The following is a 135,268-nucleotide window of genomic DNA, read 5'->3' as shown; positions in this document are numbered from 1 at the left end:
GATCAGGCGCACGGAGGGGGACTGGGAGCACAGGGGGATCACAGAGCGGCCAGGTGAGTGCTGTCCTAGGGCTTCAGCTGAGAGAGGGCAGATAAAGGCGCTGCTGCTTTACCTGGGACCTGCGGCAGCATGGAGTTTCCTACAAGTGTGGGCAGCTCGGTGCGTGCCGCAGCCCTGGGGACTTTGCTCCAGGGCTCCACGTGCTCTCCGATCTTCAGGGCGCGGGCTGGTGAGTGGGGACCCCCATTCCCACCCCTGGGAGCCACATGTCGGTGACCCCGAGTTTGGAAAGGGGGGTGGTGATCAGGACACCCATGCAGGGTGGCCTCCCAGCTGATACCGAAACGGGGGTCGCAGCACCCCACTGTCACCCCCATTGGGACGCAGTGACCCAGCGCTCACCCGTGCCATGCTCTCCCATCCAGTGCCTCCAGCAGCAGTTGCGCCCGCTCTGCAGATGGAGAAACTGAGGCAGAGCTGCGGCCGCGGGGCAGGTTTCCTTGTGGGCGCCCCTGCTGAGTCAGTAGGGCCGGGGTGGGGCCTGGCTCCCGCTGCGCCCGGCCGGGATAACGGGGAGGAAATCACTTTTGCATATTTGATTACAACGCACAGGTCACCAGCGGGGCCGCTGCTTGTGAAATGTGGCAATGCCACCGGGCGCCCCGGGGGGACGGGAGGAGGGGGAGCCCCAGCCGGGGGGCAGGTGAGGGGCAGGGGACTGGGGGGACGCACGGGGCTGTGGGGGGAACGTATGGGCTCACCGACGTCGGTTTGTCCCCACCAGGTGTCGTGCCCTTTGTGGCCCTGCTACTGCTGCAAAGGAGGCCGGTGGCCGGGCGGGCGCTGCTGGGGACGGGCTCTGCGTGTCCCACCAACGGGCTGTGCAGGGCCAACGTCCAGGAGCAGACCCGCAGGCAGGTTGCACTGCTCAACGCCACTGCGCAGGACCTCTTCAGCCTCTATGTGAGTGACACCGGGATGGTGGCAAGGGGTGGCCACAGTGGGGACACGGAGTGGCCGTGGTGGGGATGTGGGGCGGCGCGGTGGGGACGGGGATGGCCACAGTGGGGACAGAGGGACAGGGGGTGACACTTGCTGTCCCCGCAGCTGAAGTGCCAGGGAGAGCCGTTCAGCAGCGAGAGCGACCGCCTCTGCACCCCCAGCGGCATCTTCTTCCCCCCCTTCCACGTCAACCGGACCACCGAGAGGAAGGAAGTGATGGTGGCCATGTACAAGCTCTTCGCCTTCCTCAACGCCTCACTGGGGAACATCACCCGCGACCAGGAGGAGCTCAACCCCACAGCCAAGGAGCTCCTCGACCGCCTCCACAACACCACCAAGACCACTCGGGGCCTCATCTCCAACCTCACCTGCCTGCTCTGCAAGCACTACAACATCTTCCAGGTGGACGTGAGCTACGGGGAGAGCAGCAAGGGCAAGAGCGCCTTCAAGAAGAAGCAGCAGGGCTGCCAGGTGCTCAGGAAGTACGTGCAGGTCATTGCCCAGGCTGCTCGTGTCCTCCTACCTCACCTCAGCCCCGCATGAGCCCCGGCCCCTGCGCCACGCCGCGACCGGGACAGCGGACATCTCCTTGCACCCATCTCACAGATGGGCACGGCGAGGCCTCACCACCTCCTCACCTCTCGCCTTCCTATTTATTACCTCCTGCTGATGCTGCACCGGATCCGGGCCATCCCATGCTTTAATTTATTTCCCCGTTCAGGGGAGGACGCGGGCATGGGGCTCTGTCCCCCGCACCCTGGAGCCCCATGGGGATGCTCAGCCCCACAGCTCGGGGCTCATCACAGACGTAGTGAAAAATCAGGAGGAGGAGACCCGCTCCCAACGGATGCCCTCCAGCATCCGACGAAAGAGATTTTCCCCTCCTGGATGCGCTCATACCCACAGCAGCCAGCAGGGACGCTGGGGACGCGCTCCCACCATACGCTATGGGGCCAGCACCCCTGCAATGGGGCTGAACTGAGGGTGTGCGGTGGCCAGGGCTGGGTCCCGCCACCCAATGGGGACAGGGACGTGGTGCTGGGGAGCACCCGTGGATGTTGGCATGGCCCGCTGGCACAGACGGGGTCTCAGCCAGCATGGGGACTCAGGGGCCGAGCCTGGGGCGGTGGCAGGAGGCGCTGGCTCGTCCCTGGCGCCGGGGCGGGGGCCGGGGGTATTTATAGGCTCGGACCTGGTGTTTAATAATATTAATAATAATAATAATTAATAAGAATTTTGGTAATATATATATATATAGAATTCTATTTAAATATTTATTTTTTTATACTACTTTCCTCCAATTGTTGTTGTGTTTTGTTTTTTTTTTTAATAAACCAAGAGAAAGTGACCCTCTCTGTCTCCTCTTTGCTCCGATGCTCCCCCCAGACGCCCTCGGGGCCGCCCCAAAGAGCCCTCGAGCATCACCAAGGGTTGGGGTTCACCACTCCCTGCCCCTGCTCCCGTTTCCCTCCCCGCTTCCTATGAGATGGCTGCCGCTTGGCCATCCCACGGCAAAGGGATCGTCCCCAAGGGATGCTGAAATTGCCTCCCAGACTCTGGGCTGCCCTGGGAGAGGCTCTGAAAAGCTCCGGTCCAGCCAAGACCACCTAAGGATGCAGCCGCGCGCCGGCCCTCGGTGTCTCGCATGGGGCTGCACCGGTTAACAAGGGGCTGATTATACGGGAGACGTTGGAGCGGGATGATGAAATTTTCCTCCTCCTCCAGAGCCCTCGGGCCACCCGCCAAACCTCCCAGGCATGAGACAGGGAGCGGATGAGCTAAGATCCTGTGTGCTCATCTCGTGTCTCGGAGGAGCCCCGACAAAAAGTAATCAGCGAAACGGGAAAGATTCGCCCCCTATAAAAAAGGAGCCCTCTTTGCTTTGCCCCCCATGGGCAGTTCTGCCCTGGTGAAGGGTTGAGCCCCACAGCTGTGCCAACATCCCCGTGCGCAGCATTCGTCTCTTTGGGTACAGTGTGGTGATATCCATCACCCCATTCTGCCACTGGGGATGGAACCTGGGCACCCCGATGTCATCACCCAGAGACGATCACAGCTTTCCCGTGGGATGGCCCATCCTCAAACTGCTGCTGAACCCCAAAGATGAGAAAGGGACACAGGGGGAGAAGCTGAGGCTGGGGCTATCCCAGTGACAGTGGGTCAGCACATCCCCACGGCTGCTGCCCCCAGCTCAGGGCACGGCCACCCCATCCCCACAATGGGCATCTGTGCTGAGCGCTGTCACCTGGGCTGCCCCATGGCCACATTCACTGCTCACCCCATTGGGGACCAACAGGTGCCAGGGTGTCACCATGTCCCAGCCTGTCCCCGTGTGCCCCATGCTTGGGGCTAGGGACTGGGATGCTGAGTGGGGAGCGGTGCACATCTGGATTTCTCACGCTTGCGTTCGACGTCCCTCCTCAACCAGATGGCAAAAATAAATAAATAGAATAAATCAGAGCCTCCTGACACAAATTGGGAACTCACGCCCGGGCTCTGTGTTTCATGAGTCTCCCTGGAAGGCAGTCAAACACAGGGAGGACAATGGGTTCACTTCTCCCTGGTGTCGGGTCATTCCCAGTTAAGGCTCATTAGCGGCAGGCGGGGATTAACTCTTCCTTCCCTGGAAAAGTGGATACCTCTGCAGTGCAGGGCAGACCCAGAACTGCCAAAACCCAGATCCCTCCCTTCCCTATGGGGCTGTGAGGCCCCCAGCCAGTGCCATCTCCCCACCGACCTGTGCTGCTGCCCCACAGCCATCCCCAGCCACAGGCAGTGGGATGGGGCTGACTTCAGCCTTCACTGATGCCACCTCTCAGCCAGACCCGCACGCGCTGGGGCAAACAGTCACAGAGAGCCCCTATTAGCAGTTCCCCTTTGGACACGGGAGCAGAAGAAATATGTTGGCTGTGGGGAACGCCAAGGGAAGGGGAGCTTTGGGAGCACGGTGCCTTTGCCCCTGTACCGGAGTGCTCTGACCGGCCGCGCTCCGTCCCCGAGCCGCTGCCTTGGGGAGTGCGGTACGTGAGGATCCGCTGCTGCCTGCGGTGAAGTCAGAGCCGCTGCCTGGGTGTGCCGGGCTGACCTCAGCCCTTGGCCCTGCAGCGCATCATGTGCTTGCTCACGCCCCGCGTAACCCGGCCGGACGGGTCCACACGCTGCCCTGGGGCCACCGGCCAGACCAGACCTGCAGGTGCAGCCCCGGGATCTGCGAGCGCCATAATGCCTGAGCTGCATCCATGTGCTGGGAGCATCCCAAGGTGTGCAAGCACGAGGCTGCACGTTGGGTACCACTCCTGCATCCCAACCGGGCACCGCCTGCGCATCCATCGCCCCGCTGCCTGCTGGAGCCCATTGACCTCCACGGCTGAGGTGCCCACAAGGGTCGGTCTTTGGGAGACGGGCTCTGTTTGGAGTCTCACATGGTCTGCAGCATGATCAGCCTCTATATGGGATGCCAGCCCGGTCCCCATGCAGGAGAACATTGTGTCCGTGGGGCCGGCCAGCGGCGTTTTCTCAGCATCCTCAGCTGGCCGCCGGCCCGAGCACAGCAAGCGGAGCTGAGCCCATCTGAAATGCATTCGTCCCCGGGCACTGTGTCTGGAAGAGCAGATGCTCCCGTGGGCCCCCGACCACATCAGAGCACAGCAGCGCGGGAACCGCACGCTTGCATGGGAAGAAATGGCCTCATGCCCCCAACGGCCCAACTCCTAATTGAAGACCAACCGTAACCAATCAACGAGACAATGGGCTGGAGGCGAGACGAGTGCCATGTCCTTCACAGGGATTGGCTCCTCCATGCCCTGCAGGGATTTGGCACACAGGGGAGGGTGGGGGCCGGATCCGGACCCCCCCGGATGACACAGTCGCATGGTTTCCCATTGGCAGCTTAGCTGGGGGAGCGCTCAGCAGTGTCATGCTGCAGGGGTGCTCGGTGCTCTTATCATCCCGACCCTTCTCCTTCCATCCTACTGACAGTGAACCCAATGTGCCGCTGCCTCCCCTTGCTGTGGGGCTGAAGCTCTTTGGGGTGCACCAGTTTTGGGTGGCCTCAACAAATATAATGCCAGCCTGGCTCTGTGGGGAGGCTCTATAGGAAGGACTCACCAAGAGAAGGGTTTGGTGTACAGGACACCTCTCTGAGACCAAATGGAGGGAACGTGACATGGATGTCATGGAAGGACCACAGGTGGGCACATGTGCCCACAGCCCCACGCCTGTCCCACCACAGGGTGCAATGCTGGGAGCCAGCAGTGGGAGCTGTGCTTTGGCACTGCTCAGTGGGATGATCCCGTGGCTGCTTTTTCCCACTGAGACAAAGAGAAGAAGTCAGAAAATTAGTGAAGGAGGCGGAGATGCCCGAAGACATAGAGATAATGGAAAGCAGAGATTGCTCTCCGCGTCCAAAGGGATGGCAGAACCGCTCTGATTAAGAGCAAATGCTGCAGCATTTCCACCTGCTGCCTGAGCAGTGGGGAGAGAGGATGTTCCAAGCCCAAATGAGGGGTGCTTTGTACTACAGCACCCATAGCAGCACTTACAGCACCTACAGCACTCATAGCAGCACCTGCAGCACCTATATAGTACCTATAGCAGCACCTACAGCACCACAGGCTCTGGCTGCCTCTGGGCCACTTTTCAGGGCTCAGCTAACATGTTGATTTATTGCAGTGAATCAAAAAACATGCCCAGTGCTCCCAGATGTGGTCATGCTCCCTTCTCCCCTGTGGCTGCTGCTTTCAGCCTCAATTACCAAGAAAACGAAGTGGGTGTGCAGTGGTGTGGCTGCCAGCTGACCCCAACTCCAGGGTTGTGCTTTCTCCTGGCCAGGTAATGCCAAGCCCTGGGCTCTGCTCCTTATGCCCGTGGGATTCTCCTGGTGCTCATCTTCCCCTGGGGTTCAATGTGGCCGGGGGGCTGGAGCAGGAGGGTGCCTTGAGAACTGGCCCTGGGGGCGGAGTGATGTTCTCCATCCTGGTCTAACTCTGACAGAGGGTTAAAACTTCCACACCTCAGGTAGAGGGAAACAGCCTGGATCCCGGTGCTGGTCGGTGGGGAGAGCAGTGTGGGCCCAAAAGTGATGAGGAGCTGTGACCCTGGGAGTCACATATCCTCAACCATATTCCCAATGACACGTGCAATCACTTCCCTGCTCCCATCCCTCCCATGCCCATTCCCATACCTGCTCCAATGTCCACTCCCATCTCGCTTCCCATACCAGTTTCTATTCCTGCTCTCATCCCAGTTCCCATAGCCTCTCCCATCCTAGTTCCCATCCCAGTTCCCATAGCCTCTCCCATTCCAGTTTCCATCCCCACTCCCATCCCAGTTCCCATCCCACTTCCCATAGCCTCTCCCATCCCAATTTCCATCCCAGTTCCCATTCCCACTCCCACCTCAGTTCCCATCCCAGCTCACATACTAGTCCCCATCTCAGCTCCCACCCCAGTCCCCATCCCAGCTGCCTTCCCTGCTCCCATCCCCATTCCCACCCCAGCTTCCATCCCAGTTCGCATCCCAGTTCCCACCCCCATTCCCATCCCAGTTCTCATCCCTGCTTCCATCCCCATTCCCAACACATTTCCCACCCCCATTCCCATCCCAATTCCCATCCCTGCTCCCATCCCCATTGCCAACGCATTTCCCACCCCCACTCCCATCCCTGCTCCCACCCCCTTTGCCTGTGCAGCTCTATGGGGCCAGGCCCACAGCCTGTTCTGTGCTTCTGTCTCCACGTGTGGATGGAGGTGTGTGTGTGCTGTGCATCCTGCCGGGCGTGCAGGGGTGTCTGCTCTTGGCAGAGGAGATCCAGGCCGGGAGCCCGGCAGCTGTTCCGAGCCCGGCTGCAGCCAGACAGCCACCGCAGCGCTGGTGACCGCATGCGCCCGCTCCCCTCCGGCCCTTCCGAATCGCTCCGTCACATGCACTGAAACAAAGGGAACGAAGGGCTGCACCGACAGCAACATCAACATGTCATAATAAATAAGTGGGCACCCCCCGGGTGCTGGGATCAGCCCTGCTGGAGATGGGGCTCGGTGCCGATCCGGGTGCGCTGCACCGGGGGGGTGTGGGTGGGTTCCAACGCGGGGATGGCCGTGCTGCATTTCTCATGGAAACTTGAGCGGGACCTTGCCAGCTCCCAGGATTTTTCCCTTGTCTTTGCCCAGATTGTCTCCAGCATCCCTGATTCTCTCCAGCTGCCGGCACGTGGGGAGCAGAGCTGCTGGCGCGTCACTGGGGAGCCGGTGCCAAAGCTGGGCTGGTGGCACTGGGAACAGTACGGTGCGTGGGGCTGAGCTGGGTGGGAGCAAGCAGGATGGTGCTGGGGGGCTTGGAGTACATGGGGCCATGTCACTGAAGCCCTGACCCAGACAGAGCGGCACAGTGCCTCGAGCAGACACAGAAGAGATGGATAAGGCTGCGGAGTGTCAGACAGCAGAGTGGCTTCATGGGACTGAATCCCTTCCGGAGACAGATTTTTTTGGCTTACGTACAGCAGTGTCCGAGCTACTGTGGGAAAGCACTGAGCACCGCTCAGCGCTGCCTGTGCTGCGGAGTCACAGGGCTCGTGGAGAGCTGAAAAACATTGTTCCATCAGCACGGGGAGGAAGGAGCCAGCTGGGCAGCGTGCACAGGCAGGGCAGTTCCCTAGAAATACCAAAATTTCTCCAAAAAATAACCAGAGGTAGTAATGCTCCACGCCCTGCCCTCCCTGCAAACCCAGCAGGGCAGCTGCTTTCATCTGAACTGAAGCTCCAAAATCCCCTTGCTCTCCAAGTGCAACCTTTGAATTCACTCATTTGGGGATGATGGATGGGGTGCCCCGTAGCTCCCTATGGGGACCACCGGTGCGGGTGGCCCAAAGCACTCACTCGTTTTGGGGACCACTGATGGGATCTCCCCAGGGCACCACCACTGACAGGGGTGTCCCAAAGCACTCATTCGTTTGGGGGATGATTGCCATGGGACAAATGTGCTGCAGCTTCCCTTCCTGGGAGCTGGAGGGGAAGGATATATCACCATCTGCAGCTCAACACCACTTCTGCTGCTCTGAAGCCATCTCCAAAGCCTGGGGGCAGTGGGCAGGCAGTTGTGCCCTAGGAGCCAGTGTGCACAGTGGATGCAGCCCTGGTGACACATGGCTGCTGGGTGCCCCATCATGGGACATCCAGGGCCACACGGAACCCAACATTTGAGGCTAAGCACAAAGCTTGACCCCAAACCCTGTTTCCTTCTCCCCGCTGGGTGAGCCAGGCCAAAAAGCTGCTTGGTGCTGCCTAAACCAAGCGGATGGAAAGGGCAAAGCAGCTTCTTCCCTCCAACTGCGTATGGGAGAGCACTGGGAAACTGAGCTCCTTGGGCATGTGGCGAGGGGAAATCCTGCGTCCTCCTCCTCTGTGCCAAGCTCCGGGTGCGTCTGTGGGTAACTCGTCTGGTCGGAAAGCCTGAGGGCGCACGTCCTGGGGAAAGCACCGTCTGTGAGCGTGCCCCCACAGCCAACCATTGCCACATCCCGTTCCTCTTCCCCAGGTGAGTCCCAGAGCTCCCACCGGGCGCCCTCACTTTTCTCAGGAATTGCTCTTACTCAGAAGCACCCAGGCTCCTTCCAGCCCCATGCCAAGCAGAGGGGCAGCTGCTGAGTCTTGCTCTCTTCCTCCCAGCCCACGCGGATGGGATGGTGCCCAGTCACGCATTTTCATGTCAGAAAACAAGGCAATAAGCACCAAAAAGTCCTGCAGAGAGCCCGGATTGGGCTGGGTGGGACCCGCTAGGCTCTGAAGTCTCTCCAACCTGTGGGCTTCCTTATGACTCCATCCCAAGGATGAAGCCCATGCGCTCTCCCTGCTGTTCCCAGGTTGTGCCTATGGGGAACACCACAAGGTCAGCAGGAGTCAGCTCTCATCCCGCGATCGCCTGACACAAGGGAAGCGGCTCTGTTCCTCCTGAGGCTGCAGAAGCACTGAGGGCAGCACATTTCTCATCCTTGCTGCACCAGCACGCGGTGGCTGAATCTTTTTTTAAGATCAAAGGAGTGCAGGAAGTGCCAGATCAGACCTACAGCCCGCTGGGCACTAACCAGTACCAGATGCTCCAAAGGAGGTGCAAAGCCACCGTGCTGCACAGACAGAAAATGATCTGCCCGTGCAGAGCTCTCAGCATCCCACACAGGGCACAGCAGAGTCCCTGGGTTTCTGCTATGAATTGCCATGGCAAAGGGGCTGAGGTCTCTTCAGGGACCAAATGGGGAACTGAGGGGTGCTGCCCTTCAGCTGGAGCCCTCCAACATCTCAAACTGGGGCACAATTTCCATCAGGAGGAGTTCCAGCACTTGGGTGAAACATCCTCCTTCAGGGACACTGACAGCAATAAGACGAGGGAGAATGACAGAACCACGGAATCATCAAGGTTGGAAAAGACCTTTAAGATCAACAAGTCTAACTGCCAACCCATCCCCATGTGCAGGACATGGCCCTGGGTCTTGTTGGACTTCATCCCGTTGGCCTCAGCCCATCCATCAGCCTCTCCTCATCCCGCTGTCGGGCCTTCCTGCCCTCGGGCAGATCGGCACTTCCCCCAATTCGGTCTCATCTGTTGACCTGCTGAGGGTGCACTCAATTCCCTCAACCAGATCATCAATAAGGATATTAAGCAGGGCTGGCCCCAACAGCAAGCCATGTGGAATGGCTTTAAATGAATAAAGGAGATGTAGGTGAGACGTGGAGAGGAACGCTGCTTTGCCAGACTCCGGCAGGATCCTGGATTAAGAGAGGAAATTCCTCACAGAGCAAAGTGTGTGCAATAGTAGATACTCCAGATAAGCGCCTGATGACTGCACCTCGAGGGGCCACCTCACAGTGGTGTGACCTCAGGAGAGTCACTTCCAGCTGCGATTACGATTTCACCCTCCTGGCAATGGGAAATCGTGATGCTCAGCCTCCTTCGCAAAGGCCTTCAGATGATACATGTCCCGAGGGGTTAATGAAATTGAGGGCGGAAAGCGGGGGAAAGGCTGATCTGCAAGACAGCAAAAACCAAACAGCCGCCCACTGTCCTTGGGACGCGGGACCCCCAGCACCCCAAAAAAACGAGCGAGACCATGGGCACCCAAATGGCACCCAATGGGTATCCAAAGGGCACCCAATGGGTATCCAAAGGGCACCCAAAGGGCACCCTGTGGGCACGCTGGCACTGAGCCACGGGTTTCACCCCACAGCAGCGATCGCAGCCCTTGAGTCATGAGCGGTGCTGAGTGCTGCCTTTGTGCAGCATGGAAGGATGCCCGGGCTGAGCTATCTGAGCCGCTCATCGCGCTCTTTCTTCACACAGCTTCTTACACAGCACGCTCTGTTGCTGGGCTATAGGGAATTTTTGTGCCGGGCCCTTTTGACGTGAACCCTTTTAGAAAGAAAATCCTGACTCATGGAGCCGTGACGTTGAATATAGTGCTGTGTAAGGCCTGACACAACTGGATAATTGGCAGCGGGCCGCCCCAAGTCCAGCCAGAGGAATATAGGCATTTTGAGACCTGAATACATCTTCTTTTGTACCTTCAAGCAAAGGGAAGCCTTAGCAATGCCTTAGTAACGAGGGTCACCCAAGTACAGTGTCTCCCACTGGAGAGTTAAATAAGAGCAATGAAAAAATAATGGTTTTCCCTCTTCCTTTGCAGTGGCCAAATATGCTGATTCCCTTCTGGAATGAGCAGCTGCCAATTTCAGAGCAGAAAATCTCTTGTAGCCAAGTAACTCAGATCTTGCGCTCTGTAAAACAGCCTGGGAAAAGGAAAGCGGGCCAGCCAATCCACTGCAACCAGTAGGTAATGGTGCTCCCCAGCACGGCGACTTGCACGCAAGCTGGCATCTCTCTGAAAGCAGAAAATGGGCACATCTGTGTCAGACCCGTGCCTATGCCTGGCCCTGCTCTGCACAGAGCTCTGCAAACCCCACGGGCTGCCTGCGTGTCACCTTCAGCTCCCGAGCTTCTCCAGACTTCATGTGCCTTTGGGTGCTCCCATCTGGGCCTACCAATGGGTGCAGAGATGCTGAGTGTGTTGTCTCCTTTTTAGTTTGTTTGCTCCTTCTGCCTTTTTTTTTTTTTTTTTTTGGCTCTTTCTACCCCTCCAAAGCCCAGGCTGAGCTCTCTGTGCAATACATTGAAAATAAAATAAAAAGGAAATGTCATCAGGCAGCCGACCCAATTCTTTCCCTTTTTACCTCAGCATAATTCCACTGCATCGGCAGGGAAGCCAGGTAACAGCCAGATGACCACAAGCCAAAGGAAATGCTTGGCTGCTGGAGGCAGCAAGGCTTTGTCCAGCCGCCACGCTTACCCATACCTTCCTCATGTCTGGAGCCTGTGCTGATTCACCGCCATGGAAGGACCCCAAGGTAGTTTGGGGTTTCCCTTGTGTGGCCTCCTGCCCGCTGCAGGCTGCTCTGCAGGCAGTTCAGTGCCCAGATGATGTCCTTGTCAGAACCCAGACGAGGTCCACTCCCTGTCCCACGGCCTCGAGATGCTATTCATCATTCCCCTGGCTCCATTGGCTCATTGACTCCATAGGAAGCAGACGGAGTGGGCTGGAAGCAAACCCAGCCAGCCAGTGATAGACTGAAGTCATCTTGAGCCGCCTGTGCTGCTCCTGCCAGAGGGGACCACCAAAGCCCCTCTGATTCCTGGTTCTGTGGCCCCCAAAGCAATGGTGAGTGCCTCCACTGTGCGACATCCAGTCCGGTACGATGACCCAAGAGCTGTAGCAGACACCAGCTGGAGATACCAGGCTGGATATTAAAGAAGCATTTCTTCTCAGAAAGAACGGTTGGGCAGTGGCACAGCTGCTCAGGGAGTGGTGGGGTCACCATCCCTGGAGGTGTTCCACAGCTGTGGCACTGAGGGACATGGGCAGTGGGCATGGTGGGGGTGGGTTGATCGTGTGGCCGATCGATTCCGTGCTGGAACAGTAGGTCATTGATGTGCAGGGAAATGCCATAGGAGCACATCTGGCACACGGATACCCAGGGCGGTGTTTCCTATGGAAAACTCCTATGAGGCTTCCGAGCCTCAGTCTCTGTGTAAAGGAAGGATATTCGTGCCAGCCTGCCTGAAATTAGCCTTGGAAGCTGCCTACAGAAAGTGTGCCAGCTCAGATGCAAATCCCTCTTACTTACCTCGTGATGACAACAAAAGCCAGATGCAATTTTACTCATCCATTAACAAAAAAGACTTTGCCCAGCACCACACGTGGGTGGGATTCCATTGGGGTGACACGATGCTGCTGGCACAAAGATCTTGGCCCCTGAGAATGGCAGCTCTGTGGCATGACAAATGCAGGCACTCGGCTCCGGCAGCCACGACTACATACTTTACCTGCTGACTAAAGAGGAAAAATGCAGAAAGTCTGAAAATTAAAGTCTCAGCCAAGAGAGAATAACCTGAAGGAACAGTTCTTCAGATAAAGGTTCATTATTAGAACTGGACTCGTGAAAACTACCAGCTGGTTTCCAATCCCATTTATATCAGGGATAGTCAAGATAATTCAAGGGTATGGCTACAGAAATCCAGTGGGGAAAAAATGATAGCCCATCTCATTTGGGCAGTGCTGACAATATATGATTTCTGCTTTGTGGGTATCACTGCGGGCAGAGGCTCCCCCATGCTCCACTGAAATCAATGTCAAAGCTCCTAACTCTCACGCTTTTTAAAAGTGTGAAAGTGTCTTCGTTTCTCCTACTCATGTGTCATGTTTCATTTCTTCTTTCTGCGCTCCTTCCAAATCCGAAAGTCAGATGAGCTGATTTCCTAGATCTCATGCGGCACTGGAAATCCCAAAAGAATCCTCAGCTTTCACGTTAAACCAACCTGACACCTGTCCCCACCATCACTGCATGGCAGCAGAGCTCAGGGTTATTTTCTCGCTGCGGCCAATATATTTAAGGATGTGGTTGAGACAATGCTAAACGTTTTCCGTTTGACTTCAGTTTGACTTTCAATTTGAAACAGAGATACCACTCTTCTTGTTAAACGCTATCCCAGAAAGAGGGAACGATTTTTAGAAGCACCACCAACCTGTTGGTGGCTCGGCAGGTGCCAGGATACCCACAGCACGTCTGCCCAAAGGCCTGCGGTCACCACGGACAAGAAGGGCTCCCCTTCTTCACCAGTTGTCTGAAAACCCTACCCAACAATCGCTTTCCCCTCACGGAACCTTCCCAATATTCAGGGTTTTAAAACGGCTTGTCGTCTTAATTGCTGCTTGTATCTCTGGCAGATCAAAGGGAGGATGTCTGTGATTCTTTGTATTACTCATTGTTATATTAACACAAAGATCACATATTCATTTATTTTGCTTGAAGAGGTAACAGTCTCCTTTCACTGCACGCACATAATTACTGTAAGCATGCAGGGGACTTGCCAAATGATGCACTGGGGGGAGGAGGAGAATCTTTGAAGAAAATTGTTCAAACGTAATTTAGTTCACTAATTGGCAGGGGACCGTTACTAACGAATTGCTTCTGTTTTATGTCAGTAGTGAATCAGGTTGACGATGTGTAACATACATGAAGTCAGTTAATGAGTGTTAACTAGAAATGCGCCTGAAATACAAGAAAGAGGTGTTTTTTTTTTTACCTTTAGCTGGCCGAGCAGAATCACCAATAAATAAAAGGATACGTGTAAGTGGCTTAGATGATTCCAATCTGCAGTGGAAAGACTTTTCTTAGAATCTGGTGGTAACCACAAGCTTGTGGGAAAGAAAAATCAGACGCTTACTGTGGCAGTTCATCACAAGTCACTTTATTTCTAACCAAGCCTGAAATGAAAATGACTAGAAGTCGTTACCGTAAAATAGCTGATTACAAGGCAGTGCGCACTGAGCCAGCGAGCCTCTGGCCATGGCTACAAGCAGGGCAGCACTCTCAGCTGTGGATTCACTTGTGGTGTCTGTGTGCTCACTCTCACTGTGTGGTAACATGAGACAGCCTCCTTCACTTTCATTGCGGGACAGGACACTTTGCATTCTCCGGTGCGCACAAGGCAGACTGACAGGCTTCCCTCTAGTAGCCATAACCACAGGCTTGTTTGTCTTTCTCCTGTACGCACAATACAACAACATAACGAGGCTTTGGGGGCAGGCAGGAGCCAGCAGGCTGAAGAAACACAGAACCACAACCTCCAGGAGCACCAGGGCACAGCTTTCAGGTCAAGGCAGGTCCCGAGCCGTAGCTGAGCTCAAAGAACGCAGGCCTCCCATGGATGTGCAGGCATGAGAGTAAATACCATTACAAAATCTGGGCAGAAGGAAGCTTTCTGGTTTGCTCTGGCATGTGAACAAACTGGCTTATTAGGCCACAGGTGCAGATGTGAGGACTCGGGACTGAAAGTGAGGATAAAATGGAGAACTCTCATGTTCTACAAGTTTTGTGAAACAGGCATTAGGCCACGAAACCTGCCAGACACTGCTGTGGGCTGAGGGGCTGCCAGCAGTCTGTCTGCCCAAGGAAGGACAGGGGTGGCATTAGAATTAGGATTGCAGTGCCTTATTCAGCTACCTGGAGGAGGTCAGTTGAACATTGAGGGCTGTACACCCAGCCAGTCAGCCAGCTCCTTCGGGTGCCTGGCCCAAGAAGCCTGCATCTGGCTTCATGTACCTGCCAAGCAATCCTTTCTGTGGAGCTGACACAGGCCACAAAAGGAACACCTTGTACCCCAAACCACTACTGCCCTTCAAGCCCCATCCTGAAATGTCTCTGATGAGTATCAAAAATGCCAGGAATGCTGCTATATTACCAGGGACACTACGTTGCATTCTAGTGCTTTTTCATTTCCCCATCCCATCTCCATCGTGTAAGATCAACTTTGTGTTGGGAAGACGTTCTAAATCCCCTTCTTTGGCATTTCAAATTTCATTATCTCTTTTCTTATAAAGTATAAAGTAATGCAGAGTTTGTTCTCTGAAAATCATTTTTACAGTGTTTAAGACTAACTAAGATCATTTTGCTTCACTCCAATAATAACCATTAGGTTTTTACACCTCTCCAGTAATAACTTGGCAGAGTGTCAGCCAGGCAATCAACACGCCAGAAAACACAGCACCTTTGCTCCAAAGGACAAATTCTTTCTTTTACTGCTGCTGCTCTCTTCACCTATATTTGCCATCAAGAGGTACCTTTATAAAAGTTAGGTTTGAAACATGGTGTGTTTCAACACCAGCTGTATTGGGTAACTATGCCTCTTGGTACGAAGTGGATTGCTGCTTCAGAAGTAAGTTGATATTATAACCATAGCAACACTACTTGCAGAGTCAGAAAGAAAAAACAACATTCAGCAGCAACAGCAGAAAATGTGTATAGATTACTTTATCTCTGCATTCAATATAGATAAAAACCCTTCTCTGAAAAAAATAAAATAAAATCTATGCTCCGGAAAGAGTAGATAGAATGAAGCATAATCTAATGAATCATGAAACTTGTTTGCTGCCATCGATATCTCAGAGAGCTCATCCTGAAATAGTGCTGTTGATATTGATAACATATTGGCAAGGGACAGCCCAGCCAGAGAGAAACAAATTTAGCCAGTGGGATGTGTGTGGTGGGAGGGAGGGAGACAAAACAGAAAGAAGCACACAGATCCTGTCCACATGAAATCACCAATCCTCAACTTTAAAACATGAAACAAGTGCTGTTGGCCTGCAGTCATGACAGCTGTGGTGCCTGCTGCCTCCTTGCAATCCAAACTTTGTACAAGACAAAGTATGCAGAAATACGTGTGGCATGTGGAGAGTTAAACATGAGGAGAGAATTAAGGTCTTTACCAGTCAGATGGCAACACAAACTCACACCTTCTGAAATGCATTGTGTGGCAAAACAAACATCATTTCCTGCCTTCCAGAAGCAGCTTCTCTGGTTCACTGACCTTCCTTTTCTTCTTGGGTCCTATTACCTCTTCCTGGCTAAATGCAAGGTTCAGGCAGCTTATCTGTAAGAACCATCAGAAGCAGTGATCATTCTCACGGTACAGGCTCCTGTTAGACAAGTCAAGAAAGACAACTTCCAAATCTACAGTGTTATTTCCTGGATCCTCTTGGGTTTATTCAGTGTGATCTTGTCCTCCAGTAAAAGCCATTAGGCAAGGAACCAAAACTGGAACACTCACTGGAGCTGAGATGCTAAGGTTTGTGAAAGCAACAGGTTCAGTCCCACAGCCTAGAGACAATGAAAGGAGCAAGGAGGCCTTTGAGAAATACAGTCGCTCGTGGGGCAGAAGCCTTCTTCACCAACGTGGGATAGTAATAGACTCAGAGAATGATAGAATGGCTTGTGCTGGAAGGGACCCCAAGGATCACCGAGTTCCACCCCCCGTCACAGGCAGGGCCACCAACCTCCAGCTCTGGCACTAGACCAGGCTGCTCAGGGCAACATCCAACCTGATCTTGAACACCTCCAGGGATCCACAGCCTCCCTGGGCAGCCTGTGCCAGCACCTCACCACTCTACCTGTGAAGAACTTCCCCCTGACATCCAAACCTTCCTTCCAAACATCTACACCTTCCTTCCTTGAGCTTAAAACCTTTCCCTCTTGCTCTATCACTGTCTACCCTTGTAAAAAGTTGATTCACCTCCTGCTCATAATCCCACTGAAGAAAATTACATGGGTCACATTGGCAGTCACTGGAAACAGCCTTTCAGGATGAGACACCATGGAATGATGTACACCGTGGAATTTCAGCGTGAGCTGATGGGCCTCTGAGTCCAAAGACTATGTGTGAGTTTGTGAAAAACAACTAAGCAAAGCAAGCTCTGTTTCAGGGGGCATAACTTCCCCTAGGAAGACACAAGACCCCCTCAAAAATATCCAGAGGCCTAGAAAGCAAAAGGTTAAAGAGCACTAAAAAATATATGCTGGAATACAAGTGGGCAATTCAGACAGATCACAGACAGATGAACGTCCAGAACGACAGCTGAAGTGTTGGCTGTGTCATGTAAATCACAAACTCACTTATTCTTGTTATCACAAGACATATTTGCTTCTCTATAAGAACAATAACATGGAGCAGCAGAGAGCAGCGTGTGCTGCTGCCCACCCAGAAGGGACAAAGCACAGAGTCTGGCAGGGTGACCTATCTTGCTCCCGCTGGAATCAAACCGAAGGGACACACCACAGCACACTCTTCAGCTTTGCCTCCAAAAGAAAATTCGTTTGGATGAAAGTAAGGTGAATGAAGAGGGAAAATAGTGCTAAACAAGTTGCTAATTCAAAATAAGAGCAGCTTATTCTGGTTTCACTAAAAAATCAGGAGGAGCTCTATGAAGCAGGATAAGCACAAGGAGTTAATAAGAGAGCTATTCCAGAACACATCCTGGAGAGAAGCACAAGGTCTCCAGATTACAAAATGTGGTCATTACAGAATTCCCCACCCACGTCATCAAGGCTCTCTTTCTATCTGACCTTGGTATGAGGCTTTGGTAATCTCTACGTAGCAATGGTCTTCCTAATGTGTGAAATAACTGACTGCGGATTAGCAGCAAAACCACCTCAGTTTGCCTCTCTATCGTGTTTCAAATTGTTTTTCTTCCCCTCTTCCCTCCTCTTCGTTATGAGCAACACGATATTGGCTAATGCAGAAAGTACAACTTCCTTTCCATGCAAACAGAAAAAACAGAACCTGCCAAAGTGGGAGAGGCAGGTTTTCCTTCAGTCTGACAGAACTTCAGCACTGTCCACGGCGTATTTGCTTGAGGAAACTGAGATGAGTGGATCTCTATGTTACAGCTCCTGACCTGATATCCAGCTGCTCAAACTGGCATTTCAGGCAGTTATTTACTTTCCTTTCCCTGGCATCACTTTAACCTGTCTGCTTCGGTTTTTGAAGCGCAGGGCACTGGGGGTGGAAACACTGCATTTAGACACTCTGCCCTGCTAACACAGCTGCAAGACTTGTACCCTGTCCTGCTGGCTGCACAACAAAGTATAGCAATGATCCCCAGTCTCCAGGCCCCTGGTCACCTGAGGGATTCAGCTCTCTTTCTGTTTTAGCCCAAACCACACAGTGAGCACATCATCCACAGCCGGTGCTTTTATTCCCTCTATCGAGGAATGGACTCTGCAGCACAGGCAGCAACTTGGAGGTTTAGCCCTTTCTTAATTCTCTGCGTGGATGGGACGCTTTTGAGGCAGGAGAAGCAGCCACAAGGAGCAGCCACGACTCCCTCTGTGTGCATGCCCTACAGGAACCTGGAGATTAGGAGTAAAAACATCTATGCAAGTCGTCATGTTCTGCAGACACGCACTATTCATCTGCTGAATGAACAAGATGTCAAACGTGTGAGGTATTTCACCAAAGCCAACATGTCCTGTCCTGCTCCTGCCCTGCTACAAGTTCACATATGAGCTCAGAGGCAGGATCAGACCCCGAGCCCAACTTCCAGGTTCCTACCTTAACCAAACACTTGGGCTTCTTCCCCAGCAATGCGCTCTAAATGGGATTAAGTCAGATCCTACGTGTGTTTATTTGACTTTAACCAGAAAGTAAACCTCTTAAACGGCGCGGTAAAAAGCAGGAAATCCCTCCCATTGACTAAACATACAATCAAAGCCTCCAAAGGTTGATTAATTCTATTTTTTCCCATACTCTGGGACTTTGAACAACCCATAGGCGAGCTCAGGCCGTACCAACGTTGGCTTTTGTCTTACACAACCACTGCAGGGCCTCAGCTCCCCTCAGGTATGGAGCCAGGTGCCACAAGGCCCCCCAAGGGACAACGCTGATGGGGGAACAAGACAGGAACAGAGCCGTGAGCTCCTGGCTGTCAGTCCAGGCCATGGCTCTGTCAAGCTCATAGCACGACGACACAGTGATCGTGAACCTCCCGTGCTGTACAGTACTGCGCTATGTGTACAACGGTCGTATTTTGCCACAGATTTTTTCTGTGCAATTACAGCTAACTTGTGAATCATGCAAGTGTTACTAATTTCTGGCATAAAACTAACGGGACAGCTGCACATTGTCTGGAGAAGATATCAGGCTAAAAATAGATCAGACTTCAGATTAAAGCCTTCCCAAGGCAGACTGGTGGATGCAGCGCGGCAAGCAGACTATGGTTACGCTCCTATTCTTAGATAGACAAAATCAGTTTCGTGCTCTGCAATTTTCAATCCCCAGTGTCCCCACGTATCCTAGCCAAAAATTCCCAACATAAATTGATGCAAATTTACAGCACTTCTGGCACTTCTGCTTCCGAAGGCATCCTATGTAGAAAAGCTAGAATAGTGTAGGAGCATTCAGCTGTGCCCCTGCTTTGTGCCTGGCCTGCCCCATGCTGAGGTTTGGCACTCTGTAAATCTTATGTCCTCAGAAGAGTTCTCTTTGTCAGGACACGGAGTGTTTAATGTGGTACGTTGTAACCCAACAAATTCAGAAGTGCATGAATGTCAAAAGAAACCCAGTTCCATCAAGCAGGCCGGAAGAATAAGGACTGAGATACAAGATTTAGCTGGTGAAACAAGGCAAAACAATCCTCTGCTGCCAGGGCAGCAAGTACATCTAGCGGGGTACACAGATCATCATTAGGAAACTCTTATCAGAGCGGGCCAACGCCTGATGCATCTTGTGATTTTAGCTGCAGATAACTTGGTAGCACAGCAAACATTGCCACTTCCAAAAGCCAAGCCAGCAGCTCTTTAAATGCAGCCCCCAAAACAGGAGGCGTGCCAGGTGACAGACACCTCTCTCCGAGTGAAGGCAGCTCACTGACAGGTGGCTGCTCCAAGCACAGCAAAATCGAGGCTCACGAGGCACGTGGTGCTGTGCAGCAAAGAGATGGAAGGAAACAGACAGAAACCAAAATGCAGCAAATTCCATTTAAACAGAAGGAAGAGCTTTTCTTTGCTATGAGCCTGATCAAATACCGGTGCAGGCTGTCCAGAGGGCCGGTGGAGCCTCCATCCTTGGAGGTATTCAAAATGTGAGTTGCCAAGGTGCATACCCTGCCCAGGGCACGTAGGATGCTCTATGTGCCCTCCAGGTCTTCTGACCTCTGCCATTCTGCGAAGGCGGCACAAAGATTAAAGCTCAGCACAGGGCTCAGCGCTGACTGAGCTCCTATCAGTTTCCAGAAAAGCCAATGCACTGACATCAGTAGAACTAATCCTGATTTTCATCTGCACAAAGTGGAGGAGAATCACGCTGGTAAGCATGAAAGCCAAATTACGCAGGTGGAAGAATGAAAGACGCTCACTGTGATGCATCTATGGAAACTTGCCACATTTCTGTCCCCAGGAAACCATGCCAAGACATCACTGATTACCACTGGTCCTCTTCCTTTTCCATAGTTCACTGTTAAAATCTCTGCCATCCAACGCAATTTCCTTTTTGCAGACAAAGTCTCACAGGCCTACGCTGTGTCTCACGTATCTCGTTGCGTTTAAAGAACCACAAACAGATCTTTCCAGACTATGAAAACAAATTGTTCAAAACACCTGATTAAAAAGTCAAAAAAGTACCAGTGTCTGTCCCTGTAGCCTCCGCCAGGACCCTCAATTGGCCTGTAAGCTTCTGCACTGGGAGACTTTCCCTTGTGAGATTTACAGCGCTGTAAACCAGGAGGTGGAAAGCAAAGACACTCACTGTGCCTATGAGGCCATCAGCAGCTTAGCCCCTCGTGGGATGTCAGACCTGCCCAACTTTACTGTGTGCAGATTTCTCCAGCAGTCTGTCTGGTTGTTAGCATGTACATTATGAACACGTGTGAAGGCTCAGAGGCTCAGTGTCTTCCTCTGGATGTCCATGGCATAGCTGAAATCTGAGGGCACACAAGTTAAACCTTTCCCCACCTCCGGGGCAGTGAGCATCACCTCCAAATGAAGAGATCACTAAGAAGCTGTTTCATACACACTAGTCAGGAACAACTCATGCAAGGGATGAACAGCCTCAGATCCAGCTAAAGGTCGGATGTGAATGCAGAGAAGCCAGGAATTTCCTGACCTCCTTGTCTCACTCCTCCCAGAATGGCCTGAGCTAACAGGAAGGAGAGAGGCTAGCTCATCTCTGAATCTTCTCTTCATTGTTTGGGTCTGTGTAGCCTCAGCTGGTTTGGAGGAGAAAATGTTCTGGGAACTTCTCATCAGATACAGTTCGCTTGATAGACAGCTATAGATAAACCTTTCTTTTTTTTTCTTTGCTGCAAAAGTTCAAGATAATGACATTGCCACAGAAAAATGCTTTCCTATTGCTCGGCAAATGGCAGACTTCACCCTTAAACTGCTTTCTGTCATGGCAATTGTAAAAGTGGCTTGCCTGAGAAAAATCAGACAACAAAGGTCTTGATCTTCAAGTTGTTGTTCTGCAACTGGATCCCTTGTGCTGACCTTCACTTTCAGACAGAAGTCACATGCAACTCTGAAGCTCAGCAAAGGCACAGGGATCTCCAGCAGGATTACCACGGCTCTGGGCACCAAGAGGATGCTGACCACTGGCAAACAAAACACACTGCTCGTAGGGTGTCAGGCATGAAAGACTGCTCATGCTGGCTTCCATTGCTGCCACAGCCTCTCTCACAGAGAAAAAGGACGTCACCAGGTACCCAAGACTTCAGCATGGGGAGTAGCAGCTGGCCAGACAAACCACCACCTGCAGTCTAAAATGGCACTCTTTCATTTAGGCAAGTGAATCTCTGTGACTTTCAGACAGCTCCGGGTAAGAGAGCTGTGCCACACAGCCAGGCACTGACAGGCAGTGTGGAACCCCCGGGCTACCAGTGATCCAAACCACTGTGCCTACACAAGGCCAATCCTCAGCACACTTACTGGTGCCCCACAGCAGCCTGGTAGCACAAACGCAGCCAGCCCAGCAGCATAAGCACCGTCTGGCACTGACTAGAGAAGCCAAAAAACCAGGAGGTAGAACTGTTCTGTGCTGATGCAGCCACACCACTTCCAGCTCTGGCACAGGCTCCGTCTGGGACGACTCAGGGCTCTGCACAACTGCTGCACTGTGCAATGAGACTGTGCTTTAAGGACCACCCCAGAACTTCAGCCCACAGCTTGCTGATGGGAGATAACGCCTGCAGAAGCATCCACATGGTCAGCTTTTATTCATCTTCTAGAACTATTTCGTTCCAAACTCATTCCACTGAAACATGTTTGCTTACATGAAGACAAAGAGGACAAAAATCAACTTGTGGGACAAAACCATTAAAGAACCCACAAGAGGGTAAAGGACTACGCTGAAGTCTTCAAGAAGTTATCTCACATTCAGTGCAGGACCCCATTTCCATCAGCAGATTTCTGCAGAACAAATCAGTGGGCAGCAATTCCCTATTTTACTCAGCTCTTCAGATCACAACTGTAGAATGCCAGTGGAAACTAGGAAGACACATAAAGATAGTACACTGGGACAAATCCGCAGCTGATGCAATCAGAAACTCTCCTCAAGTCAGCAGAGGTAGGGTAATTTACATGCTGGTGTCTAACTCTGGATGATTAAGTACAGAGATGCTTTGCTGGGAAAGGGCAATCTCTCATTTGATCCTAAGTATCATCAATCATTAGATTGCAGATAACAAGCAACTTGAGTACATGTAAATTTTTCTCCAATCTGAAAAGCCCTCTGTCAGAGACTCTTCGTGGCCATTATTAAACAGCAGTTATAGTTCTAACAGGACAGAAATAGTTCTTTCTCTTTTGGCAGATCTGCAGCCTTTGCTTCTCCCATGTCATACAGATAAAAATAAGCCTCTAATGCTCCCATTCCTGGTTTTCCTGAAGAGCTGTAGGTCAGGAAAATAACGAACAATCAACTCGGTTCCAACAGCATAGTTCTGGCTTTTTTATAATTGGGAAACAGAAGGAATAAAGCAGTCCGCTCAGAGAAAGAGCAGCAACGCGGCCGTCCAAATTCCCCACAGCACCTTGTGACTGTATGGGATTTTTTAACACATCGCTTTCTGAACATCGAATCCTTGCTGACACCACGATCTGCAATAGGCGGGACTGCTTCCATCGGTTTCGATCAGCTCAGCTCAGCACGTAACGGTGCAGGTGAGCACTGAGCGCCCAGCCCTGGGCCCAGCCACGCACAGCAGGGTGAGGTGTCCCCCCCCCAGCCCGCCTCGCCCTCACCACCCTGCCATGCCCACTCCCCCATGGTAGCGCTGGTATGTGAGCAATTTTTATGAGAGCTAGTTCAAGGCGCTCTTTGGGTGGAAACCTAACACTTGTCGTGCACTAGCAGCCTGAGCCTGGTGGCTTATGTCTGCCAAAAATAAAGGGAGAGCTGCACAGGTGGTTCCCGAGCGCTGCACAGCCCAAGCTGAGCGACCCCTCAAAGCCGGGGGAAGGCAGCTCTCTTGGGAGACCACACGGCTCCTCAAATCACAGAGCTCCTCCCAGCACACCTGAAAAACGCTGCTCGTTTCACCGTCCTGCAGCCTGGATAGCAACAAGATGTTTACATTCACACCCCAAAAGGACTCCTTCTGCCATCTTACCTGCGTTTGACCTCGTTAGATAATACCTAACTCTGATTTCCCTAGCTTGCCCTCATTTTTTAAGACAAACTTCACTCGACAGTTTGGCTTCCTGATATAAGTGGAATACACAATGCACATTTGTTTCACCCACTTCCCTCAGAAAAGAAGGGAAAGTCCCCCTCGCATGGAAAATAGCATCAAGTTTTTATTAGTGCTGGCTTTACTGTGATGATCTGAACTTTCTAAAGAGTGACTTGGTTTTATTTCTTCCTGAAGTGACTGAAATGTTAGCCATATTCTAAGCAAGTATGTCTAAAAATAATAATATCAAAGAATAACTCAAAAACTGTCTGCCCAGCAGAATTTAACAGGAAGAGGGATTGCAATTCTTTTTTTGAGTCTTTGGAAGCATAAAGTGGATAAAATGACTCTTCCACTTTTCAGTAACCAGTACTGTTTCCACCACCTTCAGAAACTCTCACTATTGCTACTGCATTCTAAGGGAATTCACATGCTGCAGGAGAGAGGTGCCTGGTGCTCTGACTCTCATCATGACAGACCCGAAAGAATGCAAGAGCATGAATCAGGGGGAGAACCATGAGTTACAAACAAAAAAGGCTCCTGTTTTCTCAGAGACGACAGAATAAACAATGATCAGAAGGAAACTGGAGGATGTGACAAAAAAAAAATGTGGTTAAAGTTTGAAAAATACCAGCCTAGGCACAGAAGTTCATTTCTAAGATCCAGAGTCAATGCAAATACTTCAGAGATGCCTTTTGAATGACACGTTAAGTAGTCGTCTCCAGTTGCTGTCTGGGTTAGACTTTTCAACAGAAGCAGGGAAAATTTTACTAGCAATTTCCTACTCTCGTTAACTTATCCTGTGAAGATTCAGTTTCTGAATATTCAAGCTCACAGCATCTTCAACTAATTTGAATAGGAGGAGGATCAACTGGCAGGTCTGGTGGTGTTCAGAGACCTGCCTGTCACTGAAAAGAGCTCTGCACAAGGGCATGAATCCCAGCACTGATTTTGGTTCAGGGATTGACCTGAACAGTCTCAGGATGGAATTAACTTCACCTTACTTTATGTATCACGTCTGGTCCATCCTACTTCTTAGCTCTGCCTCTGTAACCCCTGAAAAAAGAGATCAGCACTTCCAGGAGCTAAGTCTTCCTATCACAGAGAGGTAGGCAAAAAGGGATAGGATCCAGAAGTACTGTGAGTCACACGTGAAGATAAGACTGGCAGCAGGAAAGGAGAGGTAAAGATTAGCTTGGGCAGCAGACAAACACAGCCTTCAAATCTAACCCAGGGTGGTGATTTCAGAACCCTAATCCAAAAACACACGCAGGTAAAGAAACCTGGCTGTGTCATTTAGGCTGCATGTGTAATGCATGAGTGTCAACTCCTGGAACAGAACAAAAACTCTCGCAGTGGATGTGTGAAATGAGCTGACCACGGAAAGCTTGTTCATAAATGCTTCCAGTTCATGCTTATACCCCTATGCTGTAACACTTTGTAGCCATTGCATACCATACAACAAATGCACACGTTATTAGAAAGCTGTGCCATCCTAGGTGACATCACATTCCATGGCAATCAATTCACACTGCCTGTCGTATCAGAGTCACTAAAATTTGCTCACCTGCTGAGATGCCTGTGAGGAAGGCTGCCTGCCCATCTCTTTTATTTCCATCTTTCCCTTTCCACCTACAATGCAAACATATCAAAATTAGTTCTCAAGCTTAAAGCCCTATATTTAACTGAAAAAAATATACACAAAAGGACAACTGAACCACTGTAGTGCAATTCCATGCCTGATGTGGAATGGTGCAACCCTTATTCTCAGTGCCAGCACTGGCAGTTTAGCACTGTAAACAGATTTCAGACTACCATCATCTAAATATAAAACATTAACCTCAACAGCTCCTGTCCGTGAGGTTAATACTTCATTTTTTAACCCGGCTTCCTAAGAAACAAGGATTATGTCAGTATATAATCTGTGTAAGTGGCTGTGTTGGACAGGAGCTTGTCCTCTGATTAATAACTGCTGTCCCTACTAGACAGTTTCCATAAAATTTGATTGTGGGGTCCTAAACTGCCTCAGAGCTTCATGAAAACAATTCGATGAGGCAGGAAGATATTGTTAATATCCCCCTAGTGGAAAAGGTGGCAGTGTGAGTTCACTCCTCATTAGTTATCAGAGAATCTGCAGGAGAAAGACTAGAAGAGGTGGCTTCATAGGCAGCCCAGCTCCTTTATTCCACTGCCTGAGGATCTCAGGAATGCTATTTACCATTTTGTCACTAGATGGTATTGTTCCACAGGCTATATTTGAGAGCCTCAAAGGTCAAACAGAGCATGGTACATCACCAGCTAGGCTTACTGAAGTGGCAGAGGCTTTTTTTTTGGTATATGTTCATGCATGCTTTCACATATTAAAGTTATTAGCAAAATCAAGCTGCAACAGCTATAGGAAAAGAGCCTTGGTGAAATGTAGATAATGTAATGTGATATTGATGAACGATGCATTTCCTCTGTATCTGAAAAAAAACTGCTGAGATAAAAAGGTGGAAAGATACTGATAAAAAATTGAATGTTTCTGTTAACAAACCAAGCGTACACAAGAGGCCATTTATTATAGGTCACTCTGATCTCATACAAAATTGAATTAGTCTGACAAACTGTTCATCCATTTCAAAACAGCTGAGAAAATCTAAATATTATGCTAAGAGATTAGCTGTGAACACAGGCTCCTTCACTGTTGAAACTGAGCTTCTACCTGTATCTTGAAGGCAAAAAGAAGATGCTTCAGTTCCCAGGCCTGGATGGGTATAATTTCTGTCCTTTCCATCCTTTCCATGCTCATCTGACTCTGCTCTGACAGGGAGAGGGTTGTTCTGCAATGCAAATAATCCCTTGAATTAATAGCACGACTTAAAAATTATTCCCAGGAGGTAAATCTGCTGAGCTTATACTCAGCACTAACAGAGATGAGATTTACAAAACTCCTCAGCATGCAGCACTCCTACTCCCAAGCCTACAGAAGAGAGATTTACTGAGAAAGGCAGAAAATTCTGGCCCAAACAGTTTCCTGTCTTCAGGCAGCAGTTATGCTAAGGCTTGTTCACTGGCACTTGCCACCTAAAATTAAACTGCCAAGCCCGAGCTGCTGGTGCAGGCTGCCCCTTTGTTATTTCAGCTGAACTTGCTGTCTAATGATTGCCTGCTAAAGACAACCCCTACACAAAGCACCGAGGTGCTCCAGAGAAACTGGGCACAGTGCACAACTTTGGGATGGTTAGAGGCAGTGGAAGGAATCCCACCTGACTGCACAGATCTGGGAAAGAAACACCAAATGGAAATGCAAAAGTCTGCAGTTTCCTCCAGTTCTGCATGCGTGTGCTGTGGCTCTCTGTATAATCACTGCCCTCTTCTGGGAGAACATATTAGACTCAGTAAGCCAGTGGATGTGCTCAAATGAAATTCACATTATGCTGATGGATTTGCAGTCTCAGTGCTCAATCCAGTGCAGCAATGCTGCCCTGCACAAGCTTACTGAGCTAGGATTCTGAGCAAATGCTTTTTTTCAGAGTGTTTTGCTAGATAAACTCCATTCCTCCAACGAGAACTGAATAGAGTTATTTCTCTACCTTAGTGCTTCCCTCCTCTTCCTCTTCATCGCAGTCTAGCCCTTGGTGGGAGATCTCAGTAGGGCTATTCTTCTGGATCAGGTTGCTTTCAACTCTCCCCATTCTTTTGTTTTCAGTTGTTACTTTCACCTTCAAGGTGTGGAACCCAGTGGAGACTGACCCTAGTTTCAAGTTGACAGGATCACCATCAAACAACAGGTCCCCAGGGTTGTCATCTTTCTTAAAGCCAGGTGGCTGGTAATCATCAGGAGTCACTACACACAGAGAAAGAACCCAGTGCTGTCAGAGAAACAAAGTTCCATCCCTCTTTAATCTGCTCTATGAAATACACACATCTACCAACCTCCAGAAACAATGCCAGCTACCAACAATGTGTTGGGTGGTTATTTTTTTGGAGGGAAGAAGGGAGATTTCAAAGGCAAAAAAAGAACTGAGCAAATGCTAACAGGTGGCTGAAAGAAACAGTAACTTTAGAATGCTGAGATACCATCAATGAGCACAACTTTCTGGATTACAAGCCAACACACAGGAGGTGCATGTTCCTTAAGAAACAGTGAAGAAGGCTGTCCTTTTCACACTGCAAGGTTGCACTTCTTACATGGATTTACAATCCTTTCTCACAGCACCTGCCATCCCTGTGAGTCTAAGGGATTCACTACATTTTACACCATTTCTCACTGTATCAGCTAATAGCTCCTACCACCTCACTGCCATTTCACCTTTCTGAGGTTTGTTAATTTCACGGGGCTCGTGGTTATCACAGGAACTGATGGAAAGGGAAGCTACCCTGGCAGCACACGTAGCTATCCACCTACCATCATTGTAATAGAGGAGCTTCATGGTCAGGGAAATGTCATTGGGAAGTGGGCCCAGGTTCTGCATTAGCAGGTACAGCTTACGGATCAGGAGGCTGCAGGCTTGCTTCACGTCCTCGCTGCACACTCCATTCACAAAGTTCGTCCTGTTGCTACAATGGGAAGCAGAATAACAGAGTTGTTTTTCCTCAGTCATGAATATTCAAGATCCAATTACAAATACAGTGCACCCACTGACTTGTCTCAAAGCACCAGTGAGAAAGCTACAATGCCTTCGTGTAATTTCCAGATAAACAGGGAAGTGAAACAGACTCCTGGGATGGAGTGGCATCAGGAAAACAGCAGCTCTAAACGAAGTGGCATGGCATTTACATTTGAAAAGGCTTTGCAGTTAGGGCAACGGACCCCCATTGTACAAATATCGTGACTCACTTGTTCGAACATGATTTAAATGGATCAAAGGACCATAAAACAAGTGCCTTTCACCTAAGCAATTCCAGGAATGAGAGGAATGAGGTGAAAATCCCATATAGAGCTGATTCATCACCGTGGCTATTTTCAAGTCCATTTTGCAGATTGAAGAGAAGTGAATTCCATGTTCTCACTTCAATTTCATGTAAGAAAAACTAGCTCAGAAGTGCATTTTTCCAAAGTGACTAAGGGGCATTCCTCTCACCTCCTTCACCCATCCAAATGTCAGCTGGCTAGTCTAAGCAAGCAGTCTAGACTGAGATAACCGTGCAGCAGCAGTGGGATGAATTGCCCTCTGGAGGAGTTCGTTTCTCTTGACTACAGAGGTTGATGAGATGAGCAGCTTAGATCAGGCTGCTAACTTTAGCCAGTTGGAGGCAAACTGGATGAATCACTAAGAGAGCGAGGAACCTACACTTCCTTAACATTCAACAAGAAAGGGCCTTAAAAATAGTAGCTCCTCCACTATAAAACTGTGGCTTTGGATGATGCCACAAGCAGACTGGATGGTATCTAACAAAATCTAACAGAATCATCACAAATCATTTCCAAAGCAGAAAGGAACAAATGACAGTGGGGAGAACGCCAGGGCTGAGTATGACTGATTAAATCACTGCTTCTGTAAGATGGATTTCCCCTTCCAGTTGGAGCATTTCAATATGAAAGCTGAGTGGCTGTTGAACAGTTTGTATTCCCAAGGTTATGTAGGTTATGGTTTGGTAAGCTCCAACAACAAAACCCTTGTGCTGACCATGCTGTGTTATTAAATGGAATCTTGTATGTTCTGGAATGTGTATGGGAAGTGAGAGAGCTAAAGATGGCAACATCAAGGTGGAATAAAGAGAAACCAGGCCTTTTCTTCCACATCTTCACAAGTCTTGGGATTAGCAGGGTAGAAAGCACAGAAGAAAGAGTATATACAAAAAGACATGAGAGCTCCATAGGAGGTAACAGGCCAAGTTCTGGTTCAGTATGAGAATAACACTGGGTTTGATGCAGGAATGTGCCAAAAGGTAGGAATCAAAGAACTGAACCTCTCTGAAAGACTGGGATCCGTGGCCAGAAACTCCTCCAAAAATGAATCTAGAAAAGGGCAGAGATCATCTAGGAGAACGTTTTCCTTTGCCACTCGTACACAAGGACACAGACACATTCCTTGAGGGATGATTTGCTCTGGGTTGGCATGTGGCAATAAACCTTGCAGGTGCACAACAGTAGTTTTATCAACTGAAGGAGCTGACAGCAAAGATGACACAATAGTTTGATCAATGCCAGAATGTCAGCTTACAAACGACTGCAGGTACATACATGACCTGGTGATAGCAATGTCAGTCACAGGGGAAACAGAACAGAGCCACAGCTCAGGGAATCTGAGGCCTCAATCTCTGAACCCTCAGCACAGCACTGAGATTTTGAAGGAGCTGATATAAACAGAACAGAAAAGATAAAGAGGAGCCTCTTCTTGACCAGTACTATGGACATCAACAGATGCTGCGTTCTGCTGGGGAACTGGCTAATTATTTTTCCTTGCTTTGGTCATAGTTAATAGCTTTTGACAGTATTAAGTTTAAACTAAACAGGATTTTGCCCCACTAAACACAGCTGTCAAATATCTAACAGTGCCAAGAGGATGCAAGATGCTGTTGCTTCCTGCCATAAGTTCTGCAACATCAACACAGGCATGATCAGAGAAAGACCTCCCAGGCCACCCTCCTAGACTACTGGAACAGAACGCATGCGTGCAAATGCCCATGGATAAAAATACTGGGAATGAGATCTTCATTAAAAGGATCAAACTTGGAACAGCTTCACTGGAAAGCACAAGGCTCTCCTGTGAAACTGGAAGAACACCGCTGCTAGTTGAGATGGTAGCAGGCTCAACAAATGTGTTGGTTTCTCCACTGCTACACTGACTTGGTGTGATTTCTGTAAGTTGCTTTTCATTCAGTTCTGATGCACTTCAAGTGCCTCACTGTGCTACATAACAGCATTTCTATTCACCAGCTTGGATGTTTGTGTCCTGTAGAGTGACTATCCTCAACTCTGATGATACTTACTGCTGAGCTGCTCAGACATGCTATCATCATGAAGGGCTGCTTCTTCCTCAGGCTTCAGGAACACCTGCCTTTCAAAGTGCAATTCTGAGAAATAAACCCAAACCATTACCTGATGATGTCCATCTCGGGCACCTCCTGTTTGTACTTGAACTTGAATTGATACAATTCAGTCACTGTCTGGAGATTTAACAAAAGCAGGAAAAGAAAAAGCAAACGTAAAGATGTGTTCTGAACTTAACAGGGTCTTTTGAAGACTTTATAAGAACACAGCATTAATCTAATGAGATGTTTATAGCTGAAGCTCCATTACTGCTTGCATAAGTGTTGGTAGGTTTTCCTTAACAACCACAACTTACCTAGCACTGAAATAATCACAGAAAAATTGTAAACTTCCAGCCTCCTCCTTCTATTTCTGTGGGCCTGACTCCCCAGCCCTGTCCTCTAAAGAGACACCAGGGCCAGCTGACCTCACAGCGTCTGTATGTCCTCCCTCACTACTAAAAGGAAAAATGTCAGGCTTCACGAGTGATGCAGCGTCACAGGGAAGCCTGGCCAGAGTTCTGTATAGACAAGAGCCTGCAGGACAGTTTCCACTAGGAGTTTAAACTGTATTGCACAGGGATTCTGAGTTTCACTGGTCTCAGTGTTTACTAAGAGATTAAAAAGTATATATTTAGATGACATCCCACGTAAAAGAAAATGATTTGCTACATTTTCAGAGAAGACAACCATTAGGAAGAACAAACTTCAATCCAAGAGGAAGGACATACTGCAGCCCAATGTCATGTCTATCATTGGCTTTTCTGAGGCAGTGAGGTTGACTGGGAGGAGTCAGGTTGAGCTCTTAAGAAATCCCAGCACTTCCTCCCTCCCTCCCCAGATGCTGAGGTGCAGCGGGGTAGAACTGCAACACCACAGGCAGGCTCTGCAGCCATTCCTCATGTGTGCTCTGTGAAGAGCATCAGAATAAATGGATGCAGAGCCTCACTTACATATTGCACTAAGACTGCTGCCACAGGCTAGACAAAATAGCAGAGGTGGCAATTCAGTGGAGAACACAGAAAGGATAAGCACACACACACTGTGTAACTCATGCATCCCAGCTCTGAAGCGATTTGTAACTTCTGTCCTAAACCTCTCTGCATGAAAAACAAACAAACAAGAAGAACCAACAGATCTCTTCTCACTACTCCTTTCAAAAAGATAATAAAAGAAAAAGAGAATAAAAGAATGATTTTGAACTTCCCAGTTCTTCCCTCAGGGAAGAAAAACAAAATTGAGAACATGCCCATTAGTTGCCTGTTAACATCCCTGCCTGAGGCCCTAGATGCCCGGCAGGAGTGTTTGATCACAATCCAGCTCACTGAGCTGTCATTCTTGAGTGAAGGCAGAAGAAGAGAAACCAGGTCACCAAGCAGCAGTGTCAGGGTAGAATTTAAGCCCACAAGTCCATTCTGAATAAAAATCTACTCACCCATGCCTTCGGTTGCCTCAAAGATTAATTAAGACTCTTTCTTACCTCCGGTTCCTCGGGATTGGTGTACATCTGTTGTAAGAAAGCACAGTGAGCACATTCTGCCCTTGGGTAACATGAACCAGTGAAAAAGGACTATAAACAATGTTATTTCCAAGTTACAGCGGAGATTGTGCTATCTGTAACACGGGATCAGAGAAAGGAATGGCTGAGACATGGCCTTCCTCTATCAGCAGTCCATACTTAGCACTTCAAAGACAGGTAGAAGACTCACCTGTGTAATTCTAGAGGAATGAGGTTGATTCCCATTCCAATCCTCACAGGTAACTATTGATGCCTGAGATTTAAATGCTCAGATTATGTACACAGTAGGTGTGTAGAACGGCTATTGCTGCTTTACAGAGAACCAGGGCAAAAGACTCCCGAGGCAGCTGCTAGCGTGTGGTTTCCTCGGCATCAGATTATTAAAGCAAACTCTTATGCACTGAGAAAACACAGCAGCTTCCTTCCTCCAAGGATCAGGGCCAGAGTTTGCGGGAAGAAATGATAGGGAGCCCAGGAAAGTGTTTCCTGGGCTTTAAGGATTCATGTAAGGCCTGAGAGTCAGAGGTCTGACATACGGAGAAAACGTTCCCACGCAGCCTAGGAAGTTCATATTTACCATATTTAAGAAAGGTCATCACTCTATTAAAAACCACATATATTTTGACTTCCCCTTATAAAAGGCATTTATGGTTTGACACAATGTTGACTCCAAATCTGTGTCAAGCACGGTGGGAGAAGAAAAACGTCTTGAACTCATTTACTTACTGCTAGGACAGCAACATGTAGCTAAAGAGAGAGAGAACAAGAGAAAACAGAAGGCAAAGTCAGTATCTATCCTGAGTGGGTGAGGACAACACAAGATAGCAAAATCGAACTGCCTACACACACAGGCACATTCAACAAACTGAGTCACACGTCTTCATGCAGACTCTTCACAGCACAGCAGCAGCAACACCTAGTGGCCGGTTCGCTGGCTTCACATGCACTTCCCCAAGAAAGCAACGACATGCTCAGACTTCCTTCCCTCCTGGGACTTTTTCTAAACAAATATTCAGAGCCTATGTCAACTTAAAACACTTTCACAATAGCACCCATCCCTACCGCAGAATAATATTTGTTCACTGATACAAGACACATCAAAGGTGTTTAATTCACGCTATAGCAAGAAACTGTACGTGGGAAAGGATGAGAAAGCAATCCTAGAGCACCCATTAAATACCTGTTTTTCTCTTAACCTTTGTCAAATAATAACTACATTATGTCTCTCATAAATAGCAGAGGGCTACATTCCTCCCAGAACTGTCAGCAAGCAGTAAGCAGTTCACATTTTGCACATCGTATGCACAGTGCCAGTCGTACTGATTTTAAGAGCGCGTGCAATCAGCAGAGCTGAAACTAACACAGCTTCATCTGATCTAGATGAGAGTTAACTTGAGCAGTGCTGACAGAGATGGTAATTGGTCCTTTTTTCTGTACGTAGCAATTTTGTGTGTGTGTGTGAGAATCAGCAAGAAATATGATTACTTACTGGCTGGTTTTGTTCTGAAACCAGATAAACACATTACCTAATGGATGGCCTTATTAAAAAAAAAAAAAGGAATAAAGTCCAAACCCGAGAGAAAGCTAAGAGGGTTAGAGAAGAAAAAGGGCAAAGGCTTGAACATAACATGATAGAAAGCAGAAGCACGAAAGAATCTTTCTCAAGAAAACAGGCATAGAAATCAGGACCTGCAAGTTCTGACTGGCACTGTCTGTATTCAGACACCGGAGAGTGCAAATGCAGAACACAGAACAAAGGGGAATCCCTTCCAGGCTGCAAGTGCTCATGCCATGTACAGGCAAGTCCAGAGAGCTCCAGTCAAGGTTTGGTTGGGCTCAAGGAATAAAATCCCAAACCTCAGATTTTTATTCTCTGGGCAGCCCTCCCTTTACTCCACAGCTGTAAATGTTGTGTGTATGCAAGATCATTACAAGAGGAGGAATGAAAATACAGTTTTGTCCATATTTTTGAAGAAAAATAACAAAGTCCATTAAAAAGCAGGAACAAACTTACATACTGCTTCTCCAAAGCATCAAAACAACCTTGAATCCTGCCAAGGAAAAATGTTTTAGTGCTAACCAGCGATGCTTATCTCATGGTCTGTAAAAACACAACTCATCAGATACAGTTTAAAGTCCATGTTATTCTGGAAGAAGACAACATAGCCAGTAACATTCTGGTCTTATAAAGTCCTTTTCCAGGTCAGCCATCAGAAGGAACCCGCCTGCCCTTCAAAAAGCATTTGTGTGTTGTTTACATATCCTGAGCCAGTCAGCCTAGAGCCCACTTCAGTCCTGACAGTGACAAGGACCTGAGGCCAAAGCTCACAGCTCCATTTTGGCCCCCAGCTTGCTCTCCAGTGGCCCTTTTCCCAATGACTGTGTACAGAACTTGGCTGAAACTTCAATCTGAACACAGCCTGACGTGCCTGGACTCCTACATTTTTGCTATCTGATGTACAGCTCACTGCTAAGGATGTTTTCAAAGCAGTAGGTATTACTTGAGGCAGCAATGGTCAGATGTTTACTTATTGAGCCCTCGCAACTGCATATCTCCTTATCAATTCAGACTTTGCTTGTTGGGAACGCGCTAATTCTGAAATGCACCCTTAATAATATACAGGACAACTGTAAGGTACCTAAACACACAATATTCAGGGAGTAAAATACTGTACTTACTGAAAAACAAGCTACAAGAATCACTATAAAAGTGAAACTGGAAAATATGAGACAACAGCAGAATCAGTCTCATGATTTTCTTTACTCTCACTCCCTACCTACGCTGCCTGTGTGTGCTTTGGAGCCTGACCATGACCTCACTAAAGTCAACACTCCAACAGGCCCTGGCTTCACATGATCTCCGTCAGCTAATTCTGTCTTGCTTACGCACAGGGCCAAGCACACACACTGCAGCAGAGTGAGTTGCACAGGCATATCCAGTAGCACTGCTGGGCACAGTGTTTTCAAACTCAGGAAGAAGAAGAATGTGAGGGGTAGATGTCTTGCTGTTCAGCACAATCTTGTCTTAGTTTCACTGTTACTCACTTACCACTTGACTATCTGAAACGATCCCAGACAGCTTTTATCTTCTCTCAGAATTTTTAGACAGAGGTCTGCAAAACCAAATTTAGCACATAGTTACCATCCTTATCACAGCTATTGGGCAAATGCTGAAACTACCCCAGCTATCCTCCCTTTTTTGGATAAAATACTTTATCTAGAGGTTCTTCCTAGCGGAAATGTTGGTTTTCCACTGAGTCCCAGGTGGGCTGACACAAGCTTATTGCTGCATTTTCAAATGTCAAAGACTTTCCTCAGATGATCTGGGTCCTGACAGAAGTCTAGAGTTGGCTTAATTCTGAAAGGCCAACAACTTCCCTCCTCCATGCCCACCAACTCTGGTATTTCCATAAAACACCTTCACTTCTGCATTCAGACTTCACCAACATCTCTGTGAGATAAATGCCTGTAGAATAAAATAAACTACTTCTGATAACATTTTTCACCTACTTCCTTCTGCCTCTGTTTTCAGGCATTCAGAGCAAGAAGAAACACATCCTGAAAATGAAGAAGTGAATTTGTAACACCTTAGGAGTCAACCAAAGAGCCCTCAAAGCATGAGCAGGTCAGATGTCAACATTCTTGATCAAAAAGACACTTGAAAGACCTGACGTTTGATTAGAAGGACCAGTGCCTATTCAGGGTTTCCTGTGCCCTCAAAGCCCATGAAGTGCATGTAATCTTGTTTCAGGATAACTACCAGCTTAAGTAAAAACATGGAGATAGACTGCAATAAATGGAGACATTTCACACCCCACTAACATATCTCAATTGAACAAAAAGATGCTGATGAAGCAAAGCATCACTAACTCTTAATATGGAGGAGGCTCAGTGAGACCTTATTGCCCTCTACAACTCCCCAAAAGGAGGCTGTGGTAAGTTGGGCTCTGCTCTTCGCCCAGGTTAGTAGTGACAGGACTAGAGGGAATGGCCTCAAGTTGCACCAGGGGAGGTTCATGTTGGATATTAGGAACAATTTCTTCTCCAAAAGAGTGGTCAGGCATTGGAACGGGGTGCCCAGGCTGAGTCATCATCCCTGGAGGTGTTCAAGAAATGTGGAGGTGTGGTACTAAGGAACAGTGGGCAACACTGGTGGCAGGTGGGCAGTTGGACTGGATGACCTTAAAGGTCTTTTCTAACCTCAATGATTCTGTGATTCTTGTGATCCTACAGTAAGTCCCACAGCAATATTTTTCTTCATTAAAGCTCTGACTGTGGTTCTCTTGATAGTTCTGACCAAGCACATGCAATTATGTGAGCTAGTCAATTTTCACAGAAAGGAAAAAGCAATTCTACTTTCTATCTAACAAACTAAGCTGAAAATTTGAACCCCAAGGGCTCAAAAATCCAAAGGACAATAACATACACCAATCTGAGCTAATTTTTAAATACTTAACAATGTCTAAGCCAAGCTCCTGACCTGAGGCCTGACTCAAAGGGCTGGCAATAGCAAGGAACAATTATAAACCAAAAGAAATATGAATAGGAAAGCCACGAGTTGCCAATAGCTCTAGGTCATCTTCTGCGCTCTCTATCTGATGCAGCACTATCTGTATCAAGACTTGAGAAGGCCTATTAGCTACCTTCCCAATAGACTCAAGTCACACATAAATGAGCAGCTGGAAGGTAATCTGTAGAGCAGATAATTGCTAAAATATAGTGAGTACGAATAAGAATTCTGAACAAACTGCAAGGGTTACCATCTAAATAGCGTGTTCCATAAGAACTCTCAGGGAACAGCCCTCTCAGGTATGTTATGCAGGAGACAGAGATGGCCAGAAGTCTTTTCACCAGCACCACAGACTGCTGCTTAGTAGTGATTTTGTTGGGGAACAACAGAAATTCCTGAAAAAGAAGGGCAAGGATTACACTTAGAAACGATTCTTAGCAGTTAGGAAGGGTAACTTTAAAAGATAATGTTAACATTTCCCTGGTCTTCATATTACACAGAGAGGACTCATGTCTAACAAAGTTTTTCAAGGAGAGTTACTGACATGATTTATTCAGCTGCAGACCACATGGGTCATTATTTCCTCTCTAATATGGCTGAACATTCCCACCCCTCCATTGCACCCACGCAGGCACTTAGGAGTGCCTTAGAATCAAAAGCGTGCATCGTTTTGTGCCAACTGCTGAGGTTCTCACTTCCTTACCAAAGTTCCCTGCCTGCTACAGCTTTGTGTGAGCTGTGACAGCAGACTAAGCCTGTCAGCACTGTAGGCAGACCTAGTTTTCAGGGCGATTTTAACACAGAGACGTAAACAGTACATCTAAGATTGGAGCTAATGTAAATACTAAACACTGCATGATTTAAACAGGAAAAATCCCAGTGGAAAGGACACTAAATTTAGCTCCCCTATTAGGTCATTGCCTTATTTCCTGCTAATGAAGTTCTGTGCACGCCTAATGAGCCTTTACTTATTTAGCCAAATATGTCAAAACTTCATGCTTCCTGGACTCATTAAATTGGAAATATCTGCTTTTTAATTCAACTAAGAATAACACGGTCTTCCCAGCTCACAAGATACAGACATGCCAGGCTCAAAACAGGGAGGCATTTCAAGGTTTTTACCTTAGAGGACTTATTCTTCGGCCTACTTAAAAGCTGACAAGTGGCCATCATGTATTTCAAAGATCTGTCTTCCACTTGTAGTCAAAATCTGAAAATAAAAAAAACACACCAGACATGAGACCCCTGGAAAATACACAGTCATTGCACTTTTCATCTTCCTTAAAGATGAAAAAGAACCTTTCTCCTTAAAGAACCAGATTCATCGGGCTTATTCAGATCTAAGAGATTTGCAAAGCAAACTGTGGCTACTCTATGGCTAGAAGTGTGCAGAAGGAGAGAACTCTCACTATTCACCGGTAAACCATTGGGGCTACTTGATATTCAGGGCCACAGCTGTACCTGGTGTCAGCCACTGCTCTTTTAAATCGCATTTCTCATATCCCAAGCCTCAATGTTAATTCCTACAAGCATTAAAAAAAGCATGAAAGAACTGGAAGCCTGCCAGCGGCAGCTGGTATTTTAGGAAGAGTGAGCAGGAACCACATTAACATCAATCCTGGCCAGAGCAAACCAAGGCGCCAAAGCACCGGCTGCCATTAGGCCGCGCGCTGCACCTGCACTGAGGCACCACGGCAGCTTACAGCCACAAAACCCTATTTGACACCTGTGAGCCTGCAAGGCTTTCAATATTTACGCATTCATCTTAGGATTCTTTATGTTTTAAACCATGTTTCACTACATGCTCTCTGGCCAGGTCCGGAATGCAATTCAAGCAGACAAATGTCTGCCTGTGAGCCACCTAACAATGTGATAATGGTAATGCAATGTGTTTTCCACAGCGCAGCCTGTTTACAGTCGATTTATACACAGTGGAAAAGCCTCCTCGGCAGCTCCTCGGGGCCTCAGAACACCACAGCAGCCGGCCCACAACGGCACGCTGCGAAGGAAGCGCCGCTCACCCCAAGCGCGGGCTCGCCTCAGCGCGGCGCCATCTTGGGGGCGGCCCGAGCGCTACCTGCTGGGGGCGGGCGGAAGGAGGCGGCTGGGCGGGCGGCTGAGGGGACGCTGCTGCTGTTCCCTCAGTAAAATTCCCCCGACTTCTACGCTAAGTCCGCCTTCCTTTAGCTGACAGACCATTCCCTTATCACTGCCTACCCGTGCAAAAAGTTGATTTTCCACTTGTTTCTAAACTCCCTTGATATACCGGGAGGTCACAGTGAGGTCTCCCCACGGCCTTCCCTTTTCCTGGCTGAACAAGCACGGTTCCTTCAGCCTGCTTTCATAAGAGAGGTGCTCCAGCCCTTGGATTATCTTTGTGGCCCTCCTCTGGATAGGACAAGAAGTGATTTCAAACTAAAAGAGAGAAGTTTTAGACTGGATATAAGGAAAATGTTTTTTTCACTGAGGGCAGTGAGGCTTCGGCAGTGGTTGCCCAGCAGGTGTCCCTTCTCTGGGAGGTCAGGGGACGGGGCTCTGAGTTACCTGACCAGCTGTACGCATCCCTGATTGTTGCAGATGGACCAGGCGGCCTTTAGGATCCCTTCCAACTCAGATGGTTCCATGGTTCGTGCTCAGCCAGGCGTATCCCCGCCTTTAACTCCATGCACAAGTCTCCAACATCCGTGCTTGTAACAGCATGCTGTTGTTTGGAATCGTGGCACTGCTGTCAGCGTGTCACCACCCAAGTGGAGGTACAGGTTTTAAATTACTCAAAGCCAGAAGGCATTCTTAGGGTTTCCAGGTACAAACCTAGGGAAAAGGAGACAATATTAGACCGACTCACAGAATCACAGAATTGTAGGGGTTGGAAGGGACCTCCATTGAGTCCAACCCCCTGCCAAAGCAGGTTCCCTACAGCAGGTCGCACAGCTCGGCATCCAGGCAGGTCTTGAACATCTCCAGAGCAGGAGACTCCACCACCTCCCTGGGCAGCCTGTTCCAGTGCTCCGTCACCTCACCTAAAGAAGTTCCTTTGCACATTTGTGCAGAACTTCCTATGCTGCAGTTTCCGGCCGTTTCCCCTTGTCCTGTCACCCTTCGCCACTGAAAAGAGTCGAGCCTCGCCATTCAGCTCCCCACATCTTAGATACTTATAGACCTGGATCAGGTCCCCTCTCAGTCTTCTTTTCTCAAGGCTGAACAGACCCAGTTCACTCAGCTTTTCTCCATAGCAGAGATGCTCCAGGCCCTTCACCATCTTGGTGGCCCTCCGCTGGACTCTTTCCAACAGATCCCTGTCTGTTTTGTACTGGGGAGCCCAGAACTGGACGCAGTGCTCCAGATGAGGCCTCACCAGGGCAGAGTAGACTCCATGACATCGGAGACTTCACAAGAAGTAGATTACTTCAGGAGCTTCTGTCACAACTCAAGGATCCAAGGAAGATGAGTCCCCTTTTATTAACCAGTACCTTGATTACAGAATCATAGAATGGCTTTGGTTGGAAGGGCCCTTACAGCCCCCAGCCCCAAGCCCTGGGCTGGTTGCCCCACAAGCTCCCATCCATGGCCTGGAGCAGCACTGGGGACGGGGAACACGCAGCTCTGTGCAGCCTGGGCAGGCGCCTCACTGCCCTCTGAGTGAAGAGTTTCTTCCTAACATCTCGCCTGCCAAATAATATAGGATAAGATCGTAATGTGGAATAATAAGAATAACCCACCTAAACTGTTTCTTCCCATTCCCAGGAATTCTGTAAGTTTCTCTTCTCATCTCATTACAATTTCCAAACTCATTATTCCAGGCAATCCACTGGGGATGCTGCTGGATGCACACCAAGGCTGGTCCCTCGACTCTGGGAAATTTGGACGATGATTTGCACAACTGCTATGGACAGACACAATGTTTTCCTAGTACCTGTGTTTTCCAGGCCCTTTTCTGATCTCCTTCCAAAGACCTTTGCCCTAGTTCAAGTCAACAACAGCTGCTGAAAAGCTCCTCCCCAGGGGAGGAGAAAAGAGGGTTCATTTTCAAGAATAATATAACAGCATTAGGAGAAAACATGATGCAGTGAAGGTGATAGCTGTTGGGGTGACGTGCTGAAGCTTTGCAGTCATGTTTACTTTGGCTCTGTGCAGACCTGGTGCTACCTGCAGGCTGCGTCACGGCTGGGACAGGTGCCAAGCCTGCAGTTGTAGAGGATTCAGCACAACGGCAGGGCAAGGCCAGCAGGTCGGCCTGCAGGAGAAGCAAGTGGGAGCAGACCTGGAAATGCCTGTTGCAAGAAGAGAAGCTGAGACCCTCTTCCAAGAGCGGCCTGAGCCCGGGAACCAGTATTTGGAGGATGCTTTGCTTCGGAGTTACCTGGAGGCACACCTTCCTCCCAAGGTCTGACGTGTGTGTGTGTATGTGTGTGTGTGTACACACTGCAGTGCTGGCTGGGTCACTGTTTGTGAACAGAACCTTTCTCTGAACCCTTCTGTGCCTTCCGTGTTTAACTGGGGGGAATTTAGCAGCGTTCCTTAAAACTTGTTGTGTGTGTAGGGGTGAAAAACACTCCCAGGACATAAGCAGAAATAGAAAGGGCCTAGTGGGCTCCTCTGGTCTGGGTGTTCCTGGAAGAGTGTTTGGAAATTGCCAGTACATTTGTTGTCTGGTGTCATCCAGAGTAAGAAATTTCACAGAAAGGGAAAAAAAATGGAGGTACATCCCAAATCTGCTGTGCTCTTCCCCTTCCCTCTCTCTGGGGAAGCAGGATTTTCAAGGAAATCCCTTGCCAAAGTAACAAGGCTGATCTCAGCTGTAAGCTGAAGAGGATGCAAAGGCCCTCTGGGGATTACTGCCTCTCAGCAACAGTCCTTGGCTTTTCTGAGTTGATATTCAGAGAGCAAAGGCTCAGCACAGAGCTGCAGGGGCACAGAGAGGAGGAGCAGCAGCCTGTGCTGTGAGGTTCCATCCTGCAGAAAGCCCTGGGCTCCCTGCAGTGCCTGTGCTCTGCCTTCCCCCCCTAGGGACTGCAGTTTGTCTCACTTGCTGAGGGTCAGATCTCACGGAGCTGGGTGTGAATTCTGTGTTTCATTGCAGCAGAAGCAGAGCCCGTAAAGCCACTGTGTGAGTAAAGGAGACGTATCCTGGCTGCCAGCAACGCTCTTCCTGCTTGGTCTGCAGGTCAGGAAGGTCTTGGGGCAGTAAGAGTGTAACAGGAGCACCATGAGCTTGCTATTGGCACTGCCGTGATGGAAGACAGGAATGAGGCACCTCCAAGCAGTGGAGAAAGGCTGTGGCCTTTCTAAAGGAGGATGGCTCCTACTCTGCACCTGACTCTTCCCATTTCCTGAAGAATTGAGAGGGTCAGAGCTGCTCTCCACTCCTTCTCCAGGGAGACAAAGCAGCTGCAATACCCACATCAGCAAATCTCCCTTCCATTTCTGCCTCTGGTCCCAGCGGGGCAGTGTTGCCTCGCTCTGCTCCCAGTCTCCCGCAGCACCGCCTTGCCCGCAGCCCGGAGCTGCTCTCCATGCCAGCACCCCCCTCTCCCGTCCAGGACAGCAGCAGCCGCAGCTTGGCGCATCGCCCTGAAGCAGACACCGCTACAGTGGGTGTTGATTCCTGTTGTACTATTTACCCGTGTTTAGCGGTGAACATAGAGATGTCTCTGGAACGGAGCAAGGGATTTCTTTGTTTGAAGGTGATTTCTGGAGAGCACAGCAGGAAGCACCTGCTGGGTTTTTTTAAGCGCAGTTTCGAGATACCCACTGATCTTTGACCCCTCTGTAAAGAAATCTCAATAGCAAGGCTCATGTGTTTGTGCTCTCGGTGTGTTTTCACTCCGTTCATCCCTGGAACATCAAAGCACTGATTGGGGTGAAGGAGACCAGCTGCTGGCTGCAGCTTGGAACCTCATGGTTTGCAGGTGCCCCAGCAGCAGTGCATTACGTACAAATGTAGCAGCTCTGATTTTGTTCTTTTCCCTTGGAAATAAAGGGAAGGACGGCGGTTCATAGGTCAGGAGCAGAGCTCACGGCTAGGTGCTGTGGTTTCTTTAGAAGATGTGGGTACGGAGTTGGTAGTGAGCTGACAGGAGTGTGCTGACAGGAGACCTGTGGTGAACGCACGTCCATCTGCCTGCAAAAACCTCCAGCTAAATGGTCCAAAGGTCCTTCTGGTACTTCAGGGATCAGTGAAATCCTTCTACTTTGGATTCCTAGCTTGTCTCTCTGAACCAGCTTTCAAATAGTTACAGGGCAATAAGCCTTGGGGCACGCACCCAGCGCTCCTGTGGGCTTGTGTTGTGATCTCTAAGGCTGCTGCAATGTTCACCTGATAAAACAACGTGTGTTGTGAGGATGGAGACTTCCAGGCTGGACAGCGTGTGAAGGGTTCTCTCTACACAGAGCAGTGGAAGGATCAGTCGTACGGGATGGAATGTGATGAAAAGTCAATGCAAGGGGAAGCAGGGAAAGGAAGCAGGGTTTGTATTTCTGCAGCGGCAAATGAATGCATTTTATAACTGCACCATTCAGTCACAGCAAACATGGCATTCACCTCCACAACTGCAATTATCGAGGAGGAAATGAGCATCTTTTATGGGCCTAGAGAACAGCAAAAAGTATTCCTCAGTTGAAAATTAATCTTGTTCAGGCGCTCGCGTGATGCCCCATGATATCTTTGGACACATTTTTGCTAACCATCCATGCTAGGGGCTGGGTTACCCAGCTTTAACCATGTCTATATCAGGTTGTTTATGTCTAAAGTTCACCAGGCTCCGGCTGCAGACAGTGAAGAGGAGCAAGCACCTGCAGAGGGCAATTCCATCACCTCAACACGAGGAGCTGGGGAGGTGGGGATGAGTCATTTCTCTGCAGGTGATGGTTTCTGTCCATTAGCCATGGACAGACTCCCATGTCCAAGCCAGCCAAGCCTGACTAAAAAGAGAGTTAATGAATCTTTATGTGGGGGCATTCAGGAAGCTGGCTGCAGAGTGGAAATGTGAATGTAGATACACCTTATGTGCAAGGCAAAGCTCAAATCAGAGCAGCATGGGATGGCTTAGGTTGGAGGGGGCCTTAAAGACCATCCAGTTCCAACCCTGCCACGGCAGAGATGCCAACCACCAGATCAGGCTGCCCAGGAGCCCATCCCGGCTGGCCTTGAATGTCTGCAGGGTCATGGATGATGGAGCCCTCCTTCTTTTCCCATCTGATAAGGAGTTAACTGGTGATTTCAGTGGAAGTTTTTCTATAGAGATGAAGGATTTCCATTTTTGGCACCTTTTTCCTTGGCGTTCTTTTCCAGCACTAAATCACAGAGTGGCTTTGGTTGGAAGGGATCTCGAGGTCGTCTCGTCCAAATCCCTCTCTCGCATGCATCTGTGTGGCTCTCAGCCCCAATATAACAACTCTTCTGTCTTCTGTAAAACCCAGAGATGCTGCCAGGAGTAACTTGAAAAAAACGATTGTGAAAAAAAAACATGACAGCTGAGCACAGCTGTGCCAGCAGAGGCCAAGAGACAAGCTGTCCTGCTGCATCACAGAGCACGGTGAGCCAAGTGGCAAGAGATCATCAGTGCCCAGAACAGTACGGCCAGGACTTTGCCTTTGCCATTAGCACTGAGGCCCCTCGCCTTCCAAGCGAGAACTGAAAGGCTCTCGTTGCTTCACAGGTACTGGAGGAGGTGAGCCAGGAGCTGGAGGGGTTTGGAAACCGTCTGCTAACCAAGATCGGACCTCTGGGATGGGAATGTGAGTTGAATCCCCCTGTATTTTGGCAGTACGACGCCTGGGGGCAGCGGGTGGATCACATTGTCACCTGCTCAGCCTGGAAGAGGATGAAGGAGATTGCAGCAGAGGAGGGGCTGATTGCTGAGGCCTATGAGAGAAGATACTCCAACTGGAGGTAACTGGGTGGGATGGGAGTGACTTGGTGTCCTGCAGGCTGTGTTCAGCATCTGGAAGGACTGAATTGTTTTGTAATGGGTAGGAGGTGATGCGTGAACCAAAGCACACCTACTGCTGTACTGAACAGCAGCGCCTGTCCATTGCAATGTTCCACATCAGCAGTGATAAGGTGTAACTAATGGCCTGCAGTTGATCATAATACTCTCTGGCGTCGCTTTCCTCATTCTGGGGCCTGGCTTCCCTGAGCTGCTCCAGCTTTACATGCACTACTCGTAACACAGAAGTCTGGAATTTTACTTGCAGTTTCATTGTGTTCCAGCCTCTGGAGATAGACCCAGATTTCTTATTTTTGAGACGTGCACTTGATGTGCACCAGATGGCAATCGCTGCCTTCCATCCAGCCCCACGCTCACAATTCCTCTGGGACCAAGAAACATTTCTGCTCTGCTTCTGCTTTCGTGGTTGAAGCCGTTTCTTCTCTCCTAGAAACGAATGGTCTAACCAACCCATTTTGGCTGTGTTTTTCCCCTCTGTTCCTAGTCAAGACACCTGCATATCCTCCTGCTGCTGAACTGCTGTGAATCCCGTCTGTTTTCACTCTCTCTCCTAGCCGTGTGCACCAAGCTGTCAAACTGTACTTGTTTTCAACCGCCTCTGGGGGTTTCAACTGTCCGCTGGCCATGACTGATGGAGCAGCCAAAGTCATTGAGGTATGAGCTGAGCTGCTCTCTGAAGACACAGCCCACGTCCTGAAGAGCTGGCCGAGGACCAGGGAGAGCTGATCTGCCTTCTGGCTCTGGACGTGGCCCTGCCTTGCTCTGTGACTCAGCTCCATCTCCCTCCACCTGACTTTCTGCTTCAGTTACAGCCTGTGCACCCAGGCCAGCTTCTATGTTTGCATACAGTACTTGCACAGCCAGGCCTCTACTGCATACAAACCCTGCAGTAGCACTGCAGGAGCTGGAAAGTTGTCCCACCTTTCTTACTACGAGGTTCAACAGCCTTCTTTCCCTGTCCCCTCTGTGGAGCAGGAGTTAAATGAATTGAGCCAGATCCAAACGTGATGGATGGATCTGAGCTATCAAGGCTTCCCAGTCTGAAGGTCTGGCTGTGTTTCAGAGACACCTTTGCACTATGTAACTAGCTATGTGGGGTGCAGGGAAAAGCAAGGCAGAAAGTAGCTAACCCTGGGCATCCTAACTGAAGAGAAACAAAATTCCACAAGGGAATTACCTTTTCCTGGATGCTGGTGACATCCAAAGATGCACACAGATGTACTGGTGCTGCCCTGGGAGCTCTGCCCAGCTGTCAAGCAGTGCAGCAGTTCAAGGTGAGCAGTGCTGCTCAGCACTCCTCAGTCCACACTTCCTGCCCACGCGGTGCAGCTGCACTCAAGCCAGGTGGTTTCACATTGCCAGCAGTGCAAACAGATGCAGTGCAGGACAGCCCTGACTGCAGACAACCCATTCTGAGCCTGGTGAGGATGCTCGTAGGACAAGCCAGTGTTAATTAAGGCAAATGTCTAATTGCATCTACTTCGGTATGATTTTGGTTTCTTTTCCCTCCCCCCAAACAGTCCCTGGGTGTTCCTGCATCTCTGAGAAATGCTTTTGACCGTCTGACATCTCGTGACCCCAGGAAGTTCTGGACCTCTGGCCAGTGGATGACTGAGCGCCGGGGGGGCTCTGATGTTGGTACGTGCTGGGTGGGCAGCAGCCAGGTGTGCCAGGGAGGGCTGAGAACGTCCAAAAAATCCTACACACAGAGCTGTGTTTGGCCAACAGAAGGCCCAGCCTCTGTGCACTGCTCACAGGTACGGAGCTCTGCTCCTTGCTCACGTCGCACTCTGATGGCTGCTCTGTGATCCAAACCTTGAGCAGGGCAGCTGGGACTGAGGAGCAGCCTTGACCTTCAGCTTTGGCCCTTGGCAAATGATTGCAATAGCTGGGAAACCTCAGGACCCCACTGCAGGAAAGGGAGTCACCTGCCTCTGATGAACCCTCTTCCCAGTTGGAGGAGCTGTGGAGTTGGATCAGCTGTGCAGGGAGAGCTACAGAGGTGGCATCATTGCGGGGCTCTGGATGATGGCATCCCTTGTGGCTCTTGGCTGAGGTAGCTCCTAAACAGAGGCCTTGTATTACAAACACAGCACGTTTTGCTTACAGAGCACTGCCTTACCACTGTTAGATTGGGCTGTTGCTGGGTAGACTTGCAGCTAAACTGAACATTTTTCCTTTCCAGTTCTTAACTCTGGCTGCATTTCTTATCCAGCGTCAGTGAAAGAGATTAGCAGCTAATCCATATTTCATCCAGGCAGCATGGGGCGACTTAAAGAGCTGCTGCTTAAACTGAAAATCAGCATCGATTGATACAGAAGTTCCTGTAAAGCCGTGATCTTCTGCTCCTTTTTTGCAGCTAATGGCACAGAGACGGTGGCCAGAAAGCAGCCAGATGGCACATATCATCTCTATGGTTTTAAATGGTTTACATCAGCTGCTGATTCTGATATGGCACTGACCCTGGCCAGGATAGAGGATGCTGAAGGACGTGTGAAACAGGTCTGTTCTGCGGTGGAACGCCTGGGGGAGGAGGGGAACTTTTAACTTCCTTTTTTCATTGTCATGAAATCTTCTCTGCATGCCTTTCGAACGACCCCAGGGCTCCGGCGGGCTGTCCCTGTTCTTCCTGAGGGTTCGAGATGAGGAGGAAAAGCTGAATGGTATCCAAGTGCAAAGACTGAAAGCGAAGTTGGGCACACGGCAGATGGCGACAGCAGAGCTGTGGCTAAATGGAGCTAAAGCAGAGCTGGTGAGTGAGGTTTGCCCCTCCTCCCGGGACTCGGCGGGCTCGGCAAGGCAGGCTGCTCTTGGAGGGGTTGGCAGCGATACCACCTGAACAAGTGGGGCTATGTCCCACATCCGGGGCTGGCTGCTCATTCCGCAGAATCCTTCCCCAGCAGGGCTCTGTTGAAGCTGTGAATGGCTCAGGGAAAATCGTGCAGGAGAAAAAAGAAAGTGGTTTTAAGCTGGTCATTTCCCTGATGCAGTTGCATGAGCCCAGCTGAGGGACAGTTCTGCGTAGCATACAGGTAGAACAAGCAGCCAGGAACCAGAACTGATCACGCTGACTCCCGCTGGTCCCCAAATCTCTCTGATTATGCCATGTGGCTAAAATGAGACAGCAGTGTTCCAAAGCAAGCAGGTCTCTCTGCCACTGGAGGATAGACAGAAGCAGAGTGGATGGCTGCATCTGTCTGCCTTTGGGCACATCTCTTACTGAGAGGGAGGTGCTTCGGCTCCAACCTTTGTTCCTTGGTGGTTTCAGATCTCTGCAGAAGGTCGTGGAGTGGCCTCCATCTCCAACATGCTGAACATAACTCGGATCCACAACGTCATCGGTGCAGTAGCTTCCATGAGAAGGTGAAGGCAGCACGGATCCCCCCAGAGCTGAAGGAACAGCTTATGAGCACGGGGGAGTTTGCAGTGCTCAGCACTGCCTCTGCAGGCACGGGTCTGGAAGCCAGCAGTGCTGGAAAGAGCTGGCCTGTGTGTGGGCTGGAATGAGCCAGGCAAAGCTCATCCAGTGAGGATGGTTGGAAGGAAAAGCCTGGAAAGGAAGTAGGAAAGATGCTTCTCTGACACCTTGCACTGTCTGTATTCTCCCCAGGATGATCAGTCTGAGCAGGCAGTATGCCCTAAAACGGGTTGCCTTCGGGAAGCTCCTCAAAGATCATCCCCTGCACGTGCAGACGATCGCCCGGATGGAGGTAAGGCTGCAGGAGCAGAGCCGAGTCTGGGAAAACAGAAAGAGGACAAGGATCCTCGGTGGCCTGAGGGCACAGCCAGTCTGGCTCCGTGTGGAGATGAGGCATAGGGAGCTGGGAATTGCCACAGTCTGCTGGGATTTGAGCTGATGCTGGGTCTGGCTTCTGTGCTGCACTGTAGGTTTCCCTAACAGCAATGACCTGGAGCTGTTGTGAGAGGGACGCCAGAGCTCAGTGTGCTTCCACTGTGCTGTGCCCTCTGGGGTCAGTCATTACATCAGCTTCCAAGCAAGGCACCACGGCCTCCTGAGCTGCACTTAACAGACGTGCAGGGCTGACGCAGAGCCACGCAGCACAGCTGGCAGCTCACACAACAGGAGATGAACTGCTCTGTTCTCAGCGGGCTGTAAGGACCCCCGAGGAGGCACACTGCATATTCAGAGATGGCTTTGCTGTCAGTGTGCCCACACAGTGCTCACCACCACGAGGCACCCATTTGAATACAGCCTCCAGATGTAATTTGCATCCAGTGAAATAATGGTTAAGTGGTAGAGGAGAGGAGTGAGCTGGGGCTCTGGCTGTGGGCCTTCGCTCGTGGCAAAGCGTCTCACAGCTCTGCCTCAAAGCTGAGCTGGAGCAGCCCACTAAACCCGAGACACAGCAGCTTCCTCCCACTGCCAGAACTTCAAAAAGAAGGCACACAGTTCTCCTCATCCATCCAGGCACTGTTTCTTTTAGCTGGTGTAACAGCACTGTTCATTCTTGGGCTGCAGTAGTGCAAAGATTTAAACCAGCATTTAAAACTCTGCATGCAGAACGGAGCAAGGAGGAGAGGGAATGTTACCCCAACAGCTGCCAAGCATAATTTAAAGCTCCAGCATCTCCCAATTTAAAGCTCCAGCATCTCCCAATTTAAAGCTCCAGCATCTCCCAGTTTAAAGCTCTAGCATCTCCTAGCCTGTAGCATTCTACGGCCAGAGCTTCCTCCAAAAGAAAGGCCAGATCCCACGCAGTCCCACAGCACACCATCACACACAGGAGCTACAAATCTCCATCTCCCAGTGCTTGGCACATTGCAGCTTGCCAAGGCAGCATGTCAAATGTCACATGGAATCTGCCAAAGACTTTGCAAGTCTGGTGGTCTGAGACTCTCAGAGGTGCAGCCTCGTGTCCATTATCATTTGGAGGAGCGTGGATTTGTGGCCTGGGTGCCTGATGGAAGCTTTGATAAGGCTCCTGTTAGGCCCAGGGAGATGGCATCATTCCTTTCTTCATACTGGGCTGCTTCTAACACGTGCCTTGCTGGTCGCTGGTCTTTGTCTCTGAAGACAATTTTGGGAAGGGTTGGATTTTGCCACTTCCAGACAGGCTCGTGGCACCTCAGCAGCCCAGGCTGGGACCAGTCTGAGCTCAGGACCCACGCCAGCAAAGCTCCCTGCTTCTCCCCACACAGGTGCAGACACGAGGGGCTTTTCTTCTCCTTATGGAGATGGCTCGGCTGCTTGGACTTGCAGAAACCAACATGGCAAGCGAGCAGGACCAGCTCCTCTTGAGACTGCTTGTTCCAGTTGCCAAACTGTACACGGGGAAGCAGGTATGGAACAAGCAATGGGTTTGTCTGGAGCAGGGCTGTGCGTTCCCAAAGAGCTGGAAAAGAGATGTTGTAGCACAGCCAACACAGAGGGCAGCAGGAGCAGGGGTACAGGCAGCGAGCGACCGCCCTGCAGGGCCTGCAGCATGATGGCTGCTCTGCACTAAGGCTGGGCTTTCAATTGGGAGACCTGTAACCCTGCTCTCAGGAAGCACCCAGCACACCAGGGTCCTTCCAGCAGGCGAGCCATGGGGACAACAGGCAGAGCAAGCGCTCTGATGCACTGCGTCTGCCACAGAGGAATGGTGCTGAGGCTTTAGCAGAACTCCCTGTGCTCCAAGGCCAAGTTGGGACCCTGAGCCACAGGAAATATCCTTCTAGTTATGAATAAACAGAAGAGAGGTAGCAGTGTTAGTCGCATTAGCCTTCACTTCGGGGATCCAGCCCCTCCTTACCTGCCATCAGCTTGGATACAGAAGCTTACACATCGTAGGCAAGCAGGTGGCAAAGATTCTCCTGAGATACAGGCACCTCCTTTATGCACCAAGCAAGCACAGTTTTGCCCTTACTTAGAGAGAACTCCAGTGACAAACACCCCTCCTGGAGGTTCTCCCCAGCTCTGACTGCTCCCACATCTCCTCCCAGTGTTGCTCAGTCTCCATTCCCCAGGCTGCAGCTCCCCTTGTGTAACCAGCAGCCTGCCTCAGCAGCTCAGGGGCCCGGCAGTCCTATCCTGGCAGGAACTGCAGTGTGATGTCAGAGGTTTCTGGCCACTTTCTCCCTCTGTGCGTTGTGTATTATGTTGGCTCTCTGCTTTTTTTTGCAGGCTTCTGCCGTTGCTATTGAGGCAATGGAGTCTTTTGGAGGACAAGGTTACATGGAGGATACAGGCTTACCAGTCATAGTTCGTGATACTCTGGTAAGAGAACAGCAGGAAAAGCTTTTGCCTCACTTCATCCCTTCTTAGCTGCCTGGCACAGACAGGCTCAAATGAAAACACAGACCTGTAGGGATTGGACAGATCAGCACAACGGGAAAGGCATCACAACAGAGATGTAATGACAAAAGGACTGGGACAATAAAGAGGTGCTACAAAGGAAGGGAAGAAGATTGCTCACCCCTATCAGAAGATTCCAGGTTTGCAGGGCAAAGCTCCACCAAGGAGGGATCACCAGAAAGAGATCCTTCCCCAGTGAGCAGCCAGCCCTTCAGTGAGGCCTAAGAGAGGTGCAGCCAGGCTCCATCCCTTCCTATCACAGCTGAACTGCCTTCACCTCAATTCAGTCACTCTTCAATCAGTGCTTCAGGCCAGGGTCAGCAGTTCCCATACGTCCCAGACTCACCCCCTAGCTCTCCTCACCAGAGCTTCTTTCCACTTGTGGTCAGGCAGGAAATCCCTGGAGATTGTCTGGATCTCCTGTTACTCTGTAGCTCTGCAGCCTCACGTTCGCTGTCCTTTCTGGCAGCTTTCAGCCCCCAGCAGCTCCTCTGTGCTCTCACAGTCCCTCCTATCACGCAGGTGCTGTCCATATGGGAAGGAACAACAAATGTCCTATCGCTCGACGTCCTGAGGTCCCTCACCAAGAGCCGGGGGCAGGCGATGGCCGTGTTCTTCTCCACAGTGCAGGTGAGCCCTCAGCAAAGCACCAGTAAGCCTGCTTTGATGCTTTGGCAGCCTTGGTGTTGGTGCTTCTGGCTGAGACTGCTAGAGAACGTGCCCAAACTCATGGCTTAGGACAAGCACTCCGAGTTGTTTCACAATCTGCTTTTTAAATGGCACTTACAAAAGCAGAGCACAGGCAGTGTTGATTTTGGGATCCTTGCGTGCTGCAAAAAACGCAGATAATTTCATCTCTCCAATGAGGAGCTGTGCACTGTCTGTTCTTCAGGAAAGGCACCGATGTGAGTTTATTTTTAATGTGAGTCACCTCCCTGAGCCCCAAATCAGTTTTGTGGGGTTTTTCTGTTTGTTTTGCTCTGTTGTTTTTCCTTAAGCTGCAAAAGCAGCACAAGTCTGATAAATCTGAAACCTTCTCCAGGGCCACCTTCTGCAATATGACTTTCTATTTTTATTCCCACTGAAAAGACGGAAAGAGCCAAAGGAATCCCACTGCTGCCTCCTTGGAGGTGCAGCTCCCTGCCCTTACCCACAGGCTGCTCCTTTAAAGGCGCTCAGGCAAAGGCAGCCACGGAGAGTTCAAAGAAGCTCAAATTTCCTGAAGGTAAATGAGAATCCGTGCCATCAAGGGGCGCACAAAGCAGCCCGGAAGGCACGATCACCACATCAGAGGATGTTCCCTCAGGAATTGGATTATTCATTGAGGTAGAGCAATTCAGACCATTAGCACACAGCTGTGCTTGGGAATCCTAAGCTGCTGGATTTCAGCACCTGCAGACGTTGCTTTCTCATCCCCCACGAGAAGAAGTGAGAGTTCTGGGCTGCTTCTCTGCCTTCAGCACTCAGTTTGCTTTGGGGCGCAGGGCAGAGGTGGTGCCTCTGTGGGCTCCGTTCAGCACAGCTCCAGCAGAAGGGAGAATGGGAAGTGAAGTGCAGAGCGTGGCGCTGACACGAGCTGAGCTGTGGGCTCTGGTGCATCCTGGAGGGAGCAGCTCCATCCTCTGCTTCCTCCCGGACGCATTAACCAGACCTGACTGCTCACAGGGCTGCAGCTGGGCCCTGAGCTCCAACACGGGTTCTTACCATCCTCTCGTACAACTTCCATTGCCGGAAAAATGCCTCAAACAATGTGACCATCAAACAAGAAAGCCACGTTTGCTCATAAGCAGGACTAACGAGCAGAGCCACTAATTAACAAGCAGTTCAGTCTGACACTGAAGAGAGTGGAGGAGAGGGTGGTAGGCTCTAAAAATGGCCTGGAAAGAAGCTGGCCTCTACAGGCTCACGTTGATTGGAACAGTTGGGACTGGGACACGTGATGCAGGGGTCTGCAGAGTTTGGGCTGTATGGTTTCAGCTCCTTTCCAAATCACAGCTTCAGCACAGCAGGAAATCAGCGCAGCTTACTGAGGTGAGAGCCCACAGAACAACAGAGCTGACACTTGTGCTTCCAGCCCCGTTCTGATGCTCTCCATGCTGCCGCTGATCGCTGTGCTGCTGAAAACCATTCAGACAACCCTTGGCCTGGGAGCACAGCCAGGGCAGCGTGGCCTGGGCCTGTCTGCAGCACGGCGCAGCGCTGGCTGCCACCCAAGCTGCTGGGGATACGTTTGTGCCCCTGGGGACTTTGATCCACTTTTAAACCACCTCATGGGCATTCTCTGGCTCGGAGGGTTCTTTGCACTTTGTCTTGGCCCATTAATGATGGGCTTTTTGTATTCGTACAGCATCTCCTGCGAGCGCTCCTGTGCTGCTTTGCCTCGAGTGCAGAACAGCAGAACAGCACTGCGCCGTCCTTGTAGGCAGGCAGCGCTGCCCAGGGTGTTGTTGTAGAAGCAGTACAGAAAACAGAACAGGTTTGGCTGCACAGGCTGAGCACCGCTGCTTTGCTGTGCTGCTGGGGGAACGGCAGCGACGCTGCAGGTGCTGGTAGGTGTTGGTTTGTGAATGGCCTCAAAGGAGACTGAATGACAAACAGCGTAAATCCAAACGTGTTCCCGTTCTGCCCTCAGCCTCGCTGCAGGGAGGGATGTGAGCGCTGCAGAGGTGCGGCACAGCGCTGAGGGCCTCGTTTCAGAGGAAAGCACTTTGCAGTGAGCAGGGACACCCGCAGCCCCTCAGGTGCTCGGAGCCGACCCCTCGTTGGCCTCGGTGCCACGCAGGTCAACGCGCCTCCCGTGATTGTTTTGCAGAACAAACTGGAGTCGGCTTGGAGCAGCGCGGAGCTGCAGGCCGCAGCGCAGTCTGTGCAGGATGCCGCCGGCCGCCTCGCACGGTTCTGCCGAGGAGCTGCTTCCGAAGGGGCAGCGCCCATGGAGCTAGCAGCAAGAGACTTCTCCTACTCCCTAGCAAGGATCTATGCAGGTAGGGAGGACAGAGGTGAATTTCAGAGCAGGAGGGCTGTGAGCTGTCCTGCTGTCCCCAGGCTTCGCTCCAGCTCAGGAGCGGAGTTTTAAAGAAAGCCGTCGTGCAATCATAGAACAGCTTGAGTTGGAAGGGACCTTGAGAGGCCGTCTGGTCCCACTCCCCCAGGGCAAGCAGGGACGCCCACAGCTCAGGCTGCTCGGCCTGCTGTCCCCACCTCCTTTCCAGCGGAGGCAGCTCAGCACGGGAAGCAGTGCTGAGCAGCTCAGCCACCCGAAGCCCAGCAGCACTGACACACCTCGTCCTTTCGCAGGAGCTCTGCTAATTGAGCACGCGGCTCGGCCTGGCTCCTCCCTCCTTGATGTCTGTGCCGCTCAGAGGTAAGCAAAGCCCCTGGCTCTGACCACGTTAGGTGACCTCTCGTGCCGCAGCGCTGCTCTGCCTGCATGGGGGCCACGCTGCGGTCAGACCCGAACTTCACATCCCGGGTGGAGACAAACACCCTTGTGGGTTGGTTCCCAGCAGCATCGCTGCCATTCTCTGCACCCTGGGGAATCTCCACCCCGCAGCGACGAGAATCGTCCAACTCGGGGAAACCCTCGGGAGCAGCCGGCGTTGCGTGCGCAGCACGGCTCGGACAAACCGCCGCGTTCTGTGTTCAGGTGGTGCAGGCAGGAACTCTGCCCCGCGGCTGCAGAGCTGGAGAACGGCAGCTACAGCGCCGAGGAGTCGACCCTGGACGGCGCCCTGGTGTACGACGGCAGCCCCGCGGGCAGCAGGCTGTGACTCAGACAGGTAACGGAGACGCTCAGGTTGCACCCGAGGCAGCTGCAGGGAGCACGGCGAGCCCCCGATGGGGGTCGCTGCTGAACAGAGGTATTTCCGTCTCCAGGGCAGCGGTGGCTGGGTCTGCACAAGCGTTTGGACCCAGAGCACCGGTGCAGCTTTGAGACAAACATCCACAGCAGCCCCACTCATAGAACCATGGAATCATGAAGGTTGGAAAGGACCACTGAGGTCCTTTCCATGGTGCAACTTGAGGCCATCACCTCTCGTCCTGTTGCTGTTGCCCAGGAGCAGAGGCCAATCCCCACCTCACCACAACCTCCTTCCAGGAGCTGCAGCAATAACGTCTCCCCTGAGCCTTTTCCTCTTTAGGCTGAGCCATCCCAGCTCCCTCATTCCCTGTCAGAACTCAACGCATCCAGACCCCGCACAGCTCCACAGCCCTTCCCTGGACACACACCAAGGTCCCCGCGGTTCCTTGCAGGGCCTTCCTGCCCTCAGGCACATCCACACTTCCTCCCAGCATGGTGGCACCTGCAGAGCTGCTGCTGGGCTCGCAATCCCCTCGTGCAGATCATCCACAAAGGTATCAAACATTGCCAGCCCCAGTCGCCACACGTCGGCTCGGTTTGCTGAGCGCTTTGATCGGAAGCCAACCCCATTCCTTAGGGGAGGAGGGCGCCCTGCGGCCGTGCACGGAGCGATCCGAGCCGCCTCGGGGAGCTGCAGGCACCGGGCGGACGCTGCCATCAGGGCACACGGCAAACCCCCCCCCAGCACCCCCTGGTGCTGCCTTACTGCCGGTGCAGATGCAGCCAGCGGGAGATGTCGAGATGCTCTTGCTGTGTTTTAGGCAAATGCTGAGTGATCCGATCGCTGTCAGGATCAGTGACTCGAAGCGGCAGCTGAGTGCTAACTGACTTTGTTATAAAGAAAAGCAACGAAAAACTGAAATTATTTAGATTTACAACAGAAAACCTTTGTTTTTTCTCATTCACAGAGCTGCTCTCCAGTGCTGTCTGTGCTCCAACGGCGTTTTCTTGGTGGTGCCTCCACAGGAGCTGCAGCCCTGGCTCACACTGCCCGGATGAAACAAAGTCTTTCTGACCAGAAGTTGCTCACCTCCTCCCTGCCCGCGCTGCCATCACAAAACCATCAGTGCTCACTGGTTGGTTAAGTCGTGCTTTTGGTTCTTTCTTTCTCCCTTGCCCCAGAGCAGCTCTGCTGGGCTTAAAGGTGACCCAAAGCAGAGGCTTTGCTGCACTGCTCCTGGCTGGACACCCCATCCCTGCTCACTGAGCTCCACGGGCAGCAGAGGTGGGCAACAAAAGCAGTCACTACGGCACATCAAAGGCAGCGCTGCTGCCCAGTGCTGCTCCATAACAGCCCTGCGAGGGGGTAAATCGCATCAACCCCATCACTCAGATCCCATCAAGGCCGGACACGTCAGTACCAGAATGAAAGAAAAATCATTTCTGACCTCCAGCAAGCTTATTCATTTCCTTCGTGTGTCACAGCGGTGCTGCAAGTGATGCTGACATCACTTCTGACGCACGCTGGAGATCGGAATCCCGCGCTGCTCCACCAAAGCAAACACTGCCTCACCTGTGCGCCGTGCCCAGCAACCACCAGGGAGCAGCTCTGCGGGCGCTGCTCTGAGGCGGCACAGCACAGGGCTCCCAGCTGCACAGCACCACGGAGGAGTGACTCAAGCACAAGAGGAGCTCCCTAAAATCTTGTAATTGAAACCCGCTGCTCCTCTGCGCGTCTGTAACAGTTGCTGCATTTTCTTCCTGAAGCTGCAAATGCCACCGCTGGCCCTGAGGTCGCCCAGCATGCAGGTGTGAGAGAGCACAGCCATGACCCTGCAGGGGGAGGAGTGGAAAATCCGCTCTTCCAAAGGCGAGAGGGGCAGCAGGCACTGAAGGAGGGGCTGAGTTATGGGGAGAAAGGCGAGACCCAAGGGAGGCTGCCCTGCCCAGCCCTGCTGCGTCCTGCCCTGCTGCTGGGAGGCAGGAAGGAAAGGCAAAGAACTGGGCCGTGTGTCAGCGAATGCTCCCATGCAAAAACGCTAAACTTTATTCACTTTTATTTATATATTTAACAATTCTAAAGTATTTACTTCTCGCTTTGACAAAAATGAAAAATATAGGAGCACTTTACTCTCTGCAGGAGAGACAGGTTATATGTACAGCTATGGAGAGATACTGCTTCCTCCTTTACATACAAAGAAAAAATAATATTAATAAAAAAGTGCTTCGTCGATCAAAAAAAGACTAAGAGCTGCAAGCATTTATTCACACTGTACATCACAGAGCCCAGAAACCCGTATCAAACCTCTTGGCACCTGTCCTTACAACTGCAGAACCCACGCGTGTTTCTGACGCGCCGCACGCCGCTGTTGTCTCACAGCCTCTGCTCCACATCCAACATCCAACATCCAACCGCAGCAGCCCCAGCTCTGCCGGCACAGCGCCCTCAGGTCAGGAGAAAACAGACAAAATTCCACGGCAGAACCCAGCTTTTTCTTTGCTTTTCTCTCCTGCTGCTCCCAGGCCCCTTCCTGTGCCATTTCTGCCCCCACACCTCAGCTCAGAGCGCAGCAACGCCAGCACAGGAAGCTCTGCGTCACTTCTTTCCCCACCAGCCTTCACGAGATGGCCTCTGCCTGACACTGCAGAGCAGATTGTGACGCTGCAGGGAAGGGCAGCGCTCCCTTCCCGAGGATTGTTCGTTATTTCTTTCAGCTCTCAGATACTCAACAGGATTGTTTTGTCCTGCAGAGCAGTGCAGGAGGTGCGAGCCAGGCCAGGCACACGCTGCAGAGCACGACGTGGCCAGCTGCATCCCTGCTGCCCGGCTGCACTGAGCAACACTGCTCTGCTACAAGGGAGAAGGGGCCGAGGGCCTAACGCTCAGTAAGAACGGACACTGAGGAAATCCACAGCTGATTGAGGTGACTCGGAAAGCAACCCAGGCTGGGGCAGAAGGAAGGAGGGGAATCGCGATGTACTGCGAGAGCCCTGCTAGAACCCTCAGGCAGCTCCTCCCTGTCTGGAGCACACTGGAAAAGGAGCAGCCGTGGCAGAAGGCTGCGGCACAGCGCGTTCCTCAGGGACCAAATGCAGCAGCAGTGCAGCGCAGCACAGCTGGAAGTGCTGCTGCTCTGAGCGCCCTCCCCAAAGTGCAGATAAGGAGCTCTGCGCCGAGCAAACCGGCCTACGGTGGGACAGGGACACAAATCAGAGGGCTGCTCCTTCCCCACTCGGTTTTGAATAAGGAATTGCAATTACACTCCTTCAGATAGAGGCGTTGGTGTGACGCCACGCTCGGCCCCTCCTCACCTCTCACCAGCACCCGCTGCTCCTGCAGCCAGCACTGCCCAGCTGTGCCCAGCCAGCAGCACGGGGCTGCGGCAGCACAACCCGCGATCCCCTTCACGCACTCTAAGAACAGAGAGGCAGAGTGCTCTCTTGGGAAAAAGATTCCCACTTCTTCTAGCAGCAACAAGTTCCCAAACAGCAGTTTCTTGTTTGGAAGTAACAGGAGTGATTGAAAGCACCGGCGCTGGGGCTGCAGTGATTCACCTCGCGCACCGCCTGCGCCGATTCCCCTCGTCTCCTTTCCTCCACCAAATTGTCTGCAACGCAGTTCAGCAGTGGGACAGTGAAATACAAAAGGGAGACCTGGTTCTGGTGCCAGCTCCCTTCCCGCCTGTACGACCTTCCAGCAAACAAGCAAACATATATATTATTATATACACACACACACAGGCGCGTACACGCACACACACAGGATAGGACAGAAAGGAAAGGGAACAGCTGGAAGAGGAGATGCCCGCACTGCAGCAGCACGGTGAGCTCCGTCCCGCTGAGCAGCTCCTCGCCCCTCGTCCTTCCGGTCTCGGCCCGCTGGGGTCACAGGATCACACACCTCTGCCACGGAGGGGCGCCGCCTCCCGGCCCGGCCTTTAGTTTGACGTGGCAGTGATGGGTTTGTCCAGTTCAAGATCCAGGCTGGCGCTGCTCGGGTGCAAGCTGCTGTAGCACGATTTGCAGACTCTGCTGGGCTCAAAGAGCTGCTGGCTGGGAACCGGCACCTTCTGGTTACAGCAGCTGGAGCAGAACACGTTTCCGCAATTCCTTGTGTCAGGAACAGAGGAGAAATGGAAAAGACAACATTAGCAGCAGTTGGATGAGGTTAACGGTTGTAGAGTTGTGCTACTCGCGGTGCTGCAGTGCTGTTTGTCCCTAAGCACCAGGACACACAGACAGCCCTGCAGAGCTCCACACCAGAGAGGATGTGAGGGAAACCACGGCACACAGCGGCTGCTCCTCTTTCAAGTGCGCTGCCGGAAGGGTTCAGCACGGAACCGGCACAGAACCAGCACAGGTGATGCAGTCCTCCCAGCCGTGCTGCCCTGCCCCATCCCCAGCACCACACGTCGCTCACAGCAATGCTGTCGGCAAGGAGCACGCGGTGCACGGTGCCATGCTCAGGCTGTGCCGCAGGGATGCACTGCTGCCGGGCGCCCACTGCATGCGACTCACAGGGTTAGGTGAAGTGTGGGAAGCGTCCCCTGCTGCTCCTGCAGCCCTCCCTGCATGCTGCACGCCTCGGCAGGCCGCTCAGGGCTCCCGGCACAGCCCTGCAGTCTGCCATTCACCTCCAGGCCCCGCTCCCTTCTCATCAACTCTGGCATCGGGACTTTACGCCACTACCGATTTGTGCAGGAAAAGATTTGCTGCTGCCAAGAGTGACAAGAAGCTCTGCTTACACCCAGCAGCTTCCATTAATGCTTCGCTGCCAAGAGATGGGGCTCCCAGATACATGGCACTGATGGGGAACAGCCAGCAGAGAAATGCCATTTCCCATTCACAGGGCTGACTTCTGCAGCTCTGCACAGCAGCTGTGGATCTCAGTGCCACAACCCGAGCAGAACGTCACGATGGCCAGCTTGGGGCTGCGGGCTGGAAGCCTTCAGGAATCTGTCAGAAATTACTGCTAGAAAAGCCAGCAGCAGTGAAACGAATTGCTGAGGTGTGATCTGTGCTGTCAGCTCCCATTGCTGCTGTTCAAAGAGCAGTTATCCACAGAAACTTACTGCAGATGGATCGGGTCAGAAACAACCAGAGGGACTGGAAAACCATGATCTGTCTGTTGCAGCTCACCAGCTTCCTAACACAGCACTTATTTGTTGTCCTTTTGTCTTTCTGTGACAGCATTGTGGAACTGCTCTGCCCTGAGCAGCTTTCTGTGCACCCCACTGCTGTGCACGAGGGATCTGGAGATGTTAGACATCTCTCCCCTTGGAGGGCAGGCGACTTAAAGCCACACCACCAAGAGCTCCTTGCACTAAATTATCCACGTTCACCCATTTTGTGAGACACCACCTCTCTCCCAGCCCTGCATTACCTCTTATTGCCACAGTCCTTCCAAAATCAGCATCAATCCTTTTCCATCAACATGCACACACTTGCATGGCTTGCTAACACACTGACACCTCTCAGAATTAATGCAAAAAGAGAAAGAATGGAAGCTAAGAGATAAATGGCTGAACTAGAAGGTTAACCTCTTCCCAGTTAGCACTGCAGCATTCTGTTACTCAAACACACCATTGCTGATGGTGACAGTTAGTGTCATCCACACCACAGTTTCAGCTACCAGAAGCCAAGCCTCAGTGCCCTCCTGTGGAAAGAGAAGCCTGTTTTATCAATCTCAGCATCCAGCAGCCACCCACAGCTTATTTTTGGAGCTTTCCAGCCAGGTGAAAAACAGGGGGAGGAGCCTGAGTTAGTTTGGAGAAGTTACTGAGAAAATGCAGACAGACAACAGGCAGAGGCTGCTGTAAATGCTCACCAGATCTGATCAACACGTTCAGTGTCCCTGCAAGGAGGGAAGGAAGAGCTCAGAGGGAACAGCAACAGAAGCAAACTGGCAATGAAGGAAGCTGGGTACTTTTATCCTGCTCACGTTGGAAATGTGCTTCTAAGTCACTCTCACCCTCAGACAGGCAGGTGAGCAGACTCACCAGTTGCTGTGCTTGGTAACAATGCACACAAGGCAAATGCTTGCTTTTCTTGTCAGCTGGGATAGCAGCCCTTCCTGCTCTCTACCAACAAGAGCTCACATGGACGGCCTGGCCAACCCACATCAGGCATTGGAAAGCACAGAACAAAGACACCAAAGGAATCCTGTAACAGGACTCCAGACCCTGCATCCATCTCAGCTCCTCGTGGTGCTGGAGGTGTTCAGGCTGCACACCAGCTCTGGGAGCTCCCCAGAGTCCAGGCCTGCAAAACTGCGATGTGGGAGCAAAGTGGGAGCAGGCCTAGGGGAGCCACGGGCAGGGAGACGGTGATGGATTGGGGCACTTCACCACAGGCACCACAAGAGACACACGAAAGTGTTCTCTGAACTCCTATAGAACCCCTCAGATGTGTGTAAGGATGCTTAGCAATTACATCTGCACACACAGTGGATATGAAACTTGAAAAAAAAAAATCCATCTCATTCAATTCCTCATTCATTCTTCCCTGGTTTGTTTATCTTCACAAGAATTTTAAGTGAAGCAAAGTTCAGAGGGGGCTCAGGATGCTTTCAGTTCTTCACTACTTCAAAAAGCACCGAAGCATCAAAACGTGGTAGCTGCCATTTATTTCAATGACAGTTTTTGTGATCATTTTCTCATGGCCAGAAATCAGGAATAGGGATTTAACAGAAATGAAACTAAGACAGAATTTCAGATTTCCAAACGATCCAATCCAAAGGCCCCTACTGAGTGCAAAGGAGACACACGACTATTTTTTAAGTTATTTTCATCACCTTAAGCTAAAGAGCCAGCTGTCTCCAAATCCAGCTCGAGAGAAAACGCTGGGATCCACCTGGGCCAGGGCGTAACAGACACCCAGCGTGGCTCCTCATGCACAGATGCAGTGAGCTGGAGCCGAACAGGAGCTGCCCTGTTGCCTCAGAGCCCTTGGCTCCTGCAGGAGCTCCCACTCCTACCCCGACACCCATCCTTCACTAAGGAACTTCGAGGCAAAACGGAGCCCTTCCCGGCCTAAGAGCAGAGGGAAGATCCGAGTGCTGGCCTGGCCCCCATCCCTCCCTGCTGCTCAGATACCTGCAGTGGTGCTTCCTGCTGGCGAGCCAGAAGGCGCTGTCGCAGCCGTAGCAGTGAGCGGCCAGGTGGTCGGGGAGCCATCGTGTCACCTGCAAGGGGGAGAAGACAAACCTGTCAGGTTAGCAACCATCACACCTCAGCTCCCACGGCCCAAGCAAAGCCTGTTCCATTTAAAAGCAGAAACTCAGCATTCACAACACTGGCAGGGACCGAAACTTTCCCCTTGAGACCTGACTGCTGAGCTGCCCTCAGGCAAACAAAGGAAGTCATGAAGTCCAGCTCCCTGCTGCTCCCTGTGCCCTAGAGGCGCCCAGGCTGTGAGGCTTCCCCACGCTCCCTCAGCTCAGCCCCGGCTCCACCAAGTGCCCACGGACAGCAGTGGGTTCACAGACACTGAGCTCAGGGCAGGAGGTGAGCGAAACGTGGCAAGAGGTGGCACACGAGCACAGGGTGTGGATAATCTGAGTGATGATGAACGGCCCCTCCTACCAGAACAGTAAGTGATCTGAAGGGATTCAGTCTGTACCTCTGTGTCCTGTTTGTCCACCTGCTCCCAGCTGGCTTCAGAGAAAATCTCTGTGCTGCAGTGAGACAAGCAGTTCTGATCCAGATTGCTTTCCGAGTCGGGTATAGAAGTCTGTTGGCAAACAAACACAGCTGAACAGAACCATCCCACCATCCTACTTCCACACAGATCAGAGGCGGCCGGCTGTGGGGAGCAGTGGGGAGGGAGCCTCTGCTGAGGAAGAGCAGGCTGTGTGTGCATGGCAAGGGAGGGCCAACACCCGCCAGCTCCCCGTGTGACAGCGCAGGCAAACCAGCACCGAGTGGGACGAAATGGAGCAAGCTGAAGCAGTTTGTGAGAGGTGAGCTGCAAACAAGAGGAAATCCACCAGGTCGGCTTTTGGCCCTCTGATGTGAGCTAGAGTGGATTTCAAATCTGCTTTCTCCTGTGCTAGCATAGAGTCCTGACAACACTTGGAGCGAGAAACCAAGAAGCTGCAATCTGTGGCTCCAATTTCATGGCTGTGTTTCTTTCCCAAGGCTTTCATTTTCAAAATAAATACTGGTGGTGCATACATGCCCTGCTGTCTGAAGAAGATCTGGAAAACACATGCAGAATCACTCATGGGAAAGCCAGCACCTGAGCCACGTGGACGGGGAATAACGCTGCCTTACTACAGCCTGGGCTGGCAGCACTGCAGTTTAACTGGCTTAAATGAAACTATGGGGAAAAAAATCTTACATATTTTTGTGCCTGAGAACCTCTGGATTTACAAAGACGGTCCTCTTACTGCCAGATGAGGCAAGTACAGAAAGCAGAGATCAGGTTTTAAAACAAGTGACACATGAACACATCCCAGCCCCACACTTGGCTGGAGGCCCTTACACAGCGCAGTGCAACAAACTGCGCCAAAGCATCACATCCATCCAAGGAATCAAAGCCACATCCAACCTCAGCGAGACCCAGCTGGGATGGATGCTCAGGAGGAGCTCTGGGTGCTGCTCTCTCTGACATAACTGCATTTTTCTCAACAGGTGTCCTGGGACTGTCCAGCACCTCTGCTGCTTCTGCACAACAGGAAACTAAACAGGCTCAAGTTGGAAAGCTCTTCCAAATCCTTCCCTCTCCCAGTCTTGGAGGCACATAAAGCAAATTAAATGCATACGTAGGAAATTTTTCTTGAGTACTGCACCAACCTGGGAACTCCAGGCCAACACTGTGTGAACGCACCTAAAGACTCTCCTGCATGTCCTCACCTCCCTTCTTGTGCCCCCTGCCTCCTCCTCCTCTATCCTCACAGCTCTCCCTTCTTTTCTTTTACCTTACTTCCAATTCTTGGCTTTGCTAACAGAGCAACCACTGCTGCACCTTTCCAACCCTCTGCATGCAAAGCACCAAGGGATAAGAGCTGCATTCCTGCCCCAGTAAATGACACTGATGTCCTTAGGAAAATGTCCTTCCCATGAATGAAAACAAAAGCACAGCACGTGGGTTTTCGGAGTGAGGGCAATGCAGTATGCCCAGTGAGATGCAAATACACTGAAAAATGCTGCTTGAAGCAACCCTCTGCTATTTTCTTGGTCAAACTGAAACACAGTGGAACCATTCACCATCAGTAATGCTGCTCATCAAGCACTCTGATTACCTGCGCGCTCCTCAGAAAGACCTCGAGGGTTTTACAAAACCCTGTAGGGCCACACCAATCCCTGCCTGCCCAAAGAGCCACGGGCTGCCAACAAGGGGAGATGCACACAAGCAGCCCGCAGTGCCAGCAGCGGCCCAGCCCCCACCTCACTCACCACCTCGTCTCCGTAATCGCCGTTGAGACGCAGGGAGCTGTTCAGGAACTGGCTCTCCAGCCGGCTTTTCAGCTCCTGGAGCTGCTTCTTCAAGGTCTCCACCTCCTGCTGATGCCCAGTCTCAATCTGGCGCAGGCGCTGCTGGATGACATCGCTGTAGACAGGCATCCCGTCGTCATCCAGGTGGCTCCTGGCAGGTTGGTCTGGGCTGCCGGCCGCCTGCTGCTTCCCGAGATGAGCCATCATCCATTTCTGGTGCAGGTTCCTGAAGTGAAACTGCACAGAGCCGCAGCTCGCCGCCGAGACCTGCCGGCTCAGAGAGATCTTCATCCTGCTGTCCTCCCCGTTCACACAGTGCCCGTTTGTCGCCTGGTATTTCTGCACCACGCCGAGCCCTGCAGGCTTCTCCGCCGTCTTGTTCTCAGGCTCCAGCTCTCCGTTACACACCACCTCGTCCTTACATTCACCTAAAGGCAAGGCACAAGGGGAAGGCATCGGGATGCGCGCGCTGCCCCTGCCAGCAGTCCTGTGCACTTTTGTGCCCAGTTTCTGAAGCTCTATCATGCTCTCCCCCTCCGGCCTGTTTTCAGGAAGTCGCAAAAGCTCGTCGGCACTGTTGTCCATCAGATGGGCTCTGTGGCACGGATCCTTGGGAATCAGCTCTTGCTTGGCTTCATTCTCAGTTAAGGTCTCTGTAGAACTCTCGATGTTGGATGTTCTCACCTCCTGCAGGCTCGTCAGAGGGAACAGAAGGCCGGCATGTGATACGCTGTGCAGGCTCTCTCCCTCTCCTTCAGGCTTGCCCACACCTTCCTCCACATTCTTCTGAGTGTCTCTATTTACAAAACTCTCCAAAGGAACAGTCTGCAGTCCTTTCACCTGAGGTAACTTCTGGATAGTGTTACTGAGATCAGCGTGCTCCTCCTGGTGTCCTTTAAGCTCACAAGCACCTTGTGCAAGCGGACGTGGATTGTTCATTGCCATACCTTTGTCCTCAGCCTTTTCACACAGTTCACTGACATAGCCGTGTAGATTTTCAGTTCTCTTCTCCACATGCAAGACAATCTCATCCCCTTTACCTGCAGTCTCTAGGCTGCCCCTTAAGTGCTCCTCCACACCGACCTCCTCTTTAGTGGCCTCCTGCAAAATGTTCTCCATCTGCCCCTCCGCCACGCCGGCTGCTACGGAGAGCTCCGCTCCCATCAGAGCTCTGCCCTGCTTGCTCAGGCCATCCCCATCAAACGGATCATCCCCAGGGTTCCCAAGGCTGCTCAGCTCCAGGGACCTGCGGTGCTCCTGCCACTTCTCATTCAGGCTGGGGTCGCTGCTGCGCCGGTTGGTCGTAGGCACGCTGCTGTCACAGGCTGTCGTCAGATTGTCAAAGGATCTTGTCTTTGGTAACCTGCACAAGTACGAGCAATCAGAATGACAAATGACAAATCAGGGTGGGTTTTTTTTGTTGTTGATTTTTCTTTTTCATAAGTTCAGATACTGTGGCTTAAAACCTCCCCTCCACAAGTGGGACGCCTGCACAGCATTATCCAGAGCATATTTGGACCATCTGTAGGGAAAAGCTGCTTCAGAACTTTCCTGTTTGCCTGTAGGAAAATCTGTTGAATCAGACTTCAAACATCCCCAGATCCCTTTACCACAAAGCACAGATGCTCACAGTCTGGTCACACCTCCTAATTAACGTGTGCAAAGAATCACTTCACAAAAAAAACAAAACCCCACAAAGCAAAGAAAGTTATGCAACAGGAAAAGAACTGAAATTCAAGTCAGCCAAATAAAAGCTTATATCCACCAAAGCCAGGCAATGCCCACAGCTCAACTCATTTCCTAATCTCTCAGATTCCATATATTTGTTATGCTCTGACCTCTGAAACTTAACAGCTTTCAAACCTGAAACAAGGAAAGACTGCTTTGGGTCAGTGAGTCAAACAGCCCACAAACACGCCTGTGAGAAACACTTCCCTCCCACAAGTATTCTCCTCTTAATATCCCACAATATTCCTTATTGATCTTACTTTACAGGATGGGATTTCTGAGCTCTAGGCTCACCTGCCCAGGGGCTGATCTTCAGGGCTAGAGCCTGGAACAGGGTATGGGGCACAGGTGTCATCAGCAGGCGTAGAGGGGGAAGAACAGGGCAGGTAAACAGCACTCCAGAGCATTAAATTACGCACATGGCACACTGGGTACAGCACCTGAGAGAGAAAAAAACACACACAGTTGTTCAGAAATTGCAACTGCTTGCTGCCAGGGTGTAAAAATGTGTTCAGAGCTGATTGGGTTGTTATTCAGATTTGCAGCTGGGAGGCTGTGTCAGATCTCTAGATAGTTCAGAAGGCCTGAGAGCAGCTACGGCACTTTTAATCAGCTACACTTGGATATGTAATGATCTTCTCTTTCAGAGGGAGCTTGAGGCCTAACAGTGCTGGCTTCCAACTTCCCGTGAATGAATTCCTGCCACATGCACTGTGTGAATCCACACCTCAATAATGCTGCTGGGCAATGTGAAGCACAGAGGAATTCAGCAGCCCATAGCAGAGCTTTCCTGTGCTTGGTAAGACAGCGTGCCACACGAGAGCTGAACTCACAGCCTCTTTCTAGGGCTCCAATTCATCAAAGCTAAGCCCGTCTTTAAAGGAAGCACTCACATGTGAAAAATTAAGTACATGCAGAAATACTTCTGCTGAACAGGCAGCCTGCTCTTGAAAGGGACTCCTTGACTGTGTGCTTTCTGTTATGTCTGCATTCAAGAATGCCTCAAGTCTCTATCAATTTCACTGTTTTTGCAAGCAGCTTTCTTTAGGAAAAGCAGGGAGCAGCAGAGAGCAGCCAGGGGTTCAGAGGGAGGATGTGGGGCAGCTCAGTTTGAGGACTGCTGCTCTTAACGACCACGGTTTTAGAACAGATGTGCCCACATCACTGAGGCACCTTTTCAACACGGAAGTAAAACAAGGAAGAAATGAATACAAGATAGGAAATTAGTAAAACTCTAAGAACACACAGTTTATCCCAGTTAGTTTAGTATGGTGAGCCATTTACCAAGAGCACGGCCCAAGCCACCTAGACCCCACGTGCAGTGCAGCAGGTGAAGGCAGCCCAGGGCCACAGCAGCTCTCTGGCTGCACTGCCTGAGCTGCAGGTGCTCTGAGCTCCTCCTGGCTAAGCTCACTGCTGTGCTCAGGGAGCACTCAAAGCACCCACAGCTCCAGAAGCCCTCACAATCTGTTTTTATCTGCAGTGCCTCATGCTTTCAGCTATCACAGCCACTGCTAATGGCAACGCCAGGCTGGGAAGTCTTGAAAGGCTCCCTGTGATGCTGCCTGTCACCATGACAGATGGATCTGCACACAGACTGAGCACAGGCTGCAGGTGTGGTGTCCAGAGGAGACGGGCAGAAACAGAGGGCTGAAGTGAATACTGAATTCATCCTTTCGTAGCAAATGCAGACAAATTCTTTCCTGCTAAGCCAAGTTTTAATTTTCCTCTTAAGGAACAACCATAAGCTGCATCCATCACATGCAAAACCACGGCACAGCCCTTACAGCTGGGTTTGTGGTGTCTATGTTTCATTACCAAAAGCATTTAAATATTTATAAGAGCCTTTGCTACCCTTGTCACCGTGATCTCTGATGACTGGCTGTTTACATGCCATGCCTACCACAGTGCAGCTCGAAATCCCTTCCATCCAACACACACACCTCTAGAACCAATGTAAAAGAAGGTAACTGCAAGCCCTTCCTGGATGGGAAGCTTCAGTGAGCCAGAGTGAAAATGTGAAAGTATTACAAGAAACACAAATATGCCAAATGATTCTAGTTACATTTTCTGCATCTACATTAAATCTAAACAGTGTCTGGGTTTGTTTGTCATTTCATGACACTCCTCTGACACAGCTTAGTTCTCTCTGTCAAACACAGAAATGTTAGTAACAAAATATGTTTCCAGCACAGAGAAATTTCTGAGGTTGCACCTGACATTCCTCAAATACAAGCAGACCTGAGGCAGGACCTGAAACGTAAAACTGAACAGAGCATCCAGCTGTAAATATCGAAGAGGAGAGCTGAGGTGTTTCCAGAAGGGTGCACTGCCCCTGCACTGCACTCGTGGTGAGTGACCTGCCATGTCCCACTGCTACAGGCTGGGTATTCACTGTGGGCCACACTGCTGAGAGCATCGGATTGAGAGTCCCCGAGAGACAGAGCCTCTCATGAGGTAAGAAAGGATACGTACAGATTCTGACTGGGAGGAGTAGAGCAGATTCTTGAAGGCTTTGTTTGCTGCCCGCAGCAAAGACCAGACAGAACAGGTCCGTTCCTGAGTGTGTTTTTCTCCTCTTTCTTTCGCATTGTTGCACAGGAATGTACCAAAGAGGCAAGAGTAGGTGTGCTGCACCAATTTGACCTGCAGAGACCAACGCAGATACGGTCATATGGCAGAAGACATCAGCTTAATGCAAGAATGCTTCAGAAAAAAGAAACCTTTCCTTCACAGGGCAGTGCATTCTCTTCCCAAAGATTTGATATATCAAATAAACCTGGAATTTTTTGTGTGTCTCCCTATGAATTAATTGCAAAAGGATTTACAGATAAAGGCATCTTTTAAAAACTGCAAAATATAAAGACAAGTAGTGGTTCATACTCATAAAAGTGTTGCTAATTTGAAACTCACAGACCTGAAGGAGAAGTTGTAAAACATTACTGCAGCAGCACAAAGACAAAGAATGGTGGGAATAAGCGTTAATCTGTGTCAGTAGAGATGTGCACAGCATACATCCTAACCATTATTCACTCCATACTGTGCTCAACGCCTGACCAAGCTGCTTAACGAGCCTACCTTTAAGTGCCTGAACAATCCCAACAGCCCCAGTGGCTGTGCACAAACAGACTGGGGGTTTTGCTGTCAGGCAGTGGGGACATTAAGGGTAATGCTCACACACAGCTCCCATCGATTAGCAGTGAGCTAGGGGAGCCAGTTACAATCTGATGCATCTTATTTCACAACTGAGCTAAGCTGGGACTGCACACAAACTCAGTTACATGGCCGAGCTGGCAAGCAGGAATGCCAGTCATCTACAGTCACAGCAACGGCTTTAAACCTGTGGGTCAGACATTCCATAAAAGCCTTTGTTCCTCAGGTTACCAGCTCTGCAGGCAGCCCACCTCTCAGAGAGCCACACTCTGGCCTTAAAAACTGGCTTTGACAGCCCAGGCAAGTTTCTAATAAGAGAGCTCTCCCCCTCCAAAGGAAAGAAACACCACTGGTACATCCTGCACATTTTCAGCAAGGGAAGAAAAATCGAATGGAGAGGTAAAGAGGAGTGCTTAGAAGAGTTATCTTCAGCATCCAAAGAGATCCAAGTCAAGGGAAGCTTATCTGCCAGTAAACAATTCTCTGCTGCGTGGACGTATTGCACTGAACTTATTTCAGCAACTCTTAAGTAGGATGATTAAATTCATGTCGTTTGTTTCTTCCCTTCAAGTTTAAAAGAAGCCCTTAAGGGCCCTGCTTTTGTTTTAAGAGCGAACAAACCCCAGGCTCCACAAGTATACAAGTATTTTTGTCTGCTGCATCAGGGCAGCTCTGCCATGTCCTTTATCAGGCTGAAGGCTTCCTGCCACAGACAGATGGGAAAATCAGAAACCCCTCAGGGCTCTTCAGTATGTGTGTACTGAGTTAGGAGCAGCCTATGAAACAGCAAGCTCTCAAGCCACAACTCACAAGGAATGCTTCGTTAAACTCGAAAGAGCAGGGGAACTGCCTCTGGAGCTGATGGACGCAGTCCAGCCACTGCAGAAACACCGGGCAGCGCTCATTGAGGTCATCCGAATTCTCACCATGGCCACAGCGATCGGCAAACTTGTGGCCGAAATCCAGCCACTCCATCTCCACCAGCACCTGGAAACCCTGCACAAACACAAGTACAGATCAAGATTTCCTCTCTACTTCTTTCTTTCTCTCTCTTTTTAAGATGGTCTGATGCTCGCGGAGCTCATCTTATTGCTGTGTCCTCACTCCTGACTTCCCTTCAGAATCAGCCCCCATCACTTACCTTTTCTCCTTTATCCAGTACCTCTATTTTCTTAAGAGCTGCACATTGAAATTAGGACTGAAGTGAATTCCCAAGCTCACATGGACAGGAAAGGGAATAAGACAGACTACTAAGTCCTCTGGCTCACGAGGAAGCAGACCTTGACATGAGAGCTATCTCAAGAGCAGGAACTTCAAATCTTGATTCAAACCCAGATAATGGTAACCTTCACTTGGATATAAAAGGCAATCTTAATGCTCTCCTTTGAAAACAAAGGAGAGATCTTTCTGTCAAAAAGAAAATTCAACATGACAAGATATCCACACACAGAGATTGCTTGCCTACATGTGTATCAAACGTAGCACAGCCATTGTGATAAAGGCCAGACTGCACAGTTTCTCATGCAAACTCAAAGGGCAAAGCACATTCCAAAAGTGTCTAGTGAAGAACCTGGCTGTGACACCTAGTCTTACAGGACCTACAATCTACCACGTTAGAAAGGTTTTGCTTCTAAGTGGAATGAGAAATTGTAGATCACACTTCATTGAGCCAATGGTTGTAATTCAAAAGGAAAAAGAAAGCTGACAGCTGTAAAGCCTGAAAGTGACCATGATGAAATTCATTCTTCTGAACATTCCTTATTCTTGTGCACAGTTACAGTTCATGGCTCCTCTGATGCAGCGGTGGAAAGGCAGGCAGCAAAAAGGTGAGTGTAGAAGAACTTTTCAATTTGAACAGGAAATGACAACACTGAGGAGGGACTGGGAGGAGCTTCTGCACCACAGACAGAGCAGAGTGTTTTGACCTGGTGGATGCTGACCTCTAGAACCATGTGAAAAAGGGTCTGAGGAAGTCTCCACAACTTCCTCCAAAGGGCACTGCTACAGTTTCAGCTCCTTGTCCACATGTATCTGAGGGTTTAAACACCAGAGTACAGCACAGTGCACAGACACACACTTCTGTTCTAGACAACAAAGGCATCTTGCATGTGGGCTGACAGATGGAATCTAGCCATCACATATCCCACAGTGCTGAAAAGCCTTGGAAGAAAAAAATCAGGCTGAAAAAGCAACAGTGTTCTAACTCAGTGACAAGACATAATGAAAGAAATGGAACTGGAGAAATATGTAGCTAAGAAAACTAGAAAAGAGAACAGAGAAAGGCTTTGCATCAGCAGTTGGCTGAGAAACTGCAGCTGTGCCAGCAGCGCTCTGTATTGCGTGTTCCTAAGCTAAATATGGGGAAAGGAACACCATGACAGGGCAGTTATTGCAAAGAGGAAAAACACAATCTGCTCTCAAATTACAGACTATATTTACACCTGCATGTAACTGTATCTGCAGGCTGCTGTTACTGAACTCCTGCTAGCTCCTGCACTGCTTCTAGGTGAAAATTCTGTAATTACTTTTCAATACAAAATTCCTTGGAAAGGAAGCCAAACTCAGTCAATGTTCATTAGCAGATGGCTTACAAACCTCTGTGGTCCTGTAGTAGGGATCTAGCAGCAGTTTGGCCAGAGCCACAATCTGGGGGGTTCGGTCCCAGCCATCGGAGCAGTGCACCAAGACAGGTCGCTGGTCTCGGTCCACAGCATGAACCACAAGCAGTGCAGATTTCAGAAGCACAGATAAGTGCTGCAGCCATTTGGTGCTCTCCAGAGCTGACAGCCAACTGGAAGAAAACAAAGGAGGACAATCTTTGCTCTTTTAAAATGCTTCCAGGTTTGAATCTCTGATTTCATCAAATCAAAGCATAACCATTCTTAAATGTGTACTCTAATAAGCTGTGAATGTCATCACTGATTATTTTTCAGGTACATTTTGCTAAGACTTTCCCTGAACTGTAAGAAGCAAAGCCTTGCAGCCCACAGTCAGGCTGCGGCAGTTGCCCAGATACGTGCACAGCAGATCACCAGCACAGGCCATCATAAACACCACTGGGTGATGGTTACTTCCAGCAGCCTGTGCTGATCCCCTTCTTTCCAATTCAGGTTGCACTGCAGTCCTGCTGTCAGTGGCAGACCTTGAGGCTCTGCCATGCGATCAGGACAAGAGGTTTGATCTTCTGAGCTGCCTCTGCCATCACGCACATCTCAGCCACTGCCAGGCTTCCTGAGGTGTGCTGGAGGTACCTTGAGAATCACACAGCATGGAGGTTTTCCTATCAGCTCAGTATGAATGGCCATTCTGGATCTATTCTGAAACCACGCATTACATTTAGCAACAAATTCAGAACAGGAAGGTGGCAGGGGGACAGGACTGGTGCAGCTGCAGTGTCCTAATGAAGATCCAACCTCAGAAGCCCCCGAGCTGATGCACCACTAGAGGCTCATCATCCCATAGCACTGAAGGGCCACATTCCCTGAAAAGCCCCTACAAATGCATGAAGCATGTGGAACAGCACTAGGATACTCTGAAAGAGAGGCAGGCTGCTAAGATCAAAGATCCAGGAAGCTCGGATCAGAGTAAGTGCTAGCACTCAGGAACCCATTTGAAAGGAATAAGATGCCAGGAGTAAAATTCAGGGCTAAAATATAATTCGCAATCTCATTTTTCTAGATTTACTTCAGTGAAAATACTACAACAAATCCTATGAAATGAAAATTACAGCTTTGCATTTTTGCACAGGAAAGTCAGTAAGAGGAAAAAACGTAACACTTGAACATCAGTTTACAAAACAGCAGGGAAAAAATATAGGAAGATGTAATTAGAGGCAAAAACCACTGAACAGCCACTTACTTTCCTGGATCTGGCATCTGTGTGCAGAGCAGACGCAGGGACTGAAAGCTCTTCCGGATAGAATGGATGTTTGCCATTCCCATGAACACTACTTCACAGTTCGGGTAATACTCTGCAGGGAAACACCGAGAGAGAAGAAACTAGAAACTGTGCTTAGCTTAACTTCTAAAAGAAGCTTCTTCACCAGAACAAACCAGCGGTGCTGGGGGCAGACGAAAGAAGCTGTTCACAAATATTCTGTAAGGAAAAACTAGTGCCTGGCCTCCAGTGGGTATTCCAGACATTGCAACACATCACAACAGGAGAGAATTAGCAAAGCGTTTCTGTATTTCTTTTCCATGTTTTGCTTCACATTACAAAAGGCAGAGCACAAACCTGTGGGAATAGTGATGCTGTGTGGGTGTCCCAATGTTTTTATGCAGACTGAGAAGCATAGAATACATTTAACTGATAATCTGTGGACGTTCCTAAGTTTGGTAAGCTAATTCCTGTTTCTTATAGCAGTTACGGTTTTGCTTTCACAGCCACTCAAAAAGGCTGAAAGGTCTCTTCAATCTGAATTGTGCTGAATTTCCCTATTGCAAGGAACCTCTATTGCAAGCACCTGAGAGATCCTCACAGTTAGGGAAGTTAGGAAAACAGACTGAGCATTCCTTCAGATGTTGCTACAGCCTGTCCTCAGGCAACGGCTCTGCTGGGGAAGCAGCAGCAGCACAGTGGTCACGAGTGGACTGAGCTCTGCTCTGTGCTGCTGCTTCTGTTTGCACAAATTGATGACACGATAGCAATAAAATGACCTCTCCTACAACAGAAAAAGAATCATGAATCAGAATGGGATCTTGATTGCTTGTATAAGGAAATCCAGTATTCTCTTAGAAGAGTGTGCCTTCTACCATTTGATTTCCTGTTTAATGAGCTCAACAAATTCTGGCCAGACCAGAACATCCTGTTAGTGATAAAACAAGGAACTGCAGTCCAAAATGACTGATAGCACCAGACTGAGTATTTCTGCAATTTCTACTGAATGATGTTATAATGACACAAAACACAACATAACTGAGACCAATGTTACACCCGGGAATGAAGTAAACGTGGCAATTCCTGGGGAAAAAAATATCAGTAAATGAAGCACTTAACACAAGTCAAATGCACTGGCAGTGACACTGAAGCTGCCTGGACATTTCCTACAAAGAATTCAAGAATTGAGAGACACGAGGAAAATGAAACCTATTGCATACTCTGCTTTCCATGCTGCAGTTCTACTCTGCGATGACGAGTTGTTCATTCATTCTGAGGTGTTAAATGGAAAATTCATCCCTTCTTCTGGTGTTCCTTTACCAAAGTGCAGCTATTGCAGCAAAGACCAAACCAGGAATATATGGCTGAAATAGCTTTTGTTACCTCATCAACAATTTGGTGGTTTTTTGTTTGGTTTTTTTTTTTTTCAGATTATCCAGCCATGGAATTTTAACAGACTGTATTCTCATCCAACAGCAATAAAATAATATCTTCTTTATACCATCAACGATCAGCAAGTGCCAAAGCACACAGAAAGTGATAAATGTGAATGCACGACAAACGCAAGACGGATCAGGATTTCAGTTGCCTCGGGTTACAGCATAAATGCTTACAAATATTTCAGCTTTGCAAAAACTGTTGAAAAGTTGTCTTCTGCACAACCATTCTGGAACACTGCAATCCTTTGCAGTTAACAGATTTCAAAGTTTACTGTTTTCCAGCCATCAGCCCAGTGGATGCGTTTGTCCCGCACTAGCTTAAGTACCTGACACAGCAGGGGAAGGCAATCAGCACAGTTCAGCATGCACTGAGCCCTGTTACCAGCTGGTTCTGTTCTCTGAGAAAGCTAACTGAGAGTCAAAGCTGTCCTTCTGAAGGGCTGTGTGACGGCTGCCACGGTCCAAAATTTTCTCCTAGATGAGCAGTACTTGCATCCACGCAGCCTGTTAAATATGCACTACCTAAGAATATCGCTGTCATTATAGTCAAGCAAATGGTTTTGATCAACTTAATACAAAAATGTGAAGAGGCACTGCTTACCTGGGCACTCACAGCCTCCACCCTTGGCTCTGTTAGCCACAGCTGCTGCATAGGACCGTGCGTCTAAAATCAAAAGCTTCTGAGGCTGTATTGCCAAACTCTCTGCTCCCGAGGCATTAGAGATGGAGGAATCTGGGGGAGAAGATATGGAACTGAAGAATAACTGAAGGGATGCTCTTGGCATTGTTTGCAGCAATGATTCACTCGAGTCCCACAGCGTGTGTGCATCGTGCACACAGAAATCAGAGAACGCCTCATTAAATACAAGGGATACAGTCTGTTATACACACAAAGGAGATGAAGCTTTATATATAAAGCTCGGCCTTTCACAGAAATGAACAGTGGCAAACTTACCAAATTCCACATCAGAGAGGTCTGCTCCATTGGAGAGATCTCTTGAACAATTCCCATTCATTAGTCTGTTACTGTTGGACCTTGAATCTGAGGCACAGGCTTTGGCTACAGACTGGACAAGGTGCTCATCGTCTGCATTCCTCCAGCCCCACCAACTGACCTCAGGTTGTCCACAGCGGGAAATGACTGCTCCATTGCTCTGGTGCCTGAAAACAAACAGAATAGAAAGAACCAGTGCATAACTTGAAAGGTCAGGAGGAAAAGCACAGAAGGCATTAAACATTCCCCTCCAGCATTTTAGTTCCTGCTGGGGAACCTACAGCTCAGCAGTTATCTCCAGTCTGTGACTCAGTGGACAATGCACTCCACATGCTTCACTTCAAAACGCTGCCTGTAATTACACATCCACTGAAAGGTAAAAGTCAAAGCTGAGTTTGGTCACAAAGAACAAAGCATTTCCCTTCTTAACATTGCTGCCTGTTGGCCAGTAAAAGCTGGGGAACATTTCAGAACAACAGGCTGCCATAAAGGGGCATCCAACCCCTCCTGGCTAGTTAGGTCTACAGCTGCAGCATGACAGACTAAATGTGAAAGTTCAATTTAGCTTGTGCTAATTTATACAGCTAGAAAGGAGTAAAACCAGAGACTCATGCTTTGATGAGCTTTTTGTTGTTAAATCAAAATGTTCTACTAACTGAATCTGGGAAGAATGTTATGATTTTGGTATGAAATGGCAGAACGCAGCACGCCTTCTGTCTGATGACATTTAACACCAAGCATAACCAACTTGCACACTGATGGTATCCATTTCCAAGCATCATCTGTGAAGCACCAAAGGCAGTCCCTGAGCACTTTGCAGAACCACGTTATTTTAGGCACTATTGCACTAGTTTCTCTGAATGCTGAACATCTGCAGTTTTGCTCATTCTGAAGATTGCTTTAGTGTTTGTTAGGAAAGAGTGGCATTCTATCTTAATGTAATCTTACAAAAACCCAAAAGATTTAAAAAACCAACCAAGACCTCACAATGTCACCCCTTTCCTTAAGCTTCTCAGCCCTGCCTCTTCCTCTTCTCAGATTCTTCCCCTCCTGAGGTTCCACTAGGTGTGGTTTTCTCTGTTCCTCCCCTTCTGTGGGTTGTGTTTCACCTGCTGCCTCCCACATCAACCACATCCTGCAGGAGAGCACCAAGGAGCTCTGCAGAGCACCAGCAGCACTGCTCTCCTCCACGTAAGCACCAGCGTGGTGCAGGGCTGGTAATGAAGTGCACAAGCACACAAACTGTTCTGTGGATACCTAAGTAGCAATGAAAAAGGAAAAACTGCTTACTAACTGAACATTTTTCTTCTAAAATGGGATATAAACTTTAAGTACTCCATACACTGATGAAACTTCCGCGGACTGGAAAAGACAGAGAGAAGTCTATCAAATATATATATGTTTTTAAACGCCTTAAGAATTACTAACTATTATTGTTTTTTTCATTGACTACACATAAAGAACAGATGTGACATAACTGAAGAGTATCCAACTGCTGCAAACATGCTTTGGAAAACAGATTAGACACTTATCATTATAATCTACTCTTAAAAAAAGTAGCAGCAGAACACACAGCTCCCCATTCACTGCAGTGCTCACACACGGCTTCTACACCATCCTCCCTGACGTTCCCCAGGCACAGGACCTCAGCCACACAAGAAAGGCACTGCAGGTGGGGATGCAAAGAGCAGAGCCACGACTTTGCTCAGGCCACGTGGTGACTGAGTGGTGCCAAGCAGTGGCACACCAGAAGGTTTCACTCCATCACAATGACTCTACCCCCCCTTACCCACCTGCTCTCCCTTCCGTTTCAATGACCTGCAGGCACACATCCCCATAACAAAGGTGTGTTTAGGCAGTGCCCTCCTTGCCCAGAAGCACCAGTGGAAACACAACCCCCACATCCCTAGAATTATGTGCCAATTGTGCCTAAATGTTATGCTGGAGGAAAAGAAGATGGAGTTTTCCTGCAGACAAACTCACCGTCCAGCCTCAAGTCCACCAAGTGCTGCTTGACTGCACAGAAGCAAGGGTGAGCTGAACCTTTAAGCAAATTTACAGTTGGCCCTGACAGTCCTGAACAGAAGAAGGCCTGCCCACACCAATGCATCTCACCTTCTTTCTCTCTGTAACCAATTTATTGGGGTGCTCAGGTGTCAGAAATTGGTTTATAATCTGTTGCCAGAGCTCAGCACAGCCACGTCTCAGAGCACTGCAGGGAGCAGCAACAGGCTGCCTCACGCTGCTCAGTGTGAACATCAGGTTGAGACTTGCTGCTGAAAAACTCAGAATTCTGAACTATTTGGTGACATTGTATTTTAAGTACTTCTCATAGCTCCTCTGTAATGGTTTCATATAAAATTCTTTCACTGAGAGGAAGCAACTGACACACTGCATTAACAGAAGCAAAGGAAAAGCAATCTGAATGCCACGGCATTTACAGCAGGTGCCAGCCGGCTCCACGCAAAGGAAAATGGATTGCTGTTGAAATGAACTGCCTTCAGAGGCAGAACTATTGATAAAAATTTAGTTGAGCAAAAAATATACGCCGCTCACTGAGAGGCTGCCTCGCTCCTGGTACGCTGGCACAAATAGCAAAGGAAAATAAAACATCATTATACATGCAATAATTCTATTCTGAACACCTAGATAAGCTCATTTACTCTCCCATATGTTCCCTGGGATTTCATTACCACCTACCTGCAGGATCATTTTCACAGAATCATAAACAGTTATATTTTCATCTCCAGGCTCTCACCTCCCATTTGTACCCTGAGTGACAGAACCACCAGGACTGGAGCTGAGCTCGCTGATGGCTGTGAAGCCCTGATACTCCTAAGCAGAAATCAGCAAGCAATTCTATTTACAGTAATGCTGCAGGAAAACAAACAAACAAAAAATAGCAAATAGCTTAAGTGTGATTCTGAGGTCCCTTGGGATGGACCTGAGGATAAGACGGTACCATTCACACTGCAGTAGCAAAACAAAAAGGGAATTAAAAATATTCAACCAAACCTTCCACCCAGACCTTCTAACCTCCTGGAGACACAGTAACATGTAGCCTCTAGTCAGGAAAACAGAAGGTCCACGGTTTATTACTCACTCAGTAACTATAAAAACCATTATAAAGCACCATATAACTGTGTGATGTACAGCCCACCTCTGCATAAGCTTAATCTTTCTGTTCAAGCAACCTTTTGAGTACAACAATAAATCCACCAAGTCCTTGCAACCACAAGGAGCAGCAGTAAAGGCCTGCACAGCTCCCTGCACAGCACTACTTAACTACCAGTGCTCGCAACCAAAGAAATCTTTACGGCAATTCACCACAGTAATTCAGCAGGCGTGGTACACGCAGAGCTCTGGTTACCTCTGCTTCCTGTGCTGGCAGAAGCACTGCCTGCATGGGCAACGGCCTTTAGCAGTGGGACAGAGCCAAAGGCACCTCCAACACTGCTCATCTCTCAGCAGGTTCTCAGGAGTTGTTTGTGCAGTGCAGATGAAGTCCCCTGCATTGCCTCATTCACTGAATCTCCCAAAGGCTTCTTCCTAACACCGATTTTCTGGGACCAAAGACAGGTCAGCTACAGAACCTGTTCCAGCCCAGATTTATCTGCCTCAAGACGTGCCCGGATTTTCAAACAGGCAAACACTGAGGGAAACTGCAGAAGCTGGGTGTCACATTTTCCTGGAGATACGATCATCGAATAGAAGCAGTGCTCCCAGGAGCACAGGGAAATGCAATCCAGGAGTACTCTTTGAAGTTTGCCTCTGAACTCAGCCTGTTCAACTTCCCAGACCTGGATACTGCCACAGCTCTTGAAAGCTTTACGAGAGCAAAGAGGTTTTTGTAGCCAAGTGTCTGCCTTGCTGCTGCCTCGTCCCAGCACTCAGGAAATATCTGAGCCTTGTTATTGGCTATATTTAAAACATTATTACTTTCTTCCCTGAAGTAAAGCAATAAGAGCAGAGTTATTAAATGTGATCAATAAATAATGAAATCAATAGTCCCCAAATCATTCAACAGATAATAATGCTGAATGAGCTTTTGCCCATTACTCCCTCAAAAGTAAGGAAAAAAAGCTGCTTTTATGTCACATATATAAAGAGAGAACTATATATGGATTTCCAATCACACGGATCATCAAGCAGCAGCTGATTTGGCTCCTACTGGAGTGCAGAACAATGAAGTGAATGTCTCGAAAATCTATTACTGAGTGTCAAGATAAAGGAAAAAGAAACCAAAAAAGGGGAACTTTTCTCTCACTGGAACAGATACAAATGAAATACTGTGTCGTAATTCAACATATGTAGACTCATCTGAGCAGTCGAATATTAATGCCAGCAATTGAACAGTTTCAGTCCGTGAGGTCTTTCAACCACTTCAATCACCATCCCATAAACCTCCAGAATGCAGCTGCACCCAAGAATGCTCAGAAATTCATTACTTCTCCTGCGCAGTGAGAATGGAGGCAACACTTCCCCATCTGAAGTGTGCCCAATTATGTGACAACTGCACCAAGGGCACAAAGCTCTGCAGTAAGGCGTTGGAAGCTGGATACAAAGCTGTACATAAATTGCACGGCTCTCTTTTACACACACAAACACTTTTGCACCATAACAACCAACCACCTATGTCTAAAAAACATCAGCATATACTGGAAAACATTTTCCCATCACAGAGTGAACAGAAGATGGGGGCAATTCCTGAATGTTTGCAGAGCATGCTGCCACTGCATTCTGGAGGGGAAAAAGGAGGAAAGACAGGAGGATTCAAAACCATCCGTGTGCTGCCACAGAGCGATTTGTTCTCCATTCACAGAGCAGGAATTCTCATCCTTTGTAAATGGTGCTTCATAGCCTACCCTTAACTCTTGTGTGCCTGCTCCTCTGACCAAGGTCATACGATTCTGTCTTTACTGACCTCTAAATTTCACTTGCAGCTCAGAAAAAAGCTCTTTTCTCTCTGTTTCCAAGAAAAGAGACCGGGCAGATTTAATGGAACTCTCAGTATTCGCTGTGTTTTTAAAAAAAATCAGATGACAAAGGAATTGAAGAGATTTTAAACATTTATGGGAGGAAACGAGTACAAAGGTCCCAGAATACTTGGGAAAAAAAATCTGAAATATATTTCTTACTAAATAAGCTGCCAACAAATGTCTCAGAAGAGCAGTTATCCTATGAACGACTGCTGGACTTACTTTAAGGAAAAAGATGCCTGCTTAAACTATATAAAACACGTAGATGGAGCTAACAAATGCATTATTTTGTAAATGAGTTTTAAATAATTCTAGGATTTGTTCTTGTTTATAGTGCATGGTTTGACTATCTGTTTTCTCCTTGTGTTTCTTTTCTGCATGACTCTTCTTCCAAAAGGCCAAGTGAGAACCGAAGAAAGATGGCGAGAGTACCTGGCTAGAGATGCTACTCACCATGTCTGCAGTTGCATCAATTTCTCCACCTTACACTTTTTCATACTTTCAAAATACATAACTACCTGAACTGAGATGCTGCCCTATGAATGCCTTGCAGGACACACAATGCTGAGTGCTACCACAACACATCTGGAATTAAAAGATACAAACCATTATTCACACTCAGACTGAACATATCTGTCTTACTCTATAAATGGCTTGACAAGGGCCAATATGTGCTGCTGTGCACACATTCTTGGAGGTTTAAATAGGTATAAAGTGATGTGAATGTGCAAGTAGCAAACAGAGAGACAAAAACCCCAAACCATCAAGGTGGGCGCATCACACTTGGCTGTCATTTAATCACAGGTCTGAACTTCTTTCCTTGTACAAGAGCACCCTGGCATCCTTGTCTGAACTGTTCGGATGACTTGCTTCCCAGCTCCTATTCTGCTCATCCACAAGACTGCCTCTGGGATCCCTCTGGAGCGGAGCAGCAGAAGCCCAGAGTGGGTAACTGAGCAGATCAGCTCAGTGTGGTGTGTGCTATGGCTCCCACAGGCAGCGCAGAGGAGACTGTGCCAGGTTTTGTTGCCTCTTTCCAGCCTAGTTCCCCAGTTCTACCTTGGCAGGTCCTGGGCCTGTGTGAATCATCCCCCCACATCATGTTACACACACAAGAACAAGGCAAGACGTGAGGTAAGCCTCTAATTACTTTGAATATATGAGAAAACTATTAATTTAAAAGATCTTTAACACTTCCATTAAAGACTGCCCAGTGGACATCTGGGGCCCACAGAGCCTGAACGCCAAGACTCCTGGTTCCAAGTTATTTCACTTTTGTTTGCTAGAACATCTCAGTTGTTGTCAGGTGAAAGCTGCTCCAGTGCCTACCTGTACACAACAGCAGGGATGCGCTTCCAAGACCGAAAGCTTGCCACACTCTCCAGCTCTTTATCCGTGATCCAGGCAGGAACTATAATCTCCTGGGGGTAGCTGCCACAGAGCCTGAGAGAAAAGCAGCACAGAGGGTTGGATGTAAGAAGCACAGAGCAATTGCACACCACCTACACAGCATGAACCAAAGAACACGATAAGCGACCTGATACCTGATCAGTCCAGCAGTTTTGTTAGACCCTGTTTCAATGTGCATTAAGCAGCTTCTCCCCAGCATATTAAAAAATTACTGTGAACAGCAAGGTGCAGTTCAGGATTAGAAGATTTCTGTTTGTGTATGCTGATGATTTGAGACTCCATCAGCTGAAATAAACTGGGCACACAAAAAACCTCTACATTCTCTCCAAGCTAAAGAATTAACCACTTAGGCACTGGGTCACAAAGCACAGAAGAACCCACACACCTACCATCCAAGTTCTAATTCTAACAGAACCGAATTCTGACATAATAAAATGCTGCCCATTTTGGATGTTCTTTCGTAGAACCACAGAATGGCTGGGTTGCAAAGGAGCACAATGCTCATCAGTTCCAACCCCTGCTGTGTGCAGGTCACCAACCAGCAGCCCAGGCTGCCCAGAGCCACATCCAGCCTGGCCCTGAATGCCTGCAGGGATGGGGCATCCACAGCCTCCTTGGGCAGCCTGTGCCAGTGCCTCACCACCCTCTGGGGGAAAAACTTCCTCCTCCTTTCTACCTAAAAAGGTCTTCTAGCAAAACATAAGTAGAAGAAATGGGAAACAAGAACAATTAGCAATTAACTAAGCAATAAGCAATTAACAATTAGTGTTGCTTTGTTCTAACTACATTATGGTTCTGGGTAGTCTACCACAATAATTTTATAACTCATTTTAAAATATATACAATAGTAGGAGAATATCCTTAAAAAAAAAAATCAAGTTCAATACCTGAGTTTTACTGAAAATGGAATACACACTCCTACAATGAAGTTACATGAAGGAACTTAAAAAGAGACACGTGCACTGAGCAAGGACAGGTTTGAGGGCACTTTATTCCGAAAAATGTATCAATTGTGCTGAAAAAAAACCCAATCCTATCTCAAGTGCTGGCCACAAGAATGAAGCATTTGTATTATTCTGCTTCCTCATGGCACTGAAGTTCTCTTTTTCCTCAGCAGTCTTTAGTTTTTTACTAGGCTAGACTTTTAGACACAAATACTGCTCATGCAGTAACAGCAGCTTCCAACTGCAAGTCATTATCCTCCACAGACAAGGCAATGAAACACGTGCCATCACAAGTGTTACTGCTGGCTTTGCACTGATCTGGATGGGGCTGCAGCAGTACACTGCCACTGACCATACACAGACAAACTCCTTTCTCTGACCCAGCAGACAGAAGAAGGGACATTTATTTATCCTACTCTCAGAAAAAGATTTTTTTCCACTTATTTCGGGGTCTGTAGGTTTGACTCATCCAAACTGTATTCCTTCCCACAAAGCTCTGTCATAAGTTAGAGAATAAGGTATGTCAAAAAACTTTCTGTAAGTTCAGCACAGCTCCACTCTCCGCTGACTTCTTAAGGCTTCCCCTTCGTGCACTAGAAAGCTTATTCTCTAAGGAGATCTCCAGCAAGCACATCAAAATCAGGTATTTCTAAGCCTGCAAAATTTTAACAGTTAACAAAGCATTACATACCACTTTAAAAGCACATTTATGCTATAAAACAGCAAAAAAAAAAAAATCATAGTTGCAATTGTCCCTTATTAGGAACTGCAGAACTTGGAAAAAGTTCAGTAACTTGCTATAAAAAAGTGGCGTTTTGAGATGCTGTCTGGCTGCAGATCAGCAGCCCACATAACTTACTTGTACTTCTCATTGATGTTGGAAATTCTCCAGGCATTGTTCATATCAAAACCCATCCTCTCCACTTCATTTTTAAACCTTGAAGTTACATGTTCTCCTGGGCATTGAAAGCAGAGAGAGAAAACAAAGGTGAAATAACAAGATTCCTACCTTCCAAAACAGAGAAAGACACCATGCTCATTAAACACTAAACAGAGGAAAGAACATTTCAGAAATATTGTCCACCTTCCATAGCCCTGTTTGAAAACCTGTATCAAGCACAAGTAACTCAGCCTGTATTGCTGGCTCCCCCTGATCAGCTCTCTGGAAATGCCCAAATCCATAAACAGTGTTTTTCTCTAAAACAACCTGCCTCTGCAGGCTCGTGTAAGAAAAACAGCTGAGCTCTGTATGTTAATGTGCATCTCAGGCTTCCATCTCTAAACTGCCTAAATCAGAGAGGTGATGAGAATTCAATGTGTGACTGTTAGACACTAATATCAGCCATGAAGTTTAATATATTAAAGGAATGAGCTCCATTTTTTCCTGGACATAATTTTAAAATTTTTAAAATGCAGCTGAAAAACATACAGAAAGGAAAAAGTATTTTGATAGATCTGGAGAATTAATGGTCCTTAAGAGTGCAGAAGCAGATAACTTGTATGAAATGTCTACGTTACAACAGATGCAAATGTCTGAGCACCAGTAGAAGAAAAGGATTCTGCAAGTCTTTCTATTGCTTGCCTCTTTAAACGACTACCACAAAATCCTGAGGCAGCAAGTGAGAGAAAAAAGTACTGAAAATTACTGCTTCAAGTATTACATCTTTCTTTTACATGTTTCACAAAACCTTCAATGTCTTTAAACACATGAGATACACATGCAGACACACGTGTCCCTGGGGATGGAGAGGTCCATAGCTGAAGCATTTTTGAGATATTACCAAGCAATTAGAGATAAATACAGAGAAATAGGTAAAGAATGAAGATAATGGCCCAACCACAAGACTTAATTAACCATGAAAGAAAAGCTACAGTGTCACTCTACTGTCACTGTGTCACTACTGTACTGTGTCACTACAGCTCAGTTCATGTGCTGAAGATGGCACTGCAATTCCAGGTGTGCTTTACCACATGCAGGCTATTTGGTAAGCCTACTGAGATTGCTTTTCTCACGCTGTTTGAAAGCTGAAACGGCAGAATGGCACAGTGTGCAAGCAGAGAACAGCCCTTCAAGGCTCACTGGAAAGACCAGGGACCTGACTGCCATCATCACTGTCTCACTTTCCATCATGTCACTGGTAAAATAATTTCCAAAAAGAAGGAAATTATTCTGCCTCCCAGGCTGCGAATCTTCAGCACGGTCAATCTCAGTAATGGGGAGGCACTGCATTCTGCTTTACTTTCCTGCTGTCAGATCGATTGCAGTGGAGCTTGCCAACATTTTCCCACTTCTCACACGAACTCTTATTGCCTGCATGAGCTTGAATTTATTATCTGCTAGCCACCTAGAATAGATCATCCTGAAATGTCCTCTCTGTGAGGACAGGCCTCTGACCCTTTCTCAAGTGCAGAAATGAAACTGGAACAATACATTCTGGCCAGTCCACCACTTCTGTCCTGCTCTTCCTTATCACTGCCTTTTATTTCTGTCACTAAATGTTCTATTGGAAGAGCAGCGTGCCCTTGATGCACTGAGGATGGGCTTCACTATCAGCTGCTGTGAGGAATGGCCACTAAAACTCAGGGCACATGCTGAATTAATAGTCTGGGTAGCAAATGAGCATACTGGAGTATCTCCAACCATCAGTGCCACATACTGCTGATGTGTTTCAGAGAAACAGATGAAAATGAAATATGTTTGATTTCTCCCTCTGGTTCATAGCTGCTCTGTGCATCAAGAAATCAGATTCTTCTCTCCAGGAAATGAAATCACAGCCCTACCATTGTCTGCCCCTCCTGAAACGGGGACATTTTGAGAGGCCTTCTGAGCCAAGATGCACAATCTAACTTCCTAAGCACAGCCCACCAACTCCAGATTGAAGAGAAAGCAAGCTACAGACACCATGGATGTGTGCTTTACAACTATAAACGTTGATCACATGAGCCACAGCTCAAGCTCCCATTACATACACAGACAGTGCTCTAGAATGTGTTTTTCCCCAGAACTTGATACTTCGATGAACTCTGAAGCAACTCAGTATTTTTATCCATCTCTATCAAATACTGGGCTGCTTTGATGTAAATAAACAAATGAAAATCCAATGACTTGGACTCGTTTTTTAACTATATTCCCATTGGCTTACTTTAACTATAGTTTAATTCTTTATAGGAGAAAAACATCTACCATCAGAAATAAGCAAGCTACAGAGGAGAACAAGTTACTACTTAGCAATTTCATAGATACAGCTCTAAGACAAAAAATGTTTATCACAAAGTGAATGCTGCTCTGCACAACCCACTGTTGGGTTGAAGCCTGTCTGAACAGGATGCAAAGGAGATTTAACAAGCCTACATTTCTACTATCTTCCAGCTAATGAATTTACTTAGGGAAAAGACCTGAATTTTAAAATCTGCTCTGATGATTCTTCTACCTTTTTCAACAATCGCTAAGGAAGCTCAGGAAGTGCAGGAGAACCAGAACCAAAGCACACCTCCTCCCACCTGGGTGCCACCTACTGGCTGCTCTTCCTCAGCCATCAAGAAAACTGCAGGCTTTGCTAAGCCTCACACCAGTTCCAGTGATAGGTGTCACACCACTCTACCATTCCCCTCCATTAACAAAGCTCTGATAATTAAGGTGCTTTTCTAAGATGTATGAATGTAGAGGGGCTCAGACTGCAGGGTGCCTGGAACACAGACTTCCTCACATTCAAGCAAATGCTATAACCACCAGGGGAGGAATTTGCAGTTTTTATTTACTTATGGACTTCTCTAACTATCTAGTGCAGGTGGTATTTAACTAAAAATAGGTCACTGCTGCAGCTGTGAAACTCACAGCTCAGATTTCCTTCTTTACCTCCTACTCCACAACATCCATGCTAAAGGTGGCTGTTGCAGGTAATTACTAAAAACATGAGTATAATCAGTACAAAATGTTTTAGAATGAGTTACTGCCATGGTGAACAAAATGTTATCAGTACTACATGTGACTGCCTAAATTAAATCACCACAGGAACTTCCCCACAACACTGAGGTGCAGTTTGCACAGTTTTGCACAGTTTGTTTCTTTTTTTTTTACCCCAAAGTAGCCATGGTAGGAGCTAATCTCTCATTTGTCCAGTCAGAACAAACTTCACATCATGCAGAAGTCCATACATGCAAGACCTTGAAGGCGCTTGCTGCAAGTGAAGATACACTCTGCAGCCACTGAGTTAGTGCAAGAGCTGATGTGAAAGGAGTCCATATAGAACCACAGAATGGCCTGGATTGCAAAGGAGCACAATGCTCATCCAGTTCCAAACCCCTGCTGTGTGCAGGTCACCAACCAGCAGCCCAGGCTGCCCAGAGCCACATCCAGCCTGGCCTTGAATGCCTGCAGGGATGGGGCATCCACAGCCTCCTTGGGCAACCTGTGCCAGTGATAGAACAGAATACATTGGGTATCATTTAAACAGAAAAAAAAAGAATATTGATATTGTTTGTTTTTGTGGGTTTTCTGTTTGCTCGTTGGTTGGTTGGTTTTTTTTGGAGTGTTTTGGATTTCAGCAGAAAGCAGGCAGTCAACAGTCAAACCATCTGTGCTGAACCCCAAAGTGCTTCCTCATACCTGGCCGACACAAATCCCCGTGCTGCTCCTTTTCACTGGCATACACCTCCATACACCAGGCGTGGTAGGCAAATGAGAACAGGTCTTCTATCTTGGAAGGAGGGCGGATGGCATTGTTCAGACGCTTAAGCCAATCTTGACACTGCTCAAAAGTAGAAAACTGACACCTGTCACAGAAAGAAGCATTTATCTGTTAATTCTCAGTAACAGATGCCAGATTATAACATCTGACAGGCTATGAAAACATCCATGAAAGCAAAAAAATGAGAGCAAACACCTTACAGGTGATTTAGTTCTGCTTCTTTATATTCTAACAGACAGTAAAAACGAAACCTTTGGATATTCCTACAGAAATACATTCTTGTGGATTCAAGTTGAACTCTAAACATGAAAGCAATATTCTGTGACTGGGAATAAGCCAACGGTACACCTTACTCATCACGAATGAGGAATGCATTTATGCAGACACCTCGTTTAAAATGGTGGACAGCACCACTGAGTTCAGATGCAGCCTTCCTACAAAAGCAGAATGGTTTGGCATCTTGCTCTGATGGACACTAAGCACACAACTACTGCATTCATTATAATGTAGTATGTTCCTGCAAGCAAGAATGCATTTTTCATCAGACACAGAAGCAAAATCCATCTGAACAATATACTTAACAATGTACTACTTATCAGTGGGGACAACCTCCAGTATTTGAGATCTCACATTATTTCCCTGACCACGTATGCTAAGATTCTCGTTGCTGGCCTTAATAACGTTGCTGAATCTGAGCTTTGCCAAACCTGGCACACTAACATCAACAGCCAGCAGGAACATCCCCTGCACAGGAGAAACTACACCTCAAAGCAGCATATTAAAATGGCATTGGCTTATTTCAATGAGGATTTCTGGCCTCTTCAGAATAACGGGGTGGAAATAAGAGCAGTGATACAAAATATTCACCAAACATTTGCATGCAGCTCAGCCTGTGTTCAGCCACGTTCATCACTAATGACAGCATCTGCATTCTCTAAGGGCAGGATTATCATCCCCACCTGTACATAGCTCACAGTCACACAGTGGAAGGAAGAAGATGTCCAATTTGTGCTGCTTTACAAACATACCTGGGATAGCTGTGAGGAAGTACAGCCTGGCTGCATTCATTCCTCATCACTGACCATAGAGTGAGCCCAGAATATTAGCTTAGGCTGGTTAATTATCTATTAAACGTCTCTAGTCAGACAAGACACATCTCACCTGAATATCCCACTTTTCAAATTCTTTTCAAGTCATTATGTGTCATTTCCAAAACTATCTTCATTTGAGCCCTAATGTTCAAAACACCAACAGCCTTGTTGATGAAAACATGACACAAGTTCTAAGTTTGCCTTCTCAACCCCACATCTCAGGGTTTTCCAACAGTTAGTGCCACCAAGTACTGGTTGTAGGAGCTGCAATTTTGAATGAAAATTCATCATGGAGGTCATAAATACAAATAATTTGTATTCACTGTACAATTGAAGAGAACTAAATTAATGTAGAGAGGAGAGTGTTTTTTTTTTAAATGTCAAGAGCTACGAGTTAAGAGGAAGTTAAATATTTAATTCAAATTAAACTAAATATTACTTCTGAAGTAAAATCAGACCTCACCAAAATACAGCATTTTGAGAAGCAGCTGGCCTGTTAAACATTCTGAGTGCTCAGATGTGACTGGGGCTCGTTTCATTATAGGAAAGGTACTGCCAGCAAACATTTAATCAGAAAAAACGTTCCTTTCTTGTTAATTAAAGTTTATAGATCAAAATTAATTTCTCCAGCACAAAATAGGGAACAGTGAAGCTCAGAGACTCCAGGGGCAGATGCTGAAGACCTGCTGAAGGACAGAAGCAAATTACCACTCCCTCCCACAGGATGCTGTTTAACCTGCTGTGAGCCAAGGTGGGCTGCAGGCCTGGCTGTACCTTAATTCCAGGCCTTCTTTCCCAACTTTCTTCTTAAGGATACCTCCTGCACTCTGACAGCTGTCAAAACACAGGGTGGCTGGTGCTATCCAGCCTGAAGGTTTCAGGTAGAGCTGCACAAACCTGTATCTTAAGCCCCTACTCTTCGGTCCCAAATGTTGATTAATACATTTTTCCTAAGAAGCGTGTGTTTCAGTGCTTTCATCTAGTTTCATGTGCAGCAGTGCGTGCTAAGGCAGAGAAAAAGCTGTGTAACTAAAATCCAAATACAGTAAGATAGCTTCTTAGGGTCTGCTACAATGCAGACATCTCAATCCCATCCCATCGTACACAAAAGCAGACAGAAGAAAAACTTTCAGGGGAAAGCAAGTGCACAAATGAATTAAGAAATACTTCCTTAAACCATCACAGCTGTTCACGTTACACAGAAGGTACACTGACCACCATTCAACATCTGTCCTAGTCATACCTTATAACCTTGCAGTCTTTGCAAGTCAAATGAAGTTGAAATATATCACGACACTCAACGCTTTCTATAAGCTGCAACGGAACCTGCAATTAAAAAGATAATATGATTTAATTTCAAGTGGCATTAACATTGCAATTTCTTGGTATATTTCACAAGGATTTATAATGGGACTGCGTGGAGACAGAAAAGAAAGAGAGAAAAGCAAAGGAAACTAGGTACAGCTACTTCAACTGCTCTGAAGTACTGTAGATCAGTGATGTTTCTAGCTCCATTGCTGCATAGCCAAAAAACCTTAAGGGATACCAGGAAAATAGCTGAAATTATCAGGGACAGGACTGCAGCACTGGTAACGTATGTGAAGGCAGAAAAAGCAGCAGAAACCCACAAACTCCTCCCTCATGGAAGCTTCTCTCCTGTAGGTCCAAATTTAGAGATTTATGAAATGTAATTTTAGCTACTGGTGTTGGAAACAAAATGCTGAGCAAGAGGCCTCTCAGCACGCCGCTGCAGTCTACATGCTTCTTATAGGGATGTATTCTATGTGTCTTATTTAGGGAAAACCTTCGGCACTTGTAAATCAACACCCGCGATCAAAGCTGCTGTACTGAGAGTAATAAAGCTGAATCGTTCATTTTTAAAGGTGCACTTATATGAACTTGTGATGTTTTAGGGCACATGTACCTTGCAGAAGCACGTGCAAATACCTTTAAAGATGAGAAGAAACCACACAATGAAAATATTAGTTTTCATTAATAGCCTTGGACTTTTATCCGAGACAGGCAAACCTACGCTGCGGTCTTAAGTGACAGAAGTTAGAACTCAAGTATCTCATACGTAATTGTCTAAATTCCAAACGCAGTTACAGGATTTAAGACCAAGTGTAAAATTGTCTGAAACACTTATTAGAGATGATATTGAACATTATACAAGGCAGCAAAACCTCTGCCCCTGAGATTCTTGAATACAAATGCTATCAGAGAAGCATTCAAATGCTCTTCTCTTCTTTGTCACCAGCCAGGTATGATCCAGCAGTTTAAGCTCTGCCCTGCAGATTACACGTTGGCTTTAAACCCTGCTCTGACAGTGCCTGTGTGACTCTGGGCAGACATCCTCGAAGGTCACTCCCAACCAAGGATCCGAGGTGTGGAGCCAAGGCTGCTTCTATTCAGCCATCACAAAGCTTAAGTATTCCCTGATTTGAATGGAAGGAGAAAAGGAATCAAAAATAGGAGGCAGAAGAAACACGTCTAAGAAACGTGAGCCATAAGAAACCTTCTGAGCACAGAGATGCCTACACAGGGTGAAGTCTGACTGGACAGCCCAGTAGTCAGGGTATTCAAAGCTGGAAGTTGAATTTTAGTCCATGCATTCAGTCTTATTACTGTTTTGGCAATAGTCTAAAGTAAATTACATGACAGTCTAGAGTAAATTACATCAACGGGCGTCCAAACATGCACCCCTCAGCCAAGCCTCCTTTTTATTTGCTGTCATTAAGATAAAATTGTCTGCAGAACCACCCAGCTCTGGTGGAACAAGTGAGCAGTTAGAACTGGTACACTGAAGATGGTGATGATACCTACATAAAGAACTACTCAAATGCACTGCAGACAAGCTTATCAGATGTCCTTTTGTTACTACAGTCAGTGCTCTTATTTTTATCAGCAATTTCTCCAACTTTAGTCTAGTTTGCAAGGTAGATAAAACTGTGATAATTTGTCTAATGAGGGACTGGACCAGAACCCTTCCAGTCTTCCTTCCTGACCAGACAGTCTCACATATATCAATAAATGATTTAAAACTACCTCAGCTTACATGGCACCAACACAGAAAGATACCCTCCTCCTACTACCTGATTCGAGACCTAGAAAGCATGCTTTATAGGTCAGTTGTTCCTTTACCTGCTATTCTTCTTTTTCAAGCTCTCTTCTATTGCACTCCTTCCAGCACCCATCTTGCTCCCTCTTCCCACCAGCCTTGTTCTAGCTCCTCTTCCTCCCACCTGCACTCTAATGACATACCAACTATTCTTCCATTCTGCATTATTTCTGATTTCCTCTTACAAAGCAGTCTTTGTTCTACTCCTTTTCAATCCTCCCTCTGCTCAACAGCCATTCTTTATTCTCTTGACAGTCTACACATGGCTCCCCATCTACTTCTTTCTTACTTTAGGACTACCTTCATACCAGTCTTTCAAATTTTCTTTTCCAGTCATGAAGATCTATACTCTGATCCTCTTCAAACTCCCTCCTGTCACATATCTCAATGCCCAGTAAAAAACTCTAACACTATCCACCTTCACCCTCCCCTCCCTTCCCATGGATACTCTTCCATTTCCACTGTTAACACACTTCAGGCTGAAGCACGCAGCAAGGCAGACACGTGCAGTTAGTTTGCTCTTGATAGAGCCCTCGATTTTATATGCAAGCACTTCACCATATACTAACATCCATCTAAAGAAAGCAGTGAAGCAGTAATTTTCACCTTTATACAAAGAAACATGCACTGTTATCAAAGGCCAGCCACATCACATGATAGACAGCACTACAGCCCTGTGCTCCTCTTCTTGAAAATCAATCTCTTTTTAAACAGAAACATCTTACAACTCAACCATTTTCTTCTGGAAGTCATCTCTCCTTTAATTTTTATTTACTGGAGCCGTCACCTCACCACAGTACAAAATATATTTAGAGAAATATACCTCCAGACCCAGAAAAAGGAAAGTGATGTTTACACTGCTGAAACAACCCATCTCCTGGCTCAGGCTGTGAGCACGCTGCCGAGCAGTACTGGAGTGTGTCCAGGCTGTTTTAGGACAGATCCCTAGACTGACGATGCTGTTCTGTACCCTGCACACCACTTGGCCTCAGACTCTCCTGGATGCCATGTGTAACTCAGAGGCCCTGAGCTGTAATTAGTACTTTCTTGTTTTCCTGCTCCTGAGCCTGAAGTAATGTTAGGGTTACGTTACATGTTGGTTACTTTACATAGTATGAGGTCAAAGCTGTGTGCTGTACGTCCTGAAACACAGAATACAGCACATGGAGGTACAGACACTGCAAGATCAGCTCAGAAGGCCTTAGAGGACTCTCACAGGTGGAGGAGTTCAAATCCTTCCAGCCCTAATATTGCTCACAGACCTTGCAAGGAGTACCCACATCAAATTTTGCTTTTAATTACACTTACATTACAGCTTAGACTCGTCTTACAGGTAATCATTTAGCCCCCTTTTTTGCTTTCAGGACCAACACACAATTGGAGGACCTGGGATCGACATGAGGACTAAGCAGAGATGCAGCACAGCTATAATACTCACGTAAGTCTGGAAAGAAACCAAACAAATCATTTTTCCACTAAAGAGCAAAGGGAAGCTCACACAAAAACTCATGTGATCCCAAGACTGAAAGCCTCCATCTTGCTAGTATGATTTTTTTCTTCTTCTGCGTCCAAAATCCGCTATTTGAAAGAGGCTGCATTCAAACCCATGGTTTCATAAACTATTCTAATATTTTAATTCTCCCATAAATGCAATGAGCTTACATCGAGAGAAATGATCAGACAAATTCCAGCTGCAAAGTTTGAAATTTTCTTAAGGAAAGCCAATCAATAGAGATCAGCCTGGGAACCAAACCTCTCATGTGCACTGAGATATCACTGTTGTGTCTGCATTTTCATCCTGTGGATAAATGCAAGTCAATGCTTTTTAATGCCATAATCCCTCCAATTTATGCATGGTCTAAGGGATCTTTTGTTTTTGCATTTAAAACACCACATTCCTGTTACTGCTCAGCTCTAGGAAATTATCCATGGAAAGGACTCAGGCATACAATTCTTTTCTGCAGTGTTGCAGTGTGAGCATTATCAACATTTAATTGTATTTACTTTCAAGCACAGGTGCAGCAAGTGATCTAGCAACATTGTGCTACTTACTGAGGTTTCACAAGCATCGTTTGGACAGCCAGTCTATTGAATTGTAAACAAAAAGAGAACAGTGAGGGACAAAAACAAAGACTGGGAACCCGTTTTTAACTGGATTCCATTTCCTCCAGGCAGTTTTGCATTCCCTGGAGGATCATTTCTAGAGCTAGCACACAGGAACACTCCATCTACTTCGAGAGGAGATGCCTGTATGGAACAGCTGCAAAGGCGTTCATTTTAACAGCACCATAATCCAGACACTAAGAATCCTCATTCATACACACAAATGCTTCTCTCTGCTGAGGTGGGAAGGCTGACAGTAAGCCTGATCTTAGGATATTGATTCTTATGAAAATCACTGAAAGATAAAACAATCCCAACCTAAGGAAACTTCCCTTTTTCTTCTTGTAGTTTTCTGAAGAGCCCGTGATACAAAACCACTACAGAAATCAAGATGAACACAATCAGAGATTACTCAGTGAAGAATCCCTTTAGAAAATCACCATTCCATCAACAGTAACAAAAGTGCTTATTATTCCAAACTTCAGCAATTTAAGTGTGGTTCCTAATTACTGCTAACACCCTTCATCCTTACAGGCATTCCAAACCCTATCTGCCTTTGGTCCCATACTACAGAATCCACAATAAGTCATTAGTGACGGCCATAGAGAATTAGCAAATAACCGTATTCTACTCTTCCACCTAAAGTATCTAATTGACTCTTTCTGGTTAATGATGACATCCAAAGAAAGACTAACAAACCTTGGAGACATCAAATGGACCAAGAGGGCATAAAAGTCAGTGAAGCAAAATTAGCATGGTAATATTTATACCATTTTATGTACTTCTTCCTAACTTCAAATAATACTTTATTTAAGAAAACATCAATTTTTGTTACTGCTCATAAATATTCAATTGGTTACTCTTCAAAATTATTTTCCAGTTATCCTAAGGACTGATACATCAGTGCATGATTAGTGCCTTCTCTAATAACGTAACTCAGCCATTTCCTGGCATTCCTAAGCACAAACTCCCAATTGCAAGAGCTACTCTTGTTTCTCAGCTCTCAGCTACCTCCTGTTACACATTCAGTCCTTTCCTCTGCCACAACATTCAGACTCCAAATCAAATAAAAACAAACAAATCTAGCACTAAATACCGCAGTAATAGAGAAAATTCAGCCTTCAAAATCATGTTTCTACCACAAAGAAGAGGACTCCTACAACACACGTTCCTCCTGACACATCCTCCTGCTGTTGCCAACAGCTCAGTGGGAAGCAGTGGCCGGAGTGCAGTTGAGCCACGAGCACCTGGCTGAACCTTGGCTGCCATTCCCATGCACAGACTGAGTCCCACATTATATTCCTGGACCACACAATAAGAAATGGAAAGCAAAGTTATTCTGTCTTCATGCACACACAAACTATCTTCCTTGTTCAGGCAGCAACAAAAGACAAGAGCCCTTAGATTTCCAGTTTAATTTTTGCCTTCAGAAATGTTCTGCCAGCATTTTGAATAACTGCCATGTTGAGAAATTATACCTTGATTTGTTGGAATAAAGCACACACCAAGAACTGTAGCACTTGGTGCTGTATGCAGACCTTTGCTAGCCCAGCAGATATGCCTTGCATCCTATATTGAGAGCTCATGAACTCAAAGGGCATTTAATGTGATTAAGAACTATGAGGGGCACATATAAGCCTAAAGAACAGAGCCATAGGATTAGAGACAATGCAAAACAGTGAAGATTTAAATAATTAGTAAACATTTTTTTTTTTTTACAGAATTAAACATTTGGCTCTGGAAACAATAAAAGAACAAGCTAAAGTTAAGATTGATACAACATCAAAAGTTCTACCAGTTACGTGCACAGGAGACCTCAGCGATGTTGCACACCACTAGGATGCACATCTCAGTGCAGCACATGACAGGCACCTGCCTTCTTTCCTGCTGCCCTTGCTTTGGTCAGCTTTAGAACAACATCCAGCAGTTCTGGTGCTCCACACTTAACTCGGTAATTCAATACTGACACCTGGCAACTATTCACCACTACCAGAGGCAGGAATGGTCTTGAACTAAAGAACTGGTGAAAAGCCCATCCTGATAGGAGGGGGAAAATATGTCCAGGTTGTTTGAACCTATCTTGCTGGTTTCATCAAATGTTTGCAAAAACACTTCTGTGCCATGTATAATGTCCCAGCGAATTCTACATAGTTTACAAGTTGTATTATAACCTGTAAGACAGGAACATGTCAGCATCATACTAAGGGATTATACAATGCTCACTGAATTCATTTTCACATAAAATCTATTTCTATGATCCTCAGGAGCTCTATGATCCTTCAGAGGGCCACGAAGATGGTGAAGGGCCTGGAGCATCTCTGCTATGAAGAAAGGCTGAGTGAACTGGGTCTGTTCAGCCTTGAGAAAAGAAGACTGAGAGGGGACCTGATCCAGGTCTATAAATATCTAAGGTGTGGGGGGCAGAATGGCGAGGCCGGACTCTTTTCAGTGGTCAGTGGAGACAGGACAAGGGGAAACGGCCAGAAACTGCAGCATAGGAAGTTCTGCACCAATGTGCGAAGGAACTTCTGTACAGTGAGGTGACGGAGCACTGGAACAGGCTGCACAGGGAGGTGGTGGAGTCTCCTTCTCTGGAGATGTTCAAGACCTGCCTGGATGCCGACCTGTGTGACCTGCTGTAGGGAACCTGCTTTGGCAGGGGGTTGGACTCGATCTCTGGAGGTCCCTTCCAACCCCTACAATTCTGTGATGCTGTGATATGTAACAGTTCTTAAGAGTGGACGTACAGTTCTATTAAGAAATGCACAGGAATCTGAAAATAAGGTAAAATTCACAAGTCTCTCATATCTGTGACACTATTGACACTATTCAACTTCAGGCATCAAATTTTAGAAGCTACTCCAAGCAAGCCATGAACTTGGCTTAGATTCTGCAAACAGCCCTCTGGAGGACCCTGTTTGTTTGTCCACCAAGTGCATGCAGAGCTTAGGCAGCAGGTATGGCTGACAGCCACCCGTACAGGGAAGAGAAAGCAGATGTGAATTACAAAGCCGTGCTTTCAGAGGTGCTGAGTAATCTTCTGAATTCCAAGTACACCTTTCTACTGTGTTAAAAACATGATTTGAACACAATAAGGAGATTATTCATTACCTCAAACGAGAAAAGGGAAGATCACTGTATTTTCATCTAATTCTCTTCTTTGGATTGAGTTCAAAATACCTGCATTGCTGTAGCAGCACAATAACACTTACGTTCACAACAGACTCCTTGAATTTGATGTGAAGTCTGTAATTAGAAAGTGCAATGATGGCATCCTCTGCTCGTCCTACATACTCTGTGCTCTCACCATGGAGTTCAATGAACGGGACCTTCAGAACAGCAGGAGAAGTCTTTTAGAAAGCATTTATCAAAACACAGCCCTCCTGTGAGCATCCACTCAAACACACAATAACAACAATGCAAAATGAAACACCTCTGAGAACCCAGTCTAGCTATTATTAAAATAAAGAGCTGCAGCCTTTTTTTAAACAATGCCCCAATTTCTCACAGCTTGCCCGAGTTGTATGCGCTCAGTCAGTAAAAAGACTGCATTTTTATGAAAAAATTGGCAAGCAGTCCAACACTGTGATTTATGCTCTTGCTCCTTACTTAATAGAAAGTGACATTTCCATCTCGTTATTAAATCCATCCTAAATTAGGCAAAGCATAAATCATGCATAACCTTCTACACTGCAGCCACCCCAGCACCCACTAAGCATTTCAGACTGGAAACTTGACTGCTACACAGTGCAAGGCAATCAATCAAATCATAATTTTGACTCTCATTTTCCACTGCTAATATGAAAATGCTTGACATGCTGCTGCTTTATAAGTTGGAAAGAAACTATACCTGCAACTTTGTTGCACATAAAAATCACAGTTGTTTAAGTAAAAATAAGATTTAAGCACAGTTCAGCTGAGTTGAGTGAAAGGCATGCCAATGCCCAACTTGAAACTAACCTGGTTTTACATCAGCTTAAGGCAGTTAAAATATTTTCTATTACCATGAAACACGCTAGCTCTTCAGTTAACAGAAGGAGATCTATATGGTTAAATCATCTGAATTAAATTGATTTCACCTGAAGTTCAGAAAAAACAAACAAAAAATCTACTTTGTGCTACATAAGACTGCTGGCTTCTCCGCAACAGGAAGCAATGGTAGAGAACCCAAGCAGCAGCGTGAGGTGCTTTTGCTATTTGTTTGCTTAGGTTTTGTTCTTGTTGGGGCAGAGGTTGGAACACAGTTCTCAACTATGAAATAAATTAAAAATTTCCTAACACTGATAAAAAGGGATTATTATTAAATTCTCAGTGCAGGAAAAAGCACTTGAAATCACAACATGGGTACGTGGCTATGCTTTTCAAGTACTGAGGAAACTTCTGCAATATAATGCACAAGCTCTCTGTTCCATCCAATATGTGGAGCATTTGCACAGGAAGTGTTTTTCCCATTACTGCTATTTGCTCCCATTACTGTGCTGATTCACAGAACATTCCACAAATACACGGCTCAACAAGGGCCACTGTGATCTCAGCTGGCAAGGAGAAGCATGGTGATTACCTGAAGGTTCTCATCCTCTCGGATCAGCTGCTTCCTGGGAAAAATCTGATTAGCTTGGATGCATTCAAGGCTGTGCTGAGTCTCTTCATCCTGAAAAACAAAGCTTTACAGTTAACCTCAGCACTGTCACTTAATGCCCCCCTCACCACACAGCAAGCTATCAATGACCAAGGAAAGGTCAGAGACAATGGACTGTTTAGAGAACACAGATTTCAGTACCTTACTGAAGTTACCACACTTCCAAAGAGGAGCACACAGACAACTAAATACATTAGAAACTGATTTCCTTCCTGCAGCCCGATTAACACTCATGAAGAAGAAAGCCTTGTATGGGTAATAGGGGGGAAAAAAGCATTAGCTTAGGCTAGTTTAACAGTACACTTCAGATTCAACAGTCCCACATGTAAGTATCAATTTCCTAATGCTTTTTTAGGTTTCAGCCTATAGAGGCTCTTGATAGAACACTTTGGCTTACCATGACAGGCCCTGGGTAGGAGGAGAAATCCTCGTCTTTACTCACAACACTTTGAGGCTCGTCTTCACTTATTAAAATCTGAAAAACAAGAGAAGTGTAACAAATTAATTTTGCTTTGGCAAATGAAAACAAATGCATTTGTAAAGCTGAGAATTCAGCTATTAGAAAATCAGAAGCAAGTAGTAATTAGGAAAAGCTGAAATCCATATCAACTGACTCTCCTGAGACACAAAATTGTTTCTAAACTTGTCTGGCTCCTTCCATCCATACTGAAAAAATCACCTTTGAGTTTGCTGCTGGAAACGTAGCAGCCCAACAGCAGTACTTACAGCACTCGATTGATGTCACTGAAATACGATGTGTTTCTGTCTACATCACCCTGAATTTTCTCCCAAGCCACTTGCAGATGGTGATTCATAAACAGACAGGTTATAAAACTGCAGGAATCGCTGTGATCGTTTACAGAATCACAGAATTTCATGTGATGTCCAATACAGGTTGTCAGATTCTCCTTAAGCAATTCTGTTTCAGTTACAGCATACAAATCACCGTTCATATGTCTTTGACAGATAGAATTCCTCATTTTACAGTAATGCCTCACTTCCTACATTCAAAGATACACAAAAACAGACATTTTCTTACACATCCCCTTCCAGGAGCTCCAACTCCCCATGTACTTGTGCCTTGCTCTCCCCACTACATCTCTTAAACCATGGAGACTGCCTGAAAATACTGAGGAACAGACAGCCTTGAAGTTAATGCCATCGATCCTACAAGGAACTTGGTGACTACAGCAGTTACTATTTGGACTTTAAGATCTGTTCTAATCTATCAAGCTTTTTAATTCACCAAATTATACCCAAAATTCATGTCTGTAAAAGTTTGGAAGCCAGTGGGAAGACTTTTAAAAGGCAGGCAGGTGCCAGGAAGTGCCTGTTTGAATTCTCAGAAGCAGGGAGGCATCAGGCTGCTGTGAATTTCTTGATACAATCCAGTGGGACAAGACAGCTCTCCTGAAAATATATAGAAGCAATTGGAAGACAGGTCTGACTCCTGGTAGTTGTTCTTTTCATTTTGGAACTGCTTATTAAGGCATTCTTAATTTGATAGAGCTCAATGGATCAGTAAACAATTAGATCCCTAGGAGCATCAAGGGTCTTATCTGCTTCTCGAGTCTGGCCTGCATATAAGAAACACTGAAATTATTTTTGAACTTTAAAATTGCAGTTCATCTGCTTACATCAGTGGAAGCTTTAGCTGCATAGTTTCATTTCTTTCATCAGTTAACTTGCTAGTAATTAGCAATTTAAGTTGCACCTTTTTTGGCCTTTCTTCATGGTACCTTACATGTTCAGGATGATAGATATTAACAGCAGAGTGTGATTAGCTGGAACTGTATTCTGCCCTCACCATATTCACTCTGTGGATAGAAAGCTTTAGCTTCCAGGCTGATAGACATTGTATCATCTTATACTTAACCCATCTGTCTGCTTCTTTTTATCAGTGTTTTTCTGGTTTGTTTCATTGTGTGTTTAAAGAATTAATACTGTATTTCAAAGTTTTGGCTGTTTACATCAAATAAAAGATTAAGGAGTTCAATGTTTCAGCAAGTTCAGTCTGTTCTCAGTTCATGTCACCCCACTTCTAAATATATTTGAAGTTACCAGTGAAACATTTGACACAAAACCACTTGGCACCCATGGGCTCACCAACATGACAGCTCTGCAGGAAGTGCTAACTGCACCCTGTGCACAACGTTAGCAAAGGGAGAAGGAGCAGCAGATGTGCATAGCACGAAATTAGAACGTCCCACTGCGTAAATAAGAAATCTCAAACGGATGAAAAATGTGTCCCCAAAGCCTTCATGTCCCCAGAGTAGCCAAGAAGTAACTCACAGAGGCTCACACACAGGTTCTTAATCCCACACTTAGAATTCCACAGCTTGCAGAAGGTGTTTCTGAGCTGGGAACGGGGCTGTGGCACGGTGCTGAGCTGGGAGTATCCACTCCTGCAGCCATTACTTCTACTTTGGTAAATCTCTGAACAAAAACTCAAAGCAAACCTGCTGGAGATAGGTGGAAAAAAACTGGAACTCTCCAGTTTCTCATTTTGAAAACTTCTGTTAATACTGTATTGCTCCAGGTACTAATAAGCAAAACCTGATGGAGTCCTGATGGGAGGCCATCCTGCATCATAGCAGCAGACAGTGAAACCCCCTGGATGTTCTCTACAGTACGAGGAAATAAAGTAGTGGTGTTATGGGACATTTCAAAAGTGAACATGTTCTAAAATAAGATACATGAGGAGTTTAAATAGTGAGAGATAACACTTAATAAAAAAATATACTGTATACAATACAGTAAAATGATTTATTCACTGTGAAACTATGTTTGTGTTGGACTTAAAAATCCCAACCTTTTCACAGCTAATACAGAGCACAGAATTCCACCCCCTGTATTCAAAACAAGTGTTTGTGCTCAGCTCCGACATGACGTGGTTCTTCACATATGTTATGCTTTGCTAAGCTTATCTCCCAAAAAAACACCCACTCGTGACTCGAAGATTCTGCGAAAGGAGGGGCTGAGCCACTCCTCAGCCACAGCTGGCTTCACCTTTGAGCCTTGGGCTCTCTCACACTCAGTGATGCAGCACTGCCCTTGAGCTCCGAGCTGTCAGAAATGGGCTCCTGTTCCATCAGACACAAAATGATGGTGGCTAAGTCACAGCAAAGATTGCAGTAACTTCAGAGCTCGTTCTCTTGCTGTAATGCAGACTAATGATGTAGAAGATGGGTTTAGAGCTAAGATTTAAACATATCTCCTCACCCTTAAAATAATAAGCTTACACACTCAGCTCTACAGCCTGATGGAAGAGCAATGAAGACTCCTCCAGAACAGCAGCCATTGGTGAAGTCATTAAAAACCCGCATCTCCAGATGGATCCATCCAGACAGCGGAGGTGTAACTACAAGAAAGCTTTAAGCACCATCAATAAAGCCTTCTGACCATAATAAAATAGGAATTCGGGAAATTCCCGCCAGTACAATTAGCAAAGGAATAGGAGTCTAATTAAAAGGTGAACTTGATAACAAATTTAAAGTATGCTGAGTATCACTGATGAAAAGGTTCAGCATACTAGACACCCTGATGTAAACAAAGCTGTTCTTTGACACTTCCATTTGATTAGATACAATTATTTTAGAAGCTAACTGTACAACCATGTAAGCGTTCAGGGCAGCTTAGAGAAAGAACTCCCTCATCCAGCTGTGACCCTGAAGTCCATCACGAACAGGCAGGGACTATTCAAATTACAACAGAACAAGCTTCTTGTTCTAATTACTGCACTCAGCTGCAAAACAGCTTCTATTCATGCTATGGTGGTTTCACATGCATGCAGAATCAGACCTTTTGAGGTGAATTTTGGGAAAGCAGCACGGAAAAAAAATGTTGGTTTCAGCTTTAATCAGGATTATCAGAAATAAACTGTGATGCTGCCAAGATAAATGGCACAAGGACTTACAAAGCTGTTTGTAAGTTGAACACAGGCTGCACATTCACACTGCTGAGAGGTGTTGGTGCAAAGCTTCAGCAACCAGAGTGCTGCAGTTATAAAAACTGCTGACAAAACCAGCAGGGAGTACTGCCTTATGAGAATGGATTTCATTGATTGGATGGAAACTGAACATTCTAAATGCAATAACACCATGCCAGTACTTCTTGATCTCATGATCACAGCACTGAGCAAAAGGGAGACATTCCCAAAAATGAAATGGAAATGTCTAACTAACCACAAAAACAATTTCCTCAAAGGCACCCTTGGATTCAGGCTTCCAATTCCATACAGGATCACATACAAGTATTACCTTATAAACAGTGTAGTGAGATTTGCTTTTACTGTCAGACACAACAACTTAAAGCTCGCAGCCCAAACAGTTGATGATGTTCTCCATGTAAGCAGTGCAGAACTGGAGAGCCCCATCACAGCAAACAGGGGTCGCTCTGCTTAATCCTCCACCCTCGTGTTCCTCTTGAAAGGACAAATGATTGGTAAAGGCTGCAACCTCTGATTATCCACCCAGAATGGGAACATCTTCATTACCTCTGATTAAGACGTGCCTCAGGTCTAAATTATATGCATAATTAGCACTGGCAATAATCACGTGTTTGCCAGCAATTCGAAACAAAAAGATGAAATAAAGAAAGATCATTTACATCAACATGCATTTAAATATAGTTTGACTAACATATTATAGCAAGGAAAATCAGAAAAAAAATAGTACAAAACAAGTAACTTTCTTCCCTAGATGTCACCTTCCAGACACTGAATTCCATCTCTTTTCCTGTAAACAAAACAGAGTTGACCCTCAGTCCCAAACCAGAGCTATTTACTCTGCATCACTGCTGTCCTCCTAAAGCTCCAGACAGAAAATGCAAAGGTTTTGACAAAGAAGCATTAGAAAATTGGAGGGCGAAATATTCAAGAATGTGACCTGGTTTTGGCAAAAGATGCCTCTGTTTACAAAGTGGAAACACTCCTTCCTTTCCACAGGAGGAGGAAGAAAATTATCTGAGATAAGGGCAAATGCTTGCTTCCCACATTTCAATGCCTGACAGCAGGACTTCACCTCTGCCTTGGCACTGCACACAAGTCACTGAGCAGCTTTGTGAAGTATTTACTGGTGCAGTAACCAGTAACTCAGCAAAGGAGAGGCAGACAAAGAATCATAGTTGAAGACATCCAGCAGAACTAGAGGAGTTATTATTTCTTTTAATTGCACACTGCAAATACCCACTCAGCAAAGGACGCATATGCTCATCTAGCATCTTAGAAAATGTTTTCACTCAGAATAATCAGTCACAGCCAACAGGTAGCTTGTCTTACCAGAACAATGGGATCAGCTTACCAAAGGAGAGATGCTAAAAGAGTCCTCTTTGCCCCAGACAGTTTCAGACGTTACTCTTCCAATACTTCACATTGGCAACTGCAAATAAAAAGATGCTACTTTAACACAGAAACCTTCAGTTGGAACAGCAATCTTAAACTGCCAGCAGCTTAGACAAGAAACTTAGCAGCTACACTGGTAGCAAACCATCACCACAAATGAGTTACATGGAAACGTGAGTTACTAAGGAGCTCTTTTGTAAGAGATCCAATCCTTTCAGTACAGATTATTAAAAGCGATTTAATTTTACACTGAAGTCAGTGTCCCTTCACCCCAAAGACCTCCCTCCATACTGTGGTTACTGCCCAGGTACTTGTGGGCAAAGCTACAGAAACACCAAGGTGACCAGCAATGCTCGTGCACCAGCACTCATTACAAGCAGCCCCACAATTCACAACATTCCACACTTGCTGCAAGAACAATTACTACCTCTAAAGAAATAAAATAAATTTAAGCATTAACTGGCAAATGTACATTTGTCCAAAAGGCTATTAAACACTGGATGTGCTTCAATCATACACAGTCACTTCAGCAGGGATTCAGAGCTCTTCCACCTCATCCAAACAACCACTCGACAGCGAGAGTCACACGGGATGCAGAGCTCTACACAAACATATCCTGACCCTAAAATCAAAGCTCCAGACAAAGACCAACCGAATCCTAATGCATGTGAGCAACCAAAGCAATGAAAGACCGCTCCCCTGTGTGAACCAGCTATGAAAAGCTACAGCTCATCAGGAACAATAATTTTATGTGATAATCTCTAAAAGCATTGCTTGGCTGCCTGCAAAAGGTGCCAACTCCTGCAGCTCACAACCAGCAACCTAAACTGCAATTCCAGCAGCTTTGTGGCCTGCTAATTAACCATGGCTCAGGAAGCAAAAAGGAAGCTGTCTTACTTTCAGCTATCAGGCTGGTCCTACAGCAAGCTCAACTCTACAACTGCTTGGCTGTACAAAGTCACCTTTGTTGGCAACACTTAACTAGTTCCTTAAACAAAAAAACCTATGGAGGCAAACCATGCAACTCATGAATGTCTCTTCAGAGAGACTTTTCTGGCCACGTCCATGGTTTTAAATAGGCAAGACATTTAGAGCAGCAGGATGTGGATGTATTTTGTATGCTTTAGGGCCGAGAAAAAAATGCACAAAATATGCAACACACTTTTTATTGAATTTAATGAGGTTTGCAAGAAACCACTTGGTCTCAAGAGTTTTGTAGAGAAGCTTAGAAACAGGAGAAACCGTTCCAATGTAAGTGTTAATAATTCCACCTCATTTGTGCCAGCATTCAGAAGGCAGTGACATGCTCACTAGCATTCCTCCTGCAAGGCACAGATAAGGACCTCGAATGTTATCACTTCCTAAGTCAACTGCAGCCAAAACGCAAAGGGAAAAAGAGGGGCTGTAAGCAGAAACATTACTATGAGGTTACCACCACCTCCAGAACACTGCAGGGAGGAGCAGCCCCAGGCACTGGGCTGTACCTGCTTAATTAACACCAAGCAAATCTAAGTTTGCTACCCCACATAAAGGGCAGCATGTCCTCACCCCTTCCTCCGCATGGCCAATGCACAACAGAAAGCAAAGCCTCCAAGATGGAAAAGGGAACACAGCCACTTCCTTCAGTAAGTCCTACAGAGCCTGATGTGTCCAGCAAGGGAGAGGTGTCACGTCATCCTTCTTAGACTGCCACGCGTGCTCACAGCTGGCTCATTTGTTGGGGTTCGTTAAACACTGATGGGGCTACGTAAGGATGAGCACACTGAAAACTAGAGTCAGTGAAGTTGGAAAGAAGCAATTCTGCTATCTGGCTCTGGTGCTTAAGGCGACCTGAACTGCAACACCTGAGCTTTCACTGGAAACCATCCTCACAGGATCCTGCTCTGTTGGTTGTTTCAGGATCTTGGCCATTATGTAAACAAAATGGGAGACGTGCACATTCACACAGCTCTTTTTTCTTTTCCTCTTGGACGGTTCTACACAGAAGCAGAGGAGGTGGATGAAACAGCAACCACACAACAATAGTGAGAAACAAGTGACATAATAAAAGATAAAACATTCTGAGCAGTGCAACAAAACTCTCAAACTCCCACCCTTGGAGACATTCCCAACTCACTGACCCTTGGGCAACCTGACTCAGCTCCACAGCTGGCCCTGCTCTGAGCTGGGTGTACGACTACATGACCTCCAATGGAAATAATACCCCAAGTCCATGACAGGGTGGTTCTTTACATTTATTTAAACAAAATAGTGACAATAGTTGTGGAAAAAAAAAACCCTTAACTTTCAAACAATGTTTATTAAGATAGGACAGCTGTCACTTTGGTTTCTTCACAGAAAGGATGCACCCAGCAGGAACAAAACAAGGTATGACCTCAGGCATCCAGTGCAATGACAATTCTGCAGGTATCCCCCACCTCCCACCCCTCTGCTGAAGCACTGCAGTTCTGCTTTGGCTGTGCAATGTCACAACCATAATATTATGCAAGTGTGGCTTCTGGTAGAAGTTCTCCATTTCTGTTTAACGTTCTGCACTCCGTTCCCACCAAACCTAGCTCCCCACTGCCTCCATTTCCTCTTGCACCACACCACACACCCAACAGGTTGTTGCTTTTGTTCATTTTCTGCTTAGCTTCAGCCTGCATTTTGTCTATAGGCTGCTCTTACTCTCTTCCCTTACATATGCTTCCCAGTACAAATTAGCTTTCCCCCCCCCCTCCTTCCTTAACCCTGTTCCTAGCAGTACTTTGCTCCTGTTCCTTAGCACATTCTCAGCCACCTGCCTCTGGGGAGATGCACTCATATTGAGGCCAAGAGACCACAGAGGAGCTGAGAGCACCAGGACTGTAACTCTGCACACAGCTGCTCCTGAGGCCAGGGAGCACAGGGCTCCTGCCTTCCTCACAGAGCTCTTTACAACACACAGATGGAGGACGAGGAACGCTGAACTTCCAAACCATGTGTCTTCCTTAACTTCTCCAGCTTAAATAACAATTTCCAGCTTGAAAAGCAGTTAAATGTGATGGAAGATGACCTAGAATGAACACAATACAGGAACTGCAGAGTCTGACTACTTAATCACTAGTGCTAATAAAGAAAAAACTGACCTGGCTTTAGAAGTCAGTTTCTCCATGATCGATGTAAAAATTCCACTGCTGTTTATTCTTAGATGGAGCTACAGTATATTCTAACAATTAGGAGACTATTAGGAAAAAGTGTTTGTGAATAGCAAGTTGTGTCATCATTCTTCATGGATCTCAAAGCAATGCAGTAGGCTAAAACACTGCAGCATGCCTGAAACCAAGACGTAGTCCTGTGGCTTTGTATTCCTTATTCTGCTTGCACAGCACACAGGTAACACCTACCCAGAAGGATGGAACTGCTGCACAGACCAGTCTGCACTGTGGAGAGATCCACAAGGATGGATCTGAATCTGGAAGCTCACAAGATGCACAATCCCGACACAGGGCCTGAACTGGGGAAACTGGGCTAGATTTGTGGAAGTTCTAAGCTACAAGAATGCCATCTATGCTGGGAGGAAATAGTGTTATATAGTAATCTCTTCACTTAAGTGCTGTAACTTCTTGGTTATTATATGAATAGTAGCTACACTGCAAGTGATGGAACTGAGAACAGCAAGTGAGCAAGGCTGAGACCAGCCAGCAGGAGTTTCCACAGGCAATGGCAGAACAGCACAAGGGGAATAGTTTGTTCCTCACACTCCCTCATTTTTCCACTAACATCCTCCGTGTCCTTTTGACATGAGTCAATTCTCTCTCCCTTTTTAATTCCTTTCTAAAACAACAGTAGCAAACAAGTACAACAGGGAGGTTGTTATTCTAAGCCCCAGAGGTTCTACTCACCCTTTCAGAACACCCGTTCATCTTTCTTCCCTCTCTCATCTCACAGTGCTTTTCTTTCATTTAGCCCCTTCTGTCACCCAAATGATGACAGAGGAAGCTACAGCTCCAGGAGCAGCATTACACAACACCTCCCAGGCATCCTCACACACTGCCTTTCCCTGAGTCAATGCAACACTAGAGATTGAGAAAGAATGCAAAAAGAGAATTGTGGAAGCTGGATGAATCAACCCAATTTGAACTGAAGACTCCTTTGGAGTCTCATGGCACTCATTAGATCTCGTCCCACTGAACTCCTTTCAGGACATTCTACACAGAATTACAGCTATTGGTTTGTATATACACACACTAACCTCGCTTCCACCACACTTCTGGCACAAAGCTTTCAGAACCTCTTTAAGAAAAGACCACTCCGTGCTTTTGTCATAAGACAACTTTATTTAAATACCAAACACCAGCAACGAATAAACATTTATTCCTAAAAGCATTAAGTGGGTTGAAGTTATCACAAGGTGTCTGTAACAGGAAGCTCAGTTCCCAGGGGTGCAGCCAGGAGCTGGCAGGCCACCAGGAGGCTCCTCTGCCATCAGCACCTATGACCACAGGCCTCTGTTTTACTGCACCTCGAACGATTCAGTGACAGACTTGAGTCTTAATCCACTAATTCCCAAGTTGCCCAGATAGCCTGCTCTGTCTGGAAGAGCCTTTGGGTAAGATACTACACACCTTTGCTACTACGGAGGGAGAAAAGGCCATTTGAGAGGTGCAGCGTTTGATGACTTCCACAGCACTACTTCGCACAAGTGTGGAAGCCGATAATTTCAAGTGGCCTACACATTAACTCTCTGGAAAATAATGATAATCTTCCAATGGGAAGAGACTGTCTTTTTTAAAGAAAAAACTAAGTCAAGTTCCCTGAAACATGATGGGCCATCAGAAGGGGTACTGCTCCCACAGGCCTCCCCAAAGCGCTCCCTTCCTTACCTTCACTAACGGACGTTTCTTATGCCTTGCAACTTTCTCCAAAAGCAGTCCAGAACGGAGTCCATAAGACACAACAATGTGGTCCAAAGAACCACCAGCTGGCTCTTTGCACCACAAGCAGAAGCACCACTGCTCTACATTGGTTTATGAGGCCAGACCAGACGCTGGTTCAAAGCACAGCCCACTCTGACTACGTGACATTAACTACTTGCAGGCTCTAAGGCAACTGAAGAATCACTTCAATTCCTGCAGAAGTGACATTTCCTTCACAGAACAAGTGCTTTAACTCATCTCTTAAGCTGCTATTTACATATTGCTCTAAGCATGAAGTACATTCTTAAGTTGTGCAGTTTACGGTTCCAATACAGTCGGGAGACTCCACGTCCATCAGAGCTCTAAAGCACACAGCCTGCCTGCCCAGCACGAGCTGAAGCTGCCTTTGGGTGTCACACACCTCAGTGACACTGCTGACAGCAGCACTGAGCTCCAAATGCACAGCTGGGCTCTCCCAGCCAGCCTGGGAAGGGCAGGCATGTTTGACCACAGCATTAGTACTGTTTGCCTGCAGTGTAAGACCTGGAAGTTCATTAATATAAGAAAAAGCATGAGTTCAAGTAATTCTTTGGATCTGCAAAACAAGCCTGGTAAGGAAACAGAACCGAGTAATGCCGTTTGAAGAGCTGACCTAAGTAGACAGCCAACTTTAAAGAGACAGCCCTTTGTACGAGCTGACCACCTAAATTCCCGCTTCAGGTGTTATTCAAAGATCAGGTTAGCTTTTCTAGGACCACAGGCAGCTGTTCTCTACAACGGGGTCCAAAGACTTGTTTGGGTAACATCCACAGGATTCACTCTTCAACCAGTCCCTTAATGTGGAAACAGTACAGAAAAAGCCAAGTTATGAAGAGATAAAACCACGTATGCTGGCACATAAGGCCAGAAAAAGTTGAGAAAGCAAACATGAGCAGCTTGAGTGAGTGTAAGAACCTTCCCGGCAGCCACTGACCCGACAGCAAGTCTGAGTGTGAAGGCAGGCGTGATTTACCAGAACAGGTTTCTCTTCTCCTTACATTTGAGCTGCTAACCCCTTGCAGGTCAGAACACCTCACTGCAGCAATCCATTTTCAGTTTCAGCTTCTCTGAACTTTCATTGTCACGTTCTGTTAACAGCAGAGCTCCGTGCAGAGGGAGGGAAGCCTTGCACCAGCGCTGCCCTTTAGCTGGGCACTGAGGGAAGAGCTTCATCTCCCTGTGTGTACTACGAGTTGCACGGAGCTCAGATGCCTTCCCTAATTAAGGAGGTTCCCTATATTTAGATCACAAGGGACAAACAAACTGGTTTGGCTCATCTACCAGCACGCTGACTCTAGAAACCCTACTCAGCGTCCTTTCTTTGGTCAGTTGGTTCAGTTCACTAGAGCCACAAGAAAGAGTAAACACCTCTTATCATTAAACAGCCTTAGCATCCTCCAAGTGTTACAACAGTTTATTCCATCTTTTTCCACTCATGGAAAGCCAGTTACTGCCAGATGCAGGAAGTATATCTGGCTAAACAGTGCTGCTCCTTCGCAAGTTGTGCTGAAGGCCAGGATACAGGACTCAGATGAAATGAAAAGCAGAGGGAGTCAGCCTTCAAAAGGGTACTACAAGCACATGCTGGAAAAGGACACGTAGGCAAACCTGTATTGAGATACAGCAAGGAGCTCTGGACAGCCAAAGCTGTACCTTTGCCTAAGACTAATCAAATACCAAGGACTTAATGAGCATTTGTACTTCTCAGCAGGGAGGCATGAGGCACAACAACTCATCCTGCATCTCTCCAGATACAGATTGGAAGCAAGTTTTAACGTGCTTCAATTCCTGCAGCCAGCTTCCAAGGTTGGTTACACACAGGGCCTACTATTTGAGTGTGACACTCAGAGGTCTGGGTAATTCTGTCAGACCAAAACTTATACCTCCAAATGCACAACAGCAGCATTTTAGAACAGATTTGCTTTCCTCCCTCCAGTTCCAGTAACTTCCAGCTACTGAATGGAGGCAGTATGCTCAGATCTGGGACATGCCAGAACAAAAAATAGTTACCCTTTGTGCAGCTATGCTCAGCCAGGGAGGCTGGGTTCCATCATGACACCCTAGAAATCTTTTCTTCATATCACAGCTTCCGTAGACCAGCAGGTCTGCGAGCTTAGCGCACACCGTACTTGCAGGGATGTTCAGAGCCAAGGAAAATTTACTTGGATTAACAAAACATGCTTACTCTAAAAAGATAAACAGCATGAAGCCAAACACATCCAGGCATTTCAGAGAGCCAACAAAGGACATAAGGCACAGATGTACCAAAACTGTGCTTCAATCAGAGCTGAAGTTCTACCACAGAATGTGGTCTGACACGTCCATGTCCACCAGCAGACACTCGCTCTCCCCGCTCCACGTGTGAAGTTAAAAGCCCAGTGACCTAAATGCTCACGTTGCCTTCAGAAGTTACAGATATTTGCCTCATTTGATCAAAGCTCAGGCGTTGCTGCCCCTTTGGAAGTAGCATTTCCACAGTGACATCAACCAATACAGATGGGTTTATCCACAAAACAAAGACTCAAGCCAGGCTCTCCGATCTGCCCGCTCAGATCAGCGCCCAGTTCCATACTGCTGATTAAGTTTTTAGCTGCAAAAGTACAACTCAAGTACCAGATATTTCACCAAGGGCCCTCTAAAAATGCCCTCTAAAAGAGGCAGGGCAGACTGGTGCCACAGGTGATGTGCCAGTATACAGACACTCCTACAGCACTTAACACGCAGCAGCACTCCTACTGCTGTTACAGGAATGCTCCTATTGGTATGCACAGCCCTTATTGCCCAAGGAGCTCTGAAGGCAATATCCAGAACACACTTCCCCCAGAACTCAGCTCAGTATGGATGCATCCATGGCAAACAAATGCTGCCTTCTCACTTGTTTTCCCTACAGAAACTCGTTCTTCCTGGTAGATCTACTGAAAAGGAAGAACACTAACAATAACAAGGCATTTTTAAGTGTTTTATCCTTAAAAGAACATTCACTCCTTCCTAACATGACTCCAAGTAAACCTATTTAAATGAGAAAAGCTTGGCTGTAATTAAAAGAAACCATTAATTGAAGAAAACAAGAAGCTTGGGCTCTTCAGCCTAAACAGTGCATCCCCATCTTTCCAAAGCATTACAGAAGTCCAACAGTTATTGATGCAGCAGGTGAGACAGTTTGCATTTTAAATATTTTAATCCCAGATTTTACACAAGACATCAGTAAGCAGGAATCTTCAGTTTACACACTTTGTTTTGCACCTGAATCTCTCAGCCAGCAAGACTTAACCTTCTTATAAGGAAACAAAGACTCATAACCATCTTCACTGTAACACATCAAACACATTTAACACATTGCCTTCAAGTTGTATTTCACAAAGACATGCAAGAATATGTGCATGTTAGTCCATAAGCTTGTATAAGCATGAATATAGTTCAACTTATACATGTATAACACCTGAACTCTTGCCTTGGTCTTGTCTACCAAACAGACACAACCTTCAATCCCATTCACTAAATGCAGCAAAGGTTTTTGTTTTCGAATTCGAAGTACTCTCTGGTAACTGACCGTATAAAAGCAAGGAAGCATTTGTACCTTCTGAAAGGACACACGTCAGTTTTAAATTTATGAGGATAAAACACTCAAGTTGTATTAATGTAGATTAACAAGTAAAACAGAAGAGTAGATAAAGAAATGAGGAGTTTAGTACTTGGGTGTGGAGATGCAGTTTACTGCTCTGTTCCCAATGAAAATAGCAAAACACTGCCATCAGCCAACAACTCATTTCGTGTCACACACAAGCAGGCAACATACAAACAAAATACTGAGAAACTCAATTTCCTAAAGTAATTGAGGATCTCCTTAAGGCCTTATCAGCTGTCAACTTCGTCCAAGCGCAAACCAAACAATGACAAGTTTCCTTCTTCCCAAAATTACAAATAAAAGCTGTGTGCAGTGAAGCATCAGGTTCAGGAAAACCTCAAAGGAAGCATTCCTTCTGAGGGGCTCAGACAACACCTGACGTCTGTGCTGTTTGTAGTCCCAGGAAAAAGATGCAACGTTTAGTTACAAAAACACAGTTAATTCTGCCTCTTTCAAGCTGAAAGGGCAATGGCACATCTGGCCATCACTTGGACACAGCTCCACTTAGATCAAGTGGCTCAGACCTTGGACAGACAGGGCTGATCATCTCCATAGATTCCTTCCAGTCCACCTGTTCCACTGAGGTTGGACCCTTAAGAAAATTAAGTGAGGAAAATCAGGTAAGAGAAGCCTTCCCACTGAGCAGAGATAGGAAAAAAAGCAGAGCAGAACATGGTTGAGAATACTCAAGCCTATCTTGCTTTCACCAAGAGCATTTTGACACATCACATAGTTGGTAAAATACATCAATCTAGATGTGAAATCAAATTCTACAAGCAAGGCGTGCTTTGCTGGCAGATTTTCTGGTCTAGGAGTTAAGGCTGATACAGGCAGTCGCACAATAAAGACAAAACAGATCCACGCTTCAATTCTCTCACTCCCAGTTGACACCCGCATTATATTTAATATTGGTGCAGCCTTATCTTGAGTATCGTGTGCACCTCTGGTCTCCACAACACAACAAGGATGTTAAGGCCCTTGAAAGCATCCAAAGGAGGCAGCAATGCTGGTAACAGTGCTGGGAGGCACATTCTGAGAGGAGGGGCTGAGGGCATCTGGGCTGTCCTGCTAGGACACAAGGCAATCTCATTGCTCCCTGCTGTGTCCTCAGGAGGGGAACCAGAGGCAGCAGGCTGTGCTCCTACTGCCCACGGCAGGACATGTGAAAATGGCACAGAGCTGCCCGGGGAGGATCAGACTGTGCTCTGGGAGAGACTTATTGACTGTGAGAGTGCTCAGTGCCGGGAGGTTTCCTAGCAAGGTGGCTGGTGTCCTGTGCTTGTCAGGGTTCAAGAGGCATTTGGACAATGCTCTCATTACCACGTTTAAGTTTTGGTTAGCCCTGAGGTTATCAAGCAGTTGAATTTATTCTCTGTACACCCCTTCCAACTGAAGTATTCTAACACTAATGACATGGCAGATATTTCACCACTCATACACAGTGAGAATCAGCTTGCTATAACTCCATTTTAAGATGCCTTTATACGAAAAGCACAGTCAAGGACTGTGTTCGTGTTTCCACAATCACCACCTGCAAAGCATCAGCTCAGCTTTATGAATGATGCTCGGCTCCCTTCTCCATCTCCTCTTCCCCATACACTCCCTCCTGCTCTTACAGGGAGGACATCCTCTGAACACAGATCTTTATTATATTCATTTTACTAACCAATGAGGCACTACAAATAAAAATCAGTCACTCCTACACAGCTCATTTCATAGCATCTCTTCAGGCGCTTAGAACATGATGAGTGCCACGAGCCTCACATTCTCACACTGGCCCTCACAGTTAACCAGTATTAACATATCTAAAAAGGCTGAAAACAAAGCACAGGAAGAGTTCAAGGCACCAAAAAGACCTTGTTTTGGTCTGGTTCTGGTTCCTCAAATACTCAAAGCTTATACACTATTTTGTTTTATATCCAGCAAATACAGCTCCCTCCAGGTGAGGGTCTGTGCTGCAGAAGTGAGCAGCCTGGTCAGCTAAACAACGCCAGGCAGCTCTAAGAGCTCCCAGTAACTCACTATCCAGCACCACGATCCAAAGCAGGGCAAGGACACAGCCACATCTTCAGGCAGGCAGCCATCATCCCACCCATTACACCACCACCCTGCTGCCCATCCTAGATGAAACTGCTACTCCCTCATCCAATGCTTCTACAAATAGCAGACAATGAAAGGCTGTTGGGCTGCCTAGCAGTTCTGGATTACAGACATCACAACAACTGCAGCCTCTCCTCACAGATCACCTGTGTGGACAAACTACTGAAGCCAGTGCATTCAGAGCAAGAAAGATTGAACAGGCATTTGAGTACTCCTATCAGCACTGCTTAACCTGATTATATTCATTTATTCAATTGTTTGATTCAGGTAAATCTCTTTTGGAGAGATGAATTCCTTGGCAAGCCTTCAGAATTGCCCAGTGCTCACACTTAGTATGGTAACTTGAGTAACAGCCACAACCCTTCATTAGGAAGTTCAAGTCATCAAGAGCTTGCATCAAAGCCAAGATGAGTCACAGCCAGCCCTCACAGACCCCTTAAAACATTTCAGCACTAAAGCTGGGGGTACAGTGGCCTGCCTTTTCTACTTCATAGTAGTGAAAATCCTGCAGCAAAGCAGGTCATCATTCTTTGCTTCTAAGCTCCCTTGCAGAGTACTATTCAGCAGGAGTTTAAGCCAGCTTACATGCAGGGGGAAGACATGACACTAACATTTCAGAGCAATTCCAATTTCACGTGCTCAAGATACATTAGTGCAAATACTAAAAGACCAGCAAGCTTTTAACAGGCTCCTCTACAAGCAGCTCTACGCAGCTCAGCACACTGCCTTTCTTTCCACGTGCTTTCACTGCTGCAGGTCCACCAGTTCATTTGCTGGGCTCCCTTACCTGCCCTGAAACACTGCCATGCTGGGCTGAACATTACGTCTCTATGCAGCCACTCAGCAAGCTGCAGTCTCCACACTGAGGAAGAACTTCACCCAGCTTTGTGCATTAGTTAATTCTCAAATATCTTCATGCACAGCCTACCTCCTTGAAGTCAAAACCATTCAGTTGGAAAGTCAGTAAGTGCAATACATCAAATACACCACATAGCACTTGCCTCAGCGAGGCACTGCTGCCATGTATAAGCTTGGTCTGCCACAGCTTTAACTCTTGCCTATCTTAACAAAAGAGTGCCAGAAGTCTTATGCAAGTTCACCTCCAGCATGTTTGCCATCCTTAGGAGCTGCTGAATGAAACGTGAGTTAATGAATAACACAGTGGGAATTATTTCATTATCCTCATGGTGAAAGAGAGCCATCTATTTCTTGGATATGATGTCAGACTTGAGAATCAGCCAGTGAGAGACTTATTCAAGCTTCCACTGCTCAGTCACCTGCTATGCCAGCAGTATTCATAGTGAGAGTCCTGCAGACTGCACTGACAGCTCAAGCAAGGTTGCCAGAGCATGTAGCAAAGCTACTCTGAAAGCAGCCTTAGGAAGAATTAAAGCAACAAGACACAGAGGAACCGAAGCCTGCCGTTTTGCCTCCACAGAAAAGGGAGGAAAGCAGGGGGAAGGTTTTAGCAGTTTAATGTATAGGTCTTACATAGGCATAGAAATGCAGCTGTAATAGCACATCAGTAATAGCACATCTTCACTTTCTTCCCTTATCTCCAACTTTACATTGACTGCACTGTCAAAAACTCACAACACTTAAAGGTAACTCTGAAGCAAGGGACAAACTCCCCAGTCACCGGCAATTCTGTCTTGGAGCACTTCCAGACAAGTGATGGTCAGACAGTCCAGCTCTTCCAGGTTGACCAGGCAGTTTAAAGACAGTATTTAAAAACATATTTTACTGATTTCCTAGCAAAAAGTAACTTAAAAATGTATCAATTCTCAATGAGATCAGGTAGATATGCTAGACAGCATCCTTCAGATAGTCTGACTCCTGGGATACAAGTCCCTTCCCATCCAGAAGATCAGTACATTCCCTTTAGCTCAAACAAACAGTTCAGAGCAAGCTTTGGGACAGAAGCAGACATTTGAACAGTCAGACCAACCCATTACAGCAACCTGCAGGTATACTCACCTCTAACACTTCAGCAAATGAGGAATAAGGGAGTACAGAAGAAAACTGGGGAAATCTAAGAAAAGGAAAAGCCAGAGAGCCTGAAGCCAGAACCAGAAGGTGAACTTGTAATGCAGGTAGAAACAACTGAAGTGTCCTCCTGACACAGCACATGCAATGAAAGCACCCAGAGCAAGCTCTGCAAGTAGTTTTCCTACACAGAGCGCAGAAACCAAGATGCATTCTCATTTGAAGGAGTCAGATTTTCCTATAACCTGCAGCTTGCGGTCACTTCTGAAGAGCCACACATTACTGAGCTTGTATAATGCTTCCAAAGCAAAAGGAGACTCGTACCACACACTCCAGCTCACACTGAAGGAAGCACTGCCTTCACGTCCAACGTGTGCTGCTCTGTCATTCTCACGTGCATGCATATGTAAGATGTATTCCTAATCAGGAATCAAGTTCTGGCATCACAATTACTCTGTCAAGAATGCAGTGCTGAAGTATATTTAGAATGGTTCTGCTAACACGATAGCTAGCCACCATAATGATCTTAAAGGTATCCAAGAACTCAGTAAAACCACTATTGCTCTATAACCAATCAACCTACTCTGCAATAATTGCTCAAAATACAAGCATTTCAGATACGATGCTCATTCCCCAGCAGCACCTCTGAAGAGAAAAGAATTAACAGGATGCACTATCGAGAGTTGGGTCCGGGGCAAGTTTCTGCTATAGCAGAAATCCCTGAACTGGTGGGGGATCAGCATCACCACCCAGCATCTCTCAGTCAGGAGCACTGCATGCAGGTCTGAGCCTTACAGCAATCACCTGACAGGCACTCACTGCCATGCAGAAGCAGCCTTGAGATGCTTCCCTCAGCCTGGTGCCCATACACCCATCAGCTGAGCAGCAGAGCATAGGCTGTGCTTCAGCCTGCAGGGCTGGAAGCAAGAAAGTAGAGAAGGTAAGCACACAGCACAGAGTGAGCTAAGAAACAGGTCTGAGGTAGTGTGCAATTTAAGAGAGCAATGAAACAGAACCGCTGCCCTAACTTGGGAGGATGGAAGCCTTAACAATTCTGACTTGTAAGCACGTGATTAAACTTAAAGCAGGAGCACTGTACATTCTCCAGGGAGTCAGCTGTTATATACAACATCCAGCTGAGCTCTTGGGAACTTCCTCAGCAATCTTTAAGCTGTTATGCTAAGAAAACTGTCTGAACTATCTGCAGTCAAGAGATTCACCTTTACTAGAATCATCCTTAGTGCCATACTCATATCAGCTGAAACTGACACCATAAATAAGATGCTTCTCATCTAAAGCCAGATGCTTGTATCTGATCTAGCCTCCTTTTCAGAAGGCCCACATCCCACCATTCAGTGATTAGTTCTGACCCACTCTGTACACCCTCTGCAAGAGAAAGGCACATGCTTGACTACGTCTGATTTAGATGGAAAACAGCAACACGTGTTCTTAACTCCCCAGTTCCAGCCTAAACATATCTAGGCAATTGCTATAAGGAAGCAAACAAAATCATCCAGACAGTCTGGGGAAGCACCAGCAATTAAAAAACTCAAGTGGACACCAAGCATGAACACCAAAGAATGTGAAGGAGTAGCTCAGCTGCTCCCTGTATTAACATAACAAATAGCTGTTATCCTCAGTAGTCATAAGGTCACAGCAATTCTCCCCACACATATCAAGCTTTTGCACGCATTACCTAGCTGACTGAAAGTCAGTTACAAAGGAGATCCTCATCACCACTCCCATTTTCTCCAAGCTTAAAGATTAAATCAAGCATTACACGATTGCAATTTTCATTATCAGGAAGTCGCAATAATGTTTATTTGGTTGGCGTGTCCTTCAATATGATAGCTCAGTTTAATGCTTTAACAATTATTACTGCTTAACTAAGGTAAACACAAACAGGCCTGAAAAGCTTAAAGTAAACAGCAGGAAAACTAAGCTCGATTGCTTTAGACTGAATACATCATGACCACCTACAAGGGTCACGGAAATTCTCACATGGGCTGAATATGCATCAGAAGTTTCAAGTCCTGATGCTTGGAGCTTCCAAAAACTGTGAAAAAAGTTACACAGCAAGGTAAAGATTCAGACTTCTTGGTGCATGCAGACAGCTGGGGAGCTGTGCAATAGCAATGAGGGAGAAATGTTTACAGTAACATAAAAAGGAAGAACTAAAACCTGGATCTCCAGGATATTGTCAGATTCTCATCGTCTCAGAAAGAAAGCACCAGTAAGCATATGATTCTCTGCAGAGTTCACCAGAACTGCCCAGCTGCTGTTTCTACAGAGCTTCACAACTGAAGCTGCATGACCTACAAAGCAGCCCTGTCCCTGGTATCCACCAAGAAATACCTCCAGTCCCGCTGTTCACCCCTATCCAACCGAGGAAAAGGCTGCACCAGGGCTGTGATGGAAGACAGCAGTAAGGCTCAGCATGGCACAGCTTTGTTTCACAGATGAGTTGCTGGAGTCATAAGAGAAGCCTCGCTAACTTACACTGATGAGCATAAGCTTGAAGCTGTTCAGATAACTCATTTAAATTGGCAGAATGAGATGTTCAACCTATAGATGAAAGCCTTTGAATGGAAGCAACCCAATTATGGTTTACTACTAAACAATGAGCCTCATTCAGCGAGTGTAGCATGCTGAGGAAATAACTGAATAGACAACTAGAAAGAGTGATTCAAGTGTCAGTGTCCATGAGAATAGCCAGGACAAAGTGCTTTTTGTTTCTACCTTTGAGATCTTGACAAATCAACACTAGATTAAATGTGCTAGCAGACTAGCTTCTAGCTCAGACTGACACACGATCCCACAGAGCAGGATCTGCCAACATTCTGAAGTAACTTACACCACAGCAAACACAGAAATGCATATATTCCATTTCCCTTGTAAGAAGTTGCACAGGAATCATGCTTTTTCAGCATTCCAGTAAGCTCCCAGGGAGCAACGTTCCTTACAGAACCATAAAAACACTCAATGAAACTGTAGAGGTTATCCTCACTGCCCAGGTACTGAACAGCAGTACCAAATTCCTAGTCTCAGAGCCACGCTACAGTGCATGATACTACTACCAGGTAAGGTGTTATTACCCTTTGGAACAGGACCTGAATTGGGTATTTGCTGTTTGTACATTTCTCATTTAACCTTGCTACGTTTCACCAGCACCATTACTTGCAGCTCAACAACCAAATCCAAGTTACTGAGTAACTTCCAGCACAAGGCTCAGTGCACTGCTCTGACAGCTGACTTATACAGAGACCCCAACATCTACAAATCCAATAACTCTGCTCCACACCCCACAAAGAATAGGCATATTTTATCTGTGGAGAACACACGAACATTCATCAGCTTACATATCAAACAGTACTGCAAGTACCAAAAGCAGAACTTGTATCAGTTTCAGTTAACAATTAATAAAGTAGGTCTCTGAGAAAGGAATGCACCTGCTTCTACTTCCTGCATAGATCTCCAGCAGAGCCCAAGCAGTGCCACAGCCACCTCTGTGCCAGGCAGCAGAGGCAAACCCTCACGACACAACAGTCGCATTTTTTTGAGGTAACTAAAATCAGCAGCGATGGCTGCACTGCCAATAGCCTGCTGTCCCTGCACCAGGATTCATGCCAGCATTCCAGTGCCATAAGGCAACCTGTATTCTTAGCTCAGCCGCATGACCTGCAGAGCTCGTACCTATCGCACAGCGCGCCAGCAGCACTCTGCCCACTGAAGGCTTACAAGTCAGCAACTTCCATTAGCACAGAGACAGTGTTGTTCACAGCAGATCAAGCACTGAAGGAGCACTCATTACACATTTTGCTTGCAGCAGCCTCGGCCCAGAAGCATGGCGTGAAAAAGTCCTCAGAGCATGCAGTCATACTGAGCAAGGATGGCATGTGGATGCCAGAGGATGCAAGGGACTGGGGACAAAAGCAACACAGAAGGTGAAGATGCTAATTTCTTGCTGTGTCACTAGTGACAAGGACATAGAACGCTGGAATTAAAGCTGTGATGAAGCATTTACCTCGATGAGCTGGTGGATCAGTATCAGCACTGTTCCAGTGAGTTTCAGACTACCACAAAACACCAAGGAAGGACTTCACTCAAGCCTGTTCTCACACAAAACCTTCACTGAGGTTTGTAAGTGGAACAAACCTAACTAGACAAATTAGGTTTATTTCTTACTTCAGAGTTGGAGCCTTTGGTCACTTCCATTCATCCTAGCTCAAACACTTCTAGTGTGGTGTGTTTTTTTTTTTTCAAACCGGTTCAATACTATACTTAAAAGTGAAGAGCGGAAGAGGTGTGGTAGGAAGGTACAGCTTTGTTTGCTACAGGTCACTTTTACTTCTAAAAAAATCACTTGGGTTTGGAGTGACACACCTTGGTATTTAAGTAACTGAGATCTGCAGATGTAGGACACAGGTGAGTAAGAAGTGAGCTCTTTAAACCAACGCAGGTTTTAACAGGACAAATTCCTACTCCATCCTCACAGAGTTCAAAGGTTACAAAGAGCTCTATGTTGGAGGAGCAGTTGAGCAGCAGGCAACACGCTTTTCATAACATGGCAAAGATGCTCTGAATGCCATTCAGAGGCTGAGCTGTCACACAGCACAAACCATGGATTCCCCACTTCACAACTTCTCTTCCACATTTGCACACCCACTACAGAAAGATCAGCATTGCTCGAACTTTTAACGCTCTGGTTAAGCTGTTATGAAGAACTAGAAGTACCCAAGTCATCAGCATGAGTTTGGAGGGGTCATAGGTGGAATGGCTGCTCAGAAGTCGGCTAATGAGCAGGACATTCCTCAGACAGGTTTGAATTCATTGTATCTGTTACAAGATGTAGAAATCGTTTCAACAAGCAGAATCTGTTAAGTCTCTCAACACCACTTTGCACGAAGTCACTTAGGGCAGAAAACAGTCACAAAACTTGACTCCTGTCTATCGAAATACGATTTTGATTGGTTCTGTTTGCAAACCTGACACATGGAGTTGTTTAAGCACAATTTTTCTCCACTCAGCTCAGCAAGCCCTCTCTAAACTGACCCTAGGGCATTCCTTCACCTCTCGCATTTCAGCAAGCTGCCCAGCAGATCTCAAGAACACCAACCACACAGCACTGCCCTTCCTCTTCAGTCTTCCAGAACCACGTAGGAGGTCTGCAGTTCCAGAACACAGAGCTAGAACATCAGTTTGGAGCTTACTGCTTATTGATACACGGAGGTTCAGAAGCTGACCTTTCACAAACAGCAGAGCCCGACTGGCAGCACACAGCACTGCACAGTGCTGACAGCAACAGCTCCTGACTGCTCAGAGGAAAAACAACACAGCTTTCCATATGAAAACCTCTGCTACTCACCAACCTGCCTGAACAAACCTGAGCATTCTCTGCACCTCTGGAAGCACACTGCTCTCCAAACCCAGCCTGCAAATTCAAACTAGCTTTAGGAATTCTATAATTACCTTGGTATGATTCAGCATAAGAATTGTGTTTAAACAAATTTTTGGAGGTTTTTTGGCATTAAGTCTCTTTAAACTGAAAGCTTAGATTCTTCCCAGTTCAGGTACTTACTCCTGGCACAGCAGTTTTTGCACAAAAAGCCAAAGTCCCTTCTTGTCTCTTCACATTCACATCACAGCCAGTTGCATTTAATGAGACTAACTCCTTTTGTTAAGGATTGTTTTTGCTTTCACTCCTCACCTGTGAGTGAAGTCAGCGCAGCAATACTACTGAACTGCATGAGTTTATTAAGAACTTTGTGGGTTTGGAGGGAGTTTTGTTTGGTGGCTGGTTTGTTTTTTTAAGCTGTTACATTAATGATGAACAGGGCTTGACAGGGCAACCAGTGTTTCTGATTAGACTAGAAACCAACTCTTGTTGGGAAAGAATAAAAAGCAAGAAGTGCTACATATATATGTGTATTTAGAAACTATAAGGGTACAAAGATTAAGCCTGTCATAATTTCGGGGCCTTTAAAATAAGTTCAATGAGAACAGGAGGCTGAACCTTGCTAGGTCCCTAGTTTGAGTATCAAACAAACCACGTCTAGTAGCAAGAAGTAGGCTAGAAGTAGTAAAGGAGCTGCACTCAGGAAGGGCTGACCAGATAATCACCACATCAGTTTAATTAGTAGCTCAGTATCATGCAGCTGTACATAGTAAGACAGGTTAGAAAGCTGAACAGTAGCTTGAAATAGTTTAGAAAATAAGCTACAGGGCACAACAGCATACAGCTCACTCTTCAATGAGCTGCCAAACTCTTTCCTCCTCAACCAGAACAAACCAAGTCACCTTATGCAAGAGGAAAAGTCTTCATACCTTAGCGCTGAATGAGAGCACGGCAGCCTGAAGAATGATGCAAGAGCACTATTAATTTTAATAGGACTGCTTTCTGGGTGTGCCCCTCACAGGGCAGGAACACCTGCACTTGTACCTATACAAACAGCTTGCTAGAAGCTGCTCGCAAGACACGAAGATGAGAAATAGCTCAGAGTGTCTGTGCTCTACCGACCTTGGACTTGTTCACTCAAGCGAAATCCCTTCGTCCCCTGGCCACCAAGCCACAGGCTGTGCACTGCACACCAACACATCTACCTCAGGCACCTTCCAGAGCAGCGACTCTGATGGACTGAACAACCTCTGCAGGTAAGCAGCGCACCAGGCAGGTTTCAAGGCTGCTCTCTACTCCAAGCTGAATTATTACAAGCAGCAGGTTTGGCACTGCTCTTATCTCAGCAAATCACTCCAGCATTCCCACCCTTAGTCCCTTGTCATAGGTTATCACCAGTCTCCCACACATGCACAGAAGTGTCTATGTGACAGCAATGCCTCCAAGGACTTGGAACAGCCTGGCAATCGAAAGCTTCGCAGCTCAAACCAGCCTACCAGTCAGCACTTCACCCCAGCAAGTTATCTATGGCTTCTCTAATAAGCTGAGGGGAGAAGCAAAGCAAGACCTCCCCCAGTTGTTCCTATATTTCTTTCAACCTGAGTGAAACAGCCTGGGAAGAAGCAAGCTTCAGCTGCTGGTAGAGGCACTGAAGATATTCCAACAGCGACTGGGCTCTTACCGTACCAGATGCTGTAAAAGGAGCACCAGAAGTCAAGATTAGTATCTTCTAAGTCACAGGAATTTGATTCCACCCTCAGTTCAGTGTCGTAGTATAGAATTTTAGGGAATTTACTACTCAAACTGACCATTTGTAGAAAGCCCCAATGATAAACTTCCTCTTACTAGAAAACAGAGTCACCCTCAAGTCCCACAACCCATTCTACTGCTTAAAAGCAAAAAACTCTACTTCTAAACACATGCAAAGTATTTTTGTTCCAGCTGCTGAAGCCTGAGGGGAAGGAAAAGCAGCACTGCAGTGACCAGGTGTGCTGTTACTGTCATGCAGCTAATTTCAGCTCTTTTCCAAGACTATCTGTGTATGAACATTGAAAATTGTTTCACTTCAACAAGCACTTATGAGCAATTATACAGCTAGACTCCCTCCGATGCCTCAGATTCTGAAAGAACCTCTAATTAGTTTTCCTGCCAGGCCATTTCTACACAAACACCCCAAACACAGTTTGAGCACCTGTAGGTATAAGGAGGATATAGGCACACAGCAGTAAACTGAAGCTGCAGCTTTCTTTATAAAGTCAGCTAGGACATCCAGAACAGAAAGCTGATCTCCTCATAGCAAGAGGTCTAACTGACCTGACACAGCCCCTTGCTTCTTGCCAGGGCACACACAGCAATGAAGCATTACAACTGTTGACACGCACCTCCAGAACGGCACATTCCCATGTTTGCTCTCCCTGCAGTCCTGATTTACTCATCTGTAAAGTGCAGGGATGCTCTACAGCAGCGAAGCACGCTAAGCAAACACCTCCAAATCATGTGATACTCACGCTTGAGTATGAAGGGATAAAGAGATTCCAGTCCAAAGTAAAAGAAAACAAGCTAGCCATTGTATTCTGCTCTAGGAAACAGCTATAAGCCATTAGCCAAACCTATAAGGAAAACACAGCAGACCTCAAAATATTTACCTTGTTCCCATCTTACCCCATTTTTCCACAGAGCTCAGATTCTCCCAAAGCACAAGAAGGTACATTCTTATGGAAGTCACTCAGAGAAAGGTTCACTGAACACAGACAAAGATGAGAATTTAATTATAATGGGTATCCAACCAGAATATAATGCACCGTTCACAGCAAATTCCTGCTATTAGCAATGAGAGAAAACGAAGATATTGAATTCTCAAACATACTCATGATTAGTATGTCCAATCACCAAGCAATTAAAGAGCAGGAACTCTTAATTGTAATGATGCACATTTGTGTGATAAGGATTAGTCACTCATTTGATGAAAAGCTTATCCACTCAAGAAAAACATGCACAGCACTCAGATGGAAACCAGGAGATCTGCAGGCAGAGGCAATAAGCTTACAAGTTTACATTAAGCAGGCTTCACTGGCTTCCAAGTTCCACTTATTAGAGACAAATAACCAAAATGAATTAGAAATGTGGTGCATTTAAAGACTTGGATCAGATGATTAGCAATGCCCCCATTCAGCAGCATGCTGCTCAGAAGTGAGGGAGATCTGCTCGGCCACTGAAGCCCATCAGACACCAAGGAGGTTCTGAAGACAAGCTTATAGGTAACGTGGTGGCATCCACAACCACTGAGTGCCACAAAAGCAGTAAATACTTTCATGGAGAATAAAAGCAAGACTGTCAACTCATGACTTACAAAAGTATCTCTGCTCTACTCAAACTAAAACTGACCACAGAACGGATGGAGCAATGTCTTCTTATTAATGCACAATGAGATCTGCCTCTGGGATATGGCATGGAGCTTTCATCGCACAGCTTCCCATTTGGCATCATCTGTTCTTTGTCCGAAACAAATATTTTAAAAGCCTGAACCTCGAGAACCCACAGAAGAGCAAAAGTTAACTTTGGTAGCAGTAGTTCTGAAAGCTAGAGAAGACACTGAAGGCTGGAGGCAAGCAAAACTGAAGGCAGTTTTCAGCTGCAAGAATCCAGAACTGGGTCTGAAGAGGTCTCAAAACAAACACCCTATGAAGGATGCAAACAATATAATTAGGCATGACAGAGCTTCCCAGCATCTCATTTTATCTCAGGTTTAACGTTTCAATGATAGCAATTACGCGCTTGCAGATAGCAATGCAATAAGTAGAGCTTTCCCAGGTACACATTTATTTCAATTATGGCTGCAAGAAATGAAATTAGGCAGCCACAGCAACAAGCTGTTCCCTTTCATGGTCTACCTGCACAGAGAGCAAGGAGTCAGCCTACTGGTCCCCCAGCCTGACTAGCAGATAGGAAATTCCCAAGAAACAATTTCTAATCTTAAACTCACCCACAACCACTTCCACGAGCAGCTTAGCAGTCATGTTGAACGCTGGCAGTGGTAGCATAAGCCACACCAGACCAGCACTAGATCAGCTAATAGACAGGATCATTCTGATTGCTTCTACACCACAGCTGAAGCTTCATTTCAGAAATACTCAGTTATTTTATCCATGTAGTGTCTGCTTTAAGATAGTAGCACTTTAAGACTCCACAGTTAAGGCAGGTGTAGATTGGATCAGATCTTTCCATCTATTTCCCAAAACCCTGACAGCAGCTCTACAGCTGCACAAAAAATAAACTTGCTTACAGAACAGTCAAACTGGATGAAACTGAAGAGTTGTTCTCACAGGACCTGGAAGGCTTCTGATTTATTCGGGGTGATACGAAGGAGTGAGCTGGGGAGAGAGCAAATGAGCCACGTCCCCAGGCAAGTCCTACCTCCTGCTCCAAGGCAGCTTCAGAAAGCCAACCAAAGCAGCTGGTCATCAGACCAGACTCTTAGTTTCCAGCTGTGCTCTGCAGCGTGCAGACATGCATTTGTCTGCTCCTCTTGAAAAGGCAGCAAAGAGCAGCTTCCCCCAGGGGCTCACACAGGAGCAGAAAGCAGCACTAGAGAAGTTTCACACTGCCTGGAGCCTGCCTCTGCCCTGCTGATGTTGGAGCCAAATTCTACACGTATAGGAAAAGGGAAACTGTTCTCTTCAGGTAGAATACAGAAGTAATGCTCTGGATACAGACTTAATTAAGGCAATGCAACAGTCTTCCTCCACAAAACCTCACCTACCTCAGTATTGATTACATTCTAGGAACTGCAGCTTGTACTGCACCAGAACAATCAGATATTTGGCTAGACAGGATGCTTAGACTTGTACACACAAGAAATATCCTACAGACACATTTTTGATGGAGTATTCTATTTCAAGGGATTTTATTTTCAGAAAGCTCAGTTAAACAGCTGATGCACAGCTTTTCACTAGTTTTCTCAAATGAAAAACCTTCCCACGTTCTTACAATAGGCCAAGGCTCAAGGAAGGAAACCTTTGGTAGAAGTCCTAGCCCAGTGGATACTGTACATGCAGCATGGGAGAATGGGATAGATGCAGTGTGTTACTTAGACAATGTTGCCTCTATGAGAAGTAGGAAGCAGTTAAAAGTATCTTTTTAAAGTCTTTTCCCACTAATGCCCAAAGAAAGCAGGATCTGACAGGGCAGATCTTGCCCACCTGCTAGAGATAGCACCAATAAAGAATAACTTCACTTCTGAAATTGAAACAAGCCAAGAAATCTCAACATATCCAACACTTCCCAAGAACTATCAGCCTTGAGTTTGCTATGTGTCTGTGTGCATCTGCACAACTGCCCCAGTTCAAGACACAGCACCCAAACCTTGCCTCAGCCTTGCAGGCTCTAACAGTTACACTGGTCAGCCCAAGATCCAACCCAGCAGGAAGAAGAGAGCATTTAAATGGATATTTCCTGTAACAGAGTTAAAAATGCAAGCATAGCTTCTTGTTTTAAAGCTCAGCCAGAAGATGATAAACAGAACAGTACTTTATGAATTTTGACATTCACGTGTTGGTCCACAAAGGAGAACACTCAAGCTCTTCATTAACACACACTTATATCACCTTTCCCACACAGCCACCAACTTCTAGGCCACCCTCAGGAGCTCAGAGGCCCCTCTCCTCTCACGAGCTCCATCCTGTATTTGCAGCATGAACTCCCACGTAGATCACTGCCCCCCACATATTCTGTTCTTCCCAGTAAGACCTGGGGAGCATCTGTCCAGTTTACTTGCTATCATATGCACATCAAATCAACTGCCACTTCCTGAATTTTATGATTAAAATCAAAGATTAGCCAAAGTTAGGTATCAATAATTATATTTTAAATGAGTCCTTTATAAAGTGCTTTTTTTGGAGAACATTGATGACTCCAGAAATAATGCATTTATCTCAGCATCCCCAAAAAACCCTTAGTTTTGCTCTTTTTCTTGAGCTCCCTCTGCACAGTGCAGAGCTGCAGCCCCATCATTCCTCAGCACTGAGCAGAGCAGCTTCAGTTCACACACCAATGTAACCCAGACACCAGAACAGACTAAAGACAAAAGGTACACTGGTTTCTAAAGGATAATGCCTGCACTCCTCTCTTCCTCTGCTACTTCTGGTACTTTTGGTTGATTTTCTCCCCCAGCTCTGATCAGCAGAGACTGAATTGAGGGCTTCCTTACAGCATAAAATGACCTCTTGGAATCACAGCAGCTGCTGTTCACCTCCCTTACATCAGGGCCAGAAGCTGTTAAACAGATAAAGAACAGCCAAGCCACTTATGGCTCCAGCTAAAAACCAGCATCCTGTAACACCAAACACATTGTGAGTAGTTCTCAGCTATCCACCCCAAAGGGAGGGGACAAAGTCTTGGCTGTTCCTGCTATCAAACACAATCTGAACAAGAGCAGTCGGCACCAAATGATGTTGTAGCTTATGATTTTTGTCCATCCCACAAAGCAGACACTGGCACACATACAAGTCAGAACACCCATCTGGATACGGTAACGTTCAAGGAAGGTTTGGATTTTGTGCTGAGGGACATGGTTTAGTGAGCACTACTGGTGATAGGTGGATGGTTGGACTGGGTGATCTTGAAGGTCTTTTCTCACCTTGGCGATTCTGTAATCCTGCCTAACTTGGGACTAACGCATCCAAGGTACAAGTGATAACACACTGCAAATCGAGGTCTTCAATTCTTTATTGACTCTTTAGTAAGTCTGTATTTCAAATCCTAAATTAGCACTAAATTCCCTGTTAGATCTTTCCTGCAAACCACTCAGTCACCAGACTGTCGATCTCAAAGCTACACAAAGCTAAAGGAACAGCTGTCTTTAAAAACTCTGTTAATCACAAGAATGATCTGCATGTAAGGCATATCCCAAAGCTTTCCTAAAAGCACTGCAAAGTTATGGCACTAATATCTAGAAGGACAGAATTACAAAGGAAGCTCACGTCCCAGAGACATAAAACCCATATGGGAACCAAGAGGCAGATCCTTACACTGCCAGCTACCTCAGCTGGGTACACGTGCAGAACAGTTGCACATTATGGCAAAGAACAGACTTAAACAATTTGGTGCTTAGAAGCTCATCTTGAAAGAAACAACTTCTATTGTTTGATCAGGTCAATAAAAGCAGCTATGAAATAAGATCACATTCAAGTACCTGGGATTTCCATTCCAGTTCACCGTATTTGATAAGCACTACTGTACTATTTGCAGTCACAGGCTCTGACAACTGACACCAAACAGAAGAGCCCCATGATTATACCCACCTACGCAGCACCGTGGAGAGCTACCAGACCAGGAACAGCCATCACCAACTTTTATCCTCTGTAGGTGAAGAGATCCCAGATTACTTCTAGATGCTAACCCAGTACCTCCAATTTGCTCCAGAGACAATTACTCCTTCCTTGCACTCCAGCAGACTTGTCTGACTACTTCCCAATTCTCGGGCAGCCTACTGATACTTTTCTCCTTAAGTTACTCCACTTGGACACATTAATTGTCAGCCAAGCACTGCTCAGACCTCCTACTCTTGAAGGGCTGACAACATACTCCTCTCCATCATCCTGTGCAGCACGTAGGTGGAACGAGATCTCAGATAAAGTACTGTACTCTCTACCTTCAGAAGCTTGGACACGCTGCACTTCTACCTCCTTCAGGTACAGACAGCCATTCTGATAGAAAATGAAGAGCTTATCAAGCTGGCCTTGCCTGTGGTTTCTTAAGCAGGCTAACACTTGGCTAATTTCTAGCTCAGACAATTAAAAGCAATGGACATTAGCAAATTCCTAAATAGGCACTGATAATACTACCAGCCAGAAAACTAACTTGTCTCAAGATGTCACTCCTATAATCTTTAGGACTTGACATAAGACAAGAGCACCTTTTGGCACAGTTGCCAAAAATTCCACTGCTTAACATTTTTTCCTGCACATCTGCCTCTCCCCCAGCTCCAAAACAAGCACACAGAAACAGTGAAGCATTTCAGAAGCCCATGCCCCACCTTTACTTATCTGACAAAGATTTCAACATTCTGAGTTCACAGCATTTCCTGTACTACGAAAGAAAGCACTTGTTCTATCTTCAAAAACCACTGTGATCACTAACACCAAAGCAACACAGACACCAGGTGTCACATCTCATCTGCCTATAAACTCTATTGCATGAGCTCCCCTTCATCCTCTACCAAGAAAGATTTTCAGTACTACAACACATGCTTTACTGACAGGCCAGACACACCTCAGCCCTCCATCTAAAGCCTCAAACCTGCCAGGTATTGCGCAAAACCTGCCACAGCTCCCTCAGTCACACTGCCATCCCCTGCCAATGGGCTTACTGGGGCAATTAAATATTCCTTTATTCCCACCATAAAGTCAAGCATCACTCCACACTACTCCGCATGATTTTCTAGACAAGATCCTCGAAGAGAAAGCTTCACTGCACACGGCAACATGGGCTTGTCACACAAGAAAACAGGCAGGTGAAGTGCTCAGACAGAAGCAGGTACCAGATGTTCAGTCTGTGTGAGGCACAAGCTCGTGCCCAGCCCTCACAGAGTAAGGAAAGGGTGTGTGGAAAGAAAGAACCATAGAATGGTCTGGATTGAAAAGGACCATAATGATCCTTCTACAGAGAGATGCAAAGGAATGCGAGGGCTCATCTGTTGGTGAAGCAGCATTCCCTAAAAGGAGGCACAACACAAGTACAGTGCAAAACCTTAAGCTTCCCTTAAAACACAAAAACTTCAACACGGGGTGGGGTCAGGAGGGTTGGCACAAAACGGTACTCACCAGAGAAGGGCAACATCTGCTCAGATCCCACCAGAAGAACGGGACTGTTAAGAACAACATGGGGAAGAAGCACGATTAAAGCCCCCACAAGTAACAGAGAAGCCCTAACAATCCCATTATGAAGGCAGTGAGCACACCGACCCGTACAGCAGCATACAAGCTGAGCTCGGGGCCGGGACAGCAGGCACCGTCCGGCGGGGTATGGGCAGCCACGGCGCACGGCCGGAGCCCGGCGCGGCCCTGCACCGTCACTTTCCTGAGGCCACCGGGCCCGGCGGGAAGGAGAAGGAAGAGGAGGCCGAGCCCCGCACCGAGCCGCCGAGCCCCCGGCCGAGGGAGCGCAGCGCCGCCGGACCGCCGCCGCCCCAGCTGAGGGGGCGTGCCGGGCCGCGGCCCTCCCTGACAGCCCGGCCGCCCTCCGCCAGGCCCCGGCCCGCTTCATCCCCCCGCGCGGCGCCGAACCCTTCCGCAGACCCCCGCCGGCTCCTTACCTCGGGGCCGGGCATGGCGCGGAGCCCCCTCACCCCGTCCCGGGGCGCGGCCTCCTGCCTTGGGCCGGGGTCGCCGGGCTCCTGGCTGCCGCCGCCGCTTTTCACCACAACATGGCGGCCGCACGGGACGCGGGTACGGCGAGGAGAGCGCGCCCCCGACACCGCCTCCCCTTCCCTCCCCTTGCTGCCGAGGGCGGAGCGGCCGCCTCCTGTCAGGTGACGCGGGCAGGCCTCTCGTCGGCCCCTCCTGAAGGGAAGGAGGAGCCCGCCTCTTTCCCTTTTATAACCCTGTGGGGGGTGTTAAAGCGCGCGGGGTGCTGATGGGGCGGGAGGGTGTTGTGTGGCTGTGAGCTCTGAGGTGGCCGAGCCCTGAGATGGCTGTGACTCCTGAGGTGGCCAAGCACTGAGTGAACTGATCCCCGTGAGGTGACTGAGCCCCAACTGAGGTGGCTGAGCCCCCTGAGGTAGCCAGGCCTTAAGATGGCTGTGACCTCTGAGGTGCCTGAGCCCTGAGCCCCCTGAGGTTACTGAGCCCGCTGAGGTGGCCAAACACTGAGTTAACTGATCCCTGTGAGGTGGCTGAGCTCTGAGGTGGCTGCGCCCCTTGAGATGCTGTGCCCTAAGATGGCCGTGACCCCTGAGGTGGCTGAGCTCTGAGGTGGCCGTGACCCCTGAGCCAAGCCCTGAGGTGACTGAGCCCCCTGAGGTGGCCAAGCCCCCTGATAACGACCCAGCCCTCAGCTGGCTGATCCCCATGAGGTGAGTGAGCCCCCCGAGGTGAACGCAGCTGCCTTGGGGCAAAGAGGAACCATGGTGATCCGAACCCCAATGCCTGCCTTGTGCTCCCCTCAGGAGCTCTCCAAAAGCTCTTGGAGGAACTACAGATCCAACTGGAAACACGGTGCCTGCACGCAGCCTGTGCCTTACTTTGCTTCTGTGGCATTCTGGGACTTGGCTACAAGGACATGTGTGGCCCCTTGCTGTCCATAAATGTGCTGGCCAAGAGCAGCTCGCAGCTCCTCCATGAGGTAATGGAGAACAGGGAGCCAGCAGGCAGTGCGAGAGCCAGAAAGTGCACAGTAGTGGGGAGAAAAGCTATAAAGCAAAAGGGACAAGAGCGCAGAGCAGCATAAGGGCGCTGCAGAGCTGGAGGGGGGAATGGTGGCCACATGCAGGTGGCAGGGAGCGGCTGCAGGACCGTATCTGGGTCGTATTGCAAACGTGATGGATTGTTAATGCTTTATTTTTATACATCTCTTTAATTTACAATGCACTATGTAGGTCAGGTTGTGCTTTTGAGAGATATTTCCACCTGCTCGTGTTTGCCTTGGTCTGGAATGAAGTTATACTAACTATAAAACGTGCTCCTAAATTATCCGCAGGACTCTCCCTCTGAGTCCAAGGCTAGTCATTGTAGCAGATGGACTCCGGTCTGTCATTAAGCCATGCTGAAGGTGGAAGTGGCATTAGAATGAACAACACAAAATACAGGATCCCGTGTCTTTAAGCTCAGATAGAAGCCACACAGTGAGTTGTTTGCTAGCTAGCTTCCTCGGTCAGGGACAGTAAACATTTGAAAGGAAGTTAATGAGCCCCTCTGAAGGGATTTTTTTCCAACAACAAGCCATCATCTGAATGCAAATGTGTTCTGAAAGTCAATATGTACCTTCTGAGGAAATTCAGAAGAAATACAGGTAAATGAAGGGAAAAACAGGATTTCTGGCCTGTTTATACCCAAATGCAACGAAAAACTGTTCTGAAGGGCAGGTGTTGACAGCATCAGGAAGCAGAATATGAAGTTTGAAAGCTCCCTGTTAAGCAGTTGCTTCTGCAGTGTGCCTGGAAGGAGATCAAATGTGACCTACTTCAGAAAACTGAATCCTGGAGACCCTGCTGGGTGCACTGCCTGTATTTAGGGAGGGGAGCAAGCTGCAGTGCCATCACAGTGACAGCAAGGACTGAGGGAAAGCTACATGCTCCCTGCTACTTATTTCAGTGACACAGATTGTCCTTCATGGCACTGAACAGATCGCTTGGAGAGTCCCTAAGTCTTCTGTTCAGATTCCCTCCATTTTGTGCTTCAGTTTATTTTTTTTTTTAATGTTATGTATGACCTCCTGTTAAATGAGTTTTAGTTCTGTTTTCTATGATCAGGGATCAGGGCAAAGGATGACAGATCAGGGCAAAGGGTGACAGCTAATGTGAATTACTTTATGGAAATGAAAATTACTGCACCCAAAGGGAGGGCAGTGCTCATGAGGACCTGATGTGCAGCTTGGGGAACAAGGCATCCCCATACCCACACTTCTGGCAAACCTGGAGCATATCCTCACCTATCCAATACAAAGTTTTGAACTTGTCAGGGTAGTAAGGACTTACTGAGGAGCTACCAAAGCACTGCCTGGTTTTAAACAGGAGGAAGAAGAGCAACTCAGTCATTTACACCCCTATTTGTCTGACCTCAAGAACTTTAGATGCTTTAGAAGTAAATGTAAGGGAAGAAGTAGTTGGGGACAGGTGTGTAAGTAGAAAATGAAGTGAACTATAATGTAGTTTTACTAAAGATAGGTTACATGAAATTGGCAGTTTTCTTCAATAATATTTTTCTAGGCAATTGATTTACATCAGGTTTCATCTAACTGGATTTAATAGAATATTGAATACAGTGCAACACTGCAAACGTATTGTTTATCTGGGGAGCTATTTGGTAGGTGAGAAGATAGCTACAGAGAGATGGCAACAGTTCAGGTAGAAATTGCTGAATAGAAAAGGTGGAGATGTCACCTCAGACGTGCAATGTGTGGATGTGTGGGCAGCCAGGGAGAAGGCTCAGAGGCAGTGGCTGAGCTCTTGTGCACATCCCTGCTTCTCTCTGAGATGGAGCATCGGACTGCAGGGACCATCAGGCTGACTTACAATCTTTGCATCTCACTCAATATTTCTCAGTCAGGTCGTGGAACAAAAGGTAGGAGTAAGCTGATGGCATTTGCTGATGGCACAAGGTTGGGAAGCACTAGCAGCACAGAGATATATCTGTATTTCTGGATGATCTGGGTAACACTGAGTGCTGGCACATCAGAAAGGAGATGAAATTTAATAGTGGAAAGTACACAGTCATGTGCTCGGGAAGTGTGAACAGGAATCTCTGCTGCAAGCTTGTTGGAAATGACAGAAGAAGAGAAAAATCTGGGTGTATTTGCTGATCTCAAGATGACTGAGAACTCCCGAGATGGAGCAGTGTGACAAAAAGCACGTATCAATTGAGCTGTTTCCAAAGGAAGGGGAAGATATTAGTACCATGATACAAAGCTCTACTGCAACCTTCTCTGGAATTAGGAGCGCAGCTTTGGTCTCTTTATTGAAAGGAGACAAAATGTGACTGGAGGATAATGACAGGGTGATCCAGAGCTTTTCTTTTGTAAAGATTTGGACATAATTTGTCTAGCCAAAAGACCTGAATGCCGAGAAGGGAAATAGTTGCTCTCAACAAAACTTCAGGGAATAAGAAGTAAACACATCTCCATTAAGAGCAAGGGTGATGGTCGTGTAAGAGCAAACAAGTATCCGGTGGCTATGAAGAGTCTGGGCTGAAACATGAGAACATCAGAGCTTCCAACAGCTCCACTTGTGAGGCTCCGATCATCCTCCCTGAGCTGCCTTATCCTGATGCAGTTGCCCCCAGCAGCTGAGAACTGACCCTGAAGACCCAGCAAGTCCTTTCCAGACTTCTCTTAGTGCTTCAGACACAGTCACTGAGCCGCTAGTTGGCTTCTGACAAGGACAAAAAGGGTTCCTGGTGTGGAAAGACATTCTTTGGGCTGCGGTCACAATCAAATGTCATTTTAGTCGGTGGCTGTATTCAGTGGCTGTATATTCAATGCATTTAAAATGGATGTGTGGTTGTGGTGGAGGCTGGCAGCCTCTTGTTCTGGATCATCCCAGTCCCATCTTCCTGCAGACGCCCATCCCGTATTTGAGGTGCAATCCTGCACCTGGCACATTGAGAAGTGGCAAAAACAAACTTGTTTTAGGCACTTTCTTGCCCTTGTTACCATCTGGTGATCCAAACATCCAAACTTGGTCTTCCTGGGCTGTTTCTGTAATGATGAAAAACTGACGGTAAGGTCAGATATGTCTCAAAACAAGACAAAACACACCTGATTGTGTAAGAACAGGAGGACTATGGCTGGTGAGGACATCAGGGCCTGCATGGTGTGAGGCTGCCCCTGATTAAAATCTGCCAGCTGAGAAGCACCCGCTCTGCCATTTGTTCTGGTGAGACCCAAAACATGGATGCTGTGAATGAAAAGTAGATGAATAACTTGAAACTAATGAGATTTTTATGACATATCTATTGTCTTTGTCAGAATGTTCCCCAGTTTCTTGTTTTCAGACTGTCTCCTATCCCTGTGTCAACAGAAT

General features: G+C 47.3%; 4 protein-coding genes across 11 annotated transcripts; 2 read left to right on the top strand and 2 right to left on the bottom strand.

Annotated features, from left to right (window-relative positions):
• Positions 1 to 4: 4 nt before the first annotated feature.
• Positions 5 to 2,098, top strand: LIF (LIF interleukin 6 family cytokine; the record flags this gene model as incomplete). The annotated part of the gene is made up of 3 exons (XM_042886178.1): positions 5 to 53; positions 785 to 963; positions 1,108 to 2,098. Coding segments are annotated over 3 exons (666 nt in total), but the record flags the coding sequence as incomplete, so codon positions are not given.
• Positions 2,099 to 13,769: 11,671 nt separating this feature from the next.
• HORMAD2 (HORMA domain containing 2) lies at positions 13,770 to 41,938 on the bottom strand. Its single transcript, XM_042886190.1, has 15 exons — positions 41,555 to 41,938; positions 39,073 to 39,339; positions 37,651 to 37,738; positions 36,779 to 36,923; positions 35,068 to 35,131; positions 34,033 to 34,069; positions 32,745 to 32,765; positions 31,980 to 32,006; positions 30,570 to 30,637; positions 27,933 to 28,084; positions 27,118 to 27,371; positions 26,247 to 26,364; positions 25,110 to 25,174; positions 15,836 to 15,972; positions 13,770 to 14,087 (listed from the first exon to the last, which is right to left on the bottom strand). Exons 3-14 carry the CDS (start codon positions 37,699 to 37,701, stop codon positions 15,868 to 15,870), a joined length of 1,107 nt encoding a protein of 368 aa, XP_042742124.1. The 5' UTR covers positions 37,702 to 37,738; positions 39,073 to 39,339; positions 41,555 to 41,938; the 3' UTR covers positions 13,770 to 14,087; positions 15,836 to 15,867.
• On the top strand, positions 40,525 to 56,818 carry LOC122188125 (acyl-CoA dehydrogenase family member 11-like). Its single transcript, XM_042886189.1, has 15 exons — positions 40,525 to 40,912; positions 44,187 to 44,419; positions 45,032 to 45,131; positions 45,998 to 46,115; positions 46,837 to 46,979; positions 47,080 to 47,229; positions 47,746 to 47,840; positions 48,088 to 48,187; positions 49,638 to 49,778; positions 50,602 to 50,694; positions 51,295 to 51,402; positions 53,585 to 53,756; positions 54,070 to 54,136; positions 54,419 to 54,551; positions 55,543 to 56,818. The coding sequence occupies exons 1-14, from the start codon at positions 40,640 to 40,642 to the stop codon at positions 54,540 to 54,542; spliced, it is 1,917 nt and encodes a 638-aa protein (XP_042742123.1). The 5' UTR covers positions 40,525 to 40,639; the 3' UTR covers positions 54,543 to 54,551; positions 55,543 to 56,818.
• Positions 56,615 to 130,886, bottom strand: MTMR3 (myotubularin related protein 3). 8 transcript variants are annotated; one of them, XM_042886183.1, is made up of 23 exons: positions 130,847 to 130,886; positions 130,356 to 130,399; positions 124,182 to 124,276; positions 103,474 to 103,551; positions 98,571 to 98,648; positions 98,096 to 98,185; positions 96,747 to 96,863; positions 89,557 to 89,639; positions 87,141 to 87,307; positions 83,394 to 83,490; positions 81,510 to 81,623; positions 75,163 to 75,368; positions 74,809 to 74,940; positions 72,751 to 72,862; positions 71,488 to 71,683; positions 69,703 to 69,888; positions 68,215 to 68,385; positions 66,034 to 66,179; positions 63,973 to 65,374; positions 62,195 to 62,305; positions 61,669 to 61,757; positions 60,402 to 60,428; positions 56,615 to 58,684 (listed from the first exon to the last, which is right to left on the bottom strand). In XM_042886183.1, the coding sequence occupies exons 5-23, from the start codon at positions 98,571 to 98,573 to the stop codon at positions 58,513 to 58,515; spliced, it is 3,621 nt and encodes a 1,206-aa protein (XP_042742117.1). In that variant the 5' UTR covers positions 98,574 to 98,648; positions 103,474 to 103,551; positions 124,182 to 124,276; positions 130,356 to 130,399; positions 130,847 to 130,886; the 3' UTR covers positions 56,615 to 58,512. The 8 variants fall into 8 exon arrangements, with proteins under 8 accessions (XP_042742117.1, XP_042742115.1, XP_042742113.1 ...); XM_042886181.1 differs by having other exon boundaries at positions 124,198 to 124,276; XM_042886179.1 differs by lacking the exon at positions 124,182 to 124,276 and having other exon boundaries at positions 130,847 to 130,882.
• Between the last annotated feature and the right edge of the window lie 4,382 nt (positions 130,887 to 135,268).

This window comes from Lagopus leucura, unplaced genomic scaffold (assembly GCF_019238085.1).
Source record: "Lagopus leucura isolate 7727_CA_CO unplaced genomic scaffold, USGS_WTPT01 Super-Scaffold_100055, whole genome shotgun sequence".
Lineage (NCBI taxonomy): Eukaryota > Metazoa > Chordata > Aves > Galliformes > Phasianidae > Lagopus > Lagopus leucura.
The sequence above is the reverse complement of the archived record's forward strand: the minus strand, read 5'-3'. Positions and strand labels throughout refer to the sequence as shown.

Excerpts from the sequence above, each read along its gene's own strand:
- LOC122188125 (XM_042886189.1), top strand. The coding sequence starts at position 40,640 with ATGTTTACTTTGGCTCTGTGCAGACCTGGTGCTACCTGCAGGCTGCGT. Across the intron at positions 40,913-44,186 it reads AGGCACACCTTCCTCCCAAG|GTACTGGAGGAGGTGAGCCA; the intron begins GTCTGACGTGTG and ends GTTGCTTCACAG. Across the intron at positions 53,757-54,069 it reads CCTAGCAAGGATCTATGCAG|GAGCTCTGCTAATTGAGCAC; the intron begins GTAGGGAGGACA and ends GTCCTTTCGCAG.
- HORMAD2 (XM_042886190.1), bottom strand. The coding sequence starts at position 37,701 with ATGATGGCCACTTGTCAGCTTTTAAGTAGGCCGAAGAATAAGTCCTCT. Across the intron at positions 32,007-32,744 it reads TACATGTTGCTGTCCTAGCA|ATGTACACCAATCCCGAGGA; the intron begins GTAAGTAAATGA and ends TTCTTACAACAG. Across the intron at positions 27,372-27,932 it reads GCTCCTCTATTACAATGATG|TGACTCCTGATGATTACCAG; the intron begins GTAGGTGGATAG and ends CTCTGTGTGTAG.
- MTMR3 (XM_042886183.1), bottom strand. Across the intron at positions 66,180-68,214 it reads ACTCCTCCCAGTCAGAATCT|GTGCTGTACCCAGTGTGCCA; the intron begins GTACGTATCCTT and ends TTTCTCTCTCAG. Across the intron at positions 62,306-63,972 it reads GCGATTACGGAGACGAGGTG|ACTTCTATACCCGACTCGGA; the intron begins GTGAGTGAGGTG and ends GTTTGCCAACAG.